Raw genomic sequence first — 122,902 nt, 5'->3', positions numbered from 1 at the left:
CTGTTTTGGGAATTATGAAGTGTGATATGTAGATTTAGATGTATTAAATAATTACTTAAAAAAAAAAAAAAAATCAGAACAGCAAAACCCGAACCCGACCCGAACCCGACCCGAAATAACCGGGTACCCGGGTTGCCGGGTACCCGGTTATTTCGGGTCGGGTTCGGGTAATATTTTTTTTGCAAAAAACCCGAATAACCCGACCCGAATAACCCGAATAACCCGACCCGACCCGAATGCCCACCCCTATTTGGGATAATGTTGTATTACTTTTGCTTTTTAAGTTCATCATTGGCCAGCAGAATGTATATTTGAGTTATTTTTTAATTCGAGCTAATAACACAGACCCGCCCGCCCTGTGTGGCCAAAGTATCGTTATATTATAAGAAATTAGCAATGACACTCCTATGTTGCGTTTGATATAGCACACCACCCCATATCCTCTAATTGGCGGTTTTTTTTTTTTTTTTTTTTTTTTAAGAAAATGGCCGACTATTATTTAATTTAGGGCAAATTACCAAAACCCCCCTGAGGTAAGCCTAAATAACGAAAATCCCCCCCATGTTCTCGTAATTACGAAAACCCCCCTGAGGTATGCAGACGTCTTACAAATCGCTCTAACGGTGTTAGACTCGATAGAATCTTTTTGATTCTCCCGAATATTCCTCCGATAATACCAATTTTGCCCTTGTACACGAAATTAACCTTAGGGGGGTAATTGTAAGCATTTTATTTAATGAGGGGTCATTATGAATGTACAAAATACTTATTTTTCTTAAATTAAACCCAAATATAATCAATCATTATGAATGTACAATGTATTTTTATTGGATTAAAAAAAATCAATGAATGAGATTTCAAAATTTAATTATTTTTTATATATAAAATTAAATATTTTACAATTCGAGAAATACAACCATGCATCATTCAAGCTAAAAGCATAAATCCGTATGAATACTCCTCTGGATAAATAAAATCAATTAAAATATATAAATAAAAAAAATAAAAAATTATAATATCAAATTATCAATACAAATTACAAAGTAATAAATAAATTTATAAAAGCAATAAATCATCAACTGAAAGGGATGCCAGGGGGGATTTTCGTTATTTAGGCTTACCTCAGGGGGGTTTTGGTAATTTGCCCTTTATTTTTTACATATTTAACAGAAGGATATAATAGACATTTCACGTTTTCGGTTAAAAAAATTCGGTCAACCGTTAGTCAAGGGGGGTTTTCGTAATTACGAGAACATGGGGGGGATTTTCGTTATTTAGGCTTACCTCAGGGGGTTTTTGGTAATTTGCCCTTTAATTTATTATGCTGATAACAATATTGTTTTTTTTTTTTGGGCCAAAATATTTTTATTTCATTAAATACTTTTGAAAGTACAAGGGGGTCTCGTTAAAAACCTTGTGGGCCTACAATATGAAAAGAGTACCCCTATAAACGGAAAGGAATAAAAACGGGACGGGGAAAGTCCTCTATTACAAAAATGCCCGAAAAAAGGGCTAAAAAGAAAAAAGTAAAGACTACACTACAGGACAAGACTACATTCCGAGAATTGCTAAAAGGCCTCCAGATTGGGGTGAAAGTGTAAATACACTGAAAAGCTGCAGATCCAATAACATCAAAGTCCCAGGATGGTGGCAATTATGCAAAATTCAGAAATAGGAACTCCAAAAAGTCCAAGCCTTACAGTAGTGCATCTTCATCCTGGACGGAAGGTATGTACACCCAACTTGTCTCCCAAATAAGCTGCCTTGACCTCAAAAGGTAATGAAGACCCGGGAAAAATATTGTTGTGTTGATTTGTGAGTATACGCCCAGTTGGCAAGACGATCAGCCACTGTATTCTTCTGACGAACAACATGCTGAAAATTATGCGACGAAGCCACCTCCTGCATACACTGACGAAGAACGAACTGAAGCTCCCATGCACACTCTGAGTTCGGATAGCCGTAATCGCCAGAAGAGAATCACTTTCCACCGTAACATTAGAAATACCGAGGCTCTTACATAGTCTAAGCCCATAAGCTACCGCCAAAAGTTCGGCAAAATGACTTGGCTAAAATTGGCGATTGACTTAGCTAAAATGACTATACCACCCTAGTACATAAAAAATACCCATTTGGAGCATAATCACTACCAAAAAAAAAGGGCTTTTATGACGAACGATTCAGTCACGAAATTGAAGAAAATCTGTCACAAAAGCCCTTTTGTCACAAATTTGTGATCGAATTGTTCTGTCAGAAAAACCCTCGTCACAAATTTAATGACGAAATTTAAAATGTGACAGATTCATTACAGAATTACATGTGACGAATTTGTGATTGAATAAAGATAGTGACAAATAAATGACAGAATTTAAAATATGACAGATTTATGATGGAGTTGTGTATGACAGATGTATGACGGCGATGAAGTAATGACGGATAAATGACGACCCTTGAAATGTGACGGATTTATGACTGAAATGTATGTGACAGATTTGTGATGGAAACGGAAGTGTGACGAATTTGTGACAAATATTAGTCAAACTGTTACTTCTTTAAAAATATTATGACCGACTTGTGACCACACTATTTTTCGTCATAAAATATGTCACTGATTTGTGACAAAACTAATTTCTGTCAAACAATATGTGACTGAAATGTAACAAAAGTTTGGTTGTCACAAAATTCGTCGCAAAATTGGTCACGTACTCGTCACAATCAATTGCAGAATTTTTGTAATGAAAGCAGTCACAAATTTGCCACTAATTCCATCACTAGTTGTGACAGATTTGGTGTGTCACAAATTTTCCGTTACAAAAGCCATGTTTTTTGGTAGTGAATATCACGAGAAGAAAAGAGTGGACCTTCGGGGGTTTTTTGTTGCAAAAAAAAAAATGGGAGTTCTCTGGGAAGTTTTCTGAAATTACTGTGTATACTCTGAGCATTTTTTGGCTTTTCTGGGTGCCAGGAAAAAACTTAAAACTCAGATCTTGCAAAATATTCGACCTTTTTTTTTTTGGTTTGATACAGGAAAGAGCCTGAAACTCAGTTGGTTTATAAGTTTTTGGTTTTTTGCTGGAAAAACATGGAGGGAGTGGTCCGTCGGAAATTTCCGCCGGAAAAAAAAAATTATGTCGAAAAGGCTGCCCGAAAAAAAAAATATGCTGGTCTATGTCCGGCAAAAGGGTGCCGTCGGGAAGCATTTTGTGTGTGTTGTGCGTGAAAATGCTGGAGAGTTTCATCGGGATGAGATGATGATGATTTGGAGAGAGGACGTTTTTTAAATTGGCAAGGATTGAATTAAAAGTTCTGAAAGTTTCATTTTGGTGTTACTAAAATTTGGGGCTAATGTGTATTTTTTTATTTTTTTATTTACAGGTTATTTAGGTATTTTTCAGGTCAAAACACACCCCAGCCGCACAATTCGCGCGTGCAGAACACGATAAGCCGTTAGGGTCCTTATTGGCTTTGACGAACTTTTATAGAAGGGTCCTTGCTAATTTTTTTACTACGGGGTTTTTTTGACAATTAGAGATTACACAGGGGTAGTTATTGCAAAAAAAACCTTTTTAATTCATTAAAGATGACTGATTCTTTTTAGGGATAATTAGTGAAAACCCCCCAATTCATTTACTTATATTAAGGTGGATATAACCTCCTTTTCATTATTAGTGAAAACCCCCCACCTTATATTAAATAATATTTTTTTAATTAATATTATTTTAGACATTACTAATATACCTAATTTGCCTTATTATATCTAAAATAATTAAATCTATTTCACGTTCTCTATTTCTCTTATTCTTCTCTCTCTTTTCTCTCTACATATCGGCCGCCTCCAACTCTCCTCAATCTGTGTTCTGCCACCGCCTCCATCCCTCTTCAATCTCTGCGCCACCATCGTTATTCTCTTCTCCCAACGGCGTTCCTCCCTCCACCGACGCGAAAAGAAGATGGTCTTCACCCCTGGGATTCTCTCGTCAAGGACGGCGTTAGGGTTTTCGCTAGGGAGAAAGACGAGATTATGCAGCGGCGCTAGGGTTGATATTGCGTCTGAGATTTCAATACAGACCACCGCCCCATTGTTTCATTGTTGTTGTTCTTCTTCTTCTCTGATTTTTTTTTTTGAATCCAATTCTCGAATCTTAATTTTCTTAATTGGAGTTTTTGGTTGAATTCTTATATAGAAGGCTAATTTTGTGTTCAATCAATAGTATAATGTAGGTTTTGTTTTTGTTGAAATTCTGTGGTGTTATTTACAGATTTATAGACATTTCCGTACAGCAATATAGTAGTTTTCGTACAACAATATAGTTGTTTTCGTACAGCAATATAGTTGTTTTCGTACAGCAATATAGTTGTTTTCGTACAACAATATAGTTGTTTTCGTCAGCAATATAGTTGTTTTTATTACTTTTTAGTTGAATGTAATAGTTGATTTTGATAAATGAGAGTTGTTGGAGATCTATAGTTGTTTTAATCATATTGTTTTAATAACAGTTGTTTTAATTATAGTTGTTTTATTGAAATATAGTTGTTTTAAGTGAAGACAAAAAAATATAGTAAAAAAATATTTTTAAAAAATATAATAAAAAAGTTAAAAAAATATTTTTTTTAAATATTTTTTTTTGAATAAGAAATAAATAAAAAAAATGAAAATTAAAATTAAAATACAAAATAATAAAAAAAAATAAAAGTGTATCAAAGTAGTTTATAATAGGTAGTTAATAGAGGAAGGGTAAATTTGAGAATAAAAAAAGGATGGGTCTCCCACTAATAAAGAAAAAGGAGCTGGATCCATCGTTATTAAAATAAAGGTGAAGGGGGTTCTCACTAATAGTCCCTTCTTTTTATTTTCAAGGGGTTTATGTTTGAGAGATTAAATGGGGTTTACATAAATGGGGTTTATTACTGCAGAGATTTTTTCAACAAGATCCCCAAAACCCTTTCAAGAAATAATTAAGATGTATACTCTCGGTTGGTAGCTCCTCCTATAAGAACATATTTGAAGTAAAAATTACACTTTTGACCGTCTTACATCACATAGTATTTGTCCATTAAAAAAATGGAAATTTTGGTTTCATTTACCCGAAACTCGGAATTTGGGGTAAATGAACCCGAAAGTGCAAAACAAGAAGTTCGAAAGCTCAAAAGCTCCATAATCAAAGTCTACTTCAGCAGAAGCAATTTTGCATTCTTCGATACCAATATTGTCGCATATAACACATGGGCTCACTAGCGAAGCAAGGATTCTGAGTCCGCGAAGGCCGAGTGCATTAATTTTTTTTTAGGGGGGATCGATAATGCTAAAATACTGAAAAAAAAATCTCTATATATAAACATTTTTTTTCCGAAACACAAATGATATGCCATGAACAACAATCCATACAAGTTCAAACGCTGATGAAGATTGAACTATATCTATACGTATTTTTCATGGACCGAATTAAGCCTATGAAACTATAATTTAATTAATTTCGTACGTAATGCTGATCGAAAGGGAGCTACAGACTTGTGAATTTATAAGCTTTACGGCCGGGAAACGTTTTGTTGTTATTCAATGTGTGCTTTAAATGTTAAACATTACAAAATCTCTTCACGTGTTTATATATTTATTATTTATTTATTTCTTGCTCTTTTTGGTGTTAAATTCATAATTATTACAGGAAAAGTTGCACTTTTTGGTTGGATATTTTCCCTTGTTAATTCTGTAATATTTAAAAAAAAATGATCATGTCTTTAATTTGTGATCATTTCTATTCATTTAATTCATCCATATTTTTAACTTATTTTTTATTTGTGCTGGATTTTTTAATGTGAATGAGTTTGTTTATTACACAAATTAAATGTTATTGGAAGTTAGAGTCAAGATAATTTGTTTTTCAAAGATTTTTTCAATTAACATTTAGCATATTGATTTGAATTCTAGTGTTTATATTTATAATATGAATTAGGGCAAAATGAACTTCGCGCCCTAGAAATTTCAAAAATTCGCACTTTCACTCCAGAAATTCAAGAAAGAGACATCCCCTTGCAGTGGCGAATCCAGGATTTTTGCCAAGGGTGTTCGGATTTAAATATAGTAGAAAAGGTAAAAGTTTACGGGGGTTCGGGGGCAGCGCCCCCGATTTTTTTTTAATACTATGCACATTAAATAATAAAAATATGTAATATTTTCAAATTTAAAGGGATTATTTTACAAATTTTGGGCTAATTTAGGAAATATTTAGACATAAAATTGGTGAAAATATTTAAGGAGTGGTAAGCATATTAAAGTTGCAAGTGACAAAATATGTATTTCATTAGCAGATTTTGAATTTAAAAAAAAATATAGTTGTAAATTTAGAAAATAATTGTAATAATGCATATATATATATATATATATATATATATATATATATATATATATATATATATATAATTAAGAATTTTGGAATAATTTAGATTATATAAAATATTAAAGGAATGGTAAATAAATTAAAGTTGCAAATAGCAAAATATATGTTTTATTAGGAGATTTTGATTTTTTTGAAATATTCAAAAATACCCACATATTCAAAAATTTTGGAAAACAATTGAAATATTATATATTTGGAGATTTTGATTTTTTGAAATATTCAAAAATACCCACATATTCAAAAATTTTGAAAACAATTGAAATATTATATGTATTAGAAATAAAAAAAACAAGCATATATATATAAAATTAAGAATTTTGGAATAATTTAGATTATATAAAATATTATAAGAATTTTGGAATAATGTAGATTATATAAAATATTAAAGGAATGGAAATTAAAGTTGAGAATAGCAAAATATATGTTTTATTAGGAGATTTTGATTTTTTGAAATATTATATGTATTAGAATTTAGAAATACAAAAAAACTTTGAAATATTCCAAATAAAAGGGTTCAATCTGAGTCTCGAACTCTGCACCTCTCCGAATTTGAAGGGAGATCCCTACCAGTTCAGCTACAAGATCTCTTTAGCAATTTTTACATTTACAGTTATATAATATATAAATATATAGGGAATATTTTTTTTTCAAAATCAAGGGTGTGCAGTTGCACACCCTAGGACCACAGTGGATACGCCACTGTCCCCTTGTAAATTTTGTTTTTGTTGCACTTTGGGCCAAACTCAAATTTCCAGCAATTTTTTTAGTGGCATTGAAAAAACTCCATCAACTTAAAGGCTATCATGGTCATTTCGCCTTTCCCACCACATCCCTAAAATCCTTAATATCATTCTCTTAGTTACAGCAGGAAGTTAAAACACTTCACTCTCATTTCATCAATCAACTTGAGAACACAAAAACTAGAGTTTTTCTCCCAGGGCGAGTTGTGCATATTTTGGTCCCAAAACTGCGAAAATCTTCCATTTCTTCTTCGATTAAGAAGCCATTATAGTGTTTCTGACTAAGGATCCAAAAATTATGAGCTGGAAACGAAGAGAAGGAACGGAGAAGGATAATTAACATAAGTAATATATGGTTTCAATTCAAACAATGTGTACACATTTATCCGTAATGATAGTGAATATTGTTTATTGGAGGTGAATCGGATGATTTTACTATTCATTTACTATTCAAATGCATCATGGGGGTAAGTTTATGAACCTTGGTACGTGGTGTTATGTTGGTGGGAAAGTGGACCATTTTGAGAAATGTAATTCAGACATCGGACCAATTCTCGAAATCTGACAAAACGGCCCCGACAATCACTGTGCCAAATTCAATTTCCTACGTCCTCGTATTTTTTATTATTTTTTTCGGGTCGGAAAATTTTCGGACGTTCGGTACCGGCAGGGCCGGTGTGCGGGACTGCCTTGCCAAAACTAGTCGCCCCCTACGTTTTTCGCACCGCACCCGACGCCCGCTGTCATTTTCCCTCTTGTTCACAAAAAAACACATTTGATTCATCGTGTTTCAATAATTTAATACTTTTGGTTATTTTCGTCAATTTATCGTTAGTCTGTCAGTTAAGGCAGTGATGGACAGACGGTTGATTCCGTTTGTTTTAACGGAGATCTGAACGGAAATGACTACCAGTGTTGCATTTTTTAAACATGAGGGATTAAATGTGTTTTTTGTAAACATAAGGGACTGAATGTGTTTTTTTGTAAACATGATGGACCAAGTGCGTAATCGATGCAAACTTGATGGATGAAAACTATATTTTTCCCTAATTATATTATATAAAGTATAAATCCCACCTTAACTGAAATGTTAAATGTCGTTTCAATTTTACTAATGTCGTTTTGACTTCGAACCTGATTTTGACATATTTCTTTTGATTTTGGCAAAATTCGAAACACGAACTTAAATCCGCTAGATTGGATGCCGTGTGACAAAGTTATGCATGAATGAGTCACATTTTGAATTTCAGATACCTCAATACATCAAAGTTGTGGGCAATATCCATTGATTCATGTATATCTTTCTCGTCCGACATCCAATTTTGGTGATTCAAGTTGGATTAGAAAACTAACTCAGAATACTACAAATTCTATTTTTCGGGTTTTGAAAATTTTGGAATTAAAAATGATCAAAATCACATTTGAAGTCGTAACGGTATTATTAAAGCTCGAACGACATTTATCACGTCCCAAACCTTAAATATCTTCTAATTTTTTGGTTGAATATATTCATTTTCAGCTTTTTGATAGTTGCTATGGATTTAGAATGGCAGCTTGCAAATATTAGTTCCAAACAGTTGCCAAGCAACCATGGCATCCTACTCTTCAAATTACCTCCGGTTACTTTCTTACACTAAACTCCTCACTTCTCACGTCAACAATGGCCGCCACCACCAAGCCCTCTCTCTCTTCCAACACATCCATTCTTCTCTCTCCCAATGCTTAGACCCCTTTATTTTCCCACTCGCCCTCAAGTCTTCCTCCTTCCTCCGCCGCCCCGACATCGGCGCGTCCATCCACGCTCTCGCCGTCAAGTCCTCCTTCGTCAACAGCCCTTTCGTCGCCTGCGGCCTGGTCGACCTGTACGGCAAATGCGTCTCCATTTTCTCTGCCCGCCAAGTGTTCGACGAAATTCCCGAACGAAATGTCGTCGTTTGGAACTCGATGATCTCTCTGTACACCCGTTCCAAAGATATGCAGAGCGCTCTCAACCTCTTCAATGCGATGGATTTTCCGCCGAATGCATCCACCTTCAATACAATCATCATGGGGTTTTCGGAAATGGAAGACGGGCTTTTCGATACCCTCAAATTCTACAGGAAAATGCAGGAAACGAATATACAGCCAAATTTAATCACTCTCTTAGGATTATTACGCGCTTTTGTAAGCGTTTCAGCGTTGCATTTAATCAAAGAAATGCACGCATTCTCGATAAGAACCGATATCGATCCAAATTCGCACTTGAGCAGCGGCCTAGTGGAGGCGTACGGGCGGTGCGGGTGCCTTCAGAAAGCCCGTTTCGTATTCGATAGTATAAAACAAAAGGACGTAGTTGCATGGAGCAGCCTTATATCGGCCTACGCACTGCACGGACAAGCAGGAAAAGCACTTGAGACGTTCGAACAAATGGAGTCACAAAACGTGAGAGCCGACGAAATCACTTTTCTCGGGGTGCTCAAGGCTTGCAGCCATGCTGGACTTGCTGACGTGGCGCTGATGTATTTTTCCCGGATGAATGATCATTATGGTGTGGGGCCCAACAGCGACCACTTTGCTTGTTTGGTTGATGTGTTGAGCAGGGCGGGGAGATTACACGAGGCGTATGAAGTGTTGAGGAAAATGTCGACTAAAGCCACCGCCAAAGCTTGGGGTGCGCTTCTTGGAGCTTGTTGTACGTTCGGGGAAGTGGATTTAGCGGAGATTTCGGGTCGGGCTTTGCTTGAAATAGAACCGAATAATCCTGCTAATTACGTGTTGTTGGCGAGAATTTATGGGGGGTGGGGGCGGTACGAGGAGGCTGAAAAGGTTAGGAATGAAATGGTGAAGAGAGGGATTAATGTATCGCCCGGTAGTAGTTGGGTTGCGTAATAACGGTGACATGGAATATGAATTATTACACGATTTTTTCGCTTGTCCAAAAATCAAGACGGTTGTTTTCTGGGGAGTTAGATGCTACACCAGTGATTTACATTGGGTTGATTTGATGAATAACTAATTATCCACTAAGCACACATACACATGGGTGTGTGTGATTATGTGTAGATCTACGATTCAAATTTATCCAATTTAAATAATCAGGTGTAGCATCTAATTTCCCTTATTTTCTGATCTTTTATGTATTAATTTGAAGGTGGAAATTAATTGGAGAATCAACATTATAAATGTAGTGAGCTTTACTTTCTTTGGAGGTTGCTTATTGTTCCTATATGAATAATGTTGGGATAATTACATTTGAGGTCTCTCTTGTTGACGCCATTTTCACTTTTAGTCCCTCATTTACCACGGTCAACAATTAACATTTTAATGTTAACAACTAATGACACATTTGGTCCCTCCGTCTATTTCACTTTCAACAATTAACGGTCAGCGGTTGAATTATGGCTGAATTTGGAAGGATTTTTTAGCAAAATTCAATAAAACCCCTATATTATTTTGAACTTCTAAAAAAGTCCTTTTTTTAAAATATTTGTCAAGAATCCCCCTATTAAATGTTTTCGACCGGACACCGCCCCAATGATATTAACCCTTTGATCGGTTGTGAAAAGACATAAATACACCAAGGGTGATTTTGCAATTACAAAAGTATACGACTTTATAACTATTATTTTATTTTTGCAATATTTTTAATTAGAAAAATATAATTGGGTTTTGTAATGTCTATAATTCAATATAAACTATTCTAATCTATAGCGTATTAAAATTATTTCGTATTTTTTATCTCAATTTTTAAATAATAGCTAAATATAATTATATAATATAGTTGAATAGTCTACTTCATTAAATTGTACAAAAACCTAAACTATTTTTTTGTAGGAACAAGAACAAAAACAGAATAAGAATCATTGAAGAGTATGGGTAAACAAATTTGATTACCAAACTTCATGAAACGAAAATTATAAACAAAAATTTACAATCAAATATTAAGCACAAAAATATATAACCTACATTTTCTCTTTGACATGGCATCGCTTCAATAGCGTTATTTGTATAAACACAAACAAATATTTGTTTTTCACATGACATCGATCGTATGTGATTCACGAAATACTTTCCAACCTTTAATCAACTCCGTCCTCCAACTTCAGTGTTTTTTTCTTGAACAAAGTACAACACTGAACTCACTTTGACCTTCCAAGCATTTGCATTTGCTTCTGAAAATGCTCATTGTTTTGTTCACCAACAGAGAAGCACCAAATAATGATACAAAATAATTTTGTAAAGCCTCTTTTCACGGTATTGCTGTTGTAGGAGCATATTAGAGGCATTAAAAGTAGTGGTTGTTTTCTCTAACATGTATGCTTCAGAAATATACCCATTCACTGTTTTGAAATCTTGCAATCTCAAGTGCATCCATTCATATTGATCCTTCGGGATAATCACACACTTTTGGTGATCATATCTCTCTTTTAAATTGTTCCATAGAGCAGCTGGATCTTTAACCCCAAGATATTATGATTTCAAACTCTCGCGGAGATGATGCGAATGAAAATCCTTGATTTTGCATAATCTTGTTTGTTTGTCAAACACCATCATTCCTAGTATTTTCAAAATTCATTGCATTCAAATGAATTTCCATATCATAATAATAAAAGATACTAGACGAAATATTTATTTAAAATAAAAGATCATTCGAATAAATATATAATCCACATACCAAGAAATATTGCACGCCCCCCTCGCGTCAACTTCATCTACATGTTCTGGGCATGCACACCCTTCCACCCTCTGCCTGGAATTGACCAAAATAAATCGAAATTATATAAATACAACGTACGTAGTGATATGTCATGAACAACAATCCATAGTTCAAACTCCGATGAGGAGTGTATACGCCTTTTTTTCTTTGTTCCTCTTTTTTTATTATTTGAGAAGAAATTATATGTATATGTAGTCTTCATCAACATAAAACAAATTTATAGACAATGTGGGCTAATTGAATTTATAGGCTCCATGGTCTGGAAACGTTTTGCTATTATTCAATGCAGTTTTAAATGTTAGACGTTACAAAATCTCTTTTAAAACTATTTTATTTTTTTATTTTACGGCTTACATTTTGCACATGTGATTAGACAATTTCAACCCGTTATAGTATGAAAATACACATAGATTTCATCTTTGTAAATGTAATTCTCAAATCTTAATTGCAAATTAGGATGCACGAAGACCGGTAAATAATTTATTCTATTTTTATTGGAGAATTAGTTACATTTAAGAAAAAATACAGTTTTCATCTATTAAGTTTGTACTGATTTCATATTTGGTCATCTATGTTAACAAAAATAACATTTGGTCCCTTCGTTTTTTAAACAAAAATTAAATGTCAAAACTTTTAGAATAATGCAATAACAAAGGAGAACAAGCACTTCACCCCCTAAAAAAATTTCCATTTTCTCGCATTTTCCCCTCTATAAAACAAATTAGGGATAAGTAGATAACACTTGCTTCAAATATTTGTTTTGGTTGCAATTCGCCCCAAAAATCAATTTTTAGTGGGCATCGTGCACCAAATATAATATTTTAGAGTTGCAATGTGCAGAAAAATAATTTTTTTAAAGGGCAATGTGCAATAAAAATAACATTAAATGGGCAACATACAATAAAAACACTCAATTCCGGTGAATAATTCATCGGAATTTTTCTATGGAGGCAATGTACAATAAGAATATTATTTTGAAGGGGTAAATTACGAAACCCCCTCTTAACATAGGTTGAATAACGAAAAACATCCCCACCTATCCGTAATAACCAAATTCCCCCTTTGATTAACTGTTGATCGATTTTTTTAACAGAAAATGGGTAGAATCTATTATACTCTCTGTTAAATTGGTGAGAAATAAAAGAAAATGCCCGAAATTGTGTAAAGTCAATTCCATGGAATAAAAAAAAATCGTGAAAAATCACACTGTAAGATTTTGTGTAAGACGGAAACAAACATCAGGGGATTTTAGTAATTACGATTAGGTGGGGGTGTTTTTCATAATTACTATTTTGAAGGGTGACATTCACCTTTTTTAAATTTATAGGGGGTAAAGTAAAAATATTATAATTATAATTTTCCCAAAAACTAAAAAAAAAAAAAAAAAAAAAAAAAAAAAAAAAAAAACCCTCTTCTTCATTCGCACTGTCAAATTAGCGATGGCAAAATTCTGAAACGCCTGTGTACAAAAACCCCAATTTAATCATGTCGTCAATGGCGCTCTCAACTCTCCACTTCAAAACCCCAATAAAATTCATACCAAACATCTCCTCTCGAATTGTTCATCGGATTAACCCTTCATTTCAATTCACCTCTTCTTCATTAGCCCCAACGATAAACCCTTCAAAAGAATTCCGGAGCACCCACAATTTTTACGGGCCGTTAAATAAATCCGTTAATGGGTTTTCAGCAAAATCTCGTGGCTGCGTTGTGAAAGCACAAAATGGAAGTGATTCCGCCGTTAATAAAACGGAGAAAGAAGACGAAGAAATGGCGGCGCGTGGGCAGAGCAGTATGCCGGAGAGGTTTAGATATTTGACTAAAGAAGCTCCTGATAAATCTGTTAGATGGCCTTGGCTCATTGGTATTGAATTCTGAATTTTTATTTTTCAATTTTGAATTTTGAATTTTTAATTTCTATTGATTGATTATGTGAGTTCACTGTAGTATAGTTTCTGATTTTTATCCCCATTTTGCTTTGTGTGTATGTTTATCTTCTGAGATTTATCAAGGATATGAAGAAATAGATTTGTTTTGAATGTGAATTTCAGAGAAGACGAATGCTTAATCGATCGATAGTGCTAAATTGTGGTGCATGTGGTGATAAATAACTAATTTCAATGCTAATCGTTATTTTCTTGTCACGTTTATGAATGTATAATTAAAATACTGGGATTGCGGTGCACCAGAATGGTCAAGATTCAACCTTTTCTACTTGTAGCTAGAAATCGATGAATTTTGTTTCTCAATTGTGAAGGAAAACTGTAACGGGAACTAGGACTATACGAGAAACAAGAAAATTAGTAATATGATAACTTTGTTTGTGTACATGCACAATAAAAATGAGAGAGATGGTCGGAAGTGTTATGGGTTTTTAAAGTCTTGATCTCGTGGATCAATATTACGATGCAAGACGAGATTAGATCAAAGTTAAGTGGTAAAGTAATGAATGACCGCTCATAATTTTTATGTCCGAGAATCTTTGCTTTTTTTTTTTACGTGGAACTTCAATTTTTTGAAATTGTCAAAGGCCTCGTTTGGTTGGTACAATAAGCCATGATTAATCTATTAATTAATCATGTCTTATTTAATGTTTGGTTATGGCAATAACTTTATTTTTTTCTGCACTGGCTAACAGTTATTGGCTTATTGGGTAATTACGTATTGGACTTCTTATCTTGGTTAATTTTATCAGGGCCGATGTGCATTTCTTGATTGTTCTTATTCCATCGGAATAGAAATAAATAAATAAAAAATAATCTATTTTATTTCTATTTGCAGTGTTGGCATTCATGCTCTACACATGGAGAACCGTCTTGTGGGAGCTTTCCAACTGGAGGAAGTCTATTTTCGCAATCGGTCGATTCTTGCAATATTTATCGAAATTCGCATTAGCCTTCTTATTCCATTTCATCGGAAATCCACTCACATCTTTAATCCATGCAATCGAAACAACCCTATACACTATCCGGTCCTTCTACTCCGGCGTAATCGCATACGCTCCAATCTCCGATCTAACCCTAATCATCATGCTGACATCAGCAGTACTTGCTATCTCGGAAGCCGCAGCTCCAGACTCGGTCAACAGGCATCCATACATACTCACAGTGGCTGGATTAATCGGCTATTGTGCCGTTAAAAACTATATAACCGAGCTGTTTTTTTGGACATTGCTTGTGGGGTTGTTTGGTTATAGTAGTTTGGTGAAGAAACGGGATTATGTTTCTTCCGCATTGCCCGTTGCTGTTGTTTTGGCTGCTGTGGGTGAGCCTTGGGTTAGAGTAATTTCGATGGGCTCGTTTTTGGGATTGGCTATTTTTCATTACTCGAGGAAAAAAATTGTGGATTCGAAAGAAGGTGAAGAGAACAACGGGGTGGTGAATAGGGTTCCGATTCCGTTGGTTTGTGCTGGGCTGGCGATTGGCGTTCGAGTTGCTGCTAAATGGGCTGGTTATAGGCATTTGACATGGATGATTGCTTAAACTTACAAATTGGAAAGGAAAAAAAAACAAGAAAAAGGTGTGTGTGTTACCATTTTGATAAAAATGTTGCATCTTCTTGAATTTCTTGTTTTTATTTTATCTTTCGTGTTGGCCGAGTAGATTGCGAAGGGACAATTTTGACGTAGGGAAGTCTCGTTTAGTGTGTTTTTGTGTTGGTATTGTATCTCGTTTTGAACTACGCTTAAATCGGGGAGTGGTATGGTCAATATAAATTGTGAGTCGATGAAACGGACGTATACATTGTGAATCGATGAAACGGATGTCTAACATTTTATTTTAAAAACAATCAAGATCTTTTGAATTTTTTTTTACCAAACATAGCTTGTAAGCTTAGCAAGATTACTAAAATAAAGGTTTAGAAACTGAAATGGGATTGGATTTGAAATATGTTTATAAGATTTCGATTTTTGATTCGAAAATAAATTTTGAAAATTCCGATTTTTCCTTAAAATTACACTTGTGATCTCAAAATTTCTAGAACTTTACTTAATGTAGAATACTAAATTACTAATATACTTATTTAAGTTAAGATACAATAAAATTCGATAAATTAATACTCCATAATTCAGTAACCTAGCTTAAATAACTTTTTTTTTCCCGGACTTGTCTCGCAGACAACGCTAATTATTTACAAGACTTAACAAGCTCTAATTCAATCGCATCCATCATTTTCGTTAACATGGTAACTTCTGTTGTAGTTCAACAAAAAAACAATATCATTGTTGTTATTAGAGCTTTCAGTCCAGGAACAGATTCGGTAGTAGAATTATCATCTCCAACTTCATTCTCTTAAAGAGTTCTCACGATACTCTTAATTATTTGCCCTCGATCAACAACTCTAAAGTTGCATGGTTTTCTTGATGGTAGTTGAAGAGTTTGTGACATTTGATAATTCAGTTTATTGATTATATTTTACAATTTTTTTTTTTTTTTTTTGTGGTTTCAGGTTTAGTAAGGCAACTGTATCAAATACCTTGAATCACTTCCATCACTGAAGTTTTAGTATTATGAAATTTATTACCATTGTCGCACCAAAAAACTGGTATATAAAAATTTCGGTACAGTACAGTATGCTAAGTATAGTTACTTAGCATACTATCTCCACTCTTTATATGAAATAAATTAATTATTAGAATAAAATTTTATTTGTTAATATATTTCAGTAAGGTAATACAATTTTAATAATATTGAGTAACGTTAACCTACCAAAAAAATTCGATACAATACAGTAATTATTCGATAGAAATATTTAGGTAAAAAATCGGTTTAGTTCGTTATGACAACGTGTTGGTAGGGCAATATGGTAAGAAAGACCACCCCTGAGTTTCAACATCTAATGGTTCGTCCATACTTTTCGAATTCATGTTATTAGTTGACAAAAGTAAAATAATTTTGCAATTGTATTTTGATGAACCTCTATAGTCTATAGTTATTGAAATATCATTAATAATAATAAAAAAAACATTTAACAATTTTATAAATTAATAATTATAATTTCATTAGATAATAGTTTCAAAATAATATCCAAATAGATCCGGGTCAGATCCAACCCGGTGTAAATTTAACCTATTCATAATGGGCTCAGTCAGTAATCGGAGTCGGCGTGCAAAGTTAGGTTTTTTTTTTTTAGGGTTACCCACATAAATTTTTCTATATAAGCCCCAAAACCCCAATCTTCTAAAAGCAGATCAGCAGCCTCAATTCCTCCATCTCCATCAAAACCCTAACCAGATCTATTAACAAAAAAAATCCCCAATTTCTCTTCAAAATTCGCGATTCCCTTCTTTTCTTCATCAAATCAAAAAAAATTTGATGTCTTTTTCTATAAATCGTTCTGTAATTTTTCTCGAATTGCACGTCGCTACCCCGGGCTCTTTGGATAATTACAATAGATGAAGAAAGCAGCCCCAATGCTTGTGCTAAAACTACGCCGTTTTGTGTTGCAGATTTCGCCGCTTTGTACCTTTCATACCCACGGCCTTTCTGTGTCAAAAAAACGCCTATATTTATTTTATTTATATTTTACTCCTCTGATTTTATGTTTTCTTCAGATCTGCCTCTCACACCTTTAGCAATTTTCTGATATTTAATTTAATAAAATCAATGGAAACAGCGCTAGTCATAGAGGCACAAATTGCAGCGGTTTTCACGTGGGGGTTCTTTCCTTTTTTTATACAGGTTTACCTCTAAAAAAATTCGCTATATTCTTCAAAAAAAAAAGATTCAATTTTTAATTTTTTTTTTTTAATTTTTGGCTGTGATTAAAAATTATCCGCGCTTCTGAGGTTTTTTAAAGTCGATGAAGTATATGGGTAAAATGGTTGAATTTCTTAATATGAGCCATTTATATATTATTATTATTTTTTAAATTATTTTTTTTTTGAATTTCAGTGATGATTGTTAATACAGCCTATTATGCCAGTTCTGCTTCAGATAATTCTTGATCGAAAAGCTGTTATACATCTGAGAATTATTTTAATTTATTTTGAATTATTTATTTAAATCCTTTTTTAACAGTTTATTGAATTGCAGTGATGATTGTTTACACAGCTTAATGCCAGTTCTGCTTCAGATAATTCTTGATTGAAAAGCTGTTATACATCTGAGCCTCTTTCTAATATGTTTAACTTGTTTATTTGAAATAAATTTAAATTATTTATTTGAAATATGTGTATATTATTTATTGAAATATATTGAAATTATTTATTTGAAATATATTTAAATTATTTATTTGAAATGTATTTATTTTTCAATGATGAATTAATCCGAATAATTGAGGTATGGTTGATCACAAGACCTTGTTAATTCAGGGAGAACCACTTGGGGTTGCCATATCTTTCATGAAATTACTGGATTTTTCTGAGTTTATTTTTTAATTTAATTTAATTTTATTTTTGATTAATTGAAAATTAATTAAGTGTTTAATTATGCTAATGAGGATTTGTTGGATAGTAAATGAGGTGTGGTGAAGTCAAGTTCCTGCTTCTGCAGGATGAACCTCTTGATTAATCCATACTAATATGATCACAATTCATTGACTGAGGCAAATTTGCAATATTTTTTAATTACTAAATTAAAATAAATTTTATTTATAATATATTTATGTTTGTTTTTGTTTGTTTATACGAGTTTCAACTATACTCTTGCCTGTAATAATAAATCGGGCTTGGTGTCTGAAAAAACTCGTATATTTATTTGTTGATATCAACTTCGTCTTGAAAATTAATCGGGCCGGAGTCAAACTACAGCAATACATTTCATTAAAGTTAATTTTTTTAAAGTTGGGTTTTTTATAATTACCTAAATGGTAGAAGGGTGTCTTTTTTTTTTGAAATTTGTTTTTTCTTGGAGTGTTTGACTGTAATTATTCTTTTTTTTTTTTAGGTTTAGTTTTTGATTTGATTTATCGTTGTTAATTATGTGTATTTTGATTTTAGTTGACGTTTGTGTTAATTGCGATTAATGTAAATTGTATTTTGTATTTTGTTTATGTATTTAAATAATTAGGAAAACAGTTAATAAAAGGTTCTGATTGTCTTATGAATTGTAGACTGACCAATTAAATAAATGTGTGCACGTTTATTTCCTCGGAAATCCGATTCTATTTATTTTGATCATGAGGTAAGTTAAATTGCGCAAAAGTCTTTCACGTTTGGATAATTAAAACCACCTTTTAGTTATGAATTTTCTTATTTGTCCACTACTATGGTGTCAAATTCAACAAAATGTTATAGATTTCATGGAATATTCTTTAGTTTGTATTCGTTTTACGCAAAAAAAAAAAAAAACAGTTTCTGATGCATCACAATATGATATTTACAAGCCAATAGACACATCTTATGATCATCTTGTTTCAAAATTAGGAACTCAAATGGGATAAAACAGATACAAACTGGAGAATGTTCAATATAATCTAAAATATCCGACTAAATTCGACATCATTAGGGTGAATGTGAAGAAAATTCGTAATTGAGGGGTGATTATAATTACCCAAAGATGAGGAGTTTTTTCGTAATTTGACCTTACCTCAGGGTTTGACCGTGATTTACCCTAAACAATGGTCCATTACAAATAAGCCCATGATGGCATACTTAGGTAGTGTTTGCAAAAGCTTTTAAAAATAGATTATGAGCTTTTTTACTCACATAATCTGTTTTTAGGTGTTTGCAAAACCGACTTTTGGTTTTGTTTCTCTTAAAATAAGCTGCTTTAAGCTATAATTTAAAAACACTCATGTACCTTCTTTTTCTATTTTAGTTAATTTTCCATATTTTTTGCAAACACCCCCAATTTTTAGAATTAAGCACTTGAAACCAGCTTAACTCACAATCACTAACTTATGTTTTTAGGGGTTGTCTAGGGTCCGAGAGGGTTGTACTTCTCGGACCCTAATCTTCCAATAAAATTGTGCCACGTAAGATTAGTACGAACCCAAGAAAAATTTGTACGATACCTACCATATGACTAAAATTACATTAAAACCCTTAAAACTAAAATTTAATTATAAATTAACAATTAATATCTAAGTTTAATTACAAAGCAAAACAAAACGAAACCGTACGTCTAAATAATTTTTCTTTCATCTTCTTCCATGAACCGTAAGCCCTAATCATTGATCCATCATTTTTTTTTCTTTTTCTTTCTGTCTTCTTCGTTTTTCCATCTTCTTCATTAAATCGTACACCATGTTATTCGCATCCATCATTAATTCTTATTTCGAGTCTTCTTCTTTATCATCAGTCATTACCTTCAAGTCTTCTCCCTCTCTAGAGTTCGTCCCAGCAAAAAAAAAAAAAAAAAAAAAAAAAAATCGAAACAATTTAGGATTATTGAGATAGATATATTCTCTTTTTTTCTCCCTCCCTAGATATTGTCCCAACAAAAAAAAAATCGAAATTCTTATGAGTAAGAAATTGGGAATCCACAAAATCTTATTTTTCACCAAATTCTTATCGGCGTGAGAGATTAGTGAACATGTGCATCTAAGAGCATATCAAGCATGGCCACACTATGGAACTTGTGGACTGAATGAGCTGCCTCGTCCTTCAAGTCCGTGTAATGATTAGCCGTTTGAGCACCTTCACAACAACCATTAGATGGACACTAGAGAAACATCCACTTCTCGCAAGTAACGATCTTCCCGTGTTATGTATAACACTGTCATAACACCACCCTTTATATATATATATATATATATATATATATATATATATATATATATATATATATATATATATATATATATATATATATATATATATATATATATATATATATATTATTTGGGATTGGAGCAAATGGAATATTTTTTCGAGTTAGTGTTGTTTAACTTGTAATAATGTTGATACATATAGGTCCTTGTCAAAGCCAATAAATGTATGGAACAGTTCTTAACGCCTTGATAGTTACTGCCTTATTATTCTTTTTGTGTGCATTATTGCAGACTTTTTCTCAGATTTTTCAGATACAACTTAGTTGATGTGGTTCTTGCAGGCATAGATTTGCTGTCCCTGGAGCTTTTTTTTTCGCAATTTTGTTTTTCAATGAAAAATATGGACTGTTAAATTGTAAGCATTTGATTCTATACATTTTTCTGGAGTGCATGTGCAAAGAATGTTCCGCTCATTTGCAATGATATCTCAATGTCAATTTTTCTGGTGTAAAGGCTCTTTTGCAAATTCGACCAACCAAAAATATAAAAACATAATGCCTTATGTTCTAATTTTACGATGGATGCAAGTGAACAAATCGATAGAAGAATATTATCAGAAAGGAACAATTCAAACAAATGCTATAAGATCCAGGGAGACATTTTCATTTTTTTTAAATTTTTTTTTTATAATACCGCACCTCAATTTTTATTTTTTGTTTTTTTTAGAAGTACTGCACCTCATTTAGGATGAGCAATATGACATTGTAGTGAACCAGAGAAAATTCTTTGGCAGAAGAAAATGTGAATACTTCTAAAAAGGCGAAACTTATGTATAATTCAACTTAGATCTATCATAGTTTACCGCATAATCAAAAGACCTACCAATACGAAGAACCAACTACTACAACACAACTCCAAGATCACATCGACAACCAAAAAAGAGACCATATAAACAAAACAACATCGAACAAAGACGAAAACAATACCCTTGCAAATAAAATCACATTTTTTTTTTATCAATAACAAACATCAGAAATTCAACTGCAAGTTTTTCATGAATTTCCATCACATCATCAAATGCGTTCAGAAGATTTTGGCATCACATCATGCGAAAGTCAATTGCAAAGATAGCAAGGCCATTCTTTTGCGGAACACCGGCTCAGCATTTGCAGAAATCAACGAGATATCCTGGGTACTAATGTTGATTGCCCATATGTAGCTGGTAAGCGACATTACGGCTGATAGTTGGTTACTAGTGCTGATTGGCCATTATGACTCTGGATAAAACCCCTTCATTCGATTAGCCTCGAAGATCGGAAAGGTAGATAGGTGATTGGCTTCTACAAATTGTTGTGATGGTGTAGACAAGAGGATAAGCGGCATTTGATGAGGTTGAGGCTGGGCTGCCTTTCCGCCATTTCCACTTGTTCCGTACGGTTTTAAGTTCTTTACACGAACAACAATGCAAAAAACCATAGAGCTCAGTGCAATGAGCTAGAGAATCAGATAATCCAAAATCAGACACAATTCCTATTTGAAATTTTGTCAACACCTCAACAACACCAAACTAGGTACAAGATTCAACCATTTCACCATGGGAAAGGAAAAATTCAAAACCCCAATCAGAAAACAATCGAAACACTAGACCTATACTACAACGCAGTACTCACCTCATTTTCACACATTTCGTTAAAAATCCGCAAACCCATCTCTAGATTTCCGCAATTGACGCAACCTCGAATCATAAATCCACATGACTATGTCTTTGAGAGGTGTTTCATCGAATAGGTGGAGTGCTTCAACCAATCAAAAGTTTTCAACATACGAAGAAATCATATTTGATTTCTTTTGTGAGAAGAAGGGGATGCTTGTCGAGATGGGGATTTTCGTTTTGGGAAGAAAATTTGTGATGCTTTGATTTAATTTGATCGCGTAGTGTTGTTAATTAATTATGATTATTATAATATTTCTTAATAGATATTTTGTTTTTTTTATTGGAGTTTATAAGGTTAAATATGTAATTTATAAAAAGTACGATGTGTGTACGGTGGTGTACGATGTGTTTTTACTGGGTTCGTACATTATTTTTTAAATTTCTAGTGTCGTACTAGGTCGTACTGGATCGTACACATAAATCAATGGATGAGATTGAAACTTAAGTATTTTGTACGCGCAAGATTAAAAAAATTAGGGTCCGAGAAGTACAGCCCTCTCGGACCCTAGACAACCCCATGTTTTTAAATAAGTTTGCAAACACCAGTTTATTCATAATGGGGTTCAGACAAAAAACTATTTTACAAAAAAATCGACACATTGTCCAAGGGTGTGTAAAATACTAAAAATAGCCTCTCACATTTTAATATGCAAAAAATTCATCCTTTAATTTAATTTAACTTCATTTTGACCCCAAATTTTACAAGTTATTCAATTCTTATTCAAAACTCAATTTTGAGTACAATTTTCGCCCGTCGCCGCTGTTGACTTTTTTTTCTCCTGATTTTTTCGTCGGTCTTCTGCGTTGACTTTTTCGTCTTTTTTTCCTTCTTTCTGCCGCCGATGACCGGTGTCGTTGACTTTTTTTTTTTTTTTTGATTTTTTTTCTTTAACATCTTTTTGCCCCGTTTTAACAACAAGATTATGGTGGTTGGCACAATAATATTAACTATACTGTTTTACACAATAATATTGTTATATAATTCTCTAGCATAGTAATATTAACACAACAAAGATCATTATTATTATATAATAGAGTAATATTAGAGGGTGTTTGGCTAAACTTCTTTTAAACAACTGATAAGCTCTTACGTCTGATAACATGTTTTAAGAGCTGATAAGCTGATATATCTTATTTTTAGGATTAATTTTTAGTGTGTTTGGATAATGAACTTATTTCCTATTTTTACTCCTTATAAGATCTTAAATAAAAATGTGGGGTAGATGTACTTTCTAAAAAAGATCTTATTTGCTCTCCAACAGCTTATTTTATAAAAAAATTAAGATCGTTTTTTTTTAAATTTACCAAACACTTGGGAAGAGCTTATAAACTCTAATACATCTTATAAGCTCCTTTTAATATCTTATAAGCTTAGCAAAACACTCTCTTAATATGTTGACCGTTCAACAAATGCAAACATAATAAAAAGCAAAAAAAAAATAATATTGATGTGGTTGACAGTAATATTACTGTCATCCACAATAATATTACTGTAACAACAGTAATATTACCGTCAACCACAATAATATTATTGTGTTTACAGTAATTTTAACGTTAACGACAGTAATATAATTACATTGACTTGTCAACAAATCGAACAAATAAATTAAAAAAACCAAAAAAATAATAATATTGTTGTGGCTGACGGTAATTGTACTATCAACGACAGTACATGTACGTAATTGCACTGTCGTTGACAATACAATTACGGTCAGCGACACTGTAATTACTGTTAATGACAGTACAATTACGGTCAACGTTTAGTAGCGGGCGTAAAAAAAGGGACAAAAAAATTAGGAAAAGAAAAACTAAAAAAACTCAACGCTGGAAACCGGCTGCGGAAAGAATAGACTGAAAAAAAAAATTAATTAAAAAAAGTCAACGCCGAAAAATCGGCGGCGGAAAAATCAGACATGAAAGAAAAAAAAAAAAAAAAAAGTCAATGCCGAAAACAGGCGGCAAAAAAAATTCAAAACAAAAAAATAAGTCAAATTTGATTTTTTTTAAAATTGATTAAATTGAAGTTAAATTGGGGTTAGAATTAGGAAATTAGTTTAAAGGGTTAGGCGTAATTTTGTTATATAGCATATGTAATACTTACCCCTTTAAAGTATCATTAATCACTTACCCTCAACATCAAATATGATATATTTTAAAACTAAAACATAATAAACATAACAATCTAATAATTATTAGATGTCACGCAAGTGATGACCTAGCGGTTTGAGCAAGTGAGCATGAGTCAATTGACCCGTGTTCAAATTCCATTGCCAACGGTCGCTAGGTCGAGTTTGTCACACATGGTTAGCCTAGAATAATAAAAAGGGGCTATATGACAAACATCCCTCATTGGATTTTGACTTCTTGATAAATCCAAATTTTAATGTGATTTTTGACATAAACCCAAATGACACAAATTACCCAAAATGCCCTAACTAATCCCATTAAATGCAGATTACTCCATTTAGGGTTTTTTGGATTTCTTTATATTTTATATTTATTTTAATTTTGATTAATTTTTAGGGGTTATTTTACATACCCCTAAAAGGGGCTATATGACAAACACCCCTCATTGGATTTTGACTTCTTGATAAATCCAAATTTTAATGTGATTTTTGACATAAACCCAAATGACACAAACTACCCAAAATGCCCTAACTAATCCCATTAAATGCAGATTACTCCATTTAGGGTTTTTTGGATTTCTTTATATTTTATATTTATTTTAATTTTGATTAATTTTTAGGGGTTATTTTACATACCCCCCTAGCCACTAAATAAAGTAGGGATAAACTCAAGCCCAAATCATCCTTTGACATACCCCCCTGGGGACGCGAAAGTACTATACTACCCTTATGTGCAATTTTCGGCCAAACTGCATTCAACATTTATGGTCCTGCATTTATCATTTTCGCTGATTTATTTATTATTATTTTCTTTTCTTTTTTTTTTTTATAAATCTGTTTGTTAAATATATATATATATATATATATATATATATATATATATATATATATATATATATATATATATATATATATATATATATATATATATATATATATATATATATATATATATATATATATATATATATATATATATATATATATATATATATATATATATATATTTTTAATTTTTTTTTTAAAATAAAAAAAATTATTATTTTTTTTATTTTTTTTATTTTTATTTTTTAATTTTTTTTTTTAATTTTCAAAACAATATGTTTACAGTACTGAAAATAACTACATGTAACTACCTATAGTAATTCATAGTTATGTTCGTTTTTTCCCCATATTTTTAGTCGATCAATTGTATACACACACGAATACTGACTTGTACAAAATAAATTCATAAAACCCCAACAAAAATTTACAAATTTAAATATTTTTATTATAAATCACATCAGAACCAATAAAATACAAAACGAAAATACATAAATATACGCATATATAACTACATGTTACTATAGTAATGTATAGTTATGTATACAGTCTGTTGAACAGATCTGATGTAACTTAAAAAAACAAAAATTTGACACCTTCAAGGAAAGGATCAATGGCCTTCATTAAGCTGCAATTGCAAAATCAAAACAAAAAGAAATTACTTTAGTGCAAATCAACAAATTTGAATAAAAACATCAAAACACTCAAAAATCACCAAACATTATTAAGAGATCGAGAGATAGAGAGAGAGGTTATTGATGGGAAATGCAAAAAAATATACAAATAAATCTGAAAAGATAAAAATAAACGAAATTACCATCAAAATATAGATCCCGACGAGAGGAATCCAACGGTGGATGACCTGTCAAATTTCGACGGGTGGAACACAAAATAAAGCTCCGGCAAGACCACCGTCTTCGAATGAAAAAAAATTGCAGAAACAGATCCGCGCTCGAAACTGAATGAAATCACCACCAAAATAAAGAGCTCGACGAGAGGAATCCAACGGTAGTTAAACCATCGAATTCCGACCACCGAAGAGAGAGTTATGGCTCCGGGAAGCAATTTCGCCGGTGAGAGGTTTGTAGAGGCGGAATTTTGAATCTGGGAGAAGAAGAGAGAGACCGTGAGTGGCTAGGGTTAAAACTGATTTTAGAAGAGTATTATAGGTACTTCAGGGTAGCCCAGGGGGGTATGTCAAAATATTTTCGAAATGAGGGGGGTTTCACCTAGAGTGTAATCCACTTGGTAGTTAGTTCTATATAATTTGGAAATGAGGGGGGTCTACAAAATAATCCCTAATTTTTATTTTCTATTTTTATTTTAAATTAGTTTTTTCTTATTCATATTTTTCATTTTTTCATTTTAATTTTTTTTAAATGGTTTTATTTTATTTTCAGTTTTTTTTTTCCAGTCTTTTAATTTCATTTTTTTCAAATCGTCTTTTCGATTTTTTCGATTTTTTCCGGAAAAAATGTTTTATTTAATTTTTTTAGTTTTTATTTTGATTAAAAAAATAAATTTCTTTTGTTTTATTTTTCAATGTTTTATTAAATAATATTTTTTTAATTTTTTTACCAGGTTATCAAATTGAAATTCGCTACATATTTATCGAAATCCACTATAAACTTATCGAAATGAACTATTAAATTAACATAATTCAAATAAAATTAACATAATCCCACTATGAAATTAAATGTAATTAACTATAAAACTTCCACGATCAACATCATCTAATGTAGATAAGCAAATCATCGATAGTAAAAGAAAAACAATGTGTTATAACAAATAGTTAAGAATTACTATTACTCTGGGTATTTTTTTCTAAAGTCACCAACAAACGCCATCACCACTAACAAATAGTAGAGTTACCCGAGCATCACCCAACCTAATCACCCTTGTGCCATCGCCGCCTGTTCAAAAACCTAACAAAAAGAAACAGGAGACAACAACGTGTCAATTTAATTCATACGAAATAAAATTCATTCTGAAAGCAAAGACCACTACAAAATTAACCTAATCCACTACAAAAAAATTCCTCTTTTCGAAGACAAAATCTACTCAAATTATATCGAAATCCACTAAAAACTTACCGAGAACAACTAGAAATTAACGAAATCCACTAATATTAACAAAATCCGCTACTAGTAAACTCATCGAAAACCACTATAAAATATAGAAAACCACTAAAATATTAACGTAATTCAGTACAAATTAACCTAATCCACTACAAAACAATTCCTCTTTTCAAGAGAAAATCCACTCAAATTACATCGAAATCCACTAAAAACTTACCGAAAATCAACTACAAAGTAACGAAAACCACTAATATTAACGAAATCCACTACTATTAAGCTCATCAAAGATCACTATAAAAATGTAGAAAACCACTAAAATACTAACGTAATCTACTACGAAATTAACCAAATCCACTAAAAAAAATCCCCTTTTAAAAAGACAATCCACTCTAATTATAACGAAAACCACTAAAAACTTACAGAAATTAATGAAATCTACTAATATAAAAAAACATTCAATTTGTTTTAAATATTAATATAAATAAGTTAATAATAATAAAAATCTATTTACTGTACTTCAAAAAAAATAAAAAAAAAAAAAACAGAGCACAAAGTTATAATAAAGAATAAATAAAAATTTCCGTAATCAATTTACCTTTGCGGTGAAAAAAGTCTGGAATTAATTTACCTTTGCGACGAAAAATGAAAGCAGTGGTTGACATGAATAGAATCAGTCGTCTCCTCGCCGCACAAAAACCCTAGCGCGTTGTCACGGACTTGTTCCCTTAACAAAGAACCGTGCGGCCTTAGCTCCTTCTCGCCCCTCGCGATAGCTAAGTCAGCCTCTCCCGAATTGTGTTGCGAATACTTAAGTGATGGAAACGAAGAAAGATAGTAAGAAGACAAGAGAGTTGGTAGAAGAATACTTTATTGGATTTGTTGGTGAATGATTACAAATGAGGACCCTACCTCTATTTATACAAGACCACCTCCTCAATGGACGGTGGAGATCGATCTAATCTAACGGATGGGAGTGGAACAATCCCTTGATTGTCTCTACCTACCACCACCTACCTCTACCTACCAAAAATGGTTCTACCTACCACTATACAATTGGGCCAACTTGGGCCTAACCCTACTTGGGCTACAACTTGGACTCTTTGTAACCTCCCCAACCCAAGGGAAATCGGCAAGGGGTTGGGTCAAAACTAGCGGGCCGTGACATCCTCCCCCGCCTAATCCGGCGACGTCCTCGTTGCCTCGAATAAGTTGGGACGATCTTGAAATTGCCCTCCTTGACAAGTCGAATTAGCTCCTTGGCGATTGGATCATGTTCGAGCCCTCCTCGGATCACGTCGGCCAAGTTCCCCCTTGTCGAGCTAATCGCTGCGAGTTCGGCCTTTCTACTCAAGGCATCGGCCACAACGTTTGCCTTCCCCGGTTTGTACTCCAAAACGTAGTCGAACTCCGCTAGAAAGTCTTGCCACCGTGCTTGCTTTGGCGAGAGCTTCTTTTGCGTTTGGAAGTAGCTCGTGGCAATGTTGTCGGTCTTGACCACGAACGGTGCGCCTAATAGATAATGTCGCCATACTCGAAGGCAATGGATGATGGCGGTCATCTCCTTCTCTTGGACCGTGTAGCGCCGTTCCGTCTCGTTGAGCTTTCGGCTCTCGAAGGCGATCGGATGCCCCTCTTGCATCAAGACCCCTCCAATTGCAAAGTCGGAAGCGTCCGTGTGCAACTCGAACGACTTCCCAAAGTCCGGTAGGGCGAGGACCGGCTCTTGGCTCACCGCTGCCTTTAAGTCCTCGAACGCCCGTTGGCATGAGTCGGGCCACTCCCACGTCTTGTTCTTCTTGAGTAAGTCGGTTAATGGCGCCGCTCGTGCCGAGTACCCATTTATGAACCGCCGGTAATAATTGATTAAACCAAGAAAAGATCGTAACTCGGTTACCTTAGTCGGCGGTTCCCACTCGGTGATAGCCTTGATCTTCGCTCCATCCATTTGGAGTCGCCCGTGCCCGATGATATGCCCCAAGAATTGGACCTCCTCCTTGGCAAACTCGCACTTCTCTTTCTTCACGAACAGCTCGTTTTCCCGAAGTACTTGGAAGACGGTGCGAAGGTGGTTGACATGCTCCTCCATGGTATTGCTATAAACGACGATGTCGTCCAAGTAGACCACCACGAACCGATCTAAGTATGGATGGAAAATCTTGTTCATGAGAGTGCAAAACGTTGCCGGGGCATTGGTTAACCCGAACGGCATGACGAGCCACTCGTAAGAACCGTATCGAGTGATGCACGTTGTCTTTGGCTCGTCCCCTTCGACAATGCGAACTTGGTAGTAGCCCTTTTGCAAGTCCATCTTCGTGTATATCTTGGCTTTACCAAGCCTATCGAACAAATCGGCTATCAAGGGAATAGGGTACTTATTCTTAATGGTTACCTTGTTTAGCGCCCGGTAGTCCACGCACATCCTCAAAGAACCATCGTGCTTCTTTTGGAATAGGACCGGTGCGCCGTAAGGTGCCTTCGATGGTCGGATCTTCCCCGTCTCGACCAACTCGTTAAGTTGCTTTCGGAGCTCCTCAAGCTCCGGCGGTGACATGCGATAGGGAGCCATGGCGGGTGGCTTGGCTCCCGGCTCCAACTCGATGGCATGATCCACCTCCCTCCTAGGTGGAAGCTTGTTGGGCAAATTTGGTGGCATCACGTCTTGGTTGGCCTCCAAGACGGTTTGGATGATCGGTGGCGCGTCCTCCTCTTTGTTCACGAGCGGGTTTTCCTCCTTTAAAGTGGCTAAGAATGTCGGCTCGCCCCGTCGAACTCCCTTGGCAACTTGCATGGCCGACAGTTGCCTTGGTTGTGTGCTTTCTTCCTTAGTGGTGCCGTTGATGGCCGGCACCATGCAAGGTGTCCCCTTCTCTAAAATGCAAACCGAATTGAAACAAGGCATTGGGATAGCCATTACCTTGCGGAAGAAGTCCATGCCTAGCACCACCTTGAAATCATCCATCGGTGCTACCGAAAAATCCACTTGGCCCTTCCAAGTGCCTAAGTGTAGCTCCGCGTCTCGTGCTACACCGTTGACCGGTTGTGCTTTAGCGTTAACGGCCTTGAGCCAACCGTCTCGTCTTGCCCACCGTAGGCCAACCCTCTTGGCCTCGTCTTCGGTGATGAAGTTGTGGGTCGCTCCCGTGTCCACCATCACCTTTGCTGGCGTACCGTTGATGCGGGCCTCCACGTACATCAGCCCCTTGCTTGATGTTGCCGGCATCGGATTAGCCTTTAAGGCGTTGAGAAGTTGGAGCGATCCCACGTTGCCTAGCTCCTCGTTTGTGTCTTGCTCGGCCTCTTGTTGTAAGAGTGCCGACAAGGACCCCATCTTGGGACATTGGCTCATCGCGTGCGGCCCCTTGCACACGAAGCATCCTCCCTTAGGCACAAACGATCCCTTCTTCTCTTCAAGTTGTTGGCGTGAGGATGGCTTGTCTCCTCCCCTCGAGGTTGACGCTCGCCTTGGGTCACGGTTATCTCGATGGTCCCGACCAGGATTGTCCCGTCTCTCTCCTCCGCCTTTAGTCGGGCTCCACTTCTCTTTTCGCAACGGCTCTCTCGGTTGATACTCGGTTAAAGACTCGGCGGCGGCAATAGCTTCATCGACGGATTTGATGTCTCGTCGGTGGAGTTCTTGCTTGGCCCAGCCTTGTAACCCATCGGTGAAGTGGAAAAGAAGGTCCTCCTCGGAGAGATTGGGAATTTGAAGGGTGAGGGTGGTGAACTCCGTCACGTACTCGCGGATTGAACTTCGTTGCTTGAGTTCCCTCATCTTCCTTCGAGCCTCATAGACGACGTTCTCCGGGTAGAAGTGTCGCTTGAGTTCCCTCTTGAACTCCTCCCAAGTATCGATTCGGCAAATGCCTTTCTCGATATCGGCGTGCTTCCTACGCCACCACAACATTGCCGTATCGGAAAGGTAAAGGGAAGAAGTTCTTACCTTAGTCGTCTCGTCGACTAGACCGATACCCTCGAAGTATTGTTCCATCCTCCATAGGAAGTTCTCGACTTCCTTGGCGTCCCTTACGCCGTTGAATCCCGTTGGCTTCGGGCAGTCCACCCTTGGACTCGAAGTAGCGCCAACGCTACCGTTAGCGGCGGCCTTTTTGCACAAGACCAAGTCGTCGCGCATCCCCTCGATGCTCTCTTGGAGGGATTGGATGATGGCCTCCAATCGATCCAACCGTTCCTCCCGCAACGCCTCATTGTCCCTAGACAAGTCGAGTTGTTCGGCGACGTGATTCTCCAACACTCCCGTATCGTGCTCGAGCTTCTCGAATCTTTCGCTAAGCTCCGCTATGGCGATGTTATTCTCGAGCCTCTCGAGTCTTTCGCCATGATCCGTTAGCACGGCCTCGGTACTGGTACTCTCCCCACGAGCCTTGCTGTGGTCCCTCTTCTTCTTGTTGTTTACGTGGGCCTCCCTGCCACGTCCCTCGGTCACGTACGAAATGTCTTCGACGTTCGTCATCGCTTGAGAATTCGATCAACACAAAGCCCTTAGCCGGGCTCTGATACCACTTATCACGGACTTGTTCCCTTAACAAAGAACCGTGCGGCCTTAGCTCCTTCTCGCCCCTCGCGATAGCTAAGTCAGCCTCTCCCGAATTGTGTTGCGAATACTTAAGTGATGGAAACGAAGAAAGATAGTAAGAAGACAAGAGAGTTGGTAGAAGAATACTTTATTGGATTTGTTGGTGAATGATTACAAATGAGGACCCTACCTCTATTTATACAAGACCACCTCCTCAATGGACGGTGGAGATCGATCTAATCTAACGGATGGGAGTGGAACAATCCCTTGATTGTCTCTACCTACCACCACCTACCTCTACCTACCAAAAATGGTTCTACCTACCACTATACAATTGGGCCAACTTGGGCCTAACCCTACTTGGGCTACAACTTGGACTCTTTGTAACCTCCCCAACCCAAGGGAAATCGGCAAGGGGTTGGGTCAAAACTAGCGGGCCGTGACAGCGTGCTTGAGCGAATCAACCACCGTCAACAATGACATAATTCTGAGTAAAAATGCTATACGCTTGAGTGAATCAACAGCCGTCAACAAATGCTATAATTCCATCACCACCGAGAGCGTCTCGACAAGTTACAAATCCCCAAATCTGAAACCACGAACGTTTTGGAACTCACAGTTTCGAATCATCTACGAACAGAATAAAAAAATCATGCTACTCAATTGTGATTTAAAAAAAAACACAGAATCATAATCGGTTAAAACACAATTAAGAAGAAATCGATTTCAGACCTAGGGTTTTAGAACTTCAACGGGCTGATTCCTCGAGAAATATTCAAAACTTTGCGCCTGAAGGAGAGCAGAAATTCGTGATTGTTCAAAGAAATGAATGGGGGGGGGGGGGGGGTGGGGGGGGGGGGGGGGGGGGGGGGTTTGCTGAAGTTGAAGAAATGAATAGGGATTTGCTATCCCAGAGTGGGAAATAGACCTGACCCGTTTTGACCCGGAAGATCGCCGCCACTCTTTGGGAGATGAACGAGATGCCTTCGCCGGAAATGAGCGAGGTTGATTCGGAGATGATGAATCGGCGGCAGCAACAGAAGCAGAATGAGGAGGAGGGCGAAAATTGTCTGGTCGTTCGATGGGGCGGCGATGGAGTGGGCGTGAGTTCAAAGTTATTGAGAGAAGGGAGAGAAGATAAATGAATGAGATGGCTTACGGGATAGAGAGTTGTGGATAGATTAAAGATATTGAGAAAGGGTAAAATAGGTTATTAATAATATAATTTACTTAATAAAATACAATTGGATTTATCTCAAAAATGGGGAAAAGAAAAGGATCTAGTGTAATAATACAATGCATATGAGGGTGTTTTCCCTAATAATCCCTAATAAAAATGGTTGGTCTTTATATGTCGCCAAATCGCATGAGAGAATCGCTCGCCCTTGCTGCTCGTGTTCTTGGTCGCCATTGCCGCTAGAAATTTAGACTTTTGGGTGGACTCTCAAAGTAGATAGAAAAATTGTGTGCGATACAAGTATCCTAATTTTAGTGAAATTACGACACAAAACGTGTTTGAATGTCCGAATATCGAATACAGAGACTCTTCACCTTCTAGAACTAGAAGTGTCCGTGCAGCACATAAATATATACCGAAACCCGGAAGTTGTACCTAAAGAAGGGATGACTAAGGGCCCCGATGATTAATTTGTCATAATTTTTTCTATATAAGCCCCAAAACCCCAATCTTCAAATCGCAGACGAGCAACCTCAATTCCTCCATCTCCATCAAACCCTAACCAGATCTATTAACAAAATTAGCGATTAACCTATTTTCTTCATCAAATCAAAACAAATTTGTTTTCTTTTCTTCAAATCGTTCTGTATTTTATGAAACAAATTCGTTTTCAATTTTCTGTAAATCGTTCTGTATTTTTTCTCGAATTGCACGTCGCTACCCCGGGCTCTTTGGATAATTGAATAGATGAAGAAAGCAGCCCCAATGCTTGTGCTAAAACTACGCCGTTTTGTGTTGCAGATTTCGCCGCTTTGTACCTTTCATACCCACGGCCTTTCTGTGTCAAAAAAACGCCTATATTTATTTTATTCCCAATTTTATTTATTTTTTCTTCTTTCGATCTGTCTCTCCACACCTTTAGCAATTTTCTGATGGGGGTTCTCTCCTTTTTTCTACAGGTTTTGCATCTAAAAAAAATTCGCTATATTTAAAAAAAAAAAGATTGAATTTTTAATTTTTATTTTATTTTTGGCTGTGATTAAAAAGTTATCCGCGCTTCTGAGATTTTTTACAGTCGATGAAGTATATGGGTAAAATGGTTGAATTTCTTAATATGAGCCAGTTAAATATTTATTATTATTTTTAATTAATTATTTTTACAATTTATTTGCTGCTGTTGATAATTCTTGATTGAAAAAGCTGTTATATATCTGATATGCTTCTTATATATTGAAAACTTATTTATTAAAATGATTTATTGAAGTATTTTGAATGTTCATTGATTTGCAGTGATGATTGTTTACACAGCTTAATGCCAGTTCTGCTTCAGAAAATTCTTGATTGAAAAGCTGTTAATACATCTGAGCTTTTTTCTAATATTTTTAAATTATTTATTTGAAATATATTTAATTGAAATGTATTTATTTTTCAATGATGAATTAATCCAAATAATTGAGGTATGGTTGATCACAAGACCCTGTTTATTCCGGGAGAACCACTTGGGGTTGCCATATCTTTCATGAAATTTCTGGATTTTTCTGAGATTATTTTTAATTTAAGTTAATTTTTAATTAATTTAAAAAAGTGATTAAGTGTTTAATTTTGCTAATGAGGATTTGTTGGATAGTAAATGAGGTGTGGTGAAGTCAAGTTCCTGCTTCTGCAGGATGAACCTCTTGATTAATCCATACTAATATGATCACAATTCATTGACTGAGGCAAATTTGCAATATTTTTTAATTACTAAATTAAAATAAATTTTATTTATAATATATTTATGTTTGTTTTTGTTTGTTTATACGAGTTTCAACTATACTCTTGCCTGTAATAATAAATCGGGCTTGGTGTCTGAAAAAACTCGTATATTTATTTGTTGATATCAACTTCGTCTTGAATATCCATCGGTCCGGAGTCAAACTACAGCAATACATTTCTTTAAAGATTTTTTTTTTTTTTTTTTTTATTTTGTTTGTGTCAGCGTAATTGAGTTAAATAGTTGATGCAGTTGTTTTAATTCCTTTAACAAGAAGATGAATTTTCGTAATTTATCTATGCTCGAAGGAGTCTGTTGTAATTTGTTCTTTATTTCTTGAAGTTGTAGTTTTTGATTCGGTTTGTAATTGTTGAGTTAATGTGAATTCTGATTTGAGTTGACCCTTATGTTTAAATGCTAGTAATGAAGATTGTAGTTTTTCAATTATTATACATCTTATAATTTGTAGACTGGATAAATCATATAAATTTGGTACACTGTGATCCACTGGCAAATCAAACAATATTAATTTGATGAACAAATAATAAAAGTGTAGTTAAAATGACCTTTGTTGAAATATTATGAAAAGTTCATTTGTTAACAAAATTGGTGCATTGATTAAACCTACATTTTTCGTATTATGAGTTAATTTCTTTATAGAGATAAAATGCACTGGTTATGAATTAGTTAATGTATAGAGGTAAAATATATTTAACATGCGTTGGAATCAATGCACTTAATTTTTTTGGCAAGTAAGATATTTCACATCAATAAATTCATTGGGGATTAAAAGGAATGGTGCATCATACCTCAAGTGGTCCGACAACTTATCCTAAAAATGATATTATTTTTAGCGGCTCCTTATATATGTAAAGGTGCAATAGAGATCAATTATGTAGGGAAATATACAATTCTCATGCCTCATGTTTGCACTCATTCTATAATTGGTCCCCTATATTTAGGAAAAATACATTCGGTCCTTTATGTTTTAATAATTTGATAATTTTGATCTTTTCCATCAATTTATTGTTAGTCCATCAGTTAAATTACTGATGTACACACGTTTGATTCCGTTAGTACTAACGGAAAATTGATATAAAGAACTAAAAGTATTGAATTTTTAAAACATGAGGGATTAAATGTGTTTTTCTATAAACATGAGGGACCAAATGTGAAATTGGTGAAAACTTGAGGGACGAAAACTGTAGTATTCTCCAATTTTGTATTTACTCGTGGTGATTTTGAACCAATTTTGTATCTGAAATCCGTGTTGGTAAAAGTTATTTCACCTGAAGCAGAAATTGCCACTCTTAAATGTTTACACTTGGAAAAAAAACATGTCCACCAGTGACATCCACATGGTCGTCTATTTCTCCGAATCTCTATCAACTAGTTGTTACCCGATGTAGATGCGGTAGAAAATGATCTCGAGGTGATGGTAGGTGGTAAGAAATGGGAGACAGGGCCCGTTCTGACTATAGGAGACGGATGCGGTAGCCTTGAGCCCCTGATTTTTAGAAAAAAATAGGTGCCGCCAAATAATGTTTTCTACTCTTTATGTACATAGATATACTAGTCATAATATTGATGATATTTAAAATTTATAAATGAATATACAATTTCAATAACTGAAATGTTAAATGTCGTTTCACTTTTACTAATGTTGTTTTGATATCGAACCTGATTTTGACATATTTCTATTTTGATTTTGGCGAAATTCGAAACACGAAAACTGTAGTCCTTTGAGTTAGCTTTCTAATCCAACTTAAATCCGCTAGATTGGATGCCGTGTGACAAAGTTATGCATGAATGAGTCACATTTGAATTTTAGATACCTCAATACATCAAAGTTGTGGGCAGTATCCATTGATTCATGTATATATTTCTCGTCCAACATCCAATTTTTGTGATTCGAGTTGGATTAGAAAACTAACTCAAAATGCTACAAATTCTCTTTTTCGTGTTTTACAAAATTTGGAATTAAAAATGATCAAAATCACGTTTGAAGTCGTAATGGTATTATTAAAGCTCGAACGACATTTATCACATCCCTTTGAATAACCATATCTATATTATTTTACATAGTTTAAGTATTTGTTGGAATTTTTTACACTTATTCTAGCATTTGATATGAATGAAATGTCTTAGATCAATTACAATTATTAGTAAAATATTGATTTCTTCTATCAAAATTTTATAACTTCCAGCGATCTTTGCATTTTTTAATAACTTCATAGAGTTTTGGCAAGTTGAAATATACTATTTTTAATTTTATTGTATTTAAACAAAGGTTACATATATTTACTTGTTCAATAACATTTTTGTACTATTTTCAAAATAAATTCGGGGCTCTACTCCGAACGCCATAAACTTTTCATTTACCTTAACTTCGTCAATATTTTAGTCATATTTCTCCCAAAATTCTTAACTTCTAATAAAAAAATCTTGTCCAGTCGTGCTCGTTAGAATGAATTAATGTGTATATTATACAATACAAATAGGGGGCCATTTTTTACAAATTCTTCAAACTCGCTTAGGACCTCCAATTTCTCAAGAACGACCCTGATGGGAGAACAATTGAAATGCATATGTGGCGGCATGTCACAATGTGAATAACCCAAATTGAAATCCAACGATCCACTTCCTAAATGCATGTTCCCACAATGTGTTGTCTTTGTCTCCATTTACCAACATATGTAATACTCCCTCTATGCCATTTTAATTGTCTTTTTGGCCTAATTCACACATATTAAGAAAACTAATAAATGTGCATGGATTCTAGAAAAATCAAAATAAAATGACTAAAAAACCACTTTTATTAAATGTTTAACCATTAATTCTCTAAATAGTAATAAGGGTATAGTTGAGAAAACACAATAAATATTTCATTGGAATCCTAAAGTGACAATTATTTTGAAATGAAAAAAAAATCTCTAGAAAGACAATTAAAATGGAATGGAGGGAGTAATTTGAAATTACATGGCTAGAGGATTACTATGCGCCATATGGAGGAGTGAAAATACATCATTCTCATTGAGTTTATCGTTGAGATTGAGTAAGAATCACTTGGTATGGATGCTATCGGGTAGATGATTCTGGAAATTCGATTTCTCCATCCCTCCCTCCACCCCACACCTCACCGTCGGGATACACACACCAAAATAAAAAATAAAAAATTACACTTACAACAATTTTATATTAGTTTTTGGAACGAAATAGGAATTAGTTTTTCATTTTCGAAGAATCATTTTTCTTTTCGGAAGTGATGATTCTGATGGTACATAAATGGTGAGTTAACTTGTTCTGAAATTACTTTTCAAGCCACTACATTTTAAATTATTCAAAAATTTACCCCATAAAACTACACTAGAGTAGAATGATTGGTTGGATAGGAGGTAGCCAATAGATTGGGAGTTGGGACAAAATTAACACCCACATGTTTGTTTATCTTACCGTTCAAAAAGTACAACTATCCTAAAACAACGTGACAAGTTGAATTATCCAACCAGTTGTTGCTTAACTTATGTAAGAAATTACGGTCACACCCCGAGGTAAATGTTAAATTACGTAAAACCCCCTCATGTTTGGATAATTACACCCATCCCCTCAAATATGAATCTTCTTACACGTCCACCTTTATTGTGTCAAATTCAACACAATCTTTTAGGTTCCATGGAATGTTCGTGTTCGCTAGTTTGTCCTCGTTTTATGTAAAAAAACAGTAAATAATGCAGCAAAATCTGATGCTGACAAGCAAATAATTATGATCATCTAGTTTCAAAATGTGGAGCTCAAATAGGGTAAAACGGATACAAACTGGAGAATATTTGACATAATCTAGAAGATTTCACTAAATTTGACACCGTAAGTACTAACGTTTAAGAAAATTCAAAGTTAAAGGGCGATTGCAATTAACCATACTTGATGAGTTTCTTTTCGTAATTTAAACTTTACCGTAATTTACACTAAAGAAAATGCAAATTATTAAGATGAAACGTGCGACCGACATTCACTAAATAAAGTTCCTAACTACCAAGGGCAAAAAGGGAGATCTTTACAGAGTGAGTAGAAGGTGTAGTGAAAAAAGTGTAGTGTGTTTTTTCTCCAAACAATTTCAAGAACTCATTATACTGAAACCCACAAGTTGTACCCGAAGAAGAAGGGATGACTAATTTCTCATATTTCAAGAGGATTTTCCATGGCCAACATCTTTCTTCACCCAAGCTTTTGGCTCTCTGCTCTATCAGGTTTCCATCTTGTAATAATTATTACATCGTTTCACACCTTCTCTTGCATTTTGCTATCTAGGTTTTGTGTCTGATTTTTTCTTGATTTTTTGTGTCTGATTTTTGTGTTTTTGTGTTTTTGAATTTTTTTGGATGCGTGTGCTAAATGATATATGAATTATGGTGTGGGCTGAATAAATTACATTGGAGAAGTTTCTTGATTTTGATTTTTCATCATCTATGTTTGACCACATTGATTGTGGGTAGTTAGTTACAACAGAATATTCCTTTTCTTGATTTTTATACAGTAGTGGAGGCCTCATTGCATATGCAGATTCTCCCTCAGATGTGGTGGGAGAATCGAAAACCTCGGTGAATAATCAAATCGAAACTAAACGGAGAAAGAGGGTTTTAGTTCTCGGTACGGGATGGGCCGGAACTAGTTTCTTGAAAGATCTAGATATCTCTACTTACGATGTTCAAGTCATTTCGCCTAGAAATTACTTTGCATTCACCCCTTTATTGCCTAGTGTCACTTGTGGAACTGTCGATGCACGAAGCATCGTAGAGCCGATTCGAAACATTATTAAAAAGGTAAACCATTTTTTATTTTTTTTGCTTCATCGGTGCCTTCTCGAGGATTTGCATTTAGTTTTATGTGTCTTCAAATTTTTTTAGTTTTCAGTAGAAATCATGGAATCCGTTTCTTTAATACTCTTTCTGTTCCGTAATAAGTGTCGTTTAAGGTTTTTATGCATACAGTAGAACCTCGATAAATTAATAACCTCGCTTAAATAATAATTTCTTCAGGTCCCGACTCAGTAAAAACATACTAAATTATAGTTGGATAATTTAACATTTCACTGAATTAATAGAATTTTGTCAGTCTCCGGACTGTATTAATTTATAGAGGTTTAACAGCTGTATTAAGAAAGTGAAAAAAAAGGACTAAAATAACCTTTACCATTTTAATGTGGTGATAAGATCGATAGAGTTAATGCTTAATAGAGTTGGATTAATAATGGTTAAAAGGGATAAAATCCATTATCGGAACTCTAAAGAAATAGATAATACGGAACACAAAAGACTTTATCTACATAGAACATATGATATGTAACGGAGGGAGGATTATGCTTTATGTATATTGAAAGTTTTTATTTCATAAATATCCCGACAGAGAGACGGGGAAATTAAGTACTGGGAAGCAGAATGCCTCAAAGTCGACCACGAAAGCAAAAAGGTGTTATGCCGCTCAAATATCGATTCGAATTTAGTTGGTAGTAACGAGTTCTCTTTAGAGTACGATTATTTGGTTATAGCCATTGGAGCGCAAGTCAACACATTCAATACTCCCGGCGTATTGGAGCATTGTCATTTTCTAAAGGTACCACTTATCCCAACTTACTAAAAGAAATAAAAAACGAATATGTTTGTTAATAAATTTTTTAGTTACGATGAATAGTAAATTCCGTGCAGGAAGTAGAAGATGCTCAGAGGATTCGAAGGACTGTAATAGATTGTTTCGAAAAGGCTGTTATTCCTGGTCTGACCGATGAAGAGAGAAAGACGAATCTCCATTTCGTAATAGTTGGAGGTGGGCCCACGGGCGTAGAGTTTGCTGCGGAGCTTCACGATTTCGTTCATGAAGATTTGGTTAATTTATATCCGTCGGTCAAAGATCTAGTCAGCATATCGGTTATTCAATCCGGTGACCATATCTTGAACACGTAAACCCATGCGTAGTGTGTGTGTATATATATATATAAAATCAGTAAAAATCTAATTTTTTTTTATTATCCGAATTGTATATAAATTGCGAATGTGATAGTGATAATGGGTTTGTGTGTAGGTTCGACGAAAGGATTAGCTCGTTTGCCGAAGAGAAATTCCAACGAGACGCGATTCAAGTGTTGACGGGGCACCGTGTGTTGAGTGTTTCGGAGAGAATGATTGACATGAAAGCAAAATCGACGGGGCAGAATGTTTCTATACCTCACGGTATGGTAGTGTGGTCGACCGGAGTTGGCACTAGGCCAGTTGTCAAAGACTTTATGGAACAAATTGGCCAGGTATATATATTACATATATTTGTTATCTATTTGTCTATGTATTATGGCCTCGTTTGGTTGGTAAGATTAATAGCCAATTTAATAATTGGATTTTATTGGATGTTTGGTTAGTCAAATAACTTTTCGGCCCGGCCCGCAGGCACTTGTGGAAAAAAACCACTCTAACTTTTCGGCCCGCCCGCATGTTTCAACAATACAATTGGACACAAGATTATTTATTTCATAAGATTATTTAATATTATCTTGGCTAATCTTATTTGAGCAACCAAACGAGGCCATATCTGTATTGGTGCATTATTGTCGATAGTTTGGAATACGTTTCTTTAGTATAACTGCATTCTTTATGCCTCGTTCAGATCAACATTTAGAAAGCCCGTTAAAACAATATAGTTATTTATTGTCTGTGTTTTTTTTTTTATTATTTTTTATTCAGGGTTACAGACGAATTCTGGCAACCGACGAGTGGCTGCGAGTGAAGGGGTGTGATGACGTGTACGCGCTCGGTGATTGTGCCACTGTAGATCAAAGAAAAATCATGGTATAATTTACATAATTTACTTTATATATGAGTGGGGATGCATTTAATTTTTTCAGCATATAATTTTTTTTTAATCGATTTTTCAGGAAGATATATCGACCATATTTGAAGCTGCGGATAAGGACAATTCGGGTACGTTAACTGTCGAAGAATTCAAAGAAGTGATTGAAGATATCATCATACGATACCCTCAAGTGGAACTATATTTGAAGAACAAGCATCTATTTGACGTAACCGATTTACTAAAAGACGTAAACGGAAAGGATAGAGAAGAAGTTGACATCGAAGGGTTTAAGTTAGCATTATCAAATGTCGATAAACAGATGAAGAGCCTCCCCGCTACTGCTCAGGTTAGCAAAGCGTACTTCGATTTTAATGTCTCTTTATTTCAGTGATCATTTTATTTTATTATATTTTTTATTTTTTTAATTTTTATTAGGTTGCTGCTCAACAAGGTGCATACCTTGCTAAGTGCTTTAATAAACGGGAGAAGTGTAAAATCGAGCCGGAGGGCCCGCGCAAGTTTGGAAGTGATGGTCGTCATGATTTTCGCCCTTTTCAGTAGGCCTTTTTTTTCTTTGATTTCTTTACTCAATATCTCTCTCTCTCTCTCTCTCTCTCTCTCTCTCTCTCTCTCTCTCTCTCTCTCTCTCTCTCTCTCTCTCTCTCTATATATATATATATATATATATATATATATATATATATATATATATATATATATATATAGGGAAAATTGCACATCACCCCCTGTAAATTTCTAATTTTCGCACTTTACCCCCTCAATTTAAAAAGAAATGAATTTCCCCCTTCAAAGTATTATTCTTGTTGCACATTGCCCCGATAGCAAAATTCTAATGGATTATTCATCGGAATTGAGGATTTTTGTTGCACAATGCCCCTTTAAATGTTATTTATATTGCACGTTGCCCCTTAAGAACACTACTTTTTTGCACATTGCCATTTAAAATGTTATTTTTGTTGCACAATGCCCTCCAAAAATTGGCTGATGGGGCAAAGTGCAATCAATATAATATTTCGAAGGGGGAATATCAACTTTTTTAATTTTTAGGGGGGAAAGTGCGAAAAAAAGAAATTTATAGGGGGCAAAGTGCATTTTGTCCATATATAAATGATGTGCCTTGAAAAACAGGTACAGACATCTAGGGCAATTTGCACCACTGGGAGGGGAGCAAACAGCTGCGGAACTGCCGGGCGATTGGGTTTCCATGGGTCGAAGTACGCAATGGCTTTGGTATTCCATTTATGCAAGGTCAGTATTATTAAGGCCTCGTTTGGTTCTTAAGACAAGTCATCCTTGTTAGTCCATACTTTTCGGAATAAGCTCTTTATCTTGGTCCTCCAATTAGGCCTCGTTTGGTTGCCAAGTTTAGATTAAATAATCTAATGAAATCCAATTGTATTACTGGACTTTGGAAGGTCCAATAAAAAACCAAACATCAAACAAAGTCCAACTATTTAGTAACCAAACGAGGCCTTATACAATTGAGTTATCACAAGATTGCTGAATATATATTTTCTTTGATTACCTTATCTTGACAACCAAACGAGACCTAAGTACCTATTACAGGCTCGCATTAAGCATTTAAGATGATTTATTTATACGGGGTTTGCATTTTTCTACGTGCAGTAAGCAAGTGAGCTGGCGAACGAGATTTCTAGTCGTTGGTGACTGGTCAAGGAGATTCATGTTCGGGAGAGATTCGAGTCGTATATGAAATAAAAGGCTGTGATTTTATTATTGCTTATTAGTGTCTCTCTCTCTCTTTCTTGTACATGAAGATTTAATGTGTATAAGTAAAATTGTAAATGGCCTTGCTGGCAAAATTATGGGCTATTCCAAACTTTCTTGTTTCATGTTCAAATTTTCTATGGAGCTTTAAGAATTGTGTTTGAGTTTCGTCTTCATTAGCAATCGAAACAAGTTCGATTAGTTTGAATTTTTATAGATATTTTATTATGTTTACTGTCCTTCGTTGATGTTTATGTGCAATCGTCCAATTGTGTTTCTAAGGACTCGGGACTGAGACTGCTTTTATGTTGGATCTAAAATATTGTTTATCATACTAAATGCTTGTTCGACCGCAACGGCGAAGACCCTCTATTGCCTGAAAATAGGTTGTTGGATGCACTGTATTTCGGTAATTGAAACGGAAAATCTTATTCTAAAATCGAAAATTTTCAGATCGGAATCGGTATAATTCAGAATTCTCACTTTTATAATCATATAATACAAAATACATAACAAATGATAGGGTAAATTACAATCAACTCCTTGAGATATATCATAATAACTTTAAGGTCCTTGTGGTATTCATAATTACAAACACCACCTGAAATTAACGAACGTTAGAAATCCTAACATCAGGGGTGGATGTAATTACAAATATTACATGGACTTTAAAGTTATTATATCATAACTCATGCGATAAATGTAACATTTTTGACATTATATAAATAATTAATAATTCTAATGTTTTAAACCTGTTTTTCAAGTCGTTGGGTAATTGCCACGGGTTTTTCTTTCCATAAGAATTTTTCACCAGTGCGGCTTGGTTTGCCCACAAAACCAAGCCGTTCCTTGCTTTCTCGGATTAACACTCCTAATGCATGCCCAACACTCGACCACTCATCACCCATTTCTTGGCCATGACTCGGCTACACTCGAGTCATAGTTGATGTCCTCATCTAAGGGCTAACAAACCTTCTCCATCAAAGGTGTTCGACGCCCTCGTCGAACCAAAAACATAAGCTTCAGCTTTCCCTCTATTCCACTTGTCTTGCCATTGTGCTTGATCAACAACACAACTTTCAAACCCAAGTCCCAAGTCTGATCCAACGAATTTCCCACAAACTCTTTCGGCCCTCGGTAAAACGAATGCAGACCACGTTCAAACAATAGCACCCCACAATCTACATCAAGTGAAAATACTAGTTTTTAGCACAATTAGCTTTTTATCTCGATTCCAACACCAATCAAGAAAGGAAACTTCTAAGGGATTCCCTTGAAATCCTTGACATATCCACTCACAGTTCCTTTACGCTTCAACTGTCTAGGGATTCCCTTGAAATTCGGTCAACGTTGCAAGGAAGGAATTGCTCTTTCAATTCCCTTTTGAGCGCATCCCAAGTCTCAATCTTTCACTTGGTTGGCCCTCACAGCGTCTAACAAACGAGCACCCCACCCCAAATGTGCATCACCCACTAGATCGATACATATTTGTGATGGCCACCTTCTCGCGATCCAGAACCTTTGTGTCTCGAAGTACATCTCCATATCCCACACGAAGTTATCAACTTCCTTGGCACTGCGGACACCATGAAACGCAGTCGGTTCCAGCACATGAACCTTGGACCCCGACGTTCTGCCCTCATAACTTGGTGCCTCATTTCGAATTGCCCTTTTCAGCACCATCAAGTTCGTAAGCATGCTTTCAAGCTTTGTCTCAACAACATCAAAGAGGCAACGGACAGAAGTCTGCTCTCCACAAATATGGGCAGATCATCCAGCGATCTTGCCAAACGGCCGAACTCTCGCTGCCCTTCAACAAGCCATTGCAAGATTGGTGGATCCAGAGTTGCCCAACCAGGGCTTCAATACGTTTCAACCTTGTATCCATCTCTAACATCATTAGGATTTGGATTAGTGAAAGATCATGAATCTTCTTCAGCTATACCGACTGGCAACACGTTCAGAACCCATGAACTGGGCTCTGATACCAAATATCACAGAGGTTTCTTTCCACAAGATTTTTTTCTCCCGTGCAGCCTGTTGTTCAGACAAAACCAAGTCGTTCCTTGCTTTCTCGAACAAACACCCCAAATGATTACCCAACACTCGACCATACTCATTGGCTGATGTGTGATTGTCTTATGCCAACCTTCACTCAACATCCATTTCTCGACCATGACTCAGCCGTCATATCCAATGTCTTCGTCTAAGGACTAACAATAATTCTAATGAATGAAAAAAGTGTCCAATTTTTACTTCAAGTTATTATAGCATACATGATTAAGTGTTTTTAATTAAATTTCAAGCTTCATGTTTTAACTGATGGGACTCTAATAATTTTAAAAAATAAATAAAAATTGGACCAATTTTTTTGTTCATTCATCACAATTACCCACCTCTAGGGCTCTAACGACTATAAAGAAATGGTCTAAAAATTAGAATTTTTTATTATTTAAAATTATTCAAAATATTAGATTAACCCACCGAGATATGATATAATGAATTTAAAGTTCCTGTGGTATTCATAATTCAACCACTACCGACGTTAGGGTTTCTAATGTTCCATTGGTTTTAGGGGGAGCTTGTATAATTATCAACAGAACAAAGACCTTAAACTTATTATAGCAAACTGGCTGGTTGTAATATATCCCAAATGATATTATAATTTATAAGTGTTACTTTCGATAAAAACCCGGAATTTTCAGAAAATATATATTTTGAAATCGAAAATTGAATTGAAAATTGGAATCTAGTGTATTCAATTGTATTAAAAAAAGAAAAAAGGAAAAAATGGAAATCGGGAACTTTCGGAAATCAAAATGGAAAAATTTCTCCGAAAATAAATAAAAAATATTTGTGTCTCAATCGACGGAATTAAAAAATTATGTTCCAATTTCCTACCATAATTTAATGGAAGGCTGTTTTTGGTTTCTCGGAATTTTTTTGAACAAAGCTAAGAGTAGTTACGTATTTTTAATTTTTCATTAAAAAATTATGATTTCCAAAAAATGAGACCTCTTGATATTCCAACGGACGTGGACACCCGTCCGATGAAAGTCTCTTCACAGCGAAGACCCGAATCCCACGGCCATCAAACAACTTTTTCTCCCCACAAATAGAAAACCAACCCTCCACAAACGTACACGTGTCCACCCCCAAAAAACCTCGTTAACGTGACTGCTACTCCACATAATTTTCACCCCAAAAATAGCTGCCCTTCTAGACCTAAAAAAAATAAATAATTCAATTCATTATTACTTCCCATGTAACGCCCAGAAAACTTCAATACAGTATACATTCGCCGCCGTCTAGAAATAAAAGTATATATATATATGAAAGTGTGAAAGTTTTTCTGAACTAGGGTTTGTATTTTGTTTTTGCAATAATAATATTATTGCAATAATGAGTGCTTTCAGACAATTTTACCAGAGAGCTTCAAATGCTTACAGCAGCAACCCTCGTCTCTATAAATTGCTTGTTATTACAACCGTCAGGTTTAATATTTCTTCTCCACTTGTTAATTTTGCCATTTTTGTATTAATTTTCGGTTTGTTTATACGGTTTCGATTCGTCTTATGTTTTCCGGGCTATTTAGGTTTTGAGACAATAATTGTTTTTTGTACTGTTTTTATTACAGTCTTGTTTGTAGATGCTACATCTGATAAAACACATTGAATAGTATTACACTGTAGATCTACACATAAACTCGCAAGTCATTTTTGGCTCGTTAACCGTATTCGATTAGTCTTGCAATATTTGTAGGCTATTTATTTCTAAAAAAACCAATAAGAAGAAAAAAAAAACACAATAAGATTTAATTAGTTTATGTTGATATTGTTTTGTCATGATTCGGATCGACTTTATTATCGTTGTTTTTAACTGTTTTGGATCGATTTCTTCTCATTTAGATTTAATAAAAAAAATCGGTCAAGTAAGTTCAGATTTTTTTTTTTAATTTTATATTTAGGAGCTTTAATTGGCTTGTGAATACATGTTCGATTCGTCTTACAATATTATTAGGCTATTTTTTCTCCAAAAAAAAATTACAAGACATGAAAAATTTGTACCAACGTTGGATTAGTATAGGGAGCGGAGCAGCTTACCGTTTTTTCTCACTTCAATACCGCCAACATAAAAAATAAAAAAATAAATAGGTTATGACATTATTACCCTTAATGAAAATCAATACCACACATAAAATATGTGTGGTATTGATTTTCATTAAGGGTAATAATGTCATTACCTATTTATTTTTTTATTTTTTATGTTGGTGGTATTGAAATGAGAAAGAAACGGTATTTGTTTTAGCCGTCCCCATTAGTTTATGTTGATATTGTTTCTAATGGTTTTAGATAAATTTTCTTCTGATTAGTTTATTGCAAAAGTTTTTCAGGTAATTAATTTCAGGAAATTTTATTTTCATTTTAGTAATTTTTATTTGGGAGCTTCAATTTTCAAAATTTTGTTACTATTCTTAATATTTTCGAAATATTTGTGCAGTGGTGGAGGGCTACTTGCAATCTCAAACAGCAGTGCATTTGCCGATGCAAGTCAAGTTGACGTGAAGAAGAAGAAAGTTGTTGTTCTCGGAACAGGTTGGGCCGGGACAAGCTTCCTTAAAAACTTGACAGATCCTTCGTATGAAATTGAGGTTGTCTCTCCGAGAAACTACTTTGCTTTCACTCCTTTGTTGCCTAGCGTTACTAATGGCACCGTCGAAGCACGAAGCATCGTCGAGCCGATCCGTAACATTGTCCGAAAGGTACGTTTGTACAAAGATAGAATTGAAATAATTACAACATCCTTGAGTTTGTTTCGATTTTTTTCATTATTGAATTACGTTTTTGAATACTTAGGTCTCTCGCAATTTGAATTATAGTCATTTGAAATCCTTCTGCGTAATTGTGCTATCGAATCCAAATAATCATAATACAATTTCAAGAAAGTGTAACATTAGTGACATATAACTATGATGACAAATATCGAATATTCTTGTTAATGCTTATATTACGCGACAATATTTTGGGCTTTGCCACTTGTGATTTCTTTTGTTGTCATCGATTTAAGTTTGATTGTCATTATATCGAATATTCTTTTGTTGTAGACAAACTTTGTTATAACATTTTTCATACTTTATGATTAAAATGTTGTCACTATTTAATAAGTTTTGTCGCTCTGTTTGTAAAAGCTTTTTAGAAAAATAGAAATTGGTGACTGTAAGTTAAGTTAACAATAAATGCTTATTTTTAAAAGTTGCGTGTGTTTGCAAGATTGTCATTATATCGAATATTCTTTTGTTGTAGACAAACTTTGTTATAACATTTTTCATACTTTATGATTAAAATGTTGTCACTATTTAATAAGTTTTGTCGCTCTGCTTGTAAAAGCTTTTTAGAAAAATAGAAATTGGTGACTGTAAGTTAAGTTAACAATAAATGCTTATTTTTAAAAGTTGCGTGTGTTTGCAAACTCTCAGCAACTTATTTTAAGAGAAGTTGGTCCCGGGGTATTTTATATATTTTAGCTTTGAAACAGCTCATGTTTAGGAGAAGTAGCAGCAGAAGTTGTTTGCAAACGCTTTACAAGTGCTTTTGAGTCAAAAAACAATCAGAATCACTTTTCAAAAACTTTTGCAAACACCACCTTAGTATACTTTATTTTAAACACTATTTCATATCATTATCAAAATTGAAGGAAACTATAGAACATCAAACACACTGCACTAACTCATGTTAAATCAATCATTCTTTACGATAATTGCAGAAAAAGTTTGATGTTCAATTCAAAGAAGCCGAGTGCTACAAAATCGACACGGTAAACAAGAAGGTACACTGCAAATCCACACAGGACACCAATTTAGGCGGGACCGAAGAATTCACAGTCGATTATGACTATCTCGTTATAGCAATGGGTGCTCGTGTCAATACCTTTAATACCCCTGGCGTCGTTGAGCATGCACATTTTCTCAAGGTTAAAAAAAATAACAAGAATCGCTTCTACGGCTTGATCTATTATAACAAAATAATAAAATAAAAATGTATTTTTTTCTTCTTTTCAGGAAATAGAGGATGCACAGAGAATTCGAAGATCTGTGATCGACTGTTTCGAGAGGGCAAGTCTTCCGAGTATAACTGAAGAGGAAAGGAAGAGGATTCTTCACTTTGTTGTGGTTGGAGGTGGGCCCACAGGGGTTGAGTTTGCCGCAGAGCTTCACGATTATGTGATCGAGGATTTGGCCAAACTTTATCCTGCACTCAAAGAACACGTCAAAATCACTCTTCTCGAAGCTGGCGATCACATTTTGAACATGTAATTTTTTTTTTAATTATATTCGTCTACGAGATTTTTTATTTTATTTTTAAAATTGTATTTTTGTTGCACAGGTTTGACAAGAGGATTACGGTTTTTGCGGAAGAGAAGTTCCAGAGGGACGGTATAAACTTGAAAGTTGGTTCGATGGTGACAAAGGTTAGTGAAAAGGAGATATGTACTAAAGAGAGAGCCACTGGACAAACTGTATCTATACCGTATGGAATGGTTGTCTGGTCCACCGGTATAGGAACTCGACCCGTTGTCATGGATTTCATGAAGCAAATTGGACAGGTCTCTCTCTCTCTCTCTCTCTCTCTCTCTCTCTCTCTCTCTCTCTCTCTCTCTCTCTCTCTCTCTCTCTCTCTCTTAAGACATATTTTATAGCTTTTAAATAATACGTGTTTCTTAATCTCTCTCTTGGAATTCAGACAAACAGGAGAGTTTTAGCAACTGATGAATGGCTTAGGGTTGAAGGATGCGACGACATCTACGCTTTAGGTGATTGTGCCACGATAAATCAACGTAGAGTCATGGTATGTTCTTTCTTTTTTTTCCTTTTCGAATTATTTCAAGATTTCATTACACATTATAAGTTTCGACACAATGTAGATTAATATTTGGGTAAATTACATCCACCTCCCCTGAGGTTACGACAAGTTACACCCAGACCCCTCATGTTTCGAAAATTACATATTTTATCTCCCTTGAGGTTTTGTTCCATCCATAAACCCAACCAAAATGCACCAATTGACAATTTTATCATAACCATAATGCTTATTTTTATTTTATTTTTTTATTTTAAAAAAACTACTGTCTAAGGGCCAGGGAGAGAGTCGTCATTTCTTTTCGCAAAAACGATTGAATTTCAATTCCGATTGGTTTGGACTTGTATTTTTCGATATTTTTTTATTTTTATTTAAATGAAGTCTAAAAGGATAAAAATGATGATAAAAATTGATAAAAAGAGAATCACAATCATTTTTTCGTTGAGATCACCGTTCTCAGGTAGTAAATTGTTGGCTGGAACCAAACCTGAAGGAATGTATATGTAACTTTCCAAACTTGAAGGGGTTTAGTTGTAATATAACCTAACCTCAGGGCACTACGTGTATTTTACCCATAGTATTTTTGTTCGTTACTTGATAAAAAAAACGGGGGGACTGAATTTCGGATATAATATTACCAGGAGGATATTTCGGCCATCTTCAACAAAGCAGACAAGAAAAACACGGGTCGACTTAAGGTTGACGATTTTAAGGAAGTGATAAACGACATATGCGAGAGGTACCCACAGGTGGCAATTCATCTGAAGAAGAAGCAGCTTAAGAACTTCAATAATCTCCTAAAAAATTCACAAGGAGACGATGAGCTGGACATTGAGAAATTCAAGCTCGCACTTTCCGAAGTCGATTCGCAGATGAAAAATCTCCCCGCAACTGCACAGGTAATACAACAAAAAAAAAAAAATTAAAAAAACAGATTCATCGGATTTTGGCCTACAATATTATACTATTAAAAAAAATTATAAAAAAAACTCGTAATTTTTTAATTTTTTTAATCTTGTTTTATTAGGTGGCTGCACAACAAGGGGAATATCTGGCTGAGTGTTTCGATAAAATGGATGCATGTGAGAAGAATCCGGAAGGTCCATTGAGGTTCCGAGCAACAGGAAGGCATCGTTTTCATCCATTCAGGTACAGAGCTAATATACAGTAGTAGAACCTCGATAACTTAATACTCGATAAATTAATAACCTCGATTAAATAATAGTTTCTCTCGGCGGTGAAAACGTGTTAAATTATTAACTTGATAATTTAATGATTCGCTGAATTAATAGAATTTCCCTAGTCCCGACTGTATTAATTTATAGATGTTTAAATGTTGTAATACTACGATAAGTTCTTGATTTATGATGTGGAATCCAAAAATAAACAAAAAGAGACTGGAACGAAATCCAAAAAGTTCCGATTTTGGAAAAAGAAATTTTGTTCTAGTTGTGTATTTAATTAAATTTCTGAAAATATTCTAAAATTTCCGATTATTTTTTCCAAAAAGTATATATAAAATTTTGACTGCATGGTGATCGAAGGTACCAACATTTTGGGCAATTTGCTCCATTGGGTGGAGAACAAACTGCGGCTCAGCTCCCCGGCGACTGGGTTTCAATAGGTCACAGCACACAGTGGCTATGGTACTCCGTCTATGTCAGGTAACAACAAACTATCTCCGCACAAAAATAAATAAAATAAAATAAATGTGTATATAGTTTAATCATACTTACATTGTCCGAAATATTGCCCCTTAACAATGCAGTAAGCTAGTGAGCTGGCGCACAAGAATGTTGGTTATCTCCGACTGGGGAAGGCGTTTCGTATTCGGTAGGGACTCGAGCAGAATCTGAGTCAAAAATCTGATCCCCTGCACATCGAGTTTTTAAGGAAAAGAATTTTCTCATGCCATTTACCTTCAGTATGCTACTTGACAGCACAAAACTTCGTTGAACCGTAGTTCATAAATTTTAATGTAGGATTTATTATGTTCAGTTAAAGAATTTCCGGTAGTTGTTTTACTAAGATATAGAGATTTGGTGCATAAGGTTTTTTATCTTATTTTTTGAAGTTTTTTTCTCCAATCAATGCATACAAATGTTTAGCAACTATGTTATATGCCCTAACAGACATCCTTCATGTTTGTGTAATTACAACCACCCCTCAACTACGAATCTTCTTACGCGTTCAACATTGCGGTGTCAAAATATTCTCCAGTTTGTACCCGTTTTATCCTATTCGAGCTTCACACTTTGAAATAGATTATGTTGAATATTCTCCAGTTTGTACCCGTTATACCCTATTTGCGCTTCACACTTTGAAATAAGATGATCATAAGATGTGTCTCTTGGCTTGTAAATATCAGATTGTGGTGCATCAAAAACTGCATCTTTGCACAAAACGAGTACAAACTAGAGAACATTCCACTGGAAGATTCTGTTGGATTTGACAGTATACGACTGGACGTGTAAGAAGTATACGACTGGACGTGTAAGAAGATTCATAGTTGGGGGTTCGTTGTAATTACCTAAACAAGAGGGGGTTTTTCGTAATTTAACCTTATCTCAGGAGTGACCGTAATTTAACCAACAATACATTGTAACTTTTAGATCAACTACTATAAGGTTCTTGTCAAAAACAATACATTGTAACTTTTAGATCAATTCTTGAAACCAATGTTTAATCCATAAAAAAATCAAAGTCAACGTAAACTCTACAACAAGAAGACGAGATACTCGTTAAACAATTTACCCGGCACCGGAAGCTCTTCGTTTCTGAATAAAGAGGCTCGGCAAATTATAGCATTATGCACTATCCGTTCTTGTATCGGAAATCTCTCGGAACGAAGTTTCGAGGGAGTTTATTCATCTCCATAGACAACTTTAAAGCCGACTCCATTTTTCCCATCTTCTTCAAACTGAAAACCAGCGCTCGGTAGATATAAATCGAAGGAACAATCCCCTTACATTTCATGTAATCAAACACTTTCATGGCTTCAACAATGTTTCCCGATCTGCCTAAGCTCTCGATCAAATCTTTAAAAGTCAACAAATCAGGTTGAATTCCTCTCACAGTCATCTCCTTGAAATGAACCAAGCACAAATCCAATCTACCCATTTTCCGCAGACTATTCAATACGGTATTATACGTGAAAATATCCGGAATAAGATCGACCGATTTCATAACATCAAACACACGCAGCATTTCATCGACTCTGCCGAGACGACCCAAGATCGCCAAAACGGTGTTGTACGTGACCAAGTCCGGTTCGCAATCCAGAGTCGGCATTTTATCGAACACCATCAACGCGTGGTGAACGTATCCACATTTCCCCAAAGCGAATATAACCCTGTTCAAAATTACTACCCTCGATTCCATTCCGCAAACTTCTCTTACGAAATTCAGTAATGCGGAAGGGTCGTCACGCTTTCCGAAAGCCCTAGCAAAGATAAGATACGAGTTCGATTCTATAGAACCATAAGAAACAAGGAGATCCTTGAAAATTCGGGAGAGCGTTTCGATGTCGTTGTTTCTACCGGCATCTTCCAGAAGGTAATTGTACGCACGAGGGCCGATGAAAATGTGGTTACTGCGTAGAATCTGGGGTAATCTAGAAGCTTCTAGAAGATTTCCGGCGGAGCAGAGGGTACGGATATAATCGATACATATTTCTTCTCTAGAAACATCAGAAGCAAGGATTTGGTTAAGGGTTTCTTCAACTGAAGGTTTTGTCGAAAATGGTTTCAGAATTGAATTAATCGAAACCCTAGATACTCTAATGGGGATGTACTTCATAAATCTTTGAACCGGAGATGTAGACATTTGTTTTGTTTATGAGAGTTGATTGATCGGCAAAGCAATAAAATCAGAGTAACTATTTCACTGGCTAATTCGACCCACCACACTCAATAATCAAATATCCGATAAATACCTGGTGGCGCCGACGCGGCGGTGGCGGCGGCGGTGGCGTTGGCGCTGGAGGTGGAGGTGGCGGCGAGGAATTAGAAGGCAAAGGAGAAGAGAAGAAAAAAAAAATGGGGATTGTTTAGTTTTGGACATGTGACACGTGTTTTATTAATTAATTTTGGACCGTCACCTGTTTTTTATTAGTTAATTTTGAGTTATTTGTTAATTTTCTCAAATAAATGTAGTGAAAGTCTAAATTCACCGTTAATTAAATATCGGTTTTATGTTGAATCGAGAGAACCGATAGATGAAACCGATACAAAAAATAAACCGAATTGATATCAAAATCGTTAACCGAAAACCGAAGAACCGATTAACACCGAACCGGAAAAAACCGACATGTTCGGTCCTTAAAATATGAAAAAGTGATATTATCTGTACGTGTTTGGTTTATTGCAAAAATTGAACCGTACCGACCCGTGCAGACTCCTATTATTTTTTGAAATCAAAATTTTGAAATCCAATAATCCCTAAAAGCAAGAATTTGAAACTATTAACTAAAAGTACGGATTATTTGAATTTACCGAAAACCATTATGAAATTAACATAAAGTTCATTATAAAAATAACTTATTCACTATAAATAGTGAATTTAATGAATGGAAATGTCAAAATCCACAATCCACAATAGTGGATTTAATAATGAAATGTCAAAATTTGAAATCCATTAATCACGGAAAGCCAGAGTTTTGGAACTATTAAAGTAAGAATTATTTGAAACTTATCGAAAACCATTATGAAATTTTTGACCTATTAGGGATAACTCCCTAATAATCCCTAAATTATATTTCATCAAAAAATGGACATTGACTAAGAAAGTTGTGGTTGCTTGACAGGTTAATTACTGTAAACCACGTTATAATCCTTACTAACGAAAAAATATCGAAATTTTCATTGACACTTTGACAGTGATCACGATTCGTTACAAACGATCAGCAGACACATTATTATTGTTTCGAACTACATAACAAAAAAAAAAAACAAAAAACAAAAGAAAACAGTGACTTGAATGCCGGAAATATAATTTATTAGTGATCGATCAAAATGTGATTTTCCTTGGTAATTTTAGTTTAGGCTGAACCATCGACACAAAGCCATTGTCCGACGAAGATTGCGTCGCAATTGATATTTGGGTTGATATTAATAAAGGCTTGGAGAGATAAATTGAATTCAGTTGCAACGGTTGAGCAAGTTTCACCGGTCACTGCTCCATGCACACTGTTGCATGCTGCTGTTGAATCTTCACTTCCAACTCCAACTGTCAACACACACACACACACACAAAAAAAAAGAATTTATTTATTTATTATATAGAGGTTTATTAAATTAAACAAGGCTAAATAATAACAAATATAATACTTACTGCCGATGTTTATGCCTTGAGAAATAGATATCATGGCAAGAAGACTGAGGATAAGAACCAACTTGAAGTACAAGGTTTTGGTAATAATCTGAGCCATAATTAATTGATTAATGATTTGATTAACTGTAGCTGCTGATAATTAATCTTTAATTTCTGCTGTGAAAAATGATAGTTTGATGCAGTGGCGAGTCCAGGAATGTAATACAGGGTGGGCTTAAATTTTCGAGGGTACGGGGGCAGCGCCCCGAAAAAAATTTAGGACTTTTTTGTGACAAAAACAGAAAATAGGAAGAAAAGAACAAAAAAAAGAAGAAAAAAAAAGAAGGGCTTTTTTGCATTAATTAGAATTTTGGGTGGGCTAATTAATAATAATTAGAGTTTTGTTTGCATTAATTTGAATTTTGGGTAGGCTTAATAGATATATAGGTATAATATAAGGAAAAGTTTGTAATTTAAGGGTGGGCTTGAGTCCACCCTCCCAAAGGGGTGAACTCGCCCCTGGTTTGATGAATATATCGATAAGTGACGAAGTACTTATAGCAACTTTTCCTGCATTGGGCCCGCGGGGTTTCGCTTCGCTCCACGATACATTTGTAGCTTGTGCCGTACAAATAGTGTGACTTGCTAACAATGTTCGTTTCTTAATTATTAGTTTATAATTACAATTTGGGAACACCGAGTAGTTTTCGAATATTATTGCCGATCAACTCTTAATTAATTGAGCGAAAAATGAAATTTAAGTACATGACAAACCAAATAGAAGAAATAAATAAGAATTAATCCAAATTTGAATAAATAATATAATCAAATCAATTGATCAACAATTGAATAATTAACAACAATTTATCTAAATCTATAATAGCTATATTACTCTTAGAAAACATAACTACTTTAATTCATATGAGTTAAAATATAAACCATAGAAGAAACCTGAGAATGAATAAGAATTGATGTAAACGAAGAACATGGAGAATCTGAATCAATGTTGGGTTTTGTTTTCGCTCTTCCGCTATTTGAAAATCTTAATTTTCCACGCGATCTCCTTTTCCTAGTGGTTAGAAAACAATTGATTTACGGGGCAAATTACGGCCACTCTGAGGTATTGCCAAATTATGAAAAAAAAAACATCTCTTATTTGGGTAATTACAGTCATTCCCTCTTTTTATATATTTTTACATAAAACTTATGTAATTCGGTTATTTACCGAACCAAATCGTATATTTAGTTCGGTAAACGATATGAAATGTTGGAGTACCGAAATTTCTGTTCGGTTTCTACGGAATTAACATCCCTAAATTTATTTCTGCTGGGGTCTTTTCGTAAGATAATACATAGTTGAGAGGATGACTGTAATTACCCAAACAGGAGGGGTGTTTTCGTAATTTAACCATAACTCGGGGGTGGCCGTAATTTGCCCTTAATTTATGAGGCTTTTTCGCCTCATATTATTTGAGATGAAAATTGTCTAAAAATCGTGCAAAATGTGAATAAATACTCAAATCAGGGGTGAGTCCACTGTTTGGCAAGGGCGGACTTAAGCGCACCCTCAATTTTTTTTTTTTTTTTTTTTTATTATTATATTACACCTATATTTTTGTTTAATCTACTCTATTTTTATTATTTAGCCCATCCAAAATCAAATTAATGCCAAAAATTTATTTTTTTTCTTTCTTTAGTATTTTATGGTTACGTCCTATTTTATACAAAAAATAACAAAAAAATCCTAAATTTTAATCCGTCTATCTTTGGACTCGTCGCTGAGTCAAACACACTCACACTTCATACCGTCTATCTTTTTTGTGAAAACGTGTTGCGATCGTATAAGTCCCAATGCATGTGGAATTCCCCGGATCCAGATGAATGTGGAAAATAAATCTCGAATTGTTGGATTCGGAAATGAGGAACACAACGAACGGATCCACCAATTTCCTAACATATTTCCTAACAAATAGATGAAATAATTCTTGGGTAAATTACACACACCCCCCTGAGGTAAGCTTAAATAACTGTAAGGTCCTTGTGGTATCGATAATTACACTTAGCCCCCTGAAACGTAGTCAGAAACTCTAATGGGATAATGAATTGGATACGTTATTCCGATAGGGTTCTAACGGACTATTGGTTTCAGAAAGTGGTGAAGACAACAAAGAGCTATGGGGTGATATGGCTCCCCGAACATTCCCGAACATTTCTTAAATCACCCATAGCTCTTTGTTGTCTCCACCACTTTCTGAAACCAATAGTCCGTTAGAACCCTATCGGAATAACGTATCCAATTCATTATCCCATTAGAGTTTCTGACTATGTTTCAGGGGGCTGAGTGTAATTATCGATACCACAGGGACCTTACAGTTATTTAAGCTTACCTCAGGGGGGTGTGTGTAATTTACCCATAATTCTTTAATTAGAGTGACTTAATATCTACAAGAATTATATATAATCCTACGTTAGCAAAAAAAAAAAAAAAAAAAAAAAAAAATTCAGTTCCGGGATTAGACTTAGAAAACAATCGGAAGGGCCGATGTTTTTCCTCAAAACAATGTGTGAGATGGTCTTAATTTTTAAAAGTGTGTCTCTGTCTCTCTCTCCCCCCAACTTTAGGGACAAAGACATGTTCAGATAAACAAATGAGGCCGAATATTCGAGCTTATCCACAACCATATTTTTAGTACTCTCTTCGAATACTATTGGTTGAATTTTATTTTTAAGATTACTCGTTGGGAAACGATATTGATATGGACCACAACCAGAAAATAAGGGTCAACCTTCCTATAACCAACTAAATACTAATTTTGTCATTTAAGAGATCGTAAGCATCGGAGAAAGCGATCATGCGTCAATTGAGTTCGAATTTTCTTGCCAACGATCGCTAGGTGGAGTTTGTCACATATGGTTACTCCAATGTGATTTACATCTCTCGTATGGTTTTGCAGACTATTATATGAGAGTGTAGGTTTGCCCAATATACATAGCTATATAGTTGGCTGCGGATTCCGTTAATTCATTATAAAAAAAAAAATAAAAAATTCATAAAATAATCAATTTAAATTTTTTAATTATTTCCACTACCAAATTGATAAATAAAAATTATAGATGGATTACTTAATATAAGAAAATAGTTTGAAGTTTAAACGAATGAATTAGTTAATTGAGGATAAATCTTCCTTGTGTTGTAAAAAAAAAACCAAATTCACCTGTATTACTTTTAGGGCAAATTGCACATTATCCCGAGTAAATTTCCATTTTTTGCACTTTACCCACTCAATTTTTTTTAAAAGTGAATGTTCTCCTTCAAAATGTTATTCTTGTTGCACATTGCACCTTAAAAACTGTATTTTTTTTGCATGTTGTCCCCACTGGTGAGGCCAGGAATTTTTTCTTGGGGGGGCTTAAACACATCAGGGGTTCGGGGGCAGAACCCCCGAAATTTTTTTTGCTATCAAGGAAATATAAGATGAAAATTTAATATGAATTTTTTTCCTCCATTTTCATAAGATAATGCCAAAGCGAATCGCAAAAGCTAAATTTCTATAAAAATCTAAGAAACATGAATGTCAAGTCGATTATGAAATTTATACAAATGACTTCTAATTAATATTCATTATTAAAATTAAGATCAAATAAAGAGAAGACGTCAAACGTTAATTGATCGCCGGTGTTTTTGATCGCCAGTGGATAGCAATTTAACCGCCATTAGTGCGTCTATGGCAGAGAACAAAGTTTTTATTTTTATTTTTCAAAGAACGAGAACAAAGTTGGAATTAGAAGATGAGGACTCGTCAGACGTAAAGGGGGGCTTTGAGACGTGGAGCGACTTTGAATTAAGTGGACTTAAGGAGAGTACGTAAAAGTAAGTGGATTAAATCATGTAATTGGCAGGCTAAAAAATTAAAATATATACATATATATTTTACATTGTTTACCCCTATAGATCTTGATTATGTCCTTCGCTATTTCATTTATGTAAAAGTTAAAACAGTTCGTGCATAAGTGAAAAAAAAATATATTGATGAAAACAAGAACTAAATAAAATTATGCTCGACAATGCAAATCATGATTTTGGAGTAAACTAGGCGAAAGCCAGCCGGGTTTCCTCGTAATTACAACCAATTATCTTGTTATAAATACGATCGATCGCAAACAAGAAAATAAAAACATATATCATTGAACAACAGAATTTTAATATACACACACCCGCAGTTTTAAGTAAGATATATATTAGATGGCAAACAGTAAGGCTGCAATTTTTCTTTGTGTTGCGCTTCTAATGTTTTCTCTTCTTATGGTACACGTGGCTGAAAGTCGAGTTCTTCCCAAATGTAAGATCTTTTTTTTCTTTTCTTTTGCGGAATTTTCCATCTTTCTAATCTGCATACATATACATATGCAAAGAAACTATTTTAAGCGGCGCGAATTTTTAAAGATAGATTGTGATCACTAGCAGAGCCAGGATTTTAAATTCAGGAACCGAATGCATTATAATTATAGAGGGACCGTGAATGCCATTATGCACGATTTTTTATTTTTATTTTTATATAAAATAATAGGGATTTGAAAAATGTTAGGGGGTGCTGGCCCCTCTGACCCTATGCTGGCTCGCCACTGATTGTGCCATGGTAGATTAAAAGTTTTGAAGGAGTATTTACAATGAGTCACTAATTCTTCACTAATTTTGCAATGGAATATTTTTTTTTTTAGTCTAATTATGTATAATAAAAGGTTTCCATGTATGTATATATATATTAATATTGCAGCAAAGAGTGTGCGTGCTTTAGCAGAGAGAGAAACATCTTTGATATGTGATCAGACCTATGGAGCAGAAGCAGGTGATTCTTGCTTCACAGTGTCAAAGGCATTCAATCTCACTTCGGATTTCTTCAGTGCAATCAATCCAAATCTCGATTGCAAGAAAATCTTCATTGGTCAATGGCTCTGCATTGACGGTTTTACCGTCTGATAATCAATTTGTGAACGCTATATGTAATTTTAATTTTCGCGAATAAAGATCGAGCTTACTTGTCTATCAAGCATTTGTTAGACGTTTGCTCGATTATATGTTCTTCTCTTTTGGAATGTCGAGTTGCTTCAACTTTTAAGTACTTGGCAAAATAATTAAATGGAAAATGGGCATTTCGTATATTCTATGTACAGCAGAATCTCGATAAATTAAAAACATCGCTTAAATAATAATTTGTCCCGGTCCCTACTAGGCGAAAAAGTATGATATTAATAGTTCGACAATTTAATATTTCTCTAAATTAATAAAATTTTGCTAATCCCGACTGTATTAATTTATAGAGATCTAACTATATTATACTAAATGTTGATCGAAAAGTTTCTCTAAACATTATAAATGAAGATTTTAGTATTTGAAATGGAAAAGCACTCAGAAATATAAAAGTAGTATATATTACGGTCGAGCTAATAGCACAGACCCCCCTGTGTTATTTGTAATTGTTAAAAAAGTCCTTATGTTTTAAAAATTAACAAAAAACCCCCTATGTTTTATTTTAAAAAGCACACAGCCCCTTATTTAAAAAATAGTTGTTGACTTACGTGCAATGACTCTAATGCCCCTACTTATTTTTGACTAATATTTTAATTTTGATCAAACAAAATAAAAGAAAATATTAATTAATATAAAAAAATAAAAGAAAAAATAAAAAAAATGGACTCTATCTTCTTCCTATGACCCCTCATCCCAACCCAGCAACTTTTCATGCAACACCCGCCGCCGCACCACAACACCCGCCGCCGCACCACCACTTCAAACCAGTTGATTTTCTCTTCCATTTTACTCATCTTCTGACAACAAATTCTGCCAAAGAAATAACACTAGACACACAAAATCGAACAAATTCGGCCAAATTCTCCTTAAAGAAACAACAAAGACATTCATATTCTTGATAGCTCGCGCCGTTGCCCCAAGGCTCTCTTCTCCATCAGCAGTGAGCTTTGGGTTATCGAGAATGGTGAATACCAAGTTTTGGGTTATCAAGAATGGTGAAGTTGATGTCAAAATCGAAACTTTTCCTTCCGATCTTTTACATGAAAAAAATGACTAAAAGGCTATGTCTTCTTCCCTTTTTATTTTTTCTGGATTTTCAACAAAAATGAGCTTGAGGATATGGGTTCGGTTGATGGTTTTTGCTGGAAAAAGATTCAGAAAAGGAAGATGGCATTTCTGAAAATAGGAATTAAAAAGTTCAGTTTGGTGCAGAAAATTTTGGGATGAATTTGTAATTATAAAAACATCTAATCTAAAGGGTATTTAGGTTATTTCAGGTTCGAAAACGCACCCCAGACGCACATACGGCGAGTGTAGCGCACGATAACCTGTTAGGGGCTTTTTTGGCTTTGAATAAGTTACATAGGGGGTTCCTTGCTAATTTTTTTAACATAGGGGCGTTTTCAGCAATTAGAGATTTTACAGGGGTAGTTTTTGCAAAAAACCCTATTACGGTCACCCACTAAGGTAAGATTAAATTACCAAAACTACCTCATGTTTGGATAATTACAACCAGTTCCTCTAATTATGAATCTTCTTACACGTCCACCCCTTGCGGTATTAAATTTAGTGGAATCTTATAGATTATGTGGAATATTGTACCCTTTGTACCCGTTTTATTTCATCCGAGCACCACATTCTGAAATATGATGATCGTAAGATGTGTCTCTTGGCTTGTAAATATCAGATGGTGATGCATCAGAAAATGCAATTTTGCACAAAATGAGTACAAACTAGAGAACATTTCACATAATCTAGAAGATTATATTGAATTTGACACCATAAGGACGGACGTGCAAGAGGATTTGTAGTTGAGAAGTGGTTGTAATTACCCAAACAAAATGGATTTTTTCATAATTAAACCTTACATCAGGGAGTCATCGTATATTGGCTCATTTTCATTCCATTAATTTTAATTAGTAGTAGTATTTTGGACTGAAAGACATGTCGAACGGAATAAATTATGCATTCGGTTTATAAAATTTCAACTTGCTTTAGGACTGATTTTTTTGTTCATTCAAGATCTTAACTTATATTAATTTTATATTATTAAGATTGAAATATTATTTGTGAGATACTAGTAGAATTAAAAACTTTGTTCGGAATCCCGTGGAAAGGTTGTATGCAGAGAGTTTCTTTCAAAGGGGTAATTTGGGCAAATTGTATTCGAAATTTAAACCGAAAAACTGGAAGGACGAAGTTAAAGAATATTGGAATGTGAGGGACCATATTGAATTTGTGACCAAAACTCAAGGATGGAAATAAATTTGGGACTAATTGTTATATTTATAATCAATTTCATTATTCATTGAATATCATCATATTAATATAATATATGATATATCTACTATTTCACTACAACAGAAGCAAAAGGGAGATGAAGAAATCATACAAGAAAATGGCTTTGCTTCAAATTCATTTCCTTAATTGCCCTTTCCTTTTCAGGGAATGATAATGGAAGTCTCATACAATTTACATGAATTTACATTAGAGCCCTCCATCTATTTACATCTCTGTTTTAAAGGACAGCCCATACTAATCGAGTCCAATATCACAACTCAGTTCTGCCAACAACCCGAGTCAACTGTACTAACTCAGCTCCACCCCTATCAACAAACCGAGTCAACTCGGTCACCTCCAAACTTCGAAATTACCATCTTTGCCACTCCGGGCAATCTGGGTTTCTCGATTAGCTCGGGCCCCAGCAGTTCAAGTACATCACTTGGCGGAGAGAATCCTCAGACTGCCGCCTCGTGCCGTCGGTGCCGCCGCCGCCGCCGCCGCCGAGGAACCCTCCCAACTCGGAGTTGAGAGCGCCGGAGAGAGGCCGTAGATCGGCGGCGGCGTCGCCACCGGAGAAGAAGCGTTTCTTGCCGTGGTTGAGGGACTTGACGCCCGTTTTCAGCTTCTGACCCTGGTCGGAGTGGCTGTTCACCACGGCAACGCTGGCGGCGGCCCAAATTCTGCTCATGTAACTCATTTTTCTTTTTTTTTTTCTTTTTTTTTTTTAATTTCTGGAAGTACTTGGTTTCTTGATCTCTTTTCCTACTACAAAAAGACTGCGAAAAAAGTATCTATTGTTGATATTTTGTTGGGTATCTTCGTTGGCTGTAAACTGAAAGAGTGATGAGATCTATTTATAGAGGGCTTGGGGGTAAAATGGTAAATTTCTCCTTACTTGGGGACTATTTCGTAGCTGGACAGATATTTTGATATTATATATCGTAAGATTTCGTTGACGATAATATAATTGCAACTTGCAGTGGGACACGATGTTTCGAGAATACATTGATCATTACTCGAGGTGTCTTTTAAGTTTAAAGATAATTAGCTCTTTAGATATTTAAGTTTTAACAGTTTATAAGTTCTTTAATAGTGTTTTGTAATTTTTAAAATGATCTTAAAATGAAAACTTTCAAACTTATTTTAAAAATAAGATGTAACAACTTATCAGTTATGTGTTTGGCAAAATATATTTTAAACATTTGATAAGTTTTTTTAAAAGCCGAGTTGCGATGTGGTAGATAGTATTGCTAATTGGAGTTGCTTCTTTTGTGAGTTTTTCGGAACAAAAATGGAGAAATCGAAACTACATAATTTTCAATTATAAAATGTTTTACATAAATATTTTCAAATTTTTATTGCAAGTTTTAACTCATAGTTGTAAATTGTAATACATATAGAAACCCCAACATTTTTTGGGTAAATAGCATGTAACCACCCTGTGGTTACAAGCTTTTGCAGATGGTCTCCGTGATTGTAATAACAACACATAATTCCTTTGCGGTTTAAGATTAGCTTTAGTTAGTTTTTCCGTTAAACTTCACCGTGTTTGTCAAACTTCAAGGTGGTCATCTGTAAATTATATGAAAGCACAAGAGAGTTATCTGTCAAAAAAATACTTTGACGTTTGACACTGACGGTTAAATTTGACGAAAAAACTAACGAAAATTATCTCCATTAACCATGAAAAATTATGTACTGACACTAAAAGTATAAGAGATCATTTTGCAAAAGCTTGTAACCACAAATGGGGCTACGTGCTATTTACCTATCTTCTTTTTAGTGTCTAGTAGGTTCCGCAAATTAAACTCGTGCGCATGCTTTAAGATATCGTTTCGCGAGATAGTAGGTACTAGTGATAATTACACGAGAAAACGAAAAAAATAAAACGCAACGATCGAATTAAAAAAAAAATAGTTGTTCTTATCCGAAAGAATACAGTGACTCATCTCAGTGCGCCCAACGAGCTGCCACTTGGTTATTCAATTATTTGTCCATTTACCTTCTTTTATGTGGGTCCCACTTTAACTCCATTATAAATAATCTGTTATTTCCTTGGGTAACAGCAAAACTATTACTATAAGAACACAAAGACAAAAGGAGTTTGTCGTTTAATGGGGTTAAACAAATGAACAATGCAGTAAGAATGAAGTTCAATGACCATCTAGTCCAAGTTCTAATCTCCTTTGGTCCAGGTTAGAATTAGCCAAGATAAGATTAAATAATATAATGAAACTCAATTATTTTATTGGAACTTATAAGGTCAAAAAAAAAACTCATTAGAAGGCAAGATAAGCCGAGATAAAGTAAGATAAGCCAAGATAAAGTAACATAAGCCATGATTATATATTTTGGTGGGTCGATCCGGCAATTTATTGGGGATGCCAAACATCAAATTAAGCCCAACTATTTAGTTAATCATGGCTTATCTTGGCAACCAACCAAACGGGACCTTGCTAAATTAAGTTTGTCACACGTAGGGGTGTAAGAGTCGAGCTTGAGCCGTCAGATATTCAGTTTTTTATTTATATACCGTACAATAAACAATATAGAAATTTAACTTACGTACCGAAATTTCGACACGATTTTATCAAACGAACACCTCTAAATATTTTACCACCTGAAAATGTTTTTTTTTTTGTAACATGAGTGGCTATAATTATGCAAATAAGAGGAGTTTTTTTTAGGTCAGAGGTTGGGTGTAATTTGCCCCTATGTTAGAGTTAACCAAATTTTACATTTCCAATGGCTTAACATTAGTGGCCCTCACATCTTGCAATATTTGAACACGTGGCAGTGCCCATGAGCTAATTGGCTCACACCATCATATTGGGGCTTTGATGGCTCGTGGCTGCCCATGGGGAATTCACGTGACACTGAATTCTCGGGCAGGTTTCATTCATGTATCTGCCCTTTCGTTTTTTTTTTTTTTTTTTTTTTTTTTTTTTTTTTTTTTTTTTTTTTTCTGAACCTTTGTCTTTTCTTCTTCTTGTCTTGTCTGTGTTCTGCAGTTGAGCTTACATACTATCAAAAGTTGTAAAAACTGGAAATAGGAGCTCGAGAGAGTTAGGCACCGATTCACGATTAATCGGTGATAAATCAATTTTTAAATTTTGATATAATATATTATAGGATATTATTTATAGGGTAAATTATACCTACACTCATGAAGTATGCTAATATAACTTTAAGGTCCATGTAGTATCGATAATTACACTCACACCTCTGAAACATAATTAGAAACTCTAATGCGATATTAACATTGGATACGTTATTCCGATAGAGTTCTAACGGACTATTAGTTTCAGGAAGTGGTGGAGACAATAAAGAGTTATGAGTGATTTAAGAAAGGGTAAAATTCATTTTGCACCCCTGTACTATGTGAAAGGTATCATTTGCCCCCTGATGTATAGAAAACATCAAACACCCCCCTTTTTAACGGTCAAAGGTTAAACTTTTTACGGTGCTAAACTTGAGTCTGCAATGACTCTTTTACCATGTTTTACGTTTGATATAATCCCTAATTTTTGCATATATTTTTGTGGATTGTTGACGATTTTTAGCATTCGTTCAAATTAGGGCTATTTGTCAATTTTAGAATTTGACTTTAGGGATTTTCGGTTTTCTTTTTCAGTGATTTTTTCCATTATAATATGAAAAACTTTGTTTTTAATTTGCAATTCTTTCATATGGTTTTATTCCAATTTTAGGGTTTCTTTTATAGTTTTATTTTTTGTGGGATTTACATTCATAATCAGCAAAGCTTCATTCTAATTTATTCGACTTTTCAGTTTTTTTTATAAGAAAATGGCTGAAAATGTTCAAAAAATAATAATAAATAAAGTGAAAAAAAAGGACTGAAAAAAGTGAAAAATTCGGTGAACATTTGTCAAAACGAAGCAACCTATATATAGAAATTTTTGGGGTATTTCCGTAAAAAAAAAAGCCAACATTTCTTTGCAATAGTCGGTCAAAGGGTTTGACTGACGGAATTAGAAAAAGCCTAGCGGCAGGGGGGTGTTTGATGTTTCATATACTTCAGAGGGTAAATGATACATATCGCATAGTACATGGTGCAAGACGAATTTTACTCTTTAAGAAATGTTGGGGGAGCCATGTCACCCCCTAACTCTATGTGGTTTCCACCACTAGCTTAAAGTTATAGTCCGTTAGAACTCTTATCGGAATAACGTATCCAATGCATTATCTCATTAGAGTTTCTAACTATGTTTCGGGGGGTGAGTGTAATTGTCGATACCACTGGGACCTTAAAGTTATTTTAGCATATCCTAGGGGTGTGGGTGTAATTTACCCTTATTTATAAATACTCAAAGTATATATTAAAAGATATTTAAACATAGTTATATCTCCATCATGTTACATGCATATATCCTAATAACATAATAAAAGTTTAATAATAAGATTATAATACAATAACATTTCCTATAAAATATAAATAAAAAGGCAAATGTTTTGAATTTAAATTTATTCTTGAACATTCCACGAATATTATTAGGTTCTTTAACAATAACAGTTAACATAAACAAAATAGGGTTAATAGTATTTCGCCCCCTGACTTTGCCTGTTTTTGCACTTTGCCACCTTAACTAAAAAAAGTTGCAAGCGCACACCCAAACTCAGTTTTTTGATTCACATAACCACCAAAGGGGAATATTCCGGCGAATCTTCTCATTTTTCAACGCACACGCGATGCACATGCGAAAGTACAAGAGTTTTTTCGTCTTTTTACCTGAAAATATCATAAGAAGGTAAAATTGAAAGTACCAAGGACTCAATTGAACTTAATTTGAAACTTTCACAAATTCAAAATTAATTGAAGCTTTATGGCTTCATCTTCCATGGGATCAAAACATCCACTGCCGCACGCCTGTTTCAAAATGGAGCAAAAAAATCTCCAACACAGAGATGAAGAACAACAACATCAATATGCTGAAATTCGCCATGGATGAGAGAGACGAAGAACCCAACCCCGAAAGCGATTGAATCGGATTTCGGATTCTCGCCAGATAGCATGTGGTACAGCATGTACCACTGTCCTTCCTCGTCGCTGAGGTATCTTTTCACGACCGGCGAACCGATTTCAACGCTTTCCCACGAATTGTCAGGGCCCAAATCGAAGATTAAACCCCTAGAGAGCGACGGATTTGAAGTGGTGGAATTGAAGTGGGCATGGGCGTGGATACTTGAATTGAGAAGTGACTTGCTGCTCCAGTAATTCTCACCGGTTGTCTCTTTGTTGGTGCTTCTGCTCATCAACAACAAGGTGTTTGGGGAATTCTCCAACGGCAGCCTCCCCCCCCCCCCCACCCCCCCCGGCAGAATTCTCCAACGGCAGCTCCCCTTTGTTCATCGGGCCCAGGCGGTGGGTGTTTTGATCCCATGGAAGATGAAGCCACAAAGTTTCAATTAATTTCAAATTTGTGAAAGTTTCCAATTAAGTTTAATTGAGTCCGTGGTACTTTCAATTTCACCACATATGATATTTTTAGGTAAAATGACGAAAATAGCATAAACTCATATTTTTTAGGACAAAATGCACTTCACCCCCTATAAAATTTTCATTTTCGCACTTTCTCCCCTAAAAATTTAAAAAATGGATACTCCCCCTTCGATATATTATTTTGGTTGCACTTTGCCCCAGCAGCCATGTTTTGGAGGACAATGTGGAACAAAAATATTTTTTAAAGGGGCAACGTGCAAAAAAATAGTGTTTTTAAGGGGCAATGTGCAACAAAAATACTCAATTCCGATGAATAATCAATCCATCATAATTTTGCTATCGTGGCAATGTGCAACAATAATAATATTTTGAAGGAGGACATTCACTTTTATAAATTTTGAGGGGATAAAGTGCGAAAATTAGAAATTTACAGGGAGTGATGTGCGATTTGCCCTTTTTTTTTTATTAAAGTCCCACTTTTATTTTGAATTAAAAAAAAAAAAAATAACCAATTTTTGCCACTAAAGTTTGACCCGCCTTCAAGTTTTGACCGCCTTAGACCGCCAAAAACCGTCTCACAGGCCAAAACCCGAATTTTCAAAGCTTTATACCAAAATCATGAAAGTTTGGGACCGCCACCATCTCATAAACCGATTAATCAGCCGCCTTGACCAATTTTTAGAACACTCATTGCGCCTACTTCCGTTGAGTTCTGTTTATGGGCCAAAGTGGGAGTGAATTCATGATCCATTAACATAAATATATAATAACTATTTAATTAACTGAGCACTATGTAAAATAAATAAATATTGTTAATAAGTGTATCTTCAGAAAAAGAAAAAAAAAAGAATTATTCGGAATTACTTTTAAAAGAAATCGCTAAATTAAAAATTGAAAAATACAGTAGAAACTCGATAAATTAATACTTGATAAATTAATAATTTCTTTTAAATAATAGTTTTCCCAACTCGGTAAAAACGTATTAAATTATTATTTCAATAATTTAATATTTCGATAAATTAATAGAATTTTGTTAGGATCAGATTGTATTAATTTAAAGAAGTTTAACTGTATGAACAAAATATTTGTTTCAAAACTAACAGAACACAGAATTTAGCGGAAAACCTTCTCGTCTGCTTGTCATTCCTTCACCGATTAATATACAATCAAATATTTACCTAATTAGGCAAATATTCACACGCCTAAATATATGCTATAGTCAACATAAGAATAATTACCATCTCAAGAATATTGACTACCTAAAATATAATATTTACATAATATTCACAATACCCCCCTCAAGTTGGTGCATGGAGATCCCGAATGTCCAACTTGGGAAGAAAAAAATCATATTGCCTTCTGCCCAATGCTTTTGTGAAAATATCAGCGAGTTGTGCATGTGAGGGAACAAACGTGGGATGGATATTCCCGGCAATGATTTCATCACGGACCGAATGGCAATCTATCTCAATGTGTTTTGTCCGCTCATGAAATACGGGGTTTTGAGATATGTGGAGGGCTGCTTGGCTGTCACAGTGAAGAGACATCGGGCGTGGATGAGACAGCCCAAGACTCGATAAAAGAGATTTCAACCATGTCAACTCACAAGTAGTCATAGCCATAGATCGATATTCGGCCTCAGCTGAAGATCGGGAAACCGTGTGTTGCTTTTTCGTTTTCCAAGAAACCGGTGAGTCACCAAGAAACACCAACCAACCGGTAAGAGATCGTCTAGTAAGGGGACAACCAGCCCAATCCGCATCACACCACCCTCTTAACTGCAAATCACATTTACTACGCAGATGAATACCTTGACCCGGATTACCATTTAGGTACCGGACTACTCGCAAAGCGGCATCCCAGTGCTCTTCCCGAGGCTGCTGCATAAACTGAGATAGTACATGAACATTGTAGGACAATTCAGGTCGGGTAAAACACAAATAAACAAGCCGACCCACCAACCGCCGATAGGACTCGGGATCATCAAGTTCTTTACTTGTGGACAATGCCAGGCGGTGATTCTGTTCCAAAGGTACATGGGCTGGTCGAGAACCTAGTAAACCAACCTCGGAAATAATGTCAAGCGCATATTTACGTTGACAAAGGAAAAATCCATCTGGTCCACGGGCCACTTCCACTCCCAAGAAATACTTCAGTAAACCAAGGTCTTTCATGTGAAAACAAGTGTTGAGGTAATTTTTGAATTTATGTATATCATTTGAGTGACTCCCTGAGATGATAAGATCATCGACATAAACGAGAATATTGAGTTGAACAGTGCCTCTTTGTAATGTAAACAAAGAGTAATCGGAATAAGACTGTTGGAAACCATAATGCTTCAATGCGGCGGACAATTTAGCAAACCAACATCGGGGTGCCTGCTTCAAACCATAAAGAGATTTCTTGAGCTTACACACTTTTTCGGAACTCCCAACCTTGAACCCCGGTGGTAATTTCATATACACATCCTCCGTAAGATCACCATGTAGAAAAGCATTGTGGACATCGATTTGATGAACCTCCCAATTCTTTGCGGCAGCAACTACAAGAAACACTCTTACCGTTACCATTTTGGCCACGGGAGCAAAAGTCTCTGTATAGTCAATATCTTCAACTTGATGGTTCCCAAGAATAACTAGTCGAGCCTTCAATCGCTCAATAGTACCATCTGAATTATATTTTATCTTGTATACCCATTTGCACCCAAGAGCTTTCTTTCCCGATGGTAAATCTACCACATCCCAAGTCTCACTAGCTTCAAGTGCATTAATTTCACAACGCATAGCATCCCGCCAACGGCTATCTTTCATGGCCTCGTAATAATGCATGGGCTCTCTCTCTACAGTCAAGGCTGCAAGAAAATTTCTATGTCGCACAGAAAAATTATTGCAATTCACATAGTGTCCTATAGGATAAGGAGTACCTGGAGAATGTCGTGGTACGAGTGATGAGGCGGAGGGACTTATCTTCTGGATGGTGTGTGTAACATAATCACGGAGTCGTATTGAAGTTTCTCTTGCGCGTTTACCCCGACCCAAAACTTGTTCTTGAACATCTGGATTCGAAATATCGACAAGGCAACTAGGCTCGTCCCCTTTACTCTCACAAACAGGTTGCTCGGTAACTTCGGTTGTCGTCGGTACAATGGGACTCACATCAGAGCTGTCAGCACCCCCCCTTAATCCTGGGGTTGGTGACTCCTCAAAATTATCATCAATTGCCTCAACACTAGACATTATACCAGTGTCAATTTGCAAATTTTCAGCAAACGCAAAAATTCCTTCTGAGAATGCAACATCTCGAGAAACAAAATAACTCTTTTTCTCCAAATCGTACAAACGCCATCCTTTCTGCCCATATGGGTACCCAACAAAGACACACCTTCGACTTCGACTTGCAAATTTATCCCCGTCTTCACATGAGCATAGCATAAAGAACCCAAAATTCTCAAGTGATTATAAGTGGGTTCTTTTCCATATAAAACACTTTAAGGCGTTTTCCCATTCAACACTAAAGAAGGAGTTCTATTTATCAGGTATCCTGCTGCCAAAATGCACTCTCCCCAAAAATCAATGGGAAGCGATCATTGAAACATTAACGCTCGAGCAACGTTTAAAATATGTCGATGTTTTCGTTCTACCCTCCCATTTTGTTGTGGTGTCCCCACACAAGAGGTTTGAAAAATAATTCCATGTTCGAGAAAATACTGTTTCAAACAGGTAAATTCAGTTCCGTTATCGCTTCGCAATATTTTAACTTGTTTATCAAACTGTCTCTCAACCAGGGAGAATAACGTTTTCAACATAAGAGGAGCCTCTTTCTTATCAACAATCAAATAAATCCAAACAGCTCTAGAAAAATCATCCACAATAGTCAAAAAATATGAATCACCACAAGAAGAAGTTGTTCTATACGGACCCCACAAATCGCAATGAATAAGTTCAAAAATACTAGAAGCTTTATTTTGACTAACAAGAAATTTATCTCTACTTTGTTTTGCCCTCTGACAGACATCACAATGTTGATTCAATCTATCACTACTCTTTTGAAAACTAACTTCAGGAAAACTAACTTCAGGAATTAACCCAGTCGTTTGTGCCATAGATCAAGAGAAGTCATATTATTCACCATCATTGCTTGAACACCACACGATCTGCCCCAGAAAAAATAAAGTCCATTCCGCCTTTCACCCGCACCAATCGGCATCCTCGAAGTGTGGTCCTGTATAACACACATTTTTTTAGTGAATTGAAAAAAACAATTGTAATCATCAATTAGTTGCGACACAGAAATTAAATTGCAAGTCAATCCTGGCACATATAAAACATTCTCCAACACCGAGTTTTTATCAAGGGCAATCATCCCTTCTTTTGTTGCAGTAGCACTACACCCATATGGCAATTCCACGGGACATTGAACAATGTCCTTCAAAGATTGAAAGTATCCAAGCATCCCAGTCATGTGGTTCGAAGCGCCTGTGTCAATAATCCAAGGCACATACTTACCGGTCCTTTTCTCAGTCGTTGCAGGTTTTGACGCGCCCAACATTTGTAAAACTTGTTGCCACTGTTCGGCGTTTAACCCCGGAGGTCGCGCTGATCTTTCTATCTCAGTTGCTCCATGTGCGGTTGAGCCAACCTGTGTAGCATTGGCCCGATACGCAGCACGACCTGCTCGCCCGCCTCCTCGAGCTGTTATTTGTCCTCTTCCGCGTCCGTTCCCTTTCCCATCACTCCGCGGCTTGTCACCCCACCATTCGGGATAACCGTTTAAAACAAAACAACTGTCAGTGTCATGTCCAGCTTTCTTGCAATATGAACACACCATACCGGTTTTCTCTTTTCCATCGGTTCGTGTTCGCGCAGCAAAGGCCATAATCTCTCCTCTTTCCTCTTTTCTTCGAGAAATAGTCTTGACTCACTCTTCTTGGATAAGTATCGAGTATACCTTATTCATGCTCGGCAGCGGGTCTTGAGCCAATATGTTAGATCTCACCGTTCCGAACCTGGTTTCATCCAATCCCATAAGAAACAAGTGAACTTTTTCTTCTTCCCGTTTCTTCTCCAAAATCAGTCCGAGATTGCAGGTGCACTTCCCGCACTTGCACGTCGGCAATTGCTCGTAATTCCCAAGTTCATCCCATAACTTCTTGAGTCTGCCATAGTAGTCCATTATCACCATACCCCTTTGTTTGCATTCTGCAAGATCAGATTTTAATTGTTGGATTCGTGGTTCATTGGTGATGGAAAATCGATCTTTGATGTCATTCCAAAGTTCCTGTGCTATCTCCACATGAGAGATAGTGGACCGTAGCGAAGGCTCGATGGTATTTCGAATCTATGACACCAATAATGAGTTGATCGTCCACCAATCTTCGAGATCGGCTGATTGCTCGTTAGGTTGTGTGATTGTTCCGTCAATAAACCCGAATTTCTTTCGGGCCCTCAAAGCTGTTCTAAACGAACGAGCCCATTCATCGTAGTTGTCTCCTTTTAATTGAACTTGAGTAATGAGAAGGCCTGGATTATCAAGAGACGTAATGTCATAGGGTGATATCGTCTTCCTAGTTTCACTGGTAGAGGCCTCTTTGCCGGCCATGTTTGATGTCAATGGTTCTTGCTCTGGTACCATAACAGAACACAGAGTTTAGCGGAAAACCTTCTCGTCTGCTTCTCATTCCTTCACCGATTACTATACAATCAAATATTTACCTAATTATGCAAATATTCACACGCCTAAATATATGCTATAGTCAACATAAGAATAATTACCATCTCAAGAATATTGACTACCTAAAATATAATATTTACATAATATTCGCAATAAAAACTAGAACTTTTTGAATTTTGGAACCAACGCAAAATTTCACCCCCAGTGACACGAGACGGCCTATTATATCTTCTATGATTAAATCATTTCATTCAAAACGCCTAGTGAAATCGAAGTGACGATGCTCCTATTTCAACTCGTCATTTTTATTTATGCTGTTAGCCAGTACCAACACGACTATTGTACTACTTATTGACTATCAAAAGTTTCACTTACATTTATTTGTTATTTTTGGTCGATTATGAGCTTGATTATGAATGAACAAAATATTGCAAAATGTCCAAATAAATCATTTTAAATGATGCATTAGCTTGTACTAAACTTTTGATTCTCAAGTAATATATAATAATGAGGAGTTACATATACGGTTCTGAGTTCTCTCTTGGTGTTAAAAATATTAATAATTGCTTTTGATTTTTTAAATCAAAAGCGTAATTATTGATATAATAATCATGGTCGTACTTTTCACTAAATAATATTTCTTGAAAAGTTAAAGCTGTACCTTTCAATTATTGTTTATATGGACATGGACAAAGCTAATAGTTGTTGCATAATCGAAGAGATAATTGTCAAATCAAGATCATCAAATAATGTAATAAAAAATTTATTTTGGAGCATTATATGATTTGGAAGATTGCTTCAATAATTCTATCCCTAAGGATATGTATAATAAAATAGAATTATCAAACAAAAGAATTTTGGATCACTTTCATCCTTTTTTTTAATCTATAATTTTACACATCTAAAAAGCATTCGATATCTAAACAGAACAACGATCAACGGGCTTCGTGAATGAAGAGAGAGTTGATTTGGAGTTATATAATTATGTTTATTCTTTTAGAGTTTTTAGTAAAGACATGAAATTAAAAAAAAAAAAAAAAAAAAAAAAAACTCAAATAAAATTAATAAATACTAAACAAATAGAGTTGGTTGACCGATATTACACGATTAACCAACTTTTAGCATATTAAAAACTAACTTGACGATGCTAGAGATAGATCACCTTAATGAGTTGAAATATGATGAACTGGAAGAGCAAAGTGGATCACTGGCTCACGAGCTTGATGACCTTGAGATACCAACGATCATAGAACACGTAAACTAAGCCGGGGGTTAATCCGGCGGAAACCCCTCCAACGCTCAAGTCAGACGTGCGGATAGCGTAAATAGTCCAGAGAATACAGTTGACAATATTGCTTAGATAATAGGACGTACCTTAAGGAATGAATTCAAACGTTTATTTATAGCTTAGTTGAGATTGTCGGGCCCAAACCTTACTTGAAAGTGATTGGGCCTCGGTGATGGTGGTTTTAAATATTGGGTTCGTGGCCTATTAGATAAAGAAACTGTAGGCCCATTGGATTGACCTAATTAAGCATATCATAAATGATCCAACTATTTGTGGACTGGTTAATTTTTCAACCCAACTATAATGAATTACTTGATTACTTATGGATCAAAATTTATGGATCGGAAGTGGGTTGGTTGGTTAGAAAACCAATCCATGAGGTCATGCATGAACAACCGTACGTTGGCACCTTATTACTTTCCTTGCATTAAGTGGCATATAACTTTTTTTTCTTTTTTTTTTGGATGTGATGCCCTTGTCATGTCACTTATGGGTGTAAATGATCTGAGTTGATTCACGAGCCTCGTGAGTTGGCTCGATAAAAGTTCGAACTCAAGCTCGAACTATAATGAGTTTGAGCTTTCTAAGGACTCGAGTTGGAGTTGTTGTCCAGCCAGTGCATTCGCTCGGCAACTGAGGGCTGGGTCTCAATCAAAGGACACCAACTTGTAGTTGTTTTATATACATTTTTATATAAATATATAATAAAAATACTACAATAATACTCAAAAAAAATATTTTCATATTTAAAAACTAATTTTAATTTAAATAAAAGCACTTTGAATTAAATACTTTTAATACGAATACTTTCACCTAAAACTTACTTAGGGGTTCAAAAGTTTGTGAGCTGGCTCGCGAGTCTTGATGATTTGAGCTCTAAAAATGTTCATGCTCGAGCTCATAAAAATTCACTTGAGCCCGGGCGAGTTCGGCTGGAACTTGACCCGTTTACACCCCTAATTTCACCTAATGTTGGAAATGTGTGGGCTGTTGGATAATTTTGTAATTTGTCACCCCATTAGGATCAAATAATTCATAATCTAAAATATGTCAAGTGAATTGTGTCGTAGTGGGCCACGAGTAATAGTATAAATATTTGGACCAAGAAATCAAACCATTAGCTTTGTTAGATTAAAGTTCTAGCTAGCCCATATCCAAGAAAAGAAAAGAAGCATTAATGGACAAATGTTGCAGATTGGAACGAACTTTTGTATTCCGCCAACTTCGATCCAAATTTTTGTGATTATGAAATAATATTTTCTTACCTCGCATTTCAAAAGGTTCAATTTCCCATTTTTCTTGGAAGAGAATTGTAACACATTAGATCTTGATTTTAAATTTCAAAAACATTATTCGAAAATTCCATTTTTCTGTGGAATTACGCTTATAACACCAATATCAATATGGACATTCCATATATACTGCTTATAATCCCTATTATGTACTAAAAGACGAAATTCCTCGCTTCCAGGACCGTCATCCTTTGATATACATGATGGGGTCAGTTTGGCAAGATTGGACTAATCTTTCCCCAAAGTAGGGCTCTCAAGAAGAAATAAAGTGGGCCATTAGAAGTAAAAGGATTTTAGGAGCCGAAAAGCCCATTATCAGAAATTATAGACCGTAAAGAGTCCGCCACTAGAAAAGAGAAGAGCTCGCTACTAGGAAAGACACCAAAAGAAGAGTTCGCCGGAAATGATGATGGACGCCTGGGAAATGGGCTTGGGCAGGACCCTTGGAACTAAGTTTATTGGGCCAAACGTCCAATGAATGACAAGAACCAAGGCGGATCAGATGTTCTGCCGTGAAGAACTTAAACATTGTAGAGCTCGCTGACACATAGCTATAGCTCGCATGGGTAAACTCCATCGCTACGTCTCGACTCTCTTAAAAAGAATAACACAAATTAGTAGCTGACAAGTTGAACAAGAACCCTTAAAAGCAGAAGACCCAGAGATACTATTCCTAAATAGATAAGGAAAGTATATAAATTAGCATTAGTAATGGAGCAATTAATGTAAATCTCGACCTAATTAAGACGAGTTAAAATAGAAAGCAATTAGAAAAATCTTGTTATATAAAGTCTTGTAAAAAGTTCGATTAAGGACACAAATATCAATAATCATCAATAAAACACTTTGTATACTCTCTTCCAAACTCTATCTCTCTCTTTAAAGTTCGTTGAATTCATCTTCTCCGACGAAAAATCGGCATTCGATGAATTTTTTGACGGTCAGGGAATTCGATATGGAAAGAGGTCTTGAGAATGTAGATCATACGTCATCAATACATACTATGTATATAATATATACATATTTATATATGTCACATTATAGTCTAATATCCACACATATTTACATAAATATATATGTATTTATGTAAATATATGTGATGGGCAAGACATGGTGTAAGTATCAAGGGACCCACATTAATTAACGACGTGCCACACAAATCTCAGTAAACAATATCTACAAACACACAGTCTTTATAATCTCTATTAAAAGAAAAAAAAAAAACAAAATTCAAACGTAATTCCTTAAGATATGTGGTCAGGAAGGCATGCAGAAAATATTCAAGAATCCAGCCTGCAGGTTGTGGTAGCCTTAAAACCGGGGGCCACCGCCCCTTGTTTAATTCATACACAACCACAAATTAATAGTACTAGTCCAAGACACGTGGAGGAGATCTAGAGTACTCAATCTATTTATTTATACACTCAAATTAATATCACAAATATTCACTTATAATATTTCATTGAAGAGATATAGCTAGAGAGAGAAAATGGCGATGAGTACTGCCGGCAGCAAGATTTCTCAGCCGAGGGCGGCGGCTTCGGATTCCGGCAATAGTAGCCGTATAAGATGGGCATATGGTGGTGGCGCCGCCGTGAAGGAGGTGAGGAAAGCTAACACTAGTGGTTATGAGGAATATGAGATGAGAAGAATGAGGGAAGCGGAGAAGGCTGAGAAAATTATGCACCTCATTTGCTGGGGGCCCACCAAGTAGAGTTTTAATTTTCTATCTATTTTTGTAAATATATATATAATTATTATTAATTACTAGAATGTTAAATCCGTTTGCTTTGTTAGTTTGTTTCATTTTCTTGATTGGCCGGCCTTAAGTCTGTGTAATTATTATTATTATTATTATTATTATTATTATTATTATTTCTACTCTTAAATATTAATATATATATATATATATATATATATATATATATATATATATATATATATATATATATATATATATATATATATATATATATATATATATATATATATATATATATATATATATATATCAATTTCTGAAATATTTCTCTCAATGTTTAAAAATTCGGACCGGACATTATTGAATCGGACAAGTTACTGGGTCATGGTCCGTGGCGAGTCCATAAATTTGATACAAAGTGGGCTTAATTTCGAGGGTTTAGGGCAGCATCCCCCAAAAAATTTTAGGGTTTTTGAAGGATTTTTTTGAAAATAGGAAAAGAAGAAACGGAAAAAAAGGAAAGAAAAAAAACAAATTTTAGAGTTTTTTTTTTTATTTTATTTTATTTTATTTTATTTTGCATTAATTTAGATTTTAGGTGGGCTAATTAATAAAATTTGGGACATCTTTTGCATTAATTTGAATAATGAGTGCGCTAATTAATATAGGGTTTCTTTTGAATTAATTGAAAATTTGGGAGGGCTAATTAATAAAATTTGGGTGGACAAAATAGACATATAATATATAATATATCGGGAAAATTGTAAATTGAGGGTGGACTTGAGTCCACCCTTGCCTAAGGGTGGACTCGCCCTTGGTCATGGTTGACCGGTTCAAACGGGGTCTAACCGGTTTTTTTATTTTTTATTTTATAATTATTTATATATAATTTTTGTTGTAAATAAAACATATTTTCTTTCACACACATTAATTCGTTACTCATTTCCAATTAAATCGTAAATCAACCTTATTTTTCGTTTACATACTCAACATATCATCATACACATCACACCGAATCATTTCAAATATTATAGAAACTAAAATAAAAAATAGCATACCTTCTAAATCATAATATAATTTTTTATTGCAAAAATATCTTATACTTTCACTTGTTTTAAAATAAGCTAAAAGCAGTTTATTTGAGCTTGAGGGCCTGTTTGGTTAAACTGATTGTAAACAGTGGAAAAGGTCTTACGTTTTTTTTTTCTTTTTTTCGTAACGTAAGATTATAATTTGTTTAGATATTATGTCACTCTAATTAAAAAATTATTTGTTAGGAAATATGTTATTAGAAGATCGGAGTTTTTGAATTGGGCATCATATCAAGAAGCCTAACATTTTCGGAGAAGGTGTATGTGCGAGTACATGAATCCAACAATTCGAGATTTATTTTATACAATCATCTGGGTCCTGGGATTCGGTTCCGGAGAACCTATGCATTGGGGCTTATACGATAACAACAAGCGTTCGCAAAAAAGATAGACTATATAAAGTGCGAGTGTGTTTGACCCAGTGATGAGTCCATAAATTTATTACAACGTGAAAAAATTAGGAATTTTTATAGCATAAAATAGACAGAATCAGAAAATAGTAAACAAGAAAAAAAAAAGGATCTTTAGGGATTTTTTTACATTGATTTGAATTTTTGGTGAGCTAAATAGTGAAAATTGGGTAGACATTAAACAAAAATACATATATAATATAAGGGTAATATGCTGCAAGTTGCTTAAACAAAACTTAATTAGATGTGGAATATGAGCCCAATATTTTTTTCGTAACTAAATCCCTCGTTTGGTAAAATATATGAAATAAGGGATTTTTTTTTTAAATAATCCCATATTACCCTTATTATTAACAGAACGTTTGTGACGTTTTGTGGGGTTACATATTTTAATTAATATCACGTCCCTTTAAATTAGGGATCACATATCAATCACATTTCAGATTGAGATTAGCCGTATCATAATCTAATCACGTTAATATATGCAACACGCTAGTGAAGAAAATATCACAGATATCAATCTGCTAAAAATTGAGTGTGTTTTTTTAAGATTCAGCCGCAAGAAGGTATGGGTTTTCATCGTCACGTAGTAGTGGGTTTGTGTTTTGTGTTGGTTTGATTGGGTACATGATTCTTTACCGCAGGTTTGCAAATTCAATTTTTGAAATATAAGGGTAATTATGGCGCCAGATGCATATTATACGATGTCCATTTTTTTCCATTTCTCATGGTGATGGTTTATTTAATTTAATTGTGTATAATCGTTATGTGTTCACGTTAGGTGGTTTGTTAAAAATATTTCGTGTTTCGTTGCATATTTCGTGTTTCGTTGGATATATGACTCGCTATATGAGGTGTTGAGTGAACATGTTGTTGTAGTTGTAGTTGATTAATGGAATAATTCATGTTCATGCCGAATGTGGCAAATTTCGGGATTCCCATATGCTCATGCTGATTGTGTGGAAGATTACTTTCATGTTTCGTCATACAGACAAAGTTATGCTAAAGTAATTTTCTATTTGCTAGACCTATTGCTGACCCTTCTGTTGGATGTCGTTGGTCAGCCTGATTTCCAGCCAAACCGTGGTAGACCAAAGACGATGATAATTTCTTTTGGGGGTGAGAGTGTAGCGAGGAGGATGAAGTGTAGTAGTTGCAACCAGGTTGGAACGCACATCAAGAAGACATGCATAAGGCGTATTGAGTAGGTTCATTTGGATTGCTTTTGAGCTATTTTAATTTGCATTTAAAGTTGAACATTAGTTTTTTTTTTTTTTTTTTTTCCTTTCATGGATTTATGTTTGAGAAGTACTTTTCTCATTTCAGCACTGTGATATTTTTGCGATGGATGTTTTCTTTTACTTTCATGGATTTTCTTGTTGATTGAGTACTTGAATATTTATTGCAATTACAAAATTCAAATTTGCATAATCTTGTGAGTTGTTTTTTTTTACATGTGTTTGGTTTGTATTTAGTTCATATGATCTGTTCTCGCTAAATTCAACCATCTGTAGACAAGTGCGCATAAACATTTGATAGAAACTTATTGTATTGTTTTTGTGTTTTCAATTCATATCAAAGACTGTCTTGGAACAATGACCATATTTCAAGATAATGCAATTTATTCGGGATGGAGCACAATAAACACTCATTGCGCAAATACCATGTTCATGTAGCTAAACATAGCATACCAAAGACGCATACAGTATATCATAGGATTATATAGTTGATAATCCTTGCAGAGTACTACCAGCCTGTGTAACAGTGGACATTTCGTTAATTAATTTACGTAAAGCAGGTCATACACCAAACGTACGAAGATATGCAACAATATATGTCACATGATATCTATGACTTCAACTCATTAATTTGAAAAAAGTACAATAATATATAGATATGAAACAGTGCTAACAATGACCAGCTAGTCTCTAATATTTTTTTACCCAAAAACTAAAGGTTTAAAACCATAATTATGTTTAACTAGGCAACACTGCAAATATTATCCGCAAATGGTTTGCATTTGCGTACAAGAAACAAAACAAAATGAGAGAAATTAATCGTTCATTCCATCTTGTAATTTAAAAGATACTCTACAATGCTCCTCTCATGTTTGTGACCCCCTCTTCTGCTTCTTTTATTTCCAAGGGCGACTGAAGAAAGCATTGCCTCGCCTGCAAATTTGAAAAATCATATTTGTTACGAGGAAAGCTAAATGTATGGTAGAAGATCAAAAAATACATAGACCATATAGTTTCAAAAGCAGTAAATGTTTTAATGAATTTGACAGTTTCTAATACGTAGACAACTACAGAATATCATAGTACCCATAGAGTACCACAGTATTACATATGTATATAATTAGTTACCAAAAAACCTACATGTCCAAAAAAAGTGGATTAAGGAACCAGGATTCAAGACCTCAGCATTGGTATGTTTGTGTTTATTCAATAATAAAATTTTGAGTGTCTTATAGGACTTGCACAAACTGGTATGTACTCAAACCATGAATTGTCCTAATACATTCAAGGAGATTAGATAGACTATAATCATTAATGCAATACTCAGCCTATCACCGGTACCCATAGAGTACTATAGTACCCATAGATCATCACAGTAGTACATAGAACACATAGATAATTACAGATACATATAGAACAATAATCTTCACGAATCACCCAACCCAATAACGTTTACATAATATGCAGTACAGTACCACTCATATGTAATAAAAAATCTAGAGTATATACTACAATCTTCAGATAATCAACTACAAAACAAACCACCAAACTATTTTTGTATAGATTTATGTCATAGACACCAGAAGACTTTAATATAATTAAACAACAAAACATATGTATGTTCAATCGTACCTGGATCTAGCGTATTCGTCTTGCGTGCCTTTCATCCTCATCTCCTTTGCGAAATCGATTTTATAAAAACCCTAGTTTTTTATTATGTAAAACGAAAACTGTAAATTACAAAATTAAAATCTTAATCGATATATGAGTAAGCGTAGACATTGGAATGAATAGATGGCGACGAAAGTTGGCTTCTTCTGCTGTATACTACATCGGTGTTCCCGTCCAATTTGTAGAATAGAAAAAAAGGAAAGAGAATAAAATTGGGTGTGATATGATGCAGTTAATAAGGATTTGGGAAATTAGAATCACCTATATTAGTAATGGCGAGATTAGTGGGATTTTATTTCATCTTGCCAAATCATAAAACACGACGTTAAAAATCACCGTAAGGGTAGTATAGGCACTATTTTACAAAAGGATGTGGGGCTAATGTTTTTTTGAGCTTGGGAGTAGCTTCTAATATATTTTCCCACTAAGGATGTATATCTTAAAGCCCCTAATATATAATACCAAAAAAAATTAATTGAGGCCGGACTTAAGTTCACCCTTGCCAAATAGTGGATTCACCCCTGGTTTGACCCAGTCATCTCGTATTTATTCATGTTTTGCACGATTTTTAGCCAATTTTCATCTGAAATGATATTAGGGGAACATACCGCATAAATTAATCATTGTTTTCTAACCACTAGGACAAGGAGAATACGAGGAAAATGGAGATTTTCAAACAACAGAAGAGCGAAAACGAAACCCGACTTTAATTTAGATTCTCCATGTTCTTCGTTTGCATCAATTCTTATTCGTTCTTAGGTTTCTTCTATGGTTACATTAATTAAGAGTTGATCGGCAATAATATTCGAAAACTACTTAGTGTTCCCAAATTGTAATTATAAACAAATTAAGATACCAACATTGTTAGCATATCACACTATTTGTACGGCACAAGCTACAAATGTATCATAGAGCGAAGCCAAACCCCCGTCCGGCCCGCGGGCCCAATGCACGAAAAGTTGCTATAAGTACTTCATCACTTTATCGATATATTCATCAAACTATCATTTTTCACAGCAGAAATTAAAGATTAATTATCAGCAGCTTCAGTTAATCAAATCATTAATTAATTAATTATGGCTCAGATTATTACCAAAACCTTGTACTTCAAGTTGGTTCTTGTCCTCAGTCTTCTAGCCATGATCTCTATTTCTCAAGGCATTAACATCGGCAGTAAGTATTATATTTGTTATTATTTACCCTTGTTTAATTTAATATACCGTTAAATATATTAATAAATAAATTCTTTTTTTTGTGTGTATGTGTGTGTGTTTATGTTGACAGTTGGAGTTGGAAGTGAAGATTCAACAGCAGCATGCAACAGTGTGCATGGAGCAGTGACCGGTGAAACTTGCTCAACCGTTGCAACTGAATTCAATTTATCTCTCCAAGCCTTTATTAATATCAACCCAAATATCAACTGCGATGCAATCTTGTCGGACAATGGCTTTGCGTTGATGGTTCTGCCTAAACTAAAATTTTCATGGATTTAAAATTACCAACGAAAATCACATTATGATCGATCACTAATAAATTATATTCCGGCATTCAAGTCACTGTTTTTTTTTTTTTTTTTTTTTTTGGTTATTATGTAGTTCGAAACAATAATAATGTGTCTGCTGATCGTTTGCAACGAACGGTGATCACTTTCAATGAAAATTTCGATATTTTTTCGTCAGTAAGGATTATAACGTGGTTTACAGTAACCTGTCAAGCAACCATAAGTTTCTTAGTTATTTGCTAAGCATTTTTGTCAATGTCCATTTTTTGATCAAATATATTTTGGGGATTATTAGGTAAAAGCCCTCATTCAGTACTTATTTATCTTTGGAAAACTCCATATATTTTTATTTTTTTTACCTATTAGGGATAACTCGCTCAAATTATGAGGTTTTAGCATCCGACACCCCTATGTAATGTCTAATGGCTAAAAATGTCCCTGTGTTAAAACAATTAGCACATACCCCCTGTGTTATATAGTCAACGACATTAAGGTTCCTACGAGCTGGTCGTGTGATACACTTGCCAAATATGCGATTGGGGTTCGATTTTTTGACGTGAAAAGACCCAAATACCCTTTACCTTATAAATTCCAAAATAAACCCCAAATAAAGTTTTGAATTTATTCAATTCAGTCCCTTGAAGTTTCAGAAAAGCCTTCTTCTTCCTTAAGTCAGGGACTGATTTGCAATTTTCAAAAAATACACTGAACATAGCTGACTGTCGCTCTCCTTCCGGGCAACACTCTCTCCGGCCTCACCTTACTCCATATCCTCAGCCTCCGCTTCGCCCCACCACTCCAACCTTTTCTTATGACAAAATTCGGTTCGGTTTGTAGCTAAGATTCAAGCTTATTATTCTTCTGCAAAATCCATCAACAACCCGTGAAAATCGAATAAAATATCTGCCCATCGAAAACAGAGCTTTTCAGAGAAAAACAATTCACGAAAAAAACTATTTTTTTTTGCATTTTTTGCGCCTTCTCGGGCGTCTCCTGATTGTAGCTCACCCTTATGCAAGGTACCCGGTGCCTCCAATTCCAAACCTCCCAGTTATTTTTCTGCTTTTATCCTCTTCTCCGACGATGGCGGCGATTAGGGCTTTGGCGGTGGAGCTTTGGCTGGAGTTTAGTAATTTTGTTAGGCTTGCTAAGATTCTAGAATTTGCAAAAGAAGAATCGGCTGGTGTGGAACCGGCAAGGAGAAGTTGGCAGTGGAGGGAACGAGAAGAGCAGAGAAGGTGGGTGGTAGAAGGAAGGGGCGGTGGTGGCGTGAAGATGTGATTGCCGGAGGTGGTGGTTGTGAATCCAATGGGGCAGAAGAATTTTGGGGAAGACGCAATTCGCTCTTTTTTTTTTTTTTTTTTTTTTTTTTTTTTTTTCTTTTTCCTTTCTTTTCCATAAAAAAATGTATTTTCCTTTTCTTTATTTAAGAAATTTTATTAATTGCAATTTGATCCAAAGTTTTGGACTAACTTGATATATTTAAATCCAATTCTATTTTATGTTTGGGAAAATTACAATTCAGTCACCTATTTTAAGTTTTAAAAGTTTAGTAAAATTACAATTTGACCTCTATTATATATTAATTCTAATTTTATGTTATTAATTGAAGGGTAGTACAATCACTTCCTTTTAGTCAACATATTTATTTCCAGTACGGACAGTGAAATAAATAAAATGCAACATAGGGGTTAATTGCTAATTCTTTTAAAATGGGTTTTTTTAGCCATTACAGCTTATACATGAGGGACTATGCAAATAACTCCAAATTATATACTAATAACATATTTTACAGAATTGCCTCGTTTGGAACTGCCGAGGTTTGGGGGAACTGTACATTTCTCTGGCAAAGAAATGTACAAGTTTCCTTACAAAGTTTTTCTATTAATCACATGGAAAAAGATGTTCATGTTTTTTATGAAGAAGTGAATGATAGTTGGCGGTTTACTGGTTTTTATGATGATCCTAATGAGTCCTTTAAATATCAATCCTAGAATTTATTGAGGCATTTATCAACGTTATCAAGAAAACCGTTGTTATGTGCTGGAGATTTTAATGCAATCTCTTCGATTACGGAGAAAAGTGGTCGAAATCTGCCGTTGAGTAGGAATATGGAAGCATTTGGCGATTGTCTTCGAGAAACGGGGCTTAATGACTTGGGTTATTTTGGTTATCCATTTACTTGGGCCAATAATAATAGGACCGAGCTTGCTGAAACACTGAGTGGATGGATTTATTTCCAAATTATCGTGTTTTACATTTAGAAGCATTATTCTCAGATGATCTTCTTATTCTTATTGAGCTGAAGAAAGGAAATAGTGATGGTCAAAGGAACTAAAAAAAACTTATTGACAAAGATGAAATGATGTTGAGACAACGTGCCAAGGCTCATTAGATAAGAGATGGCGATAAAAATACAAAAAAATTCCATGCTAAAGTTTCCTCTCGCCGAAAACAAACACTATTCTGGGCTTGTGTAATTCCGATGGAGTTTGGTTCAAAAAAAAAAGATTAAATGGAGGACATCGTCTCTAATTATTTTAGATCCATATTTACTTCGGATTATTTCAGGTAATTTCACTCACATAGTTCTTGTTTCAAAGTGGGTGAATCCAAAAAAACATGACCCAGTTTCGGCCTATTAGCTTGAGCAACGTGGTGTACAAAATCGCTTCTAAGGCTATAGTGAATCGGCTAAAACTGCATATGAATGAGATTATTTCTGAATCTCAATCAGCTTTCGTGCAGGGCCGGTCCTCTATGATTGGAGGCCCTGGGCAAGACATATAATCGATGCCCTAAATTTTGATTTTTTTAATATATATTATATATATAAGTTATGAATGTAGTAAATAAAAATGGGTATAAGAAAAAAAATTTAATTTTGAGAAATAAAAAAATGGAAAGAACCAACTACAAATAGTAAAACAGTGTAAATGAAAAAGAAGGGGGTAAGAAGACGAAAATGATTGGGCGAAAAAAAAATAGAGAGATAAAAGACAAAATTGATTGGGTCAAAAAAATTAATGCAGAAAATGGGGGCTAAAAAGGCAAGAAAGGAAGAAAATAGGGGTTGGAAGATGAGAAAAGAAAAATAATTCTAAAATAATAACAACAAATACATATTTTTTTGGGCCCCACTGGAAAGTGGGCCCTGGTCCTGGGCCCTGCTCGCCCTGGGCCAGGGCCGCCCCTGCTTTCGTGCCATCGCGCCTTATTCCGGATAATACTCTTATAGCTCATGAAGTGGTTCGTTGCATGAAACGAAGCCATGCAGAACATATGGCTATCAAACTAGACATGAGCAAATCTTATGATCGAGTCGATTGGATTTTTCTCCGTAAGGTTATGCTCAGACTCGGTTTTTGACAGTGCTTTTGTTGATCTGGTGATGTTATGTGTATCTACTGTCACATACTCTTTCATTCTTAATGGGGGATCTTTCGGTTTTCTTGCGCCGGAGATGAGTACTCGACAAGGTGATTCAATTTCACCTTACCTATTTTTATTTTGTGCGGAAGCTTTGAGTGCTCTGATTAAAAGAGAAGAACGACGTGGAAATATAGCAGGATTGGCTGTTTGTAATGGAGCTTCTGAGGTTTCATACTTACTTTTCGCCGACGATACTATGCTTTTTGTAATGCTAATATTTCTTCTGCTGAATGCATTAAGAATATCTTGCAGAAATATGAGCAGGCCTCGGGTCAGATGGTAAATTATGCGAAATCTTGCATTGCTTTTGGTAAAAAGACGAGAGTAGAAAAATATTAATTTGATTTGCTCGAAACTTCATATGGAAGTGGTGGACAAACATGATAAGTATTTAGGTCTGCCTTCTGGGTTAACAAAGTTTAAACGAGAAGCTTTCATGAATATTCGTGACCGAGTTTTCCAACCTCTTCAAGGGTGGAAAGAAAAAATGGCTTTCAAAAGAGGGAAACAAAATTTTAATTGAAGCAATGATTCAAGCTATCCCGACTTATGCGATGAGTTGCTTTCGGCTTCAACGATATTTTACCGAAGAAATTTTAATTGGGATCGGAAGAATTTTTAAGGCTAGATATTATCTACACTCAGACATTTTGGGCTCAGTTTTAGGGTCTAATCCGTCATATACGTGGCGAAGTATTTGGGGAGCGATAGAACTCGTGGAGAAAGGCTCACGCTGGAGAATTGAAAATGGGGCGAAAGTGAACATTTGGAGAGATAAAAGGCTTCCAAGAGAACGAACATTTAGAATTTTCACACCTCGAGACGAATATTGGCCGATCGATATGAAGGTGCATAGTCTTATTGCATCTATGTTCTATGAGGAGGATCGAAAAAGTATTCTCTCCATACCAATTGGAAGAACGATTAATGAAGATCGTCTTATATGGCATTATAATAAGAAGGGCCTATTCTCCGTTCGAAGCGCCTACCGTACTGCGGTTCATTTAGAGCAAGAGAAAGTGGGTCGGGTGTTAATATTGCAAGCGGTTCATCTCTTGTTTCGCCGAGTTACGTTCTTGAAAATGGCTTTGGGACTTGAATCTGCCGAATAAGATCAAGATTTTTTTTGTGGTGTTGCTGTAATAATCTTCTTTCTACACGCTAAAATCTTACTAATTAGAAGATATTAGAGAACAAATTATGCGAAATATGCGGGGCTGCAGAGGAGGATGTTTTGCATTGTTTGCCCTTATGTTCGTTTGTGAGGTAGGTTTGGGCGTTAAATGGAGTGGCATGGTCGATCCATTGGCCGAATAATTACTCACTTATGGATTGGTTCATGCAAATGAAGAAGTAGCTTGATAAATCTGAATTTGAATATTCTGCTGGGCTATTTGGCATGCAAGAAACAAGAAATATTTCGAGGAGGCCAGCCATTCGGCTCTTGATCGAAATTATCTTGCTCGCAAAGAATTTTCTTACGGAGGTGTGAGGGTCTGCTTCTGAAGTGCTTTGTTCAAAACCTCCATTACAGACACAAAGATAGAGTATCAAGTGGGAGGTTCCACTAAGAGACGAGGTGAAAATCAATGTCGATGCTTCTCTTGCTTTGGTGGAACATGGATGCGGGCTAAGGGGTTTGGCAAGGACCTCTGATGAAAATTGCTTAGCCTGGTTTTGTACATGTTGTCCTCTTTTGATTGATCCTACTTCAGCCGAGGCTATGGCGGCTCTCAAAGCTTTGGAATTCACTCAAGAAAACCGGTGGGGTGGAGTAGAGTAAATGTGATTCTTGCGCTATATATAGTTGCTGCTATTGTTGGAGAGTTTGGTAGTCGCACAATCTATGGGAATGTTATTGACGACATTACACGCTTAGCCAGCACATTTGAAGTGTTCAAGATTCGTCACGTTAAGAGAGAAGCAAACCGCGTAGCCCATGAAATTGCTAGGCTTAATTTTGTCCATTGGCTCTTTTATGTTTGAACGTTTTTCCAAGTTTTATTATTGATAGGGTAAATTACAACCACTCCCTCTTGTTTGGGTAATTACAACCACCCCTCAACTATAAATCTTCTTACAAGTCCACCCTTGCGGTTTCAAATGTAGTGGAATCTTCGAGATTATATGGAATATTATCACTTTTGTACCCTTTTTATCCCATTCGAACTCTACATTTTGAAGTCAGATGATCATAATATGTGTTTTTTTGGCTTGTATATATCAGATTGTGGTGCATCAGAAACTGTATTTTTTCACAAACGAGTACAAACTAGAGTACATTCCACAAAATCTAGATGATTATGCTGAATTTGACACCATAAGGGTGGAGATGTTAGAAAACATCATAGTTGAGAGGTAGATGTCACTAGGCCAAAATGCAAGACTGGCGACGTTTTTGTTCGCGACGGTTCTGCGTTCGTCGCAAGTTTGCGACGTTTCTGTGCTTAAATTGTCGCGTAAAGTGGAAAATCTAGTTTTAATTCAAAACCCTAGCGACGATTCAGGATAAGCGTCGCTAGCTAGCGACGCAAAATATACAAACGTCGCCAATACGAAAAAAAAAAAAAAAATACTTTTTTTGGCGACGTAAACTGTTTTTCGTCGCTACGTTACATATTTTGTGATTTTATATTTCAGATGTTGCGACGTAACAGGCGGAATCGTCGCAAATATTATTTAAAAAAAAAATAATATACTTTGCGACGTTTGTTCATAAACGTCGCTAGTAGTACCCAATTATTTGTAATTAATTTATATGTGGCGACGGAAAGGGAAAAACGTCGCCACTGTTTTAGTAATTTTTTTTTTTTTATATCCCGGCGACGGATTTACAAAATCGTCGCAAGAAATGTGCACAAATTTTTTTTTTCGAATTTAGTAGCGACGTATTCTTCAATTCGTCGCTAGTTCTCGGATATGTTGGAGACGAAAATTGGAAACGTCGCAAAGATTGACTTATTATTCAATCAGACCCTAATTAGATCTATTTCCCCTCTCTCTCAAACTCTCCCCCTCTCCATCTCCCCGGCCCTCTCTCTCAAACTCTCCCCCTCTCTCTCAAACGTTGCCGTCGCCGACATCCGCCCGCTGCCGCCGTCTGCTGCTGACCCGTCGCCGACATCCGTCCGCCCGCCGTTGCCGTCGCTGACAGTCATCCCGCCGCCGTCATCCAGCCGCCGCCGTCATCCAGCCGCCGCCGTCATCCTTTGCCGTCGCAGCCGTTGCCGTCGCCGACAGCCGTCCGCCGCCAGCCCTCCGCCGTTGCCGACAGCCCTCCTTTGTTGCTGTCACCGTCTGCCGCTACTCCTCCTTTTTCAAGGTAATTTTATGTTTTTTTAAATGTTTGTTTGTTTATGTTCAAAATTACGTGGGTGTTCGATTATCGATCTATTTTTAGGTTTTTTGTCGGAATTATGTGTTTGTTTGTTTTATTCTATTTCTACTCCGGGGGATGATGGGAAGGTAATATGCTTTTAATTTATGATTATATTTTCATATGTTTATGTGTATTAATTTGTGCAATATTTTTCACAGTCCAAGTCCACTAAATGCAAGGACTCAAGAAAGAAAGTGTCGACAGACCACCATTGGGGTCGAACAAGTATCAATAGTTGGTCCTATAATCATGTAAGTGGCTTAATCTATAATTTAAATTTATAAGTTTATATAAAATACATACTTATTGTATAATCTATTTTTTAGTTTAAAAAGTTTGGCAAAAATCCTACCGTGTTTGACACGTATAAGAAAGCCTACATGGGTATTGATGCGTTGAGGGAAACCGGACCATCTATTAGTGAGGAAGGAGAGACAGAGCCGTATAACGGGACAGCAACTCCTGAACAACTTCTCATTTCGGTAAGTAAAGTGTAATTATATTCTTCAATCGGTAGTATGTTAATTCTTTATATGTTTAGATGTGTGGCTATGGATTTTTTTTTTTTTTAATATGTCAAGTTGTTGTGTACTGGTAAGGATTTTTTTTGGGTATGCTCGTATTTAGATGTTATGCTGTCGAATTTTTTGCTAAACTTTTGTACATAATCATTTTCAGGCTGATTTGGAGCGAGTTTATGATGAGACCATGCGTGATGGAAGTGACGAAAGCACGGCCAACTCGACTGCAATTGAAAAGGTTTTGGGAAAGAGTAAAGGCCTTGGAATTAAAAGTTCAAGCACAAGGATTGGAAAGTCGAGATTTTCTTCAACACCATCAGACGTGGAGATTCAACTGGAGATTCAAATGAAGGCAATGCAAGAACAAATGCAAATGAAAGACGAACAAGTGAATCGATTGGAACAACAATTGAACGAAAACCGAGAAACAAATAAAGTCAAAGATGAAAAAGTTGATCGATTAGAACAGCAATTGCAGGAAACCCGAGCTCTTTTGAACAACTTGCTCGAGCGTTTTAATGGTGGAGTATAAAAACGAGATGAAATTAGTGTGCCTCTTGAACTAATACATTTATGGTTTCAAGTTTTTATGTAATTTTTGAATTGATGTTTGTGTTGTATTTTGATATTTAATTTTGAAATTAGTGTGCCTGCTGTATTTTGAACTAATATGTTTGTGTTTGCATTGCCTTCATTCAAGTTTTTTTTTTTTTTTTTTTTTAACAGGGGATTTTATTTTGTAATAAAAAATAATTAAAATAAATAAATTAATAAAAAAAAAAAAAAAGTTTGCGACGAAATCTAACTCAGTTTTCGTCGCCACAACAAATAGCGGTGAACTTGCGACGAAATAAACAAATTCGTAGCAAATACATGCGACGATATTAATTTTCCGTCGCTAACAATAAAAAAATGAATTTTTTTAGAAAATACGGTTTTCGCGACGAATGGATGGTTTCGTCGCCAAGATTTGCGTCGCAATTGGATTTTCGTCGCTGACTTTGCGACGGGGCAGTACGCGACGATTTTTGAATGATTTGGCGACGAATTTAAATCGTCGCTACATGACGAATTTCGTCGCGAAATTTCGTCGCCAGTGTTGCATTTTGGCCTAGTGTGTAATTATCCAAATAAGAGGGGTTTTTTCGTAAATTGACCATACCTCAGAGGTGTTTGTAATTTACCCTTATTATATATTGTAAAATCTCAATTTCCTCATTAATGAAATTCACTTTTCCTCTTAAAAAAAAATTGTGGGGCATTTTAGGCAATGTAAACACCATACCACTAATAATAAAACTAGGTTTGAAGTGTATCTTTTATTTCCTATAAAACAGCTGTAATAACAACACCAATAATCCAGACTTCAGACAATCTAATCCCATGTTTCGTAGCCTCCAAGAATATTTAAACCCAAACTTCAAACAAACGCAACATAAATAATTAACTGTACACACACACACACACACACACACACACACACATATTGGAAGCGGAAGCACCGGAGACGATGAGCTTAAGACATGTGAGCAGGCTGTGGGTTAAAGTAATTCAAGGGCTGGTTATTAATCCTAAAGACCATAGATCTACATCTAATGGCTCTCTGAGACCTGCTGCAGCTGCGACTACTCATTCCATTTCCAATTCCTATTCCAATTCCAATACCGATTTCATTCCCAATTCGAATTCCAATTCCGATTTCGACAGCATGCGGAATGTCGTGGAAAAGGAAAGCAGCAGCAGCCGTAGCAAAGGAGAGAAACTCAGGTTGATGAGAGAAGCTGAGAAGGCTGACATTATTATGCAGCTTGTTTGCTTCGGACCAAATTCGTGATGATAATCGAAAATTATGACAAGCTATTTCCAAAGTGAAATTTTTCGGATTTCGATGTTCATGTTTTTGTTTGGAATAAGTATTTGTAATGAATGCCATTTTAAGTATTCCGTGTTTGTCTTATTGAAATTTTGGTATAGATGTAATTGTTGATTTATATGTCTATAGAAATCAATTTTATTTAATTAGTTGTAATAGTTTACTTGTTATGACAGTGCTACTACTAAAAACAGAATTAATAACACACGAAATTATTGTAGTTCGGATACAAAAGTGACCTACATCTATGGATGCCCTGCAAGTAAGAGTTCACTAGTTCAGATTTACAGTGCAGTTTAGAAGGATTTATGAAAATATTAAAGACTCCATCTTTAAATCCTCTATCGTTCTTGTATACAACTTGAACGTCTTGTTTTCTTCACATGGCTCCTCCGCATTTTGTCGGACTTTCTCTCAAGGTTGAATTCCCTTTAGATGGCGGATGACCTCTCTCGAGATTTTTAAAGGAAATTTGTATGTCTCGTCTTTTTTTTTGATAAGTATTTGTATGTTTAGTCACAACAACAACGAGGACACAACTGCCTCACATAATGCCCTACCAAATTTTCAATACTTTGATGTACTTTTCTTTAATAAAAGCGCCAACATTTTTAACCAATTTGATTGGCTTATATATGTACGAGATAAGCTCTGCGAACCCTAGCTTGAACCAAAGAAATTGAACGTATTGAAATATGATCATACACAATTTCAACACATAATAGATAAGTACAAAGATACATAATCTAAAACAATTACATGGAAATAGAATAAAGTCCCAAATAGTTAAAACTATACAAAATATGGACTTTAAATAATATTCCAAATAATATGTTCTTTGGCGGATTTCGTCACCAGTCCTTATGAGAAATCTGGCGCCAACAGTAATTAGTATAATATTTCGACATTTGTTAACTACTAAAAGACTCAACATATAGTACTAAATGTGAATAATCTTAGATAACGTAGGTAAACCTGTTGCCCCAGCCCTGGGGGTGAGAAATTTTGAGAAATTTTGCCTTTTGGTGCAAGTAACCATGCAAGTATTAGGTGAAGGCGGGTTAGGAACGAGTACGTTTAACCAAAATAGAAGCACCAGGGATTGATTAGTGACCCATACATGACAGTTAGACAATAGATAGACCCGATGGATGCCCATAAGTGAAAGATATATCAAATCTCACCTTTTGTCATTTCATTTAGATACTATGTCCGATCTTAGCCCTATTTAATATCTAAAGGGTAAATTACAACCGGTCGTATGGTTAAATTACAAAAATTCCCCTCCTGTTTGGGTAATTACAACCACCCCTCAACTATAAATTTTCTTACACGTCCACCCTTGTGGTTTCAAATTTAGTGGAATCTTCGAGATTATATGAATTATTATCACTTTTGTACCCGCTTTATCCCATTCGAACTCCACATTTTGAAGCAAGATGATCATAATATGTGTTTTTGGGCTTATATATATATCAGATTGTGGTGCATCAGAAACTGTTTTTTTTACATAAAACGAGTACAAACTAAAGCACATTCCACGAAATCTAGATGATTATGTTGAATTTCACACCATAAGGGTGGAGGTGTAAGAAAAAAACATAATTGATGAGGTAGATATAATTATATATCCAAACAAGAGGGGTTTTTTCGTAACTTGACTACCTCAAGTGGTGGTTGTAATTTAACCAATATCTAAAATATATACAATTGTTTAAAAAAAAAATCTTCATATACAACATTATATTTGTTTCTCTTATAGAGAGGCTAAATAGATTTTTTTTTTTTTCTATAAGTACTATCTTTTGAGTGTTTAGCATTCGGTATTCCTGTGTCATTTCTAATGGCTAAAAAACCCATATGTTAAAACAGTTAGCGCATACATCCATGTAACTTAGTCAAAGCTAGTAAGAACCCTGCAAGTTGGTCGTCAGACATCCATGTAAGATAGTCAAAGCTAGTAAGAACCCTGTGAGTTGGTCGTGTGATACACTCGCCAAATATGCGATCGGAGTTCGATTTATTGACGTGAAAAAATTTAAATACCCTTTAAATTATAAATTTCAAAAATAAGTTCCAAATAAAGTTTTCAATATTTTTAAATGAGTCCCTTGAAGTTTCAGAAAAGTTCTCTTCTCCCAAGTCAGGGGACTGAATTGCAATTTTTCCATTCAGGTACAAGGCCAAATAAAGAGTAAAGGCAAAACTCACTCTGGCGGCCCTTCAGCTTCGATCGCGGATCCTCCACTACGAAAGGCAAAACTCTTTTTTTTTTGAGTAAATTCAAGTCTATTACAAGGGAAGTAGGGGAGGGGGGACTCTAACCCTAGACCTTTACCCTATTGGTAAAGGCTAGGTACCAACTCTCCTAATGAGGATTTGTTCAAAAACATATTTGAAAAAATCCAATATACGCGCCGTGTCCCTGGAAAATAACCCTTCCCTTATTCCCGGGAAAATAATTACATGTGCATCTCCTTAACAGTTGTTCTTTTTTCCATTAACTGGGTGATTTTGCCCAAACAACAACAGTAACACACAACTTCTACATAATTACATTTATATTGCAAACAATAAAGCATACAATCAATTAATCTCAATCTTGGTTTTTTAATCCTGATCAAATTTACAACTTCAACAAATCCTCCCTGTTGGAGACTAACAAAAGAAACGAAAACCACACCCTTACCCCTTATTCATGTAATTTGAATCAACAAACAAACAATCAAAAAACCAAATCCTAAGAACTGAGAGGGTTGAGCTATAGTTAATGTTTAAATCAATCATTAATAAGCACGATTTACGCAATTTCAATTAAAAAAAAAAAAAAACCATTTACTGATTGATGAGCATTAGCTGAGATGAGAAATGTCGACCCCATCGGGAATCTTGAAAGTATCTGCCGCTCCGAACTTTCTCCATTCGGCACCGACAGATTCGTCCTCGTTGTCACTGTCCCTTTCATCAGCTTCGTAAGACATTGGAGAAGCGGGATCCATAAAACTTTTGGATCTGCAGTCGTGTGTGGCAAGCATTTTAACTTGGCCGAGATGTGAGATTTCTACTACAACTGTTTCGTCGTCTACCGGTAGTGGCTGCTTCCATGGCTCCCCGTCTATCCTCATGAACGTGTGGTCGGCCCCACCTTTGTGGAACTCGAATCGGATACGGTGTGCCTATTTTTATATATACAAAGAAATGAAATATCAAAATCGGAAAATCAAATAGTGGCAAGGGTTTTTCGTGTATCTCAAGAATATGGAAATTTAAATAATTATAAGGAACTAGTGGAAATGCTAGTTTTTGCCAATCTTGAAAATAAAGAAATTACTTGATGCTCTATTTATGAAGCAATTTGTAAAGGAATACATTGACAAAGTTAAGACATGTGGCGAGAATTTAGTTCTCGTCCATGTAATCATTCTTTATGTCATTTAAGTTCAAGATATAATGCATGGATCATATAATCAAGAATGAGGTTATTGCATTTATTAACCCCTGTGTTGTACCGAATAGCTAAGAAACTCCTCCTGTTATATAAAATATTTGCAAAAAAAAAAAAAAAAAAAAAAAAAAAAAAACCCTTTCATTTATCTTTTTAGCACACAACCTCCTAAATGGTGTGCCTTTAGGGGGGTTGTTTGCCAATAAAATTGAATGATAGAGAAAATTTTGCTAATATTTATAAAATCGGGATTTTTTTGACATTTAATGTAAACACAAGAGTGCTAAATGTAATAAACCCAATCAAGAATAGCTAAAAGGGAAATGTGTTAGTCATTTGTGTCTGCTACCATGTTTTCCAATACAAGTTATTAGCTTTTTTTTCTTCTAGTGTTAGGGATTTCATATGTGGTTGTTAATCGTTATTAGTTATTCAAGGCAATTAAACTTGGTTTAATGCTTAAACATAAATATTTGCAAAAACGGAATATGTCGAACCTGTGCAAGACGTGTCCCGTGTCCATTAGGAGCAAGTAAAACAAGTCCATGCCAAGCATCTCTAAAACCAACAATCTCGATTAGCCCATCATCTACGAATGGTGGAGTCAAATCTCTCTGCATAAAAAGTTCGATAAGGAAAGAAAACATATCAGAAAAAAACACAACTCCACGAAAGAGAAGAAAACGATGTTCACTACTTACATCGCGACGTTTATTACTATTTGGAGTTCCCCATGGATTAAGTCCACCCGAGAAACTTGGCAAGTTAAGGCAAACAATTGACCTGATGCTGTATGTCACCAAATTACACAATATTTCAGTTTCTTGTTGTTCCTTCAGGTAATAATGGAACATAATTAATTTCAGCTGAATAATGTTTAAAAGTAAATTCCGAAAAAAATGCATTGCCCTTTTTCTTTTATACTACTGAACTTGTAACCGTTTATGTTTGTTTTGGACATAGTTTGAAAAGCCACCATCAGAAATAAATCGAGATTCTCAGCAGCAAATAAGTTTGTACCTGTGAGGAACATCGAGGTCTTGCCAATCACCATGTCTTTTCATGACCTTTACCTTGCAAAGTTGAGCTATGTTTCTGCGCACCGAATATTTTAGTGTTAGCAAACAAAAATATTAAAGACAAAAAAAAAAAATTGTAACTCCCCTGTATTTTGAGGAATTTTCAGTGCACAGATATCTTGACTACAAAATTATTATTGACCTTGTATGTATGTAATAAGACAGAAATAAAACTAGGTTTGAACTATATGTCTGCATGAAAAGAGTATGATACCGTTAGCTCGTTGAAAGCATGAGTAGTTAACAAGGTTGTCTAGCTTGAATATCTCAAGCTACAAAAATGAAATTCTTACATTTTCTCGCAGGACACCCTAATTTTGTGAAACAACTTAACTGTTGACTGTAAAATTACGTTGAATATAATAATATCAAACAATGAAATATATACTTGGCGTTGGCAAGTTCATAGTATCATTGTAGTTACATTCAATAATTAGAACCCGACCATGGAAAGAAGATCTAGGCATGAAAAAGCAGTTAATTGGAATCACGAAGCCGAAGGAATGAATGAAAAAAGATAGCGAACATGCATATCTAAAACCTAAACCTCACTAATCTTTGAAATAAGCAGAAGCTTTTAGAAACGAAACAAACTAAAAAAATTTAGTGACACAAAAAAATAGTATATATGACATTGTGGTGGTGCTTCCTATTCCTAACAATCGATAGAAATTATGTAAGCTATTTAGTGTATTTTGGTTTCCTTTACAAAAAATTAGGTCGCAATATAGAGATGAAAAAAAGGAATAATGGGCATTGTCAAGTTCATGGGATCAATGCTTATTCGATTCAATAATTAGAACCCGAACACGAAAAAATAGGTGAGGCATGAAAAGGTAGTAAATCTAAGGCTTTTATGAATAATAGAACAGAATAAGCAGGTTGTGTATTCCGCATTTTCTTTAAAGAAAGAGATAAATATATTTAAGAAAACGGATTAAATCACTACATGCTCACCTCGAAGAAGGATGAAAGAGAGAAGCAGCAAACCATCCTTGCGAGCATCCAAGCTTTGCATATGTACTCTATGATCCCGCAAAGAAAATTGAATTAATTAAATAAATAAATAAGTAAAATCTCTTTACAAAAAAGATATATACTAGTGGTAAAAAAACCGTCAATGAGAAATTAGAAACAATAATTTATGATGTTAAAACAAGTCAAGTCAGCATATGACAGAAGCCATCTTATTAATCCGCTCGAAACATATTTTGTAGTAGTTAAATAAATGAATGATAAAAAAATATTTCTAAGCTAAATAAAGGACGTTAATTGTCGCAATTGGCTTGATAAAAAGAAATGTTACCATTTTACCTGATTAACTAGCTGGTTTTTGAATTTTTCTGGATGCAGCTTGCGTTCAGAGTGGAATGCATAGGAAACTTGCGCATCCATTCCTGAATTTATATCGTACACATCAGTTGCAAAGGATTTCATGGGGTAATATTTTTGTTACGGCGTCATGTATACGAAACTACGTTGGCTTCTGTAGGTTAATCTACTTAAACAAAAGGGAGTGAAGTATTGAATTGCCCACACATATTAAGCAGCTTTTCGGTATTAACAACACTAAATAATATTTAACATCATCAAATGATGGACATTGCACAAAAAATTATGAGTTGATATCGTTTAGTACCCCAGAGTTATATCGAATTGCTGGAAAAAAAAACTTACATTGCATTTTTTTAGGGTAAATTACACCTACACCCCTGAGGTACGCTAAAATAACTTCAAGGTTATTGTGGTATTGGTAACTATAGACACACCCCTTAAACAATTATCGGAGCCAAGATTTCATGTCCTGAGGACCGATATGCACTATATTTGTTTCCTGCGTGGCCGTTAATGATACCAAGACGAAATTTTATAAATCTCAGATAACATAATAAGGATTTAAAAATGTTAGGAGAGCATGTCACCCCTAGCTCTATGTTGTCTCCACCACTGCCAGAAACTAATAGTCTGTTAGAAACCTAACGGAATAACTTATCCAATGCATTATTCCGCTAGGGTTTCTAACAATGTTTCAGGAGTGATTGTAATTACCAATACATAAGGTGCCAAACCATTCACTTACCCATGCTAAAGTAGTTCCAAAATCCTCCCCGGAATGTGTCGTAACCTTCCTGAAACATAGACATGTCGAAAAGTGAAACCATTAGATGCAATGATGAAGAAATGTTTGGTCCATTTTATTCAGTTTTAGTTGACAAAACAAAAGGACATGATTACTTCTAATCAGGTTGATAATTTGTTAGCTATACTATGCTGCTTCTATTAACCGACCTATTGAGCTAGATTAAACGGCGTGTTTGTACTGTTGTAAGGCCATTTTTTTTTAAATAAAAAAGTACCGATTTGATATACAATAATTATGAAGAGAAGCATAAGAGAAGTTAATGTAGATGTTAGAAAATGGTTCTTACAACATTGAGATCATCTGACGAAGAAACCCGATTAAATGCATGCAGCGAATGTGGCAAATCGAGAGGAGCAATTGGATCACAAGAAGAGCTCTGTTTTGACGCCTCCATTCGCATGAGAATATGCCAACTGAAAGAGAATCAAACTTATTCAGCAAAATTCAATGAGAACATTTTTTAATGAGCTGAAGTTTGTTAAGCAATCATAATTCATAACTCAATAAAGAAAGCAATTATCTTCAGCTTCGAAAGCAACGAGAAATCATATTCATTCAAACAAGAAATCAATTTTCTAAATCCATCAAAGTTTAAAACGGGAGTTTTTACCTGTCGATCTTCATGTCTTTTGCTTTCCGCACTTGATTCAAGAACGACAGCACAGAATCACGATCGGTTCCAGGATTTTTTTTACCCTGAAATACAAAGGCTTAGACTAAGTGCTTCAGCATCTGATGTAACAAGAAACTTTGTTCACTTGGAATTAAATTAAAATAGTTAAGAAGAAGAAAAAACGTAAATTATCGATCACTATGGATATTGTTTGTTATTATTATTATTATCATTGTTATTATATTATTTAACAGTTTTTTCATACCCAACCGAATGAGAACGGCAGATTGTTTCCAGTTCCCAAAGGCACGGTAGCAATCGGTGGTGGCTGAGCTAATTTCAGATCGGAAACCACCCCAAGAAGCCATCCAGCTGTACCATCTCCACCTGCAACCTGTATTTCAATACGTCACATATTTCACATGCATTATATTTAACCAATAACCATTAAAAAAACAAAAAGAGAAAATTCCACGTGTTATTTTATTCCGTGCAACTCACAATTATTTTCAACTTCTTCTCGAGTTCAGAAGCAACTTCATCACCATTGTTCTTGAGCCTTTCGAGGTTGACAAAAAGCCTACGCAGTACACCATCCGGAGCTTCTTCCCCTAAATCAATAACCTGCATTTAGATTATGAAAAAAAAAGAAAAAAAAAAGCCAATTACTCCAAAATCGTAAATAATATCACAAGAAAAAACATTTAAAGTATAATTGATTTTTTAACCTGCTTTTCATTTAGTACAGTGCGATACGAAATGAGAAGATCTCCACCAAGCTGACCGCCACTTTTTGAGTTGATAAATACCAAAACGGGGCATTCGGGTTTACAAGGAGGATACTGAATTTCAGCGTTTGGGTCAAGTATATAGCCGGGGATTCGAAACTGCTTGATAAATTCCTCCGAATTAAGATCCTCACTTGCCATTCCTAACTCCGAATCGAATAACTGTAAGAAATATTTCAGTAATCGAGTTTTGAAATCTTCTAGTGTATGTAAATATAAAACCCCGTTTTCTGTCCGAAATTTGAAGAAATAGATTGTCACAAGAAGCGAAAAAAATATTACTCAAGGCTTCATTTGGATTTATACGATTTAGAGATGAGATATCTCGAATCAAGAATAACGGAACGGTTGACCTTGTTTGGATGAATTTGTTTTCTAATGAATTTTCAAATCCTAATAGCTCATAAATTTTACGTCGATTTTTCTAGTCGTATTGTGGTTGATTTCTAATCCATCTCATTTAAAACCGTTCCCCCAAATTCTAAAAGCCGATTTTCGAGTTGTAGGAACCGAAAACCGAAAGCAAGAAACTAATTAATCAATCAACTATCAGATTATCACCCAACAACACATCATCTATCAGGGGCAATTCAACAAACACAAAAGCTTCACAAAATCAGATCAGTCAAACTCAATCACCACAGTCAAATAAAAAAAAACAGCAACAAATTCTTCTTCTCTGATCGTGCTTTTCGAATTCAACACCCGTAAAACACCAGAATTCTAATCGATCAACCCAACAACAAGACAAAAAATTCAAAAAAAAATAAGAGGGGGAAACGACAAAGCCCCAAACGAAATTCGTACAGTAAAAATTAAGAATTCGTAACCTGCGAGAGACAAAATTACAGATTCCCGGATGTCTGAAAGGCGATTCAATTCCGCAGCGAAATTCAGATCTCGATCGATAAGAAAATGAAACGGCAGCCGCAGAGATATAGAGAGATGCTGAGCGACTGAGTCACATTGAATGAAATATGAGCATTAATTATTTATTTAGTGGGTCATAAAATTAAAATGAGAGTTGATAGAAGAGAAGACGGAGTCATTTACATTTGATTGGGAGGCAGAGGGTATATATAGTAGGCAGAATGAAATGAAGCACGTTTTGGATTAGTGGGATTGTTAGTTATTACAGTTGTCTGATTTTTATATTTACACTATATTTCATTTTTGTGCTTTTTTCCCCCCAAGATTTTGTCACGACTTACGAGGGAATATTATTAGCTAAAAGTCAATGAAGGCAATGGGAATATGCCATGATTCAATTAGATGAGATTGAATTAATTTGTTACTGATTAATTAATTATTTAGTTTTAATATGTTCAGTTTGTTATATTAGTTCTTGTAAATTCTGGTATTATATTGAATTTGTTAATATAGTTTCTTACTTGATAAAATCAAACGGATAATTAATGAAAAACCTTTCATTTTGAAATTGCATTGAGATAAATCCACTATTTAAAAATAATTAGTGATACCACCTCCCCTAACTATTTGCGAAATTATAGATTACTTTTGTTTTTTCGCTAAATTCTGGATTAAATGCTCGTTGCTCCCCTTGCATCCCTATTAAGTGGGTTCAACGGATTTTTTTATGATGCTTGCTTGGTTGAATGTATGTTTGTGTTGAAGATCCCTGACGTTAATCATTCGGCACATCTCCTTTAGCACGGTCCTCTTTCTTCATTCCCTGACGATCCTCCGGATTTATGTATTTTTTTGCTCGCTCCAATAGTTCTCGGAACGAAGTTGCACTTCGCTTAGCCAGAGATTTAAAGAACTCCCACTCCCTCAATCCCTGAACGAAAGCATTGACCAACACTTCCGGATGTGTTGGTGGAATTTCTAACATCCTTGCCGAAAAATGCTTCGTATTCTCCTTAGTTTTGCGTTAGGCTAAAGAGCGTCATTGCGTATTTTGTTGCTTGCGCGAGCTATAGAAATTACGCACAAATTTCGAACTAAAATCGTCGAACAAGGTGATGGATTCCTATGGTAAATTGTTGAACCATAGCTAGTTGCACATTTTTCGCTAGGGTCATGGTGAATACTAGGGGTGAGCAAAAAAGTCGAGAAACCAAAAGCCGAACCAAAAATCAAAAAATCGAGCCGATATGCATCGTCCCGACTTAAAACCGCGTATAATTTTATTTTTTTGAAAAATCGAAAATGTCGGTTTGTGTATGAAGAATAAAAAAGTTATCAGATCGAACTTTATATATAGTATAAATACTTACCCTAGTGTGCCTCTATCCTTCGAGCTCCTCCATGTGACGTGGTTTTTATTAGTTAATTTTGGGTTGTTATTTGTTAATTTTCTCAAACAACTGTAATGAAAGTTCAAATTCATTGTTAATCAAATATTGTTTTTATGCCGAACTGACAAACGAAACTGTTGAGGTTGTAGCCCAATGTGTTTGGGCCTGTAGCCCAATTTCTCATATCTTACCCACACACACTACTAATGAAACACCCAGCAGCTGATAAGCCCATTTGTTGGAATGTGCTGGAAGGCTTAATCCTAGCCCTTAGATCAAGCCTTGTGATCCTGACCATTGATCTTGTCTGAGTCTCCTTCTCTCTTGTACTCCATTGCTCGTTTTGTGCCCTAGATAGTTTCTGTTCTCCCTCTTTTTTCCCTTCTGCTCTTTACTCCTTTTGCTCCAGCAGCTACGGATCAAATGCCGCCGTCCTTGGCCGTGCAGTGCTTGCCCCAATGGTGGTCCCTTCAACGTTACCTTTGACTGGAGCTCCTATTTAATACGGGGAGTGAAGTGGCAGAAGGTAAGAGTTAGAGAAAAACCCTAGTTTGTCATGCCTTGTCCCTCTCTTCTGTGAGTTGGGTCTGTGGTGAGTGAGTGAGTTGCTGAATGCCTCGTTTTCTTGGTCTTACCTCTGATCTGGGTGGGCTAGAGTGGAGAGTGAGAGATCTATTCTCTGTTGGTGCAACCTTAGTGGTGTGTGTGTAAGATTGACACCTTAGTGGATCTCTGGTGTGAATCGGTTTGGAAGACTGAGCTATGATTTGTTCACTATTATTTCAATCTTTTATTCTTCTATTCATTTATATTTATGTTTGAATCTTATTTTAACACATTTTTGTGTTTCTCAGATCATCTATTTAGATTCTTCGAGTGGAAACACAACACAAACCGAAACTGAAAATAAACCGAATTGATACCGAAACCATTGATCAAAAACCGAAAAATTGATTAACACCGAACCTAAAAAGACCGACATGTTTGATTATTAAAATATGAAAAATCGATATTATCGGTATTATTACAAAAACAGAGCCATACCGACCCGTGCACACCCCTAGCGAATACTTTGCACTTCACCCGATCAGTGTATAAATGTAACGTCGTTGTACTCCTGAATCGGTACAAATGATCCATAGGATCTTGTCCCATCGTAAAAGAAGTTTATTGGGCTAAAAGTGGATGGGAGTGGGTCTCGGACAATATATTCAGCGAGGGACCTACATCGAACATGCATCCGCTCCCTTCAACGAGTGGTTGCCATTTGCCAAAACTCTCTCCCTACTGTCTTCATATTGGCCTCGCGTCCTGCTGTGAATTTACACGGATCCATTCATCGACTCGCTGCGCAAACTTAGGAACCTCTAGAAGATTCCAACGTATATCTCTTAAACTTTTGGAACTTGGATTGCATCTCTTTGATTCTTTGTGGCTAAATGACGTTTGTAGGATCGACGAATGATGGATAAAATAAGCGATTAATTGGTATATAAAGTAAATTGTATCACTTCACTTAGAATGCATATTTCTTTTTGAGAGGGGAAATATACAACTGAATCTTATGATCGATGAAAACAAAATGGGGTTAATAAAAAAAAAATCAAGAGGTTTTCCTTAATAGTTAATAATTAATTAAAATAATCTAGAGGGTTGCATGGTGAAAATCATGAGAAAATATTAACTATATATTGGTAAATATTACTCAATTTGACATGGTATTGATTGTGTGGTGGGTAGAGGGTGTGATGACATGTACGATGTAGACATGTCAGCTGTATATGCACATGCTTGCCCGAGAATGAAGCTATATAGATATATAAACTAGGTTCAATTATTGAAAAACAAATGTAAAAGGAAAGGAAATATACCCTTCAATCAAATCGATTGGAATCTTTCAATTTATATATATATATAAATAAATATTTTTTGATGTTTCGTTTGGTTGGTAACATGATTAATTAAATAGTTTAATTTATTTAATATTTGTTTGGGACTTTTTGGGTCGACGTATAGTTGGCTATAATTTTAATTTCATTGAATTGTATATATTAGTAAAATGGTTGGTTCTACATGCTGCTAAAGTTGAAACCTGCAATTAAGTGTTATTATATTATGAACTTGGTGGCACGTGACTAAAATAGAAAATTACAATTTTATCCTTAAAACAATAATTTAATTTTGTTAAATATAAGACTTTATGGACAATTCACATATAATAACATAATGTAACAAATCTAATCTGATCTAATCCAATATAGATAAGCAAACGAGCTTAAATATGGGATAATGACATGCCTGATTGACAAGATTCAACTAAACTCAATTTATGCAATGAAAGTTCAACGAATATTCTGAATTAAAGACTAGGGCCGGCCCTGGGGTGGGGCGAGCCGGGCCACGCCCAAGGCCCTATTTCCTTAAGAGCCCTTTTAAAATATATATATATATATATATATATATATATATATATATAATATTTTTCTATTTATAACTTTTAAATATACAATTTAAAATCTTTATTTTATTCAAACAAACATTATTGCATACTTCTCTAAAATTACTTTATAAAAAATATGTTTAAATATGCATTAATATTTCCAATCTTTTATTAATAATGATGTTTATATGTATAAATATTTATTTATATTATGTCAGTAAATACAATATACAAAAAAAAAAAAAAATGGGGCGTTGTCTCGAAACTCTTTATTATTAAGGGTACAAGTTTATATTCTCGCCCCGGGCCCCCGAATGCGTCAGACCAGCCCGGTTAAAGACACGTATATTACTTTTGTCATAGGCCTCCAAAAATGGCAAGCTTACCAAATGTGTGAAAGCCTTAAAGGGGAAAATGTGTCACTTGGTGATGAAGATAGTTGGATTGTATTGAGTTGCCAAAGGAGAAAGTTGTATCCATCAGATCACTCTCTTGCAATGCACACCAAGTGTTCGCTAAAAAGTCTGAACAAGTTGCTCAACATGTGAAACTGGAGAAAAATCTTCTTGAAAATACAGAACAACTGTATTAACAGGACAAATTAAATTATAAATAGATTAAAAATAATATATTATTGGAGATGGAATATTAAAAAATTGTCAGAAAAATGAATAACTTCAGATAATTATTCATTTGTATAAGTAAAAGTGAAGGAAATGATGAGCTAGAAAATAAAATCAATTTTTCTTTTTTCTTTTTTTTTTGAAAAAATTATGTTCGTTTCTACACATATATGGGTAAATTACGGTCACCATCCCTCTGATGTAAGGGCCAAATTACCAAAAAGCTCATCTTATTTGGGTAATCATCACCGAGTGTAGCATAGAAATAACTTTACAACCACCTTTCAATTATGAATTTTCTTACCCGTCCACCCCTATCGCATCAAATTCAACAAAATCTTCTAGATTTCGTGGAATGTTCTCTACTTTGTACTCGTTTTATACAAATCGGCAGTTTCTGATGCACCACAATACGATATTGACAAGCCACGAGACACATATTATGATTATTTTTTTTACAAAATGTAAAGATGGAACAGGGTAAAACGGGTACAAATTTAAAAGTATTCCACTAAATTTGACACCACAATAGTTGATATATAATAAGATTCATAGTTGATGAGGTGATTGTAATTACCCAAACAAAAAGATATTTTCATAATTTGACCTTACCTCAGGAAGTGGCCGTTAATTTACCCATACAATATATACTAACAAACCAATTTTCCCAAGGTAGCTCGAGCCATTGTGAAACATCATAACAAACTTAAAAAATCGAACCATCGCAACATTTCAACCGATTTTTTGTCCCATGTTCTCATTTTTCACCTTCGATGTAATTTTGATTTTGGAACAACGGCACGACAACTACCGTTTCCCCTTCCGGCTTCCGTTGTAACCGTTAACCGTTCAAGCGAACAATGCACTTGAGCTTCACTCAATTATGTACCAATAATATCATATACTTCACATAACATAGAAATCTATCAAGAAACCATAGCTTCAAATGTAAGAAATGCACCAAACTTCTAAATTGTGGCCAAAAAACAAACTCTTATATACACATCAAACACATTACATACATAGTCATTCTCATTTGTCACAGATCACCCTCTACAACTAATAATACCGAAAATCGTCAAAGTCTCGAAAATCGAAAATATTACCTGATACACCAAATCGCGGTTCGATTTTTTTCAAGAAATAACAAACAAAAGAATCAAGAACCAAACAGAAATTCATTTGATTCAGAGGTTCCTGAGTGTTTGAGTGAAAACAGCTGCAAAAGCATCTAATTTCTTCTTAGGTCTCGACAACGCGAACTCCAATCCATCTTCGTAATCCCTCGATTTACACAACGACATCGAAGTGTCCCTATCGATCGAGGCCGACTCGAATTTCCTCGGCCTCCCCCATCCGTAGTCCGCATCGTACAGATCGAATCTTGGCGAGCCCGCGACCCCGAAGAGCCGTTTCCCGAGCATTTTTCGGAAATCGACCGGCCAATTCTCCGCCCCGTCGAGGATGCCCTTTTCGCTGTAGACGCTCTTCTGTATGGCGAGACCTAAACTCTCGGCGGCGATTAAGAAGCCTTCTCTGCCTTTAAGGAGGCCGTGGGTTGACTGGGCTTTGACGAAGGCGAGGCAGTTGCCGAAGTAGGTGGCGGGTAGGGGCGGGTTGAGGCGGCCGCGGCAGTCCGCGGCGAACCCGAAGTACTCGGGCTCGTCGGGGGCGACGGCCCCCGTCTCGGCCTTGACGAGGCAGACCCAGACGAGGGCGCAGGTCATTGTGAAGGCGGTGATGTGCATTTCGGGGCGGCGCGTGAGGACAAACGCTTTGAGCTTTTCAACGTCCTCGCGCGTGATGACGAAGGTGGCGCGTACCTTGTTGAGTGGGAAGGTGAATTGTCGGGGCTCGACGGATCTGGATCTCTTGACGAGGTCCCAGTATATGGAGTCGAGTCCGGTCGGGTCGGCGACGGCGGTCCGGTCGTAGAACGGGAGGGACTTCTCGTCGATCAGCTTCGAGTCGCCGCCGAACCGGTTGACGGAGGCCCAGGCCTTGATGAACCGGACGATGGTGCTGGCGTCGCCGATTGCGTGGTGGTTGGTGAAGCCGAGGCAGAGGCCGTGCTCCGGGAAGAGTGTCACCTGGAGGGCGAGCACCGGGAGCACGACGGCGTCCGGCAAGTGTCTCGCCGGCGGGAGCTGGGGGACGCAGGCGTAGAACTCGTCGGCGGATCTGGCGTGGTTGCGGGTGAGGTGCTTGTAGTTCTTGCTGCACTCGGCGATTGTGAGCGAGACGGAGTCTCCGACGACGAAGCGGGAGAAGGGGCGGCCGGCGTTGATGGGGTGGACTATGTTTCCGGCGAGAGGGAGGAAGTGGTTGAGCGTGCGGAGGAGGGATTCCTTGAGCTGGGGGACGATGGAATCTAGGAAGTGGGTTCTTGAGCAAGGTAGATCGAAGAAGAGGAGACGCTGTACTGGGTGGAAGTAGAGCCAGGTTATGTCGAAGTGGAGCAGCGGCAGAGTTAGCTCCGCCACCGTGTCCGGCGACGGCTGGATTTGACAGCGCTCGATCAGGGCGGCGGCCATTGGGTTCTCGTTTATTTGAGCCATTTGGGAAATGGAGGAATGAAAGGTGGGAGGGGAGACCTATTTCAAGATAATTTAACTCAATTCAATATCAATATATATGGGGAGACTTTTTCCGGGAAGTTATATGCTGCATCCGGTTATTTATATTTTATATCGAGTAATTATTAATTGTGAATAAAGTTAAATAACATTTCACTCACTAAGTGTACGTACGACGTAGGTTTGTGATTATATGCAGATATATGGTTATTAATTATCGTTGTAAATAATCGAGTGTAGCATAGAATTTTCCTAACTTTTTGTATTGTAGTCGGAAGATACTAGAATGTAATAAAGACAAAACGACGCGTTATATGGTTTTTGGTCAATTTTTTTTATAAATAAATGTTTTATAGGCTAAAAAGTGGAATCCTACTATTTGTGTTTAAGAGCAGGAGTTAGCTCAAAGTCTATGGAAGTCGTTTGTTGGGATATTAGATGCTACATTTGTTTTTTTATATTTGATGGATTTGAATCGTAAATCTACACATAGTTATAAATACACTCATTTGTATGTGTATTTGGTGGATAACTATTTAATTAAATCTACATTTAAATTCACCTGTTATAAATAATCAGGTGTAACATTTAACTTCCATATTGGTCTTACAAACACTAAAACTCATCAATATGGATGATAGAATTACCGTCTAAGAGTATCCTTAATCGTAAAGATTAAAAATGACTTCTGAATACTATTTTAGTGAATGTATAATGATGAGGTCAATTTGGCAGCATTGTGCGGGGTGGTAAAAGTAGATCTATTGGGCCAAGTTGCAAAAGATAAAAGGTAGAAGAACGAGAATGGGCCAATAGCTCGTCGAGAAAAAGCCCAATAAGGCGAACCCGGCTAGCAAGTTGATCGTAGGAAGAAGATGCTCGCTACATCTCGACTCGCTGGTGCAAATGAACTAAAAGGGAGTGTAGGTGGCGAGCTGGCTCGAGAAGATACTAGAAAAGGCAGATTCGAAGATAATGATGATTGTAATCACATATGACAAATGGACATTTAATAAATATTACACAAATGAAATGACCTAAAGACAATAAACGTATATCTTTAAGATCCGTTATATATACGGGATTAAGGCGAACAATATGATGAATCACATTAAAGAAAGAACATATACATTCTTCTAAACTCTCTCTTTGGTTCTAAACATTTTCCAATCGTTCATTTATTTTCGAAGGTCATAACTCCGGTGTTAGATACGCTTTCGGACGATTAAGGAAGACGAGTTTAGAATGAGGTCTTGATGTAAATCACATTAGGCTCACCATGTGTAACAAGTTAGACCTTGCAACTGCTGATAAGAAGATTTGAACTTAGGTTAATTGATACGGGCTCACTTGCTTCAACAGCTAAGTTTTCCCTTGCGCGACTTATTCTAACTTACTTTATTGACATTTGAACTTGCTATAATATAATTCAAGCTTATAAAGAAAATGTGATACTCTTTTAAAATGCATCAACTAGTCATAATAATTAAAGGAATATAAAAATGACCAAGGTGAATTGGAAACCAATTTCGTGGAGCTCCAGCTGGTAGGGTTCTGAATTGACCAGAAAAAAATTGAAAGATTCGAATGTGAGCATAAGTCCAATTCCAATATCGTTATGTATTGGATTTAATTGAATTTAGTGTTTGATTGTTAGGTATCCCACCAACCCACAATACAATTTAATACATAAGTCCCTCCACCAACCTATTTTCTATCAATTACCTAATCATCGAAAAGTTATTAAAACAAATTTAACTTTCATTTTTATAAATACAAAGAAATAGCAACAATAGATTTCGTTGTCACTAGTGAAAATGTCATATCGGAATAAGTGGGGAAGTCAGTGTAGGGCCACGTCATGGTCCCCTCAAATTTTAATTTATTTTTATTAGTGTAAGTATATGTATAGTTTTTTTTGCCCTTGCATCGTCCTTCTATAATAAATGGATCTAACAAGTAGGATAAAGAAGTTCCAGGGGCAAATCCAGCCTTGGAAAGTAATGGGCTCGAGTCAATTGTAAAAATCTATATTGTATTACGCCTTTATATTATTAAGTTCACCATTTTTTATTATTTAGTGCACCTGAAATCCAAATAAATGCAACACAAAAGTACTAAGTTTTTCTTTTCCTATCTTCAAATTTTATAAAAAAAAAAAATCAGAATTTTTTTTCGGGAGCGCTGCCCCCAAATCCCTAAATAATTAAGTTCACAATGTAGCAACATCTTAGTTTCACCAATTTTGGAACAATTATTGTTTTCATTACTTTTCTACATTATTTTTTAATACATATTCACCCCCATGGTGAAATCTTAGCTTCACCACTGATTGGAATATATCACGTGCCTTTTACTCCACATATCGTATTATGTCATTTATCATATTGCAAGATATTTAGATAACTATTAAAATAGTACAAAATGTATATTATATAATAATAATGCAATAAACATATAAAAAAATAATATTTTATAGTCAAACCCCATTGAATAGATATAATTTCAAGTTTCAACATTAAATTATTAACTAGGACAAAAGTTATAGTTTTTAGAAAAGGTAGCGCTGATTTTACTAATTTTGCTAGTATAAATTGCTTTTGATTTATGTGTTGAAATTTTTTGTTGGTTTTGATAGAGAGAACAATAAAATTTATCTGAAACATTTTTTTGACTTTGCCTTAATTAAAGAAATGGTTAAAAAAAACACACAATTGTTATTAAAAATAAAAGGGCATGCTAAATCCCACACTAAAAAATTTACTAGATCCCACACATAAATTAAAAAAATATTCTTTTTCTACTCAAATACTCTCTAACTTCTCTCTAAAATGAATTTGTCCAAGTCACTCAAAATTCATTATTTTTTTACGTGAATAATCATAAAAAAAATTAGTTCCGTTTTTTATAATATTTATTCAATTTCGTTAAGTATTTTTAATTATTCAAATTCATATCAATTCGAATATTTCGTCAAATTCCAACTTTATTTTAGTTTGAACATTAAAAGAATTTTGTCAAATTCGAACTTGGAATGGTAGGGATGTTTTTAGTGTGTGATTTTGTGAAAAAATTAGGGAAAAAGAATAGGGGTGGGAAAGAAGAAGAGAAGTTTTGGAGAGAAAAATATTTTTAGTTATGTGCATGATTTGGTAAAAATAGTGTGGGATTTAGCATTTCAGAAAAATAAAACATATACTGAAAGTCCCACAAATCACCATATATATGCTGAAGATCACAAAAAAATATCACCCCAAAATATACTGCAGATCGCACAAATCACTCTAAATGTGCTGAAAATCGACAAATCACCCCCTAAACAATTATCGTAATTATCGTATCGTGTAGCAACATTGAGCGATACTTACCGATATTTGAGTACAATCTATACATATGACGAGTTGTATCATTTCCATAGAAATACGATCGCAGATTCGCAATATATTACGATATTGACTACACTGGTTTCATGTAATCCAAATTTCAAATAATGTAATATAATATACACACATATATATGTTATATATGTGTGTATATATGTGAGAAGGTCTACATCTTTAATTTGTTTTGGCAATGCCATGAAATTCACGTGGAAGAGAAACGAGCTTTGCAATTGAGTAGATACAAAAAATTGGTAGGTAGATTTTTAATCTTTAGCATTTGACAAAATAAACGGTTAAAAAGAGTTCAATGTAAATTTGAATGCAGCCCAACTTTTTGACCACTTTTGGCAGTTCATTTCATATTGACTATTATGTTAATTATATTATTGTTTTACTAAATTTAGGTAATTGAGTTTGATCCAAATGCATCACAAGATTAGTTGACTTTTCATTTTCATGTAAATTCAGATATCCATCAAAGTACATGTGTCAAGGCCAAACATGCCGTGACAACAACTTATTTTTCACTATTGGTCAAAGTAATTAAAATGACTTTTCTTTCTAGAAGTTTTCTTGCTTTCTCAAGACACTAAATATTCTAGTTTTCTCACACACGTAAGTGCACGTCTAGTAATTAGTACTATGAACCTCTAAGAGTCAGGATGTCGAATCCACAGAAAACACGGAAAATTTCTACTTCTAATTACCTAAATCCTCGAAATTTTTAACTAAACAAAGAAATTTAGTGAATTTGTTAATCTACGAACAACTAAATGTTTATTAAATTCAAGAATTTAAACACCAAGAATTTCATCTTCCCCGTATGTGCTTCTTTTACAAATTCGTCTAGGGAGCTTAACGGATCGTTTATTATTTCCAGTGCTAAATTAGTTATAACTAATCGTAATTTAATGAATTACAATCCTAATATGCACAATTAATCTATGATATGTCAATGACAATTGCTTATGAATAAATATTAAGGTTCAAGTTCCGTTAATGGCTATCTAATTAGTTTTAACTGTGTAAAGTGAGCTTCAATATAGTTTGGAGAATCTAGCGTTTAAGGTTGAACAGTTATATATACCATGTGGGATCGATATTCGAATTTTTTGTCCAGTATATTATTTATTCAATACGTACACTTACGTGTAGGTATTTACCACCAACAACTTTCTTCCGCAAAATTTGTATAATTTCAAACGATCCGATATATTTCGTAATGTGTATAAATGTAATATGTTATCATTGATTTATTTTTTCAAAACAATTTGTGCAATATATAACTCATGATATGACTATTTATAGTTTTCATTCACATTTTAAGAATTCATTTTTCATAGTTTCTAAAGAGGTGTGCTAGCTGTTTCCACCCTTCAATTATCTCTTCACACCACCCTCTTCAATTAACCACTATATTTAAAATAAAAATTAAATTAATTTAACGCATTCTATTTTCAATATCTTCCTCTCCCCAAATCAATTAACATAAATCTATTTTGCATCTAAAACTCTCCATTTAATCAATTAGAATAAGTGGGGATGTTTTTGCAATTTAGATCCGAGTGTATTGATCGAGCGATTATATTGCGAAAGCTTTTAAACACCGTTATTATTTTGTGGTAAATTAGCATCCAAAATACTGACACAATTAATTGGTACTACTGTGTTGTGCTTTACATCTCGTGCGGTTCATAAGCTATTGCACGAGAAGTCATTGTTTATTCAGTACACTTATATGATTGGCTAAGAGAATCTTTGTTATGTAACATAAAAGAAGATATGGCACAATTAATAAAAAAGAAAAGAAATTAAATAATTGAGAGTAGTAAGGACTTTATCATTAAATACAAATAATTATTTAAGGGTATAATAGTTTTTATTTAAAACGATGATGGTGAAATGATAGATTATGAGTTTATTGTATTTAGTATCCCTGTATTATATTGAATTGGTAAAAAAACCTTTGTGTTATTAATATTAGCAAAAACTCCCTTCTGTTCTAGGGGGCAGTTTGCTAAAAAAAATTGAATCACATGAGACTTTTGCTCTTAAAATCAAGGTTGTAAAAAGCGGTAATTGGATCGGAGGCGGTCAGGGATCGACTCACGATTAATCGATACGGCGGTGATTAATCGGTAATAAATCGGAAATACATCAATTTTTAAAATTTAATATAATATACTTTAGGTATAAAACATAGATAAAAAAATATTTAAACATAGTTATATCTCCATTATGTATATATCCTAATAACATAATAAAAATTTAATAATAATAAGATCATAATACATAAATATCCTTATAAAATATAAATAAAAGGACAATTTTTTTTGAAATTTAATACATTTCTCGCATACATCATTAGTTCTTTAACAATAATAGTTAACATAAACAAAATAAAGCATAAACTCATATTTTTTTATTAAAATCCCAACTTTTATTTTGAATTAAAAAATTAAAAAATTAAAAACACCGATTTTTGACCGATTTTTGCCACCGAAGTTTGACCCTCCTAAAAGGTTTGACTGCCTCGGACCGCCTAAAACCCCCTAAAACCGCCTCACAGGCAAAAAACCGATTTTTCAAACCTTTACACTAAAATCGTAAAGGTTTGGACCGCCTCCGCCTCGGAAACCGATTAATTGGCCGCCTCGGCCGATTTTTAGAACACTGATTACAATAAGACTAAGTTTTTTTTACCGATAAGTGAAAACACATGGATGTTGAATGCAATAAACCGATAGATCATAGGGGTTGAAATTAATAGCAATTAGGAAAAGCAGATGGAGTTTTTTGCAATTTATACCGACACACAATTTGTCATTTTCATTATTGATATTATGCATGATACGTTTAATTATTCAATTCATTTATTTAATTATTTCTTTTAACTTACTCGTTTGGCCATAACAAACCAGAAGAATCTTGATTATATAATATAGATAATTTCCCAATAATTTTCTAATACACCCCCCAATAAATCACTACTCCAATTTTCTGGACTAAAAAAAAGCTTGAAAACTCTCCATTAATGGCGGCAACTGCAACTACCTTGCTCGAAACCTGTCGAATCCAACCTCCGATTTCCGATGATGAGCTGTCGCTGTCGGTACCTCTTTCGTTTTTCGACATAGCATGGCTGCAATTCCATCCGATTCGCCGCCTTCTCTTCTACACCAACCCTTGTTCCAAACCCTATTTCCTAGAAACCCTAGTTCCAAACCTCAAAGAATCACTCTCCCTCACTCTCAAACACTACCTTCCAGCATCAGGCAATTTGCTCTACCCTAAAACCACCGCCACCACCGATACAAAACCCGTTTTCCGATACGTCGCCGGCGACTCAGTTACTCTGACAATAGCCGAGTCGAACAACGATGATTTTGACGAGCTTATTACAAACCATGCGCGAGATGCTGATCAGTTCTACAACTTTGTGCCCGAATTCCCACCGGAAAAAGACGAACTCGAATATAAAATAGTCCCTCTTATAGCCCTACAAATAACCCTATTTCCGGGCCGTGGTATTTGTGTTGGTTTTGCTAACCATCATTGCTTTGGCGATGCGAGTTCGATTGTAGGGTTCATTCGAGCATGGGCTTCGATGAACAAATGTAATGGAGACGAGGGTTTATTTCTTACCAAACAAAGTGAATCTTTGCCCGTTTTCGATAGATCCTTCATTAAAGATCCATTACAAATTGATAGAATCTTCTGGAAAGTACTAAAAGATGCTCCGTTAAAGTCGTCGTCTTTTCAACTGCCAACAAACAGGGTCAGAGCCACGTACGTACTCCACCCGGCCGATATTCAAAAGCTAAAAGATTTGGTTCTGACGAAAAAACCAGGTTTAGTTCGTGTTTCTTCGTTTGTGGTGACGGTGTCCTATGTTTGGACATGCTTGGCAAAGTCCTTGGAGGAAATCGAAGACGATGCGCTCGAATTCTTTATATTCGCGGTGGACGTTCGTGCGCGGATAAATCCACCTGTGCCTGCGAATTACTTTGGCAACTGTTTGAGCTACGGAAGGGCGATAATCGAGCATAAAACGCTAGTCGGAGAAGAAGGGTTTTTTATTGCTGCAGAGGTTATGGCTTTGGATATCAAGAATAGGGTTAATAATAAAGACGAGGTTTTGAAAGGTGCGGAGAATTGGATGTCCGATCGAAAGAAATTTAGAGGGGCCGTAAGGGCGGTTGGGGTTTCCGGTTCGCCGAAGTTCGATTTGTGCGATGCGGATTTCGGGTGGGGAAGGGCGAGAAAGCTTGAAGTTGTGTCGATTGATGGAGAGAAGTATTCGATTTCGTTGTGCAAGTTGAATGATTCCGAAGGAGGATTGGAGATTGGATTGTCTCTTCCGAAGGAGAGAATGGAAGCTTTTGCAGCTATATTTGCAGATGGACTGTGATTAAATTTGACAACTATATATGTGTTGAATAAAAGGTGTCAAATTTTGTGTATATATTATTAATCGTTATGTATTTCATTTAATCTGCTGGAATAAACCTTGTTAAATTTAAATTGACTCTAATTTTTGTTTAATAAAACACACCTCGTGTAACCGCTGGATAACATCATTGATATGATAATTACATTCACTTTTGATCGAGCAAATTGCAATTAGTACTCCTATACAAAAAAGTCTATGTGATTAAAAAAGAACTAGCAAATTCATGGTGGTTAGTAGCAAATTTGTTTTTTACTACGAAACAATTTTGAAGTCGTAGTAAATACTAGGATTTACCGTAGTAAAAAAGTATTTGGTACGGCTATTTACCGTAGCAAAGTATCTGTCAAGCCCGTATATGCTACGGGGCAAATTCTTAGCAAATGCATAGCAAAAGCCTTTTTACTACGAATTGGGTAAATTACAACCACACCCCTGAGGTATGGTCAAATTACAAAAAAAACCTCTCTTGTTTGGATAATTACAACCACTCCCTCAACTTTTCAAATTTAGTGGAGCCTTCGAGATTATATGGAATATTATCACTTTTGTACCCGTTTTATCCCATTCGAACTCTACATTTTGAAGCAAGATGATTATAATATGTGTTTTTTGGCTTGTATATATCAGATTGTGGTGCATCAGAAACTGTATTTTTACACAAAACGAGTACAAGCTAGAGCACATTCCACAAAATCTAGATGATTCTGTTGAATTTGACACCATAAGGGTGGAGGTGTAAGAAAAAAACATAGTTGGGGGGGGGGGGGGGGGGGGGGGGGGGGGTATATGTAATTATCAAACAAGAGGGTTTTTTTTGTAAATTGACCATACATCAGGGGGTGTTTGTAATTTACCCCTACGAATTTGATACATTTTGCTACGGTTAATGATCGTAGTAAAAAACCATTTTTCTACTAGTGAAGTGATCCCATCGATGACAATTATTTTCAAACAATTCATCTATCATTCGGCATTCTTCATGTCCCGGGCCGACGAGGATGAACCATTCTTTTCCATCTCATACATGAAGAGATTTAGTTATTGTAATCTAATATTTCTCCATTGGAGAGAGAATTCATGAGCTCAAGATGAAGCAGAAGAGAAGTAAAAATTCTGTTATTAAAATTGAATGTGTTTCTTCTTTATACGTGGAGGTAGATATTTATATCTCCTCAACCAACTCTTACTTGTACAAATACATACAAACTATAAATTGCTAAATATATGTATAAAACGCATTTTATTAAAATGCGACTTCTGAAGTAATGTATATGAATTACTTAAATACTCTACTATTAGTTGCTTCGGAATTTGGTCGCCGGAGAAAATCTCATCAAGCAGTCGAACGCAACTGCGACTGATGAATTTCAATCTTAGCTTTCAATAAATAATTCACGGTGTTATTCCTCTCTGATTTCGTGCAATTTAGACTTCGAGTTCTTTTGCAGCAGCAGCAAACAATCTTTTTTAATGCCTTTCATCAGCTATTTTTTTCTCAAGGGTAATGTTGAGTGTAGATTTTACAACGTTTACTTTACGTTACGTGGATCTTCTGTATAGATTTAATTATATTTTTGTTTAATTGATAGATTTTGTGTTTTAGAGGTGAAAAACGAGAATTAAGTGTCCATGAACAAAAAATGATCAAAAAGAAAGGAAAAAGTTGCAAATAAGGAAGTAAATCAAATTGGAAGAATGAATATAATTGACAATTAAGTCTGGATATCGATCCGACGAGGAATATTCAACTATCTAATCATAAGCGCTAGATTCTCACAACTATGTAGAAAGTCCACCCTACACAATCTAATTTGGAAAAGATTAACTAAATTAAACTAAAATATAAACACACAAAAAAAAAAAAAACAAAAACAAGCAAAAACAACTCAACGTATAAGTTACCCCTAGACTTGAAAATGAACTAAAACAGCCCACATTTTTTATGGTCAACGTTTAAAATTTTAACACCGTTAGTTTTATAGCGAAACCGTAAGTTTTAAAGCGACTTTACATTTCTAAAGCGGTTATCACAATCAACATTTTTATTTTTATTTCATAATTTAGTAGACCTTAATTACAGATCTTAACCAAAATACAAATTAAAATTATTTGAAAAGGTAAAAAAAATACATATTTACTGGGAAATTGGCCATTGTTCGTAACATCACAATTAGTGCTTTACTTTTATTTATAAAATCAAAATAACTTTATTTATTTTGGGGATTACATCGTTCTTTACATTTTACGCGTAGTTTATTAGTTTTCCATTTTAAAAGTTTTTACGAAACTTTTCTGCTACTGTGATTAAATGCTATATTTTTAACCATTTTTTTTATATATAAAAAATAAATGGAGGGGCTGTTTTGCAATAGAAGGGTAATTTTTTTTCCAGAAAATGCCACAGCCGGAATAAATGTAATAATAAAAAAGTCACCGGGCCACGTCAGCAACGGCCACGTAGGCAATGACTGACGGATTTTCAAAGAAGGAACTGTTTTGGTTCATTTTGAAATTAAGGCCACGTTTGGTAGCAGTGATAGGGTATGATCACTTGCAAGCCCATATTAGGTAGAGGCCCGGTTTTTTATCGACCAACGTGGGTGATTATTATTTAGGTTGGATTTGATATCAAGTCCAATATGATATTATACCATACTTGTAACAAACGTGCCCTAAGGAGATATTTTATAAATTGGATATATTTCAGGTCAGTCTTTACCCTCAAATAAACGTGTCACGGGCCACATAACCATTGAGTTTTTTGTATTTCAATTTCTACCCTTCACCAAATATTGAATGCAGTACATTGTGCTGTGAGGTTAAGTCCAATAACATATTGACCCCAAAAATTTTAAAAACGCTACATATTACTACCTAAAATATTAATTTTAACCAAAACTTGAACTTGAGCTCATTATATAATATTTTTTTTGCAAAAACTACCACTGTAAAATCTCTAATTGCTGAAAACGCCCCTATGTTAAAAAAAAATTAGCAAGGAACCCCTATGAAAGTTATTCAAAGCCAAAAAGGCCCATGACAGGTTGTCGTGCGCTACACTCGCCGTATGTGCGTCCGAGGTGCGTTTCCGAACCTGAAATAACCTAAATACCCTTTATATTAGAAGTTTTTATAATTACAGATTTATCACAAAAAATTCTGCACCAAAATGAACTTTTTAAAATTTTCAATTCAGTCCTCCCTATTTTCAGAAAGGCCATCTTTCCAGCCCCACTTTTTATGAATTTTTTTCCAGCAAAAACCATCAACTGAAACCATATCCTCAAGGTCATTTTTGTTGCAAATCCAGAAAAATAAAAAGGGAAGAAAACATAGCCTTTTAGTCATTTTTTCCATGTAAAGATTGGAAGAAAAAGCTTCGATTTTGATCTCAACTTCACTATTCTGGACAACCCAAAACTTGGAATTCACCATTCTGGATAACCCAAAGCTCATTGTTGATGGAGAAGAGACCCTTGGGGCAGCTGCGTGAGCTATATATGAAGAATATGAATTTGGCCGAATTTTTTTTAAGGAAGAATTTGACCGAATTTTGCCAAAGCTCACTTTTGTTGATAACCCAAAGCTCACTGTTGTTGTTTCTTTAAGAACTAATTTGGCCGATTTTTTGCGATTTCGTGTGTCTGGTGTTATTTTTTTGGCAGAATTTGTTTTGAGAAGATGTGTAAAATGGTGGGTTGAGATGAGGGGTGACGTGAAGATGATATAGTCCCTTTTTTTTTTTTTTTTATATTAATTTATATTTTCTTTTATTAATTTATTTTGTTTGATCAAAATTAAAATATTAGTAAAAATAAGCAGGGATATTAGAGTCATTGCACCTAAGTCAACAACTAATTTTTAAATAATGGGCTGTGTGTTTTATAAAATAAAACATTGGGGTTTTTTGTTAATATTTAAAATATAAGGACTTTTTCAACAATTAAAAATAACACAGGGGGTCCGTGTTATTAGCTCATTTTTTTTACTAAAATATTTTTGAAACAAAATAAAGCAACATAAGATATATAACTGATAATTTGAAGAACATTTTTTTTTCTTTTGTGGAAAATAATAAAATTATATATATTTGTTACCACAATGTAATCTCATTCATACGACGTTGACGTTGTGATATCTCCAAGACTCCACCTCATTATTATATTCCTTCTTTTTTTTTTTATATATATATAATTTTTTTCTTATAAATATTATTACAGCAATATGTAATATTGCAAGAATCCAATTCCAAATTTGAAAAATCTCAATAGTAAAACAATGCCAAATTTTGTGAATCCCCTATCCCTTTTCGAAATCCACAATCTGATTCTAGATTGCCAGAATCTTCCATCTCCAATATAAATATAGATGCAATTTCTTCATCAATCAAACATTTCTACTATGACAATCTTGCTTGAGACATGTGGAGTTGCACCCCCTCCGGGCGGCATCGTGGCGGAGCTATCGCTACCGCTTACATTCTTCGACATTCGATGGATCCATCACCATCCGGTTGGTTCCGTTCTCTTCTACGACCACCCTTGTTCCAAACCCTATTTCCTAGAAACCCTAGTTCCACAACTCAAAGAATCACTCTCTCTCACTCTCAAACACTATCTCCCAATAGCAGGCAATTTGCTCTACCCTTTAATAAACACCGATAAAAAGCCCGTTTTCCGATTTATCTCCGGTGACTCGGTTCCTCTGACAATAGCCGAATCAGAAAATGATAATTTCGACGAGCTTGTCACAAACCATGCACGAGGTGCTGACCAGTTCTATGATTTTATGCCCAATATGCCACCTATAGAAGAGGAAACCGAATACAAAATATTACATGTTATGGCCATGCAAATAACGTTGTTTCCAGGCCGTGGTATATGTGTCGGTTTCACGAATCATCATAGTCTTGGCGACGGGAGTTCGATCGTAGGGTTCATGCATGCATGGGCTTCAGTCAACAAACTTGGTGAGTTATTCCTTACCGAAAAAGGTGATTCTTTGCCGATTTTTGATAGATCGGTAATTCAAGATCCACTCGGGATCGATGCTATCTTCTGGAAATTGATGAGAGAAATTCCATTGAAGTGGCAATCTTTTCCGTTACCAACAAACAGGGTTAGAGCCTCGTACACACTCAACCAAGCCGACATAAAACGGCTAAAGGATTTTGTTCTGACCAAGAAACCAGGTTTGGTTCAAGTTTCTTCGTTTGTAATAACCGCGTCTTATGTTTGGACATGTTTGGTTAAATCCGAGCCCGAGAAAGTTGACGAAGAGGTGATGGAATACTTTGTTTTCTCTGTCGATGTTCGTGCGAGGATGAGTCCACCGGTGCCTGTTAATTACTTCGGCAATTGTTTAGGTTATGGGATGGCGAGAATCGAGGGTAAGTGGCTACTGGGGGAAGAAGGGTTTGTTACTGCTGTGGAGGCCATTGTTGATGATATCAAGAATAGGGTTAACAATAAGGACGAGGTTTTGAAAGGTGCTGAGAATTGGCTGTCTGAAATGAAGGAACTAGGTGAGATTAGGGTTCTTGGCGTGGCCGGTTCGCCGAAATTCGACTTGCATGATGCGGAATTTGGGTGGGGGAGGGCGAAAAAGGTCGAATCTTTGTCGATCGATGTAGATAAGTATTCGATGTCGTTGTACAAGTTGGTTGAAGGAGGATTGGAGGTTGGATTGTCTCTTCCAGAGGAAAGAATGGAAGCTTTTGCAACTATATAGGTTTCCCAAATGACTACTAACGTTATGTTACATGTTAGTATATTATATTTAAAGGCATAATTTTTTTATATATTTAAAATGGAA

General features: G+C 35.2%; 12 protein-coding genes, 2 long non-coding RNA genes and 9 other non-coding genes across 24 annotated transcripts in view; 16 read left to right on the top strand and 7 right to left on the bottom strand.

Moving 5' to 3' along the window:
• Positions 1-8,657: 8,657 nt before the first annotated feature.
• On the top strand, positions 8,658-10,365 carry LOC105972025 (Tetratricopeptide repeat (TPR)-like superfamily protein). The gene has a single exon (XM_012996961.2). It carries the CDS (start codon positions 8,726-8,728, stop codon positions 10,001-10,003), a length of 1,278 nt encoding a protein of 425 aa, XP_012852415.1. The 5' UTR covers positions 8,658-8,725; the 3' UTR covers positions 10,004-10,365.
• A 2,828-nt stretch (positions 10,366-13,193) lies between these two features.
• On the top strand, positions 13,194-15,562 carry EMB1923 (embryo defective 1923). Its single transcript, XM_012997030.2, has 2 exons — positions 13,194-13,695; positions 14,613-15,562. The coding sequence occupies exons 1-2, from the start codon at positions 13,317-13,319 to the stop codon at positions 15,311-15,313; spliced, it is 1,080 nt and encodes a 359-aa protein (XP_012852484.2). The 5' UTR covers positions 13,194-13,316; the 3' UTR covers positions 15,314-15,562.
• A 1,623-nt stretch (positions 15,563-17,185) lies between these two features.
• LOC148765623 (small nucleolar RNA snoR134) lies at positions 17,186-17,342 on the top strand. Its single transcript, XR_016029461.1, has one exon. It is a non-coding gene; the product is annotated as a small nucleolar RNA snoR134 (small nucleolar RNA).
• Positions 17,343-17,586: 244 nt separating this feature from the next.
• Positions 17,587-17,677, top strand: LOC148765622 (small nucleolar RNA U36a). Its single transcript, XR_016029427.1, has one exon. It is a non-coding gene; the product is annotated as a small nucleolar RNA U36a (small nucleolar RNA).
• Positions 17,678-17,716: 39 nt separating this feature from the next.
• Positions 17,717-17,808, top strand: LOC148765621 (small nucleolar RNA Z223). Its single transcript, XR_016029437.1, has one exon. It is a non-coding gene; the product is annotated as a small nucleolar RNA Z223 (small nucleolar RNA).
• Positions 17,809-17,857: 49 nt separating this feature from the next.
• On the top strand, positions 17,858-17,947 carry LOC148765620 (small nucleolar RNA Z223). The gene has a single exon (XR_016029438.1). It is a non-coding gene; the product is annotated as a small nucleolar RNA Z223 (small nucleolar RNA).
• A 539-nt stretch (positions 17,948-18,486) lies between these two features.
• On the top strand, positions 18,487-18,592 carry LOC148765619 (small nucleolar RNA snoR97). The gene has a single exon (XR_016029452.1). It is a non-coding gene; the product is annotated as a small nucleolar RNA snoR97 (small nucleolar RNA).
• A 2,703-nt stretch (positions 18,593-21,295) lies between these two features.
• On the bottom strand, positions 21,296-22,426 carry LOC148765618 (uncharacterized). Its single transcript, XR_016029361.1, has 2 exons — positions 22,157-22,426; positions 21,296-21,932 (listed from the first exon to the last, which is right to left on the bottom strand). It is a non-coding gene; the product is annotated as an uncharacterized LOC148765618 (long non-coding RNA).
• A 3,148-nt stretch (positions 22,427-25,574) lies between these two features.
• LOC148765617 (uncharacterized) lies at positions 25,575-26,251 on the bottom strand. The gene is made up of 2 exons (XR_016029207.1): positions 25,966-26,251; positions 25,575-25,776 (listed from the first exon to the last, which is right to left on the bottom strand). It is a non-coding gene; the product is annotated as an uncharacterized LOC148765617 (long non-coding RNA).
• Positions 26,252-28,077: 1,826 nt separating this feature from the next.
• Positions 28,078-32,208, bottom strand: LOC148765616 (uncharacterized). The gene has a single exon (XM_088811925.1). It carries the CDS (start codon positions 31,695-31,697, stop codon positions 28,311-28,313), a length of 3,387 nt encoding a protein of 1,128 aa, XP_088668051.1. The 5' UTR covers positions 31,698-32,208; the 3' UTR covers positions 28,078-28,310.
• Positions 32,209-33,351: 1,143 nt separating this feature from the next.
• LOC105972075 (external alternative NAD(P)H-ubiquinone oxidoreductase B1, mitochondrial) lies at positions 33,352-43,440 on the top strand. 2 transcript variants are annotated; one of them, XM_088827530.1, is made up of 11 exons: positions 33,352-33,368; positions 38,836-38,937; positions 39,225-39,510; positions 40,094-40,300; positions 40,393-40,643; positions 40,766-40,985; positions 41,419-41,523; positions 41,610-41,873; positions 41,963-42,084; positions 42,677-42,796; positions 43,175-43,440. In XM_088827530.1, exons 2-11 carry the CDS (start codon positions 38,855-38,857, stop codon positions 43,260-43,262), a joined length of 1,746 nt encoding a protein of 581 aa, XP_088683656.1. In that variant the 5' UTR covers positions 33,352-33,368; positions 38,836-38,854; the 3' UTR covers positions 43,263-43,440. The 2 variants fall into 2 exon arrangements, with proteins under 2 accessions (XP_088683656.1, XP_012852460.2); XM_012997006.2 differs by lacking the exon at positions 33,352-33,368 and having other exon boundaries at positions 38,689-38,937.
• LOC148765615 (small nucleolar RNA snoR134) lies at positions 33,645-33,800 on the top strand. The gene has a single exon (XR_016029463.1). It is a non-coding gene; the product is annotated as a small nucleolar RNA snoR134 (small nucleolar RNA).
• Positions 33,968-34,059, top strand: LOC148765614 (small nucleolar RNA U36a). The gene has a single exon (XR_016029426.1). It is a non-coding gene; the product is annotated as a small nucleolar RNA U36a (small nucleolar RNA).
• LOC148765613 (small nucleolar RNA Z223) lies at positions 34,219-34,309 on the top strand. The gene has a single exon (XR_016029439.1). It is a non-coding gene; the product is annotated as a small nucleolar RNA Z223 (small nucleolar RNA).
• On the top strand, positions 34,765-34,870 carry LOC148765612 (small nucleolar RNA snoR97). Its single transcript, XR_016029442.1, has one exon. It is a non-coding gene; the product is annotated as a small nucleolar RNA snoR97 (small nucleolar RNA).
• A 3,025-nt stretch (positions 43,441-46,465) lies between the features above and the next one.
• Positions 46,466-52,244, top strand: LOC105972072 (external alternative NAD(P)H-ubiquinone oxidoreductase B4, mitochondrial). Its single transcript, XM_012997004.2, has 10 exons — positions 46,466-46,770; positions 47,777-48,038; positions 49,040-49,246; positions 49,335-49,585; positions 49,660-49,879; positions 50,017-50,121; positions 50,775-51,032; positions 51,161-51,282; positions 51,678-51,797; positions 51,902-52,244. Exons 1-10 carry the CDS (start codon positions 46,679-46,681, stop codon positions 51,987-51,989), a joined length of 1,725 nt encoding a protein of 574 aa, XP_012852458.2. The 5' UTR covers positions 46,466-46,678; the 3' UTR covers positions 51,990-52,244.
• LOC105972074 (Tetratricopeptide repeat (TPR)-like superfamily protein) lies at positions 48,995-54,212 on the bottom strand. Its single transcript, XM_012997005.2, has 4 exons — positions 52,888-54,212; positions 51,870-52,006; positions 50,772-51,024; positions 48,995-49,524 (listed from the first exon to the last, which is right to left on the bottom strand). The coding sequence occupies exon 1, from the start codon at positions 53,956-53,958 to the stop codon at positions 52,948-52,950; it is 1,011 nt and encodes a 336-aa protein (XP_012852459.2). The 5' UTR covers positions 53,959-54,212; the 3' UTR covers positions 48,995-49,524; positions 50,772-51,024; positions 51,870-52,006; positions 52,888-52,947.
• Positions 54,213-62,875: 8,663 nt separating this feature from the next.
• LOC148765611 (Wound-responsive family protein) lies at positions 62,876-63,571 on the bottom strand. Its single transcript, XM_088827545.1, has one exon. It carries the CDS (start codon positions 63,450-63,452, stop codon positions 63,162-63,164), a length of 291 nt encoding a protein of 96 aa, XP_088683671.1. The 5' UTR covers positions 63,453-63,571; the 3' UTR covers positions 62,876-63,161.
• A 27,165-nt stretch (positions 63,572-90,736) lies between these two features.
• On the top strand, positions 90,737-92,014 carry LOC148765610 (uncharacterized). Its single transcript, XM_088811690.1, has 4 exons — positions 90,737-90,976; positions 91,049-91,141; positions 91,217-91,372; positions 91,569-92,014. Exons 1-4 carry the CDS (start codon positions 90,854-90,856, stop codon positions 91,941-91,943), a joined length of 747 nt encoding a protein of 248 aa, XP_088667816.1. The 5' UTR covers positions 90,737-90,853; the 3' UTR covers positions 91,944-92,014.
• A 3,813-nt stretch (positions 92,015-95,827) lies between these two features.
• On the bottom strand, positions 95,828-102,470 carry LOC105972083 (diacylglycerol kinase 5). The gene is made up of 13 exons (XM_012997017.2): positions 102,183-102,470; positions 101,293-101,514; positions 101,066-101,188; positions 100,830-100,958; positions 100,562-100,647; positions 100,238-100,364; positions 99,889-99,937; positions 99,123-99,205; positions 98,766-98,833; positions 97,750-97,824; positions 97,431-97,518; positions 97,227-97,343; positions 95,828-96,460 (listed from the first exon to the last, which is right to left on the bottom strand). The coding sequence occupies exons 2-13, from the start codon at positions 101,491-101,493 to the stop codon at positions 96,137-96,139; spliced, it is 1,470 nt and encodes a 489-aa protein (XP_012852471.2). The 5' UTR covers positions 101,494-101,514; positions 102,183-102,470; the 3' UTR covers positions 95,828-96,136.
• A 5,179-nt stretch (positions 102,471-107,649) lies between these two features.
• LOC105972079 (phenolic glucoside malonyltransferase 1) lies at positions 107,650-109,359 on the bottom strand. Its single transcript, XM_012997011.2, has one exon. The coding sequence runs from the start codon at positions 109,232-109,234 to the stop codon at positions 107,864-107,866; it is 1,371 nt and encodes a 456-aa protein (XP_012852465.2). The 5' UTR covers positions 109,235-109,359; the 3' UTR covers positions 107,650-107,863.
• A 6,243-nt stretch (positions 109,360-115,602) lies between these two features.
• LOC105972029 (malonyl-coenzyme:anthocyanin 5-O-glucoside-6'''-O-malonyltransferase) lies at positions 115,603-117,159 on the top strand. The gene has a single exon (XM_012996964.2). The coding sequence runs from the start codon at positions 115,670-115,672 to the stop codon at positions 117,044-117,046; it is 1,377 nt and encodes a 458-aa protein (XP_012852418.2). The 5' UTR covers positions 115,603-115,669; the 3' UTR covers positions 117,047-117,159.
• A 4,323-nt stretch (positions 117,160-121,482) lies between these two features.
• LOC105971993 (malonyl-coenzyme:anthocyanin 5-O-glucoside-6'''-O-malonyltransferase) overlaps positions 121,483-122,902 on the top strand; it is a 1,506-nt gene continuing 86 nt past the window's right edge. Inside the window, exon 1 of the mRNA XM_012996927.2 lies at positions 121,483-122,902. This exon is cut by the window's right edge and continues 86 nt beyond it. Coding sequence (XP_012852381.2) covers positions 121,490-122,818 — 1,329 coding nt within the window. The 5' untranslated portion in view covers positions 121,483-121,489 and the 3' untranslated portion in view covers positions 122,819-122,902.

Source organism: Erythranthe guttata, chromosome 13 (assembly GCF_056151865.1).
Source record: "Erythranthe guttata isolate IM_541 chromosome 13, IM_541, whole genome shotgun sequence".
In the NCBI taxonomy this organism is placed as follows: Eukaryota; Viridiplantae; Streptophyta; class Magnoliopsida; order Lamiales; family Phrymaceae; genus Erythranthe; species Erythranthe guttata.
This window is presented reverse-complemented; position numbering and strand designations above follow the sequence as displayed.

Coding starts and splice junctions, on each gene's coding strand:
- LOC105972079 (XM_012997011.2), bottom strand. CDS start 109,234: ATGGCTCAAATAAACGAGAACCCAATGGCCGCCGCCCTGATCGAGCGC.
- LOC148765611 (XM_088827545.1), bottom strand. CDS start 63,452: ATGAGTTACATGAGCAGAATTTGGGCCGCCGCCAGCGTTGCCGTGGTG.
- LOC148765616 (XM_088811925.1), bottom strand. CDS start 31,697: ATGACGAACGTCGAAGACATTTCGTACGTGACCGAGGGACGTGGCAGG.
- LOC105972025 (XM_012996961.2), top strand. CDS start 8,726: ATGGCATCCTACTCTTCAAATTACCTCCGGTTACTTTCTTACACTAAA.
- LOC105972083 (XM_012997017.2), bottom strand. CDS start 101,493: ATGGCAAGTGAGGATCTTAATTCGGAGGAATTTATCAAGCAGTTTCGA. Junction 100,648..100,829: donor TGCCGTTCTCATTCGGTTGG/GTATGAAAAAAC, acceptor TTTGTATTTCAG/GGTAAAAAAAATCCTGGAAC. Junction 99,206..99,888: donor TTGGAACTACTTTAGCATGG/GTAAGTGAATGG, acceptor ATATAAATTCAG/GAATGGATGCGCAAGTTTCC.
- EMB1923 (XM_012997030.2), top strand. CDS start 13,317: ATGTCGTCAATGGCGCTCTCAACTCTCCACTTCAAAACCCCAATAAAA. Junction 13,696..14,612: donor TAGATGGCCTTGGCTCATTG/GTATTGAATTCT, acceptor TTCTATTTGCAG/TGTTGGCATTCATGCTCTAC.
- LOC105972029 (XM_012996964.2), top strand. CDS start 115,670: ATGGCGGCAACTGCAACTACCTTGCTCGAAACCTGTCGAATCCAACCT.
- LOC105972075 (XM_088827530.1), top strand. CDS start 38,855: ATGACTAATTTCTCATATTTCAAGAGGATTTTCCATGGCCAACATCTT. Junction 39,511..40,093: donor TTCGAAACATTATTAAAAAG/GTAAACCATTTT, acceptor ATATCCCGACAG/AGAGACGGGGAAATTAAGTA. Junction 41,874..41,962: donor GCCTCCCCGCTACTGCTCAG/GTTAGCAAAGCG, acceptor AATTTTTATTAG/GTTGCTGCTCAACAAGGTGC.
- LOC148765610 (XM_088811690.1), top strand. CDS start 90,854: ATGTTTGTTTGTTTATGTTCAAAATTACGTGGGTGTTCGATTATCGAT. Junction 90,977..91,048: donor CTCCGGGGGATGATGGGAAG/GTAATATGCTTT, acceptor TATTTTTCACAG/TCCAAGTCCACTAAATGCAA. Junction 91,373..91,568: donor CTGAACAACTTCTCATTTCG/GTAAGTAAAGTG, acceptor AATCATTTTCAG/GCTGATTTGGAGCGAGTTTA.
- LOC105972074 (XM_012997005.2), bottom strand. CDS start 53,958: ATGTCTACATCTCCGGTTCAAAGATTTATGAAGTACATCCCCATTAGA.
- LOC105972072 (XM_012997004.2), top strand. CDS start 46,679: ATGAGTGCTTTCAGACAATTTTACCAGAGAGCTTCAAATGCTTACAGC. Junction 49,247..49,334: donor AGCATGCACATTTTCTCAAG/GTTAAAAAAAAT, acceptor TCTTCTTTTCAG/GAAATAGAGGATGCACAGAG. Junction 51,798..51,901: donor TGGTACTCCGTCTATGTCAG/GTAACAACAAAC, acceptor TTAACAATGCAG/TAAGCTAGTGAGCTGGCGCA.